General features: G+C 33.9%; 7 protein-coding genes across 10 annotated transcripts; 3 read left to right on the forward strand and 4 right to left on the reverse strand.

Moving 5' to 3' along the window:
* The first annotated feature begins 7,094 nt into the window (after positions 1-7,094).
* LOC136818209 (homeobox protein DTH-2-like) lies at positions 7,095-9,963 on the forward strand. Its single transcript, XM_067074573.1, has 3 exons — positions 7,095-7,781; positions 8,472-8,685; positions 8,998-9,963. Exons 1-3 carry the CDS (start codon positions 7,649-7,651, stop codon positions 9,512-9,514), a joined length of 864 nt encoding a protein of 287 aa, XP_066930674.1. The 5' UTR covers positions 7,095-7,648; the 3' UTR covers positions 9,515-9,963.
* A 4,133-nt stretch (positions 9,964-14,096) lies between these two features.
* LOC136818195 (uncharacterized) lies at positions 14,097-15,728 on the forward strand. The gene is made up of 4 exons (XM_067074551.1): positions 14,097-14,181; positions 14,464-14,498; positions 14,917-15,048; positions 15,541-15,728. The coding sequence occupies exons 1-4, from the start codon at positions 14,121-14,123 to the stop codon at positions 15,643-15,645; spliced, it is 333 nt and encodes a 110-aa protein (XP_066930652.1). The 5' UTR covers positions 14,097-14,120; the 3' UTR covers positions 15,646-15,728.
* Positions 15,729-17,930: 2,202 nt separating this feature from the next.
* Positions 17,931-19,923, reverse strand: LOC136818161 (clathrin light chain B-like). Its single transcript, XM_067074520.1, has 2 exons — positions 19,555-19,923; positions 17,931-18,697 (listed from the first exon to the last, which is right to left on the reverse strand). Exons 1-2 carry the CDS (start codon positions 19,867-19,869, stop codon positions 18,413-18,415), a joined length of 600 nt encoding a protein of 199 aa, XP_066930621.1. The 5' UTR covers positions 19,870-19,923; the 3' UTR covers positions 17,931-18,412.
* An 18,597-nt stretch (positions 19,924-38,520) lies between these two features.
* On the forward strand, positions 38,521-82,017 carry LOC136818254 (uncharacterized). 2 transcript variants are annotated; one of them, XM_067074628.1, is made up of 8 exons: positions 38,521-38,667; positions 51,652-51,828; positions 69,654-69,845; positions 78,995-79,045; positions 79,660-79,718; positions 80,576-80,644; positions 80,865-80,999; positions 81,283-82,017. In XM_067074628.1, exons 1-8 carry the CDS (start codon positions 38,641-38,643, stop codon positions 81,869-81,871), a joined length of 1,299 nt encoding a protein of 432 aa, XP_066930729.1. In that variant the 5' UTR covers positions 38,521-38,640; the 3' UTR covers positions 81,872-82,017. The 2 variants fall into 2 exon arrangements, with proteins under 2 accessions (XP_066930729.1, XP_066930730.1); XM_067074629.1 differs by lacking the exons at positions 38,521-38,667; positions 51,652-51,828 and adding an exon at positions 67,997-68,098 and having other exon boundaries at positions 81,283-82,016.
* A 3,132-nt stretch (positions 82,018-85,149) lies between these two features.
* On the reverse strand, positions 85,150-87,986 carry LOC136818173 (extracellular calcium-sensing receptor-like). Its single transcript, XM_067074533.1, has one exon. It carries the CDS (start codon positions 87,958-87,960, stop codon positions 85,324-85,326), a length of 2,637 nt encoding a protein of 878 aa, XP_066930634.1. The 5' UTR covers positions 87,961-87,986; the 3' UTR covers positions 85,150-85,323.
* A 4,558-nt stretch (positions 87,987-92,544) lies between these two features.
* Positions 92,545-108,628, reverse strand: LOC136818237 (cGMP-inhibited 3',5'-cyclic phosphodiesterase 3A-like). Of its 3 annotated transcripts, XM_067074612.1 has the most exons (9): positions 107,966-108,628; positions 104,366-104,602; positions 100,115-100,384; positions 98,808-99,794; positions 97,564-97,675; positions 96,945-97,255; positions 94,681-94,884; positions 94,266-94,424; positions 92,545-93,682 (listed from the first exon to the last, which is right to left on the reverse strand). In XM_067074612.1, exons 2-9 carry the CDS (start codon positions 104,438-104,440, stop codon positions 93,185-93,187), a joined length of 2,616 nt encoding a protein of 871 aa, XP_066930713.1. In that variant the 5' UTR covers positions 104,441-104,602; positions 107,966-108,628; the 3' UTR covers positions 92,545-93,184. The 3 variants fall into 3 exon arrangements, with proteins under 3 accessions (XP_066930713.1, XP_066930711.1, XP_066930712.1); XM_067074610.1 differs by lacking the exons at positions 104,366-104,602; positions 107,966-108,628 and adding an exon at positions 102,628-103,351; XM_067074611.1 differs by lacking the exons at positions 104,366-104,602; positions 107,966-108,628 and adding an exon at positions 101,570-101,860.
* A 13,332-nt stretch (positions 108,629-121,960) lies between these two features.
* LOC136818231 (zinc finger MIZ domain-containing protein 1-like) lies at positions 121,961-134,595 on the reverse strand. The gene is made up of 19 exons (XM_067074600.1): positions 134,327-134,595; positions 132,569-132,750; positions 131,921-131,966; positions 131,567-131,626; positions 131,154-131,280; positions 130,588-130,814; positions 130,253-130,384; positions 129,865-130,059; positions 129,420-129,617; positions 128,277-129,042; positions 127,920-128,101; positions 127,503-127,644; positions 125,745-125,955; positions 125,312-125,417; positions 124,851-125,073; positions 124,253-124,321; positions 123,569-124,002; positions 123,089-123,357; positions 121,961-122,491 (listed from the first exon to the last, which is right to left on the reverse strand). Exons 1-19 carry the CDS (start codon positions 134,454-134,456, stop codon positions 122,336-122,338), a joined length of 3,855 nt encoding a protein of 1,284 aa, XP_066930701.1. The 5' UTR covers positions 134,457-134,595; the 3' UTR covers positions 121,961-122,335.
* Positions 134,596-144,179: the final 9,584 nt, after the last annotated feature.

Consider the following 144,179-nt stretch of genomic DNA (forward strand, 5'->3'; position numbering starts at 1 on the left):
TGTATATCTTTCGGCAAGTGCCACTATAAGCACATTTCTACAGTCTACTTTATCCACACCGAGAGTAGCACAGCGTATAAATATTACGGGAAAAATAGATGTAATGATATAACCTGCTTAAGTTAAACATGGAGTATATGTACTCTCTCTGTATTCGATTGAGTAGTAATATGATTGAGACATGCGCGATAAAGTTCTTATAGTCCATCACCACAGCTTAAATTTTAGAGAAAACTAAACTGTGATGCTCAAGGCAGGGCCCACGCCACGATTTTGAAAGTGAGGGGGCCAACAAAAATATAATGACTAAGGAGGCACAACCATAGTTTGTGCCGACGCGACGGGCCGGAAAATTTTCGATTTTGACCTGCCTTATTTGGCTAAAACAGCTTCCTTTTTGTTCTGATTTTCTGAAAGATAATAGATATTTATTTAATAAAACATGAAAAAAGGGACAAGAAAACTGTTGAGTTTGTTTGTTTAGAACAAAAGAGTATAATTAGACTTATTTAAGTGTCCATCGGTCCCCTTTTAGAAAAGTTCTAACGTTTTTATTGGCACGCGCACAGAAAAGAAAAAAATAATTAGGTGAAGGGAAATTTTTTTTGGGGGGGGGTAATATGATATGGGTAATATGGGGCCATGGCCCCCCCGGTGGCGCGGGCCCTGCACGGTACCTTTCTACCCCTTTTTAATGATATCAAAATGTAAAAAATTGAGCAATTTAAACTTGGTTGATTTTCGTCTCAAAAATTTGGTGAGGGGGGCAATAAGTTAGAAAAAAATAGAAGAAATGACTAAACTGAATTGTCGTCCTTTGAAACATGAAAGGATTACTTAATTTTTTGAGCTGTAAAGAGCATAATTTGCTGTTATGAAATCCCAGTGTCACAGACCCGGTGGGCCTCCAACCCACTTGAAAATTTGGTAGACAGTTTCAGCCCAGCTGGAAATTGACTTTGATTTCATCCTAAATTCAAAGTGAAAAATTGCACTCACTTGGAAAAATTGAATTTCTATCCCCATTGGGAATTCCAAAGAAATTCTTATCCCCTCTATCGGAAAAAATCCACCGAGGCTGTGAGACAGGGGTGTGTTACGGGACCTACTAAATGTAGAAGAATTCCATCCGCGTTTGTCTTTATTTCGTTCCCTTTTAATGAAGGATATAGAACTGTATTGTACAAGATATCCTGCTCAGGCATCGAAATGTTAGCAATTTCTTTTATAATTGTTACAGGTACTCTTTCTATGAAAAGAAAGGAGGGCTTAATAAGCAGAATAAAAAAAGCTCGTCAAAATTTAAAAATGCTGTGTAAATCAAGCAAAATAGTAGGAGATAAGTTGAACAATGTTATCGTTTTGTTTATGCATGAGCCTCGCACATGATTTTCCAAATTCAAGTAAATTGCGTACATTATTTTTGGCGTCATTTGAATGACTGTTAGGTTAACAAATAATTCTTTTAGCGAGGGAGGGGCTTCATAACAGTTATTTCTTAAAAGTTTTTTGCTTCAATATTGACCGTTAGATTTGATGAAACAGCGAGTGAATTTTTGTAAATTCAAAACTTAGACATATACTAAGTGCAGAGGTGATAATATCTCATTTTCTAAAGACGTACATCTAGCTTTAGCACTTAGAATAAAGAATTTTGTTAAACTGTGGTCTTGTTATGCCCCTCCTTAAAACATCATCTCATAACGGCTGCAAATATCAAGAAACTCATGATATTTATTACAGAAGCTCTTCAAAGTTATCAAAATTAGGATAGTTTATTTTTTTTCGGAAATGAAGTGCGAAGAAACAAAGTTTTGAAGGTGGTAATATATTCATGAATAATTTTGTTTCTTTTTCTAAAGATCTTTGTTGTTCACGAGAAACACAATTCAATTCAATATAAAGTTAGGAGTCCAACTAATACGATTTTTGAGAGACTAGTAATCATAATGGAAAGAAAGATTCCAAAAGAAGAGGTTCGAATAATAGAGGTTCGAATTACAGAGACTTGACTGTGAATTCTTTTTTTCATTTCAATTAAAATGGTAATTCCTGGGGATCTATTATGTTGTGGAATTTACCTTCAGCATAACTTTTCCTTTTAGGAAAATCAAATTTGATAAATTATCTATCAAAAGCCCCTTTTTCCGAATACTGATTCAAATTTCTCAATTCAAAATTATTCAACACGGTTATCCTTCTAAAATACCCTGCAAATGTTTTTTTCCTGAATGGTAAAACATCAGCAAAACAATCTTCATCAAGTCGAACCCCTGGCCTTCATTAGCCTCCAAAAGATCAGCCAAAAAGATAAATGCTCCGAAAATGCCTTTCGTAAAAATCTCATTCTCATCATTTGTAGAAATATGTAATATGTAAGAATCCCACTAAAATCCCGCTGACACTAAGTCTTTGTGTGTTCAGTCACTGAGACAGGGGTGCTGAATTTTCGTTCTGATCATTTTAGATGATATTTAAATTTTTATTGGAAATGATGTATAGGAATTTGTTTTAAATCCACAATACGACAGCTAAAGATATTTCATCAAACTCAGTAAAGTAGCCCTCTCGGTTATTTCTAGATAAAATGACCTATAATCTTTTTAGTGTAAAAGGGAATTCCACTACACCTTTTTGTTAGGCCAAATTTACTCACGCTATGCAAGAAAAGGCGCATTCTAACCAGCACAATCGTTAATTGATAGATCCGGTAAAACCCCCGATCGACACTCTCCACTACTTGGAAATTCTTCAAAGAAGTTATATATCAGTTGCTCTACTTGATGTGTTTTTCCTTGATTATGGCACATCTTAAGGACTCCCAAAGACAGCGATTTAAAGAAATCAGAGGGTATTTAAATTTGGGAGAGGTTTTTTAGATAAGATCTTTCCTACATTAAAAGGAAATAACCGTGCATTCTTTTGAAATATTTTCGATGCAAGGAACATCCTGTTTCCTACAGCTCTCAAATGATATATCCCACTAGATTTGATCAATCCTAATCCCACCTTTGACGGGACCGCTGGCTTTAATACACTCTACAAGCAAATTTCCGCTCAGCGAGTAAAACCATCCTCAATGGGTTGAATTGGTATTGGAAAAGGTTTGGAGGTGGTAATTTGAATTAATGCATCATTAAGATAAATAATAGGCTCATTAATGAAATCCTTTTTCAAGTTTTTCAAGCACAAACTTCAACTATTTTCAATTAGGCTTTAATTGATTATGAGTATTAGTTATAAAAACAGTAGCTTAGCAATTGATATTTGATAGCTTTTAAATCAATAGTGGCTGGTTTCAATTAGGGGATTTATTTTAATTAAGTGGAGGGATTAAGAGTTGATAGTCAATTCAGGAAATTCATCATCTTTAACCCTTTTGAGGTAAACAGATCAGTTATCATAATAGAGTAAGTCCTTAAAATCTTTTGAAAACCATAAACAAAATACACCACTGGGTATTTCTATTTCCTCTATTTTATACTTTACTACCGGAGGTCTAACTATAGTAAATATATATTCATATTACTACGGTTTTGAAATCAAAGCATTACCTAATATTTAGAAAATCAAGGATACACTTTGGTACCAGTATATTTTATTAAGAACATACAAATGATTTTTGAAGCCTTGGGATATTCTTAACTTTTTAAGTTTTAAGCCAACAATTTGAGTAAATTTGATCTTCTGGAGTCTGTAAAGCCTTAAAATGTTCTTAACTTGTCCTTAACATTTTGGCCATCGAAACCTTATGTTCTAATATAGTATGTTATTTTCTCTCATAACCCTTACCAGAACACATCTTGTATAATGAATACATCCCCATATCACAGACCTTGTGCTACCCCTTCTCACCACTGGAAAACGTGGCCGAAAATAGTAAACGGAGGGGAAACCAAAATCCGGGGGGGCGTACTAGGGTTGTGAGCTGCCGGGTTGGGGGTGCCGCCCGACTTTCGAACTTTGGACCCTTACCGGGACTAAAAAGGAGAAAACAAAGGGAAATTTTGGGAATTCTATCTACGGCCCTTAGCCGGACAAATTTGACCAAATTTAAATCTTTCAGGGGGTAAAAAGTTGAAATTTTCCTATTTTTCCCACCCTTAGTGGGACTTTGGAAGTCCAAAAAAGGTACCCTTAAGGGCGGCACATACCGTACCCTCTATTTGCCTTTGTACCTGTACCCCCCCCCCCCCGGAAACTGAATTTTATTTCTCATCGAAAGTGTACTGCTAATTTTATTCACACTGACTAAAAAAGTTCCACAGGGACATTGGAGTATTGAAGTAATATAGTATTCACTGTATCTCGTTTTCATGACAATCACTTCTTTTGAACTTATTAAAAGTAGATAACTGGCACATTTTTGTGAACAGAAATGGAATCTATATTCCCGGGGGGGGTGATCGGTTACGGGGATGCTCCGCTGGTCAGGGTACCTTTTTTAACCTCCACGAGTCGCAGGTAGGGACGCAAAAACACCAAAATAGAAAAATCAATCCCTCGTAGGGTGCCTATTTTTGGAAAATTTGGGGAAAAAGTATAGAAAATTTGAGAAAATTTTGGAATTTCAGTCCAATTCAGGGTCCCTTTTTTTCGCAAATTTCGAGTTCCACGTAGAGTCCATTTTTCGAACCTCAGCGGAGCACCCCCGTCGGTCGACAAGGGTAGTACCCTCCCCGGGCTATATTCGATCAAAAATCAAATGTCATAAGTGTATGGAAGTTTGAAGTACACATTCTCATGAACTGGAATAATTTATTGGTTTATTGGAGATTACATAACGGTCAGTATCAATAAAAAAGTGGAGTTCAATCAAAAGTAAAGTAATTGCACTTGGAGAATGTCAAATAGAGAACTGTGCAAAGAATTCGGCCCTCTACTGCGCATGACAGTGAGCTCTCGAACGTGATATCCTGAATATTGCACTCCTGCTACTGTAATCTCAGTCGGAAAACTCACCAAATTTATAGTATCATGCTCTGGTAAAAATTTTGTTTACCATGGAGCTTAAAAATATTTCTAGACTTGACTTTTTTTGCTTTTTAACTTGCGTCGGTTCTTTTGTCTGAAATAACATAACTTCCTGATTGACCCAGGGTCTCATGGTCTAATTTTTCGACTGAGGTCGTATTAGTCATACGATCAAGGCTAAAATCCTGATTCTAAAATCTAAATTGATTTGGAGTAAGGAGGCTCCCAGCAATTTTATGTCTTCAATCACGATCACGCAAATCAGCAAAAAAATTAGATAATCACGGCTCAAAAATCTTTCAAATCAAAATCACGTTTTACCCTCTGATCACGCAATCACGAAATAAAATTTTTCAAATCATGTAATCACTCTAAAAAAAAGTCCATATCACGACATCACGCAAACCGCTTGGGATAGGGGCTTAGTAACACTGAGGCAAATAACGATAAAATTGCATTCTTTCCTTGAGTTTAATAAAAAATTGCTTGGTGTTAGTGTTCAATAATTATTTTTTCAAATGTAAGGAGGAACAGACATAAACGACATAAATGACATCAGCATTAATCATATCTAACGCCTTAATTTGTATATTACTTTATTGCCTCAAATATTTTCGGAAATCCTTGTGAAGATAATACCGCTCCAGCCGTCCTTTATTTTATAACCTCATTGCGTTCTATGCTTTGAAGTTGAACATAGCATGGTATAAATGAACCACGTCAACTAAATAAGACACGGTAGGCTAAAGCAGCTTGTCTTTTATTAAAGCACTTGACTTTCATGATAATGAACGCTATAGACGAGTTAGTAGTGTTTTCTGATCATTTTTTATTTACATGCTAGCATTTTTTCCTTTCCTCTCCTTACCGTGGTGGTTCATTCATTCGTCCGCCATGTTTCGTTTGATTTGATTGGTTCGTTGGGTGCTTTGTACAATTGATGGATAAAAATTAAATGCAAGTCGCACGATTAAAATCTTGCTGTACTGTCATTTCAAACAATTCATGTTTGACAATGCCGAACTTTACCTAGAGACGATTTATTTAACTTTTTTTGGGACAACCTATTAATTAGCTGAAAATTTTGACGCCCGAAAATGGAGAAATTGTCTGAAATATTATCGGGTGGTGAGCTTTGAAGAGATGTTAACATGATTAAAACTGAACATGTTTTCAAGTACCACTTTGAAGAACGTCTTTGGAATTGTCTATCTATTGAAACCAATACGATTGTTCAATAAGGGAAGCTAGTTTTTAAGTTCACTCATACAATCAGGAAATACCTTGGAAATCTTATTAAATCAAAAGTTGAAGATTAATAAAAAGTCTACTGTCTACCTACCCACTTGTTTTTTTAAAAAACTTTCCATTTATTAGCAGTTTACTCTGATATTTTAATGAAATTTTACTCTATTTCATTGAATTTTGTTTTGTATAGGGCTTAGAACAAGTGCCAAGGAAATCAGTGATCAACGCTTGCCAATTTTTCTGATACAGTCTCCTCTTGAAAAAATTGTCAACAACTTTAATCGAGTTAACCCTGTATCACTTTTAAAACTTTAAAAGTCGGCTTCTGATTGGTTTATAGAACTATTGATAGGACGTTATTGTCCAATAGGATTGTATCTTGCTTCATTCCCAGTCATTCACAAGAAAAGTTTGACGTAAGTGTGAAAAACATCCTAATCCAATTTTTGCGATAAAAAATCTAGCGCATCCTGATAATTGAAAAGACAAAAATCAACTTAATTACTCATTTAATTTCAAAAATTTTCTGACCTCTAGCAAAACTTTGATAAAGGACTGGGCTCGAATCAAGGTGTGTAATTTTTAAAAGAAAGTAGAAACAAAAATTAAAAGTAAAAATTGAATGGAATAAAAAAGTTACAAAGTTATTTCTTGAAAAACAATGAATAAAAAAATTAACAGGAAATCTTAACATTAATAACAATTAATTTTATTATCTAATATATAAGATAGTGAAACAAATAGCGGCGAGAGGTCGTCAACTTTATGATATTGTCAAGTCTAAATATTATAAACGGTTACTTTGTATGTAAAGGGCCACCTGCTGGTCTTACAGTATTGGAAGTAAAACATTTTTTTTCTTATAATACTATCCACTCTGGATTAAGATACAGTAAGGCACATGAATAAAAATCATTTCAAATTTTAGAAATATTTTGATCAAGGGGAAGCTCACCGTACTTGACAATTTCTTAAATTTTGAAAAAAAGAAATCTTAGAGCGATTACGGATATTAGTAAGAAAAACTTGAATCTATAAACGCCTTTGAGCTTTCAAAAGCAGTCACATACAAAGGAAAGAGAATGGTGGGGAGGCAAGGCTAAAGAAATGTAAGGATCACTTGCAGAGGCTATTGTAAACACACAGGAAACTCTCGAAAGATATTTTAGAATTTATTTTTAAATGGTAATGGTTGTATTGAGTTGACACGTCAATAAAAATCAAATCCGCATTTTGAACTGGTGCTGATGTTAATTGTTATCAATTCCTTTGTTTAAACTTCAAATAGGAAATTGAAAATATTTGATGTTTGTCATCATCATCATCAAAGGAGGAAAAATTTAAAAAATTAAATTATTCCTGAACGGTGGACCGGTAAGAACACTAATCCGAGATCAAGACATAGTTATAAACAGTACACAATTTTATGATGTCTTTCTTGATTGAAAATTTGTTGAAAGATAAGAGCAGTGAAAGGAAAGACCACGATAAAAGCAGAGATCAACTCACACCACCTGCTACTCCAACTAAAGATGATTCTTCAAGACCGAAGCTAGAAGGTAAGTTTTGTGACTTTTGTGACTTTTTTTGACGAAATTGGTTTTTAGAATGCATAATGGTTCTCGAAATTTGTTCTCTAAATGCATTTTGAATATTCTCTACCAATATATATGCTTCATATGCTTCAGTCCTATAAAAATTGTACTGTCAATGATGGAGAATTTAAAAACGAATGCGGGTTCAGCCTGCACATTGATAGTTGTGGTAGCAAGAATTTTTTGGTTTCATTTTTCTGAAGTATAGATACTAACAAGAAGGAAAATATCAGTATATCATTACACCATTCACCATTTTATTTTCATACAAAGGAATACCCTTTCTTCGCTTTCCCGGGGGGGGGGGGGGGTACTTAGGCAAAAATGGATGATGGGTATGTGCGGACGGTAAGGGTCATTTTTTTCACCTTTCAAACTAAGGGTCGGAAAAATCAGAAAGTTTTAAATTAGTCTCTCTAAGGGTCACCTTTTCAGCAAAAATCAGTCTCTCTAAGGGTCGAAGGTCCCGTCCGCACATACCCCTCATTCGCCAACCCTAGTACCCCCCCCCCGGGTTCGCTTTTTATGATTCTTATAGCACTCACGATTGTATCACGTGCATAAGTAAAATAAAAACGTGGTGCAAGTGGCTCTTGTTAGTTTGCGAGATTGAAAATTACAGAGTTCTAAATTCTTAATATTTTTAAAATTTAGATTTATCAGACATCGAACTTTCCAGTGTGGACGAAGATGATTTACAAGACTCATATTCAAAGAAACGAAGGATACTTTTCACACGCCAACAGACATGGGAACTGGAAAGAATTTTTCGACAACAACCTTACTTATCTTCACCAGAACGTGAAGTATTAGCAAAGAAAATCAACTTGACTCCAACGCAAATTAAGATATGGTTTCAGAATCATAGGTATGTAGCGTCAGGATTTAACTTCTCGTTGTTGGTTTCCAGTTGGGCCCACAGCGTTGTTTCAACATTCATCTAACGTTGGACGGGGTTACAGATATTAGATAGATTTTGATGGTAATATCAATCTCCATCAAGTTTCAGTCCGTTATTTTTACCCCAACTGACTGAAAAAATCCTACTGGATCTGTGAAAAGGGGGTGTATTAATATAGTATGTATTAATTCAAATTATAAATTTTTATATTTGAAAATTTTAAGAAATTAAATCAATTATTTTCAAATAATGAATAATTTTTCTTAATATTTTTCATAGATACAAAATGAAGAAATACATGAAGGACATGATTCAACAAGCTGAATATGAATGGCAAAAACAGAAGAACGATCGTTACAATCCAATGCACTCACCACATCGGAAACTCTCAGCTTCAAGTCCTCCATATCACAACCCTCACAGATCCTCATACTATAGTCGCCCATCATATCTATCAACTCCACCCTCCTTTCATCGCCCCCGCCCTTATCCACCAAGAAGCAGTATCTCAGATTACACGCCCTCCTCGTCAATATCCAGTTATCCATCAACGCCAAGCACGCCCCAAGAATCGCCCCGTAAATCACCCTATTGGTCTTCAAGCAGCAGTTGCCCGCCCTCTTTATCACTTTCTACTTCTACTGATAAACTTGTTTTCAACTTCAAGAAGGATGACCTATACAAACATTCACCTACTAATTCGTTGAGATCTTCAGTGCATTCAAGTTTTGGACCTCACGAACATTTAAAGAAAAAATGGTGTAGTTGCTGTCCTCCAAATATAGAGCGTCCATAAAATGCTGAGACAGCAAAAAATTATCAGAATTAAAAACGAAAATATTTCGCCTGTTTTACCCCAGAGATTATTTGAGTCAGCAGAAAAATAGGTTTTCAACGTGTTTTAACGTTTTTTGTTGCAGTTTTTTTTAAATTGTGTTAAATCATAATGTTTTGTATTTAAACATGTAGAGTTTATATGTAGCAAATATATTTATGTTGTGCAATATTTTTAAAGAAAAAAGAATATTAACTAAATACAATAACATATAATAAGTAAATAATATAATATTGAGTAAAAATATAGTCTACGTCTACCATATGTGAGAATATGTTATATTTAGAATATCCTTTTGTTGTAAATAGTGTATATAGTATACAAAATAAAACTGTCAAGATGTTGTTTAGTATATATTATTTTACGTGAGGTTTACAATAAAATTATCTTGGGAAAATCCTTAAAAAAGGACGGAATTAAAAAAGAATAACTTCTTTCTCTATCTCAATTGTACTTTTTTTAGCTGTTTTTTCCCTGTAAGAAATACACGTTTTATTTTTTATTAGAACCCAGTTTATAAGAACATTGAGGCTGAAATTCGTCGAAAAATTAAGAACATCGTAAGAATATGCCCAGCCTCAGTTTGGAAAAAAATGACAAGAAACTACAATTTTTTTCTCTTTTCAAGCAGTTTTAACCGAAACGATGCTATCGTCCGTTTAAAGTTTAGTAAACGCAGGAAAGAGTTAGGGTGTCAGGGCGGTTTACGGGGAAAAAGTGGCAGTAGAGTTTTGGAACAACACTGTAAATATCTCCGCCACTGCTTACTCCACCCGAATTTATCACGCCTCTCCTATCCTAAACTATTCCCTTTATTAGTGATCTTGTGTAGACGATAGGATCGTCTAAACCGAACTTAGATTTTCTAAAATCGAGAGTCAAATATTGTTCAAATTTTGCCAATTTTAAGTGCTCTTTATTTTACATGTTATTGTCGATTTAGAGTAGTCTGAAAAATTAAGAACGCATTTAAGAACATTTTAGGCTGAAAACTGCCAGAAAAATAAGCACATCCAGGCTCAGCCAAATTTTAGGTGTTCTAATAAAAAAACGTGTAAATATATTTTCTGTTTTATGAACCCCCGGGGTTGAACGAAGATGAGGATCTGACCACATACCTTAAAATGGTCAAAGGTTTTCAAGAAAATACACCGTACACCGTATAGATATTAAAATCAAATTTGGGTAAATTTTCTCTGCACTGCAAGGGTCCGATATCAAAGGCCTAATTTGGGCTGCTTTTATGGTCGCTTTTCAATCGAGTGCCTCTCCCCCTCCGGGTTTTTGAACAATATCCCAGTATGACAACTGAGAACTGGTATAAGATGTTATGCCAAATTTTGAGTTTCAAGACATTATTGAGGCACCCCCTCCAGTCGACCCTCAATTCACGTATTCACGCACAAAATTTTGCTAATTCACGTATTCACGTGCAAAAAAAAAAACGCTTTTCACGTTCACGCACCAATTTTGCTTTTACATCTTTGGTTAAAACGATTGTGACCTTAATGGGCTAAATATGACTTTTTTGTGTTTTTTTTAAGCAGTTTAACCTATTCTTATTATGCCAAACATTTTCGCCAATATGAAGTTTTCTGCAGTTTTGTAACCTTATTCTCAATAGCGTCGACCTTTTAAGGCATCTTTTACAGCTATTTGAGCTTCAGTAAAGCAATGTTTTAGGTCTGCCGCGCCAAAGTTACAAAGAACTATCCCTCTGGCGTAGGGTGGGCTTTTGGTGTGGGGTTTTCTTCCTCGCAGAAGCGTAGGAAGTCTTTTTTAATTTTAAATCGAGGTTGGGCCAATCATGGTTTGAGAAGCCGTAGACTTCAACACAAGCTTAGTACGATCAGAGGACTCAAATTCCAATGCTCGACCCCTATCTCATGGAAGCAAATGTATGGAAAACAACAACGCGAGCGAAGCGAGTACGAAATTTTTCGACAATTTTCGCTTTTTTATGACTGAAAAACGGCCTTAATACGATATTGTTAGCCAAGTATGCCTTGTTTTGTGACACAATTCTTTTGAAAATCTTTGATTTTATTTAGCACTGACCATTTGTTAGCAAATATCTGGTTTCAAGAGTTTCGCCCAAGAGAAAACTTTTAAGATTTAGAATGCCTAGATTGCTTGAAAACGCATCATGTACATCATTATCTGAGAATTATTTTTTAATTGTTCGATGCTGCATACATAAAAGATGTTTTAGAACTATCTACTTTTGCAAATTATTGAAGGAGCAAAAATCCTGCTCTAAGTCTCTAAGTTAACGCGGTATCATTTTGTGTATTGTATTGAAGTAACAATATATAAGTGACTACGGAGAGACGAATAACGCTGACGGAGAAAATTTCTCTTGACTGTTTTGTTTTGGCTAACACGTTCACGCTGATATCTTGATTCACGTATTCACACGCTAAAAAAGTCCAATTCACGTATTCACGTCAGGAAAAAGGCTCATTCACGTGTCACGCCAGCCCCTGGGGGAGCCCCATTATTGTATGAAAATGCAAGCTCTTTTTCCGACATATAAATTAGAATATAATTTTTTCAAATTAAGTCATAACTGTATATGTTATTACTGACAGTCAGGCCAAGGTTTGGAGATTGGAATTACAATATAATTTCAACATGGAAGGAAAAAATTTAACAGATATGAGTTTCAGTTTCACATAGATGCCCAATTAGATTATCGAAGCGGAAAAAGGATAGATTGTTAATAAAAGTGTCAAGGAAGTAAGTGATAAACTATTCGTGATATAAAATCACTGAATAAGTCAGCTGAGAAAGTCAAAATGTTTGTGGTGTACCAGCAAAATATCTTTATAGGCTTTATCGGGGCTTAATCGTTTCCTTTTCGTATAAAGATTCATTTTGAAACAAGAAAAACCGAAACAAAATACACAGTTTCATTACAGAAGCAAATCAGATTATCAGATTTACGAGCCCAGGTGAAGGGTTTCTGATTTTGACTGTTACAATATTTTTAAAGTATCAAATTTTTTTATAAAACCAATAATTCTCAGTTCCGTTTAGGACTAGGATAATGCACTTGATGTATCAAGTAACTACAATCAGTCAGGGAAATAGTGGCAAAAAAAGGCAGTTCTAAGACCCCCTTCCCCTATTATCAATGTTGGATAGTTAGGAGTGTCTGAGCAGGCCTGTGTCGGTCATGAAACATTGTTACTAGGGGGAGGGGGTTTTAGAGAAAGAGTCCTGTAATTTTTGTCCAGCTGCCAACATATTTCCTGACTGATTGTAGATAATCGAGTTAGATAAAATCCTGAAGCCTTTGTTCATTGTAATGTGAAATCAAAGCCCTAAATTTGTTGATATAGTATAACATTGTTGAAACATTTTTGCTTATACAGAGTGCACTACTGGGGTGCATATTCGGGGAGTCAAAGTCGAAATTTTCTCCTGCCGTTGCAACCATGTCATCCATGTGCTTCCTGACTTCAATAACTTTAGATAAAGATAAAAATGAACGCCTCTTGGTCTGTGCCATAATTAAACATAAACAATTGAAAGGTCATAAAATTTGTCAGAAAAAAGAATTATAAATGATAAATATTCCTTAAGGGAACTAATTTTCGCGGGAACTAATTTTTGTGGACCATCAAAAAACATTTTTTTGCGGAATTAATTTTTGCGGTCGTTAAATTATCTTAATATTTACGGGAATTAAATTTTGCGGTCAGCTAGCATGAAATACAAATTTCCATGAACCAAAATTCTGTTGATACGTTTTGTACAAAAATGGCAGACATCAATTAGTGATCTTAGAAAGAAATTCATTCAAATGGGCCTAAAATTCCTGTTAATTTTCAATGAAAAATGAATTTTCCTTTTAAATTTCACAAAAAGCTTTGAAATGAAACTTAAAGAACAACGATAAATTTATCGTTAAATTTATTTTTTCGGATGACCAATTTTGAAAAATTTTGCGGGAATTAATTTTTGCGGTCCGTAGGTCGACAAACCTTTTGCGGGAACTAAATTTTGCGGTTTGGGGCCAAATCCACAAAAACCGCAAAAATTAGTTCTCGCAAAAATTAGTTCCCTTAAGGTATTAAGAATACTGCAGCAGGCTTTGTGGTAGTAACTTTACCTAGTTTGAACTGGACCCAATTTCTCTTACTTAAAAAATTGATGATATTTTTTACTTCAACCAAAGACTTTGCAATCAAAATACACGTGAAAAATAGATTTAAAATTTGCAAACGTGATGAATGATTCAAAAGACGTTTTAATTACATTCAGGAACTACGAAGAACGAATGATTTTTTTGATTCGAAAGTGAAAATTAGGTAAGTTTCCATATTTGTACATTTAAATTGCAATAACCTTTGTCTAGCCTAGCAAGTTTATTTGAACAAATGAAAAGCTGTAACAATTCATTAACCATATTTTTCAATAATTGTCTGGAATTTAATACCTTTTTGAAACCCAGTTTCCAAACATTGAAACCGTATAAATAGGGGATTCATTTGAAGGAAGAACATCATCACCGCTTCTATTTCTTTTCTGTTGTGAGTATCATCATAATAAAGAAGTCAAAATGAAGATTGCTTTACTTTTCCTTTTCGTTGCCGTAGCTTTTGCTGAAATACCTTTTGATGGTAAGTTGGTACTCTATTTTTCATCTGTCTCAGGTCCATTTAGCTTCAAGTCTACTCTTTAACCCGAATGGATTTGTACTGTAGTGTTATCCTGACGAAATAAGATCTTCTACAGATCGCTGACGCTGTTTCAACGTACATCTTACATTATATGGATGTTTTGTAAGTTGTAGTGTTTGACTGTTGATCTATGAAGAGTCTTTGGAAAGAGGATTTTATCAGATATTTCAAAAGCTTTTCATATGAGAAATCATTTAAAACTCGTTTTTCATTTTCCAATAGAAATCGAAGAAGAAGAAGGATCAGGCCACGTCAGTGTAAGTACAATTTCCAAACCTCTCGGTCCTGCTTTTCAAAAAAATTGACACTAACAAGTGTTTAAAATTCAAATTAGTCAGAAATTTTATCACTTGCACTATAATATGCGAATGAAGGGAGTGACTACTGGTTAATTTCACAACACGAGAAACGATGGGTGTCATTATACCACCATATAATGGGGCTGTCCCGTTAAATATCCAAGGGATAGTCTTATCTGGTAAACGATGCTCATTCATCTAATTATCCTTACAAAAAACTGATTTAGACCAAACTTATACCACAATTCCAAAGACTTTCATAACACCCTCTTGAAATTCTTCTCGGAAAAACACCCTGAAAATGTCCATTCCACCTTTTACGAATACCAAATGGAACCTGATCTAATTTAATGACATCATCTTTATTGTCATGTAGTGTCGTCACGAATTCCGTGAATGTGCAAAGGACGCCGAAGGAGACCGTCAAAAATTCTATGTCTGTTTGGCCAAATATTTTGGATGTAAACATGATGAACGAATGGAAAAGATCAAACACTGCATCCACAGAGTAAGCGAAACCTTTTTTTAAAAAAGATACCTTAGCACCGAGTTCTTTGAATGGAAAATTACGTTTTCTACTCTACTAGTATTAACCCCTCAGCTGAGAAAATCACATATCACATATCAGTACTCTTAAAGAAAATACAAATCACTTTTGCTGAATATTAAGTTTTAAAGTAAGTAATCCTTCAAGTAAATTTAAAATGTTTTTAAGCCCCTACCATTTTCTAAACGAATACAACTTTTCGAGTGCCACTTTATTATTAAATTATTAAATTATCCCTGAATTCGATCCAATCCTTTTTTTACACCTTTTTCTATTGTATATAGGTGCGAAAAAAAGGCTGAGACGGTTTTAGGGTGGTAAAACCGGCAAAAGAATGCCCACGCGGCAATAGGCGGCGGCTACGTACGAAAATTATTTAGTACGGAAGTCACACACGAAAAAACATCGCTAACATTGCCCTTATTTATTCTAAAGTTTTTTTTTCGCTTTTAGTGTTACCAAGAGCGCCAGACTTGCCGTAGCTTCCGATTTATCTGTGACATGAGACTCCGACATTGCAAATACAACTGCTACAACATGAGAAGATCAGAAGAATAAGATGATCAAAATATATTCTACGTATTTCATGAATTTTTTTAAATTTGTCGTGAAAAAAGAAGAAAATGAATTTATTCCAAGAACATAGATTTTAATTGTCACTTCATCTAATGACCTGAAGGTTACACATCCTCATATATCTAGTTACCAATCGATTATAAGTTTGTCAGGTTTCACTCATTCCTCTTAAAAAAAGAAATAGTAATAATTGTAATCGTAGATCTGACATCCACAAATCCTGCTGAAAAATACCGTGACGGGACAATTGCCCCCCGGATGTCAAAAGTAAAAAAAGATGTCAAAATTTATGGTGATCGAGTAACTCGATTTTAGCCTTAATGTTCTTATAAAAAACCTCATCTTTGAAATATCCTATTTTTTTTGAAGACGTTTTTTTAAGTTTCATGAATGAATGAATAAATAAATCACACCTGGGTTTTCTCGGAGCCAAGAATATTAAAGCGACAACATGAAAGAGCGTCCCAGCATCGTCCCACCATCGTCCCACTTGAGCGTCTCAGCATCCGAGCCAGCATCGTCCCAGCATCGTCCCACTTAAGCGTCCCACCTGAGCCACCGTCCCACGTCCCACTTTTCCAGTAAGCCTTTTATTTTCATTTTGTTTTTCAATAACGGCCTATGTACATGGGAATTCAGTAAACACTTTTTTATAAGAAAATTTGCCAGAAAAATTATCGCTTATTTTTGAGATCGCTCTTTATTTGTTTTTGGTCACACATGATTGTTTTAAAGTGGGTATATTATGCAGACTTTTCTCTGTAATCGTCAAGTCTAAAGTCTAACAAGAAAAATAGTCAAAAAGACTAACGATCACCCGATCAAGAATTGTCTCAACGGTGATTGTCTTTTTTTTGGGGGGGGGGAGGGGGCAATTGTCCTGGGGGGGGGGAATTGTCCTGGAGGCAATTGTCTGGGGGCAATTGTCCTGGGGTAATTGTCTGGGGGCAATTGTCCTGGGGGCAGTTGTCTGGGGGCAATTGTCCTGGGGGTAATTGTCTGGGGGGAATTGTCCCGAGGGCAATTGTCCTGGGGGGAATTGTCTGGGGGAAATGTCACGGGGGGCAATTGTCCTAGAACCGAAAAATACTTGCAAACAAATATAATCTACATCCAAATACGCTTTTTTTTATGTATAATTTGACAAGTTTTAGTCGGTGCTAATGGCGAGAAAAAGTTATCAAGGTCAATTTGCCTGAGTCTAGCATTCAGTTATACCTTAATGGACTACCGTTCGGACGGTATAAAGCTATGAGTAAATGCTGACATCGTTATAGTTGTAGGCGTTTAGATTATTGACTAAGTAAAGCTTTCCCCAGCACAGCATATACACATTCTATCAGCAAAAAATATTTCAGTGAATCTCATACCTCCCCTCTCAAGTTTAATAGCTATTTCACTCATTTGAACAAATATACATTTCAGAAATTAATATATCATGTCATTTATTTGCCTACGGAGCCTTGCTAAACGTGTAGACCATCCGACGATGATTTTAAAGTCTGTTTCAAAATAATCTGCAACTCTTTATAGAATTTGAATTAGACCATATAGTCATATGATTAGATGGTGGTTTTTTGCTCGTTAAAAGGTATTCAAGAGTGGAATTTTATCCAAAAAAACGAAGAAAAAATTTAAAAAATGAAAGAATGAAGATGAAAAGTGAAGAAGAAGAACTTCAACTTCTTTAATAAGTGGCTATGATTATGATCTTCACACGATTGATTCTATCAAAAGTTATTGCCTTTTTTGTCTCCGCTGCAGACTAAATTGAGACAGACTTTAATTGTGTTTTACTAATTTGTCAGTCGGAATCAAAGTAATTTTCTTACCTATTGTAATATATCTTTCGCACTAGTTTTCACAACAGATGATACGATATTCTCAATTCAAGGATAGCAAAGTTGGAAAAGGATTATCCTGGAGTTTAAAAAATATCTTTCAGGGTAAAACTCTCGTATTACTGGGAGTCATTTCAATAAAATTTCTTTCACATAGATCTATGTTGATCGAACAAATATTTTTCCAAAATTTCATCGAAAAGTAGATAAATGTGGGAAATGAAGGGTGTATTTTGAAGGGACGAGATGGAGTTTTTAGAAGCTCTTATTTGATTTGGTTGGTTGTTAACCAGTAATTAATCAATTTTGTTACTTTTTCTAAAGAATTCGTCATTTTTATTACTTCAAATGACCAATTATTAAAGTATTAAACTCCATCTCATCTGATTTGAAAAAGGAAGCCTCTAGACTGAAGTTGATAAAGTGTTTACATTTTTGGATTGTTGTATTTTCTATTAAAACGATAATTTAAATTAAATTCCAATCAATGATATGATTCAGCCATGGTAAATAAAAAACAAAAGTTTAGTTAGTTTCACATTTCTTTGATGCTGAAACTTTGATGAACCATTAGAAACTTACAGGAATTGAATTTTAACAACTCTATAGGCAGATGATAACACACATTTAATCAAGATTTCGAATAATCATTTCAGAGAATGTCAAGAGAGAACAAAAGAGAATTAGCAAAAATGTCTACAGTAGTAAAAATAAAAATTATATACCCGCCATTATATATATGTTACAAATTGAAACAAACAAACAAAAAAGTGAAATTAGCAAAAAAAGGACCTCAGAAAGGTAATCGTAATGGAAAAACTATAAATCACAAGACTATCTATAAAATGTTCACCATAGAGAGCATACCTGATATAAGGTGAGATGAGATAAAAAGGTGAATGTAGAGTCTATCGAATTAATGGGTTTTGTTTCAATTGTAACAAGATGCTTCTCATGCGTCCAACATCCTTTGTATTTTTACTATTTTTAGGGTTGAAATCACAGAATCTGGATACTTTCTCCCATTCGTTGCCTGGCTTCGTATCGGTCATTTCTTCAATGAATTGCTCTTCGGCCGATCTGTTTTCCGTTTTGGTTTTATCGAGTTGTTCATTGTAATGGTTGTACCAGTCGTCTAATTCTTTCTTGGCACGTTCTGTCCATTGTTGATGGTTCTCCACTTCTTCTTCCTCCTGTTGAAAGAAGATGAAGAATATGAGAAAGATAAGACTTAAAGCAACACAATTTGGGAAAATTCTTGACTTGTAGAAGCAGGTAGAAGACAGGGTAGGGTGTAAATTCTGAGGCAGACAGTTAGGAATATGATAACAGGGTTGAATAATTTTCACATAGAAATCCCATTGTTTTGGGTGAGTACGATGTTTTTCAAAATTTCCCCTTTAGAATTTGTTGTCACTTAAGTTATTATATAAAATGAACTGATTCCAAAATTAAATTTAGATTGGATGGTCATACGTCAAAATTATTTCTCGCCAAATTTAATTGTTGTTCAACTTAGTCCAGATTTTCCCTAAAAAGACCCTCATTTCTCCTTTTCTCAGCAAAAAAACTAACAAAATAAAGGGTAATTTGCCAAAACTAATTCTCGCCAAATTTAAAGAAGTTTCCTAGTTAGCCAAAATAAATACACGGGTTGCAAAATTATATCAGTGCAACCGAAACATGTGATTACTCGAAAAAAGTTAACGTGATTTTATTCCCATGTTACTTGCTTTACAACTTACAGCAGATAAATTTATTAGTGCCAATAAATCCGACCGAACCAATCAGAAATAAATGTCATGCAGTAAGCACATAAAAATTTCGAGTAAAAGCGTGATTTGTCTGAAGACTTTAATTTTGCAACATGTGTATTGTTCGAAAATTGGCAAATTGTCCCGCACACCGAAATGTCTTCTCTTCAAGGTATTTAAAGATCCTTTATTCCTTACTTTTAATCTTCTTTGGCCAAATCTTAATTAACCTACCCCATATAATCAAGAAGTAAACCATAATCATAATCAAATAATGTTAAAGAATAGAAATTTACCTGTTTTTGAAGTGAGTCAGCTTTTTCTTCGCGCCATTGTTTTAAAGATTCTGGTTCCTCGGCAGGTTGAATAGGGATGATCGGAGCTGGTGCAGGTTCTGTAAATCCATTCATCACGGGTTCTTGTGGAGCTCCATCATCGATTGGTGCATTACCTAAATCCTCAAATTGACCCATTATATCAGCACCGCCATTGTCAGGAGGTGGTGCTCCATCCTCACCGAATTGGTTTTCATCAATCCCAAGTTCACGAAGTTGATCTTCTTCTTGCTGTAAGAATTCAGCAGCTGGGTCATCTCCTAATAAGTCAGCCATTTTATTATTTTTGTTTTTTATTCAGAGAATTGACTAAAATAAAAAATAACTTTAAATTACTACTTTTGTTTGAGACGATAATTTATAATTTTAAAGGTATAAATAGTTAGTCCCTTTGAAAAAAGTTTGTGTTTTGAGGGAAGAGGCCAGTTTGAATGCCAAGAGGGGGACTTAAACAGGAGACCAACTGAAAGCCACGCAAGGCACAAAAAAAATCACACTTTCTCTTTTATCATTGGTTATTTCTAGTTCGAGGAGGATAATTTTGAGGCATAACATGTCCTGTTCACAAATCAGAGTCTTAAAGATAGTACCTTCTTTCCTCAACCCCCCTTGGAATTTAGGAACACTGGACTCATACCAGGCTAATATGGTGTGGCTTCAAGGAGCCGAAACAAAAAATGTACTGAATCACTACTATGAGTAAAATTAAAGATCTCTACAGCCATGAAGGGCCAAATGTCCAACAGTCTGGGAAATCCTCTTTTAATAGGGAAAAGCTGACCCATCCACCCATATCCCAAAACGTTGGTGCAGGTTCTGTAAATCCATTCATCACGGGTTCTTGTGGAGCTCCATCATCGATTGGTGCATTACCTAAATCCTCAAATTGACCCATTATATCAGCACCGCCATTGTCAGCAGGTGGTGCTCCATCCTCACCGAATTGGTTTTCATCAATCCCAAGTTCACGAAGTTTATGAAAAACTGAATAAGCAATTATCTTTGTAAAAATATAATCGTGTCTTACACGATTCTGAATAATCCATAACAACCCCACCCAGTAATGTCAATAGAGTGAGTAATAATTATTGGTTCTAGACACAAAGCCCTGACACTATTCCCACATACGTACTGGATCGAAGAATATATTTGTGTCTTACACATAAAATTGATTTGTGAGTGAGCCCTTAATAACACCTTAACTTCTGAGATTTACTAAAGATTTGAAAGCCTTGGCAGTTCAGACAGTCACACTAGCATCCCGCCGAAATGTGTATCAAAGATTAATGCTGCGAAAGCACTATATCGTTTACTTGGCTCGCAAGCAAAAAAAATACACCGCAAAACTTATAAAGGGATTCATTTACTGTGTCTACTTTGATTTTGCAAACACGTTTGATACAGTTCCTCACACGAGGTTGGTAAAGAAACTAGAATGTTACGGTATCAGCGAAAATGTTAAAATGGATTACAGCTTTTTTATCAGACCAAAAGCAACTAGTCAAGGTTATCTCAGCTAAATCAACTACTGACCATGTCATAAGTGGAATTCCTCAAGGAAGCGTACTTGGGTCTCTGCTCTTTGTTATCTACATAAACGAAAAGGTATTCTTCGATGTACTTTAATGGGATAAATTTTCGCGGGGATTAATTTTCGCGGATTTCGCGGATTTGGGTGTCATCCGCGAAAATAAGTCCCATTGGAAATTTGAAAAAGGCCCATCCGCGAAAATTAGTTTCCGCGAAAAATTTGAATTTTTTTTGCAATCCGCGAAATTTCTATTTTTATCGTTTTTTATTTTTTTTCTACATGAGGGCACGCAACCCTCGATAAAAGGTCAAATCCTCGATATGCTTGTTAGCAAAAAATCGTTTTCCTCAAAATTTTCTTCACAAATTTACAAACTTGGAAGAGGTATTGGAAAATTTTTTATCTAAAGTGATCGCTTATTGTTAAAAACTTTTCAATGCAAGAGGGTAATCCAACTGGCTTGAAATTAAACATTTAAAAGGATATGTAAGAAAAGGAGGGAAAACGGAAGACAAAAGAATTTATTTTCAATGATAAGAAAGAGTGAAAATAACGAAACAAAAATTTTAAGGCATTTTATTTATCTCTCTTTTGCTTCTTTTAACACCATGGAAGTTCAAATTCAACTTTTGATAGTTGTAATACATATCTCCTCGCCCTATTCCAAAACACCCTCTTATTACTTGAAAAAAGAATTCTTAATTTTCCTGGAAAAATTTTATTTCAATGTTTTGACTCTTTTCAAAAATTTTAATTTGTACCCCAATCCGCGAAATTAAATCCCCGCGAAAAATCAGGAAATCCCTCGTCCGCGAAAATTAATCCCCGCGAAATCTTAAAATTTCGCGGATGAGCTCAACCGCGAAATTTAATCCCCGCGAAAATTTATCCCATTAAAGTATTTCTCTCTGCCGACGATACGAAGATAGTGAAAATAATCGATTCTATCAGACTCTCTATAGGCCGTGGCCAGTGGATTGCTAAAGTTTCAAAAATAAAGAAAAAATTAAAATGTCCGTGACCAACTTTTTGATATGTTGACAAAAAAAAAACGCTCAAAACTTTTGATCAAGAAAAGTTGAGACTTTGATATAATACATTTTTTTGCTCACTTTGAAGAGCTCTATCGCGTGGTATAGGTCTTTTTTGGATTTTGAAGACCCCCCAAAAATTAAAAGGCTTACAATTTTGCCTGAAAACGCAGAAAATCACAAATTGATCAAAAACTGCAGGTTTTCAAGCTTGGTAACATTTAAATTCCAAATCAGCACCCTCAAATTGTCTAGGAGACATATCAAAAAGTTGGTCACAGACATTTTGAAAAAAAGTGAAACGTTTTTGGGTCACTGGCCAAGGCCTACTAGTTGTTCAAAAAGATGTCTTAGAATTGGAAAAGTGGTCCCGAGATTGGTTTCTAAAGTTTCATGCAAATGCTATGTCTAGACTATAGGTAAATTTGTCAATATTAAGCATACAAACAGATACCAGCTTGGAGGTAACGAACTTGAACATGTTTTTGAAGAAAAAGACCTAGGTATCTTGATTGACTCTGAATTATATTTTAAGGAACATATCTCTAGACAAGTCAATAAAGCGAACTCTCTATCTTACGAGTCATCCAAAGAAGCTTTAGTGACCTGAGTCCTTCGGCATTTTCCACATTGTATACAGCCTTTGTCAGTTTCTCAAGAAACTTTTGAAAAATCTCAACCCAAACAAAGCATCCGGTCCAGACAATATCTTCTCTAAATTCCTAAAGGAACTTGGTAATGAAATTGCACCTGGACTAACTTTGGTAATGCAGACATCCATACTGCAGTCAATGACTCCAAAGGACTGGTGTCATGCCTTGGTTGCCCCAGTCTTCAAACCAGGAAAAACAGACCGAGCCAAAGCTGAAAACTACAGGCCAATAAGCCTAACATCAGTATCATGCAAGATATTCGAGCATATTCTTCACAGTAATATCATCTCCCACCTTGATAAAAACAACATACTAACTGATACATAACATGGCTTTCGGAAAAATCGTTCATGTGAATCTCAGCTTTTACTCACCATTAATGACCTTACATAATCGCTTAATGAGGGAAAGTCAAATCGATTCCATCTTGCTTGATTTTTCAAAAGCATTTGACAAGGTAGACCATGACAAACTGTGCATTAAGCTCGATCACTACGGAATAAGAGGTAATACTCTCTCCTGGATTAGAAATTACCTTGCAAACCGAACGCAAACTGTACTTGTTAACAGCATGCGTTCAGACAAAGTCATGGTATTATCTGGTGTTCCCCTAGAGACAGTATTGGGACCACTTCTATTTCTAGTATACATAAACGATCTACCATTGTGTGCGAACTCTCAAATTCGTCTTTTTGCGGGTGATGCTCTATTATACAGAAAAATTGAATCAGTCAATGACGCTTATCAACTTCAACATGATCTAAATAATCTGATTGAGTGGGAAAGGCATTGGTCCATGGAATTCAATCCAGACAAATGCAAGGTCCTCAGAGTCACCAATAAGCCCAAAATCATCCTATCTGACTATTCCATGCATAACCAGATCCTTGAGCATGTTTACTCAGCTAAACAACTCGGCGTATTTATACACAAAAAGTTATCTTGGAATACCCATGTCAACTACACCTTGAAAAAAGCCAACCAAATCAGATGCTTCCTCCAGTGTAAACTGCGTACATGTAACCAAGTAATCAAGCTCCAAGCTTATCGTACCTATGTGAGGCTATTTTTGAATACGCATCAGTTGTCTGGGATCCTCATACTTCAGCAAACATATACCAATTAGAAATGGTCAAACGCAAGGCATCCAGATTTATATGTAATGATTGGAGATATTCCAGTAGTCCAACCACCATGATTCGTAATCTTAACCTTAAGATCCTCCAGCAAAGACAGCTTGAAACTAAACTGAACTACATGCATAAGATTCTACACGGTCGAATTGCTTGTTTATCTTCTCTTGTATGTCGTGCTCGTACCGCTAACTTAAAAATTATACCAATAAATGCACGAATCCAGTCGTATGAATACAGCTATGTCCCCTCAACAATTAGGCTGTGGAATGCCTTACCAACCCATATCGTCAATGAAGAAGACCCTGATAAATTTAGCCTTAGCATTTCAAACTACGAATTTTAACTTGTGGAATTTTTTATTTTTTATTTCTTTTTGATTTTTACTTTTTTCTATCCTGAGCTAGTCCTTTTTGTCTCATGCGATTTTACTCTTTGTGTCTTGTCCCCATGCTTTGTCTTCTGTTTGAACAATTTTTGCGCCGTGTTTTCTTTTTTACTTAGCACTGCTGGCCTCATCACCTTTGTGGAATCATCGACATGGTTAATTTTAATATTTCAACTTAATATTTTTATCTTACATTTTGATATGAAAATATTTATTTTAATAGTTTTTAATTTCCAAATTACAAATAATAATTCCTACAATTTTTCTACTTAGCTTAGCATGTCATCGTCTCGTCCCAGCTCACTCTTACACTTTGACATTTTGAGTCTACACCTACTGTTGTGCTTTCCACATTTTCAGCAGTGTCTTAGAACATCTTGTGCTAATGTTTTTAACTTTTTATTTTATTTTATCCTTTATGTTTAAAATCACGAAAATGTACGTAGTGTATTATGTGATAATTCAATAGAACTAGAACTAAAACGCATCTAGAATATGCACAATCAGTGTGGCAGCTGAAATTTACGCCGTGGCATTAATCTGATTGAAGCGGTCCAAAGAACAAGACTGATTTTGCAGTATTGTAATCTCCACTATGAGAAACAACTCACGACAAGCTAGTTAAAAGAACTCGTCAGGTCAGATTTCACGATCACGAATCTGTTCCAAACTTTGCTGCTGATGGTTTTCGAGGAGCGCAAACAAAGTCATTCTACTATAGAACAATCCCTACATGGAATGCATTGCCACGATTTGTCATCGAGTCAACCTCCATTAAATCAATTTATTAAGTTATTTTCTTGGGAACTTGAGCTTGATTAAGGTAATTCTCATCCTTGTTGTTACAAATACATGCTGTAGATGACTGATGTTGTTTTTTCTGAAAGCTTGATTTTCTAGTGTGACTGTTAGACTAAGACTCCTTCTTGCCCATAGTTACAGCGGTTTGTGCAAAAAAAAAAAACATAGAAAATTTTCCAAATCCCCAATTTCAATTAAACCAATAAAAAATTAAATTTTTCTATGTTTCATTTTTGCACCAATTCTTCAAAATAAAAATATTTTAAATCAGGTCATTTTTCATGCCCTTTAAAGCGTCTGGTAATCGGACGCTACCCCTCTTGAAATTACTAAAATACTGGTAAAAAGAGCCTTTTTAGTAAAAAACACTGGAAAAAGTGCTCTTTTTGACCACCAGCGGACACTGCTTTGCCTTTCTAAAATATGGCCTGTAAATATTCTAAGTTCTTTATTTATTCAATGGGTTTTTATGGCACTTTGTTGATAATCTAACTCTTGCATCCCGTTTTCTTCAGAGAATCGAAGATGAGAAATAGTCTACAACGTATAAATAGTCTAACAGATCAAAACAAATAAAAAAGTTGTTATGATTTTTATTCCTATTTTCGACAACTATTGCCGAAAACGGCAATTTTTTCAACCATAACATGCTGAATCAGCAGAAAAGTAAAATCTAAAAAAAGTAAATAAATGAAAATTGCCGTTTTCAGCAATTTTTGAAAGAAAAGTTGATCTCATTATTGAACACGTGGTTTTCGACACCCTTGCAATTAGTAGGTCCACTTTGCCTCGTTTATTTTAGTTTTCAATTGGTTTCTGTCAGAATGCAGACTAGCAAAATCAAGTCATAATGTAAAAAAGCATACAACAGGAGTTCTGTTTTCTCTTTCAGGCTGTGTTTTGGCATTGATGCATTTACATTTCATTTGAGAACTTTTCATGTTATTGAGCAATGAAAAATTGAAAAATCACTTTTAAAGATCCGAAAAACCTTTTCCTCAAAATATTTTTTTTGGCAATAGTTCAGAATAGTTGCAGAAAAGAGCAAAAATTGCCGTTTTTATCTGAAACACCTAATTGATAATGGCAAATTAGCTCCCGGCATTGAACTTTAAACCTTACAGGATAGTGTATATCCAGCTGCTTTCTTAGAGTTTAGTGTTGTTTACCTCTACATTGATGGATCCATTTTCACCGGTAGGGTTGGGAGCTTCCTCTACATATATGTCAGTTCCATATATTTCTTTTGCAGAGACAGGAATAATACACTCAAATAAATCTTAGTCAGTTAAAACATACAAGGGAAGTGAGTAAAGATAGAAAAAAAAAGTGGAATCATATCCTGGAGGTTTGTACCTTACGCTTACCTACTACCGTGAGATCGGTTAACTTGCATCAGTGGAGGCTAATATGCATAGCCCTCAAATGAATGACCTGGCTGGTCATTAAAATACAAAGTTAAATCAAAACGAAAATGGTAGCGTAGAGCTGCGAGCGGAGCTGCGCGCTGCGTACTGTGAGATCAAGTAACTTGATCAGTGAAGGCTAACATGCTAGCTCTCAAATGACTGACCAATTTAAACAACAAAATTTCAAAACACTTTATAAACTACTGTCATTGTCAACTGCTCTAACTTGGGACTATTACACAAGTGTTACGTGTATGCCAAATTGCATATTACGAACAACCTTTAAATTGCAGAGTACAGGCGAAAAAAAAATTGAAATTCAAAATGGCGGCCAAGCCTACGCCGATAACTATCAAAAATCTTCATTTTTCAATCAGCTATTGCAGCTCAATAAATCAATGAAATAATTTGAAATAAAAAGTAAACAAACTTTGAACCTTTCATGAATCCAAATACAGAAAAGTATTCATCTAAAGTGAAGATTACATTTCAAAATAAAACGATTTCCAAACCAACCTAAAGTCAGTGTCTGCCAACTAAAAATTTCTCTGCAGGGTCAATGGCAAGGAGTTACGACTTCAGACTTTAGATTCCAATTCTTGTATATGCTGCAATGCCAAATGATCTGTATTACAAATACTTCCAAATGGGTCCATAAGTTAAGAAATGAAATTATCATCTAGCACAGGGGTTTTGTTTTTAAGATTAAACTTCAAAATAAAATTGTTAATGAACTTGTTACTTAAAATATCACTTACTTACATAATTTATTTATGAAATAACACCCCTTTCTTAAAATAAATGGGCGTCTTTTATGAATTTATGTTTGCCGCAAGAAGGGAGAAAAATTAAATTTGACCCCCGTTCTTTTCTCTTATTTTCTAAAATACATCTTTTAAAATTCACAAGGTTAAAAAATACATTACTATGAAGTTTCATGCTTATCACAATCATCAGATGTGTAAAAACATTTAAAAAAAACCGGCAGGTACAAAATGCATAAAACATAATGCATATTGCATAATGCATAATAGTATTGTGTAATTTACAAAACGATTTTATATTTTCTAAAACTCTCCTTTGTAGAGGCTAAAACCGTGAAACCCTGATGCTTTGTAAGAGGGAAAACCCGTTGAAATTTGTTAGAAATTGTTCGAAAAGATCTCCGAGAAAACCCAGAATAAAGATCTTGCTATAAAATTTACGTTTTCGAGTTTTCGCTTTCGAAAAGTAATATACGGAGGAGATATTTTCGTGTTTTTTCTACACTATACTACATTCTGTAAAATACAACTATGAAAATCAAAATGGCGACAAGCATTTTCAGTGGATCATGGATTTTCTTCATCATCTAAAATACAGATTTACAGCTTTCTACCACCCTTTATTTTCTGGTAGAAAATTGTATATTTGTTTTGTTGAAAGTAACATCTTTCAAATTCTCCTTATTGTAGACTCTAAAATTGACATTTTTCAAATATTATGCATTATGCATTATGCAATATGCATGTTTTATGCATTTTGAACCTGCCGAAAAAAAAACCTTCTTATGTACAGATTTGAAGTGTGGAAAAAAATCGTAAAAAATGATTAAAAGCATAATACCTCTATCATATGGCTAGACATTAGAGATCAAGCTTCCTTGTTGCGGAACGACCGTTTTGAGGGCGCGAAGCGCCCGAATAGGGAGTGTAGCATCCTTTCTCTAGATCTGGGCGTGTGGCGTAAAAAATTTGTATATGTTATATGTACGAAAATTTCAAAAAAAATCGTAGGGTGACATATCGACTTTGCTTCGTGTTGGATGGGATCAATTTTCTGTAGCACTATTAAAAGTATCTGTTTTGTAAAAATATTTATTGCAATAGAATATGATTGATATCAAAAGTATTATAAAGTAAGACTTTTGATTAAAATTGCAACTTTTGTACAATTAATAGTAAGAGTGTCAAAGCTTTATCTCCTTTGCTTTTTTCCCGCTTGTTCCAGATGTCTGGGCCCAGTCATTTTTTCTGCGTTTCATTTTCAAAACAACAAAGATGGCCCTGAAAACCAACGAATCTCTTCGGTTTTTGAGGTGCATGCATTAACTTTTGGACTGATTATAGCCCATTGAAAGGTAAATCTTCAATTTTTTTCACCTTTATAGTTTCAACTACCTTTGGAATGTTACATTAGTACTTTTTCTTTGTGTTGACTTTTTTGTATCTGTAAATTGAATTTCCATCTCACAAAACAAAATGTTTTTTTCTCGGCCATGTGTTTCATGACATGGATATCATATGGCCATGTTTTTTTTCCACAGGCTTATTTTTATTCATATGGGTCGTGTGTTTATTTCATTTTACTCTAACTATAATTATTTTCATCTCTTCTGTCTTCAGCTTCAGGGTTCAGGTGAAGGAGCTTGATTGATGTGATGGGTGACTTTTAACTACCGATCGGCCGACTGGCTGAATCAGCAGTGTTTCAGAGTTTTGGTGGGTGAACGTGCACAACAAAGAAGCAGCATAAAACCAAAATATACATAGCATTATGACTGTATGAACAGATATTATGATTGATGGAGAATAATAAAATGGTCCTGCTGAATATAAATTGTGCCAGTTCCATGTTATTCCGTGCAATGTTTACGAGACAAAAGAGAAGACTGTACTGGAAAGCTGAATCAAAATGATAATTACTAGTTGCTATTTTCGTCATTGAAGATTTCTTCAATATTTATTCGATAATGGAATTGTTTTGATTTGGCTTGATTGATTGTTGATTCCATTATCACTTGCTGACTCTCGAGAGATTTTTGTTTCACATAACATTGGAGCTTGATCATCATCAATTAGAATAATGCCGATTTATATTTGTACGATAAAGTGATAACAAAAGCATGATTGATGGCTTTAGCCCACCAAAAGACAATTAAATGATAAAAGTACCTATATGTTACTTTTGATGCTAGCTCGAATATATTTTCAAACAAGATATCTTTCACAAAAAAGTGTTTTTACCGGCGAATCAACTTATATTTTCATAAACTCTTTGACATGAGATTGTAGATAAGGCTTGTTATTATTACCGCCTAATAAATAGTAATGGCATTACTTTAATATACTTATATATATATATGAATTATAGAAGTTTTTGAATTTTATTCTGCAAAGGCCAAGGCAAGGTTCTTGAAAAAATTAGTTTTGACTGGTTTGGATTGATTTTATAAATGAAACATTGGGAACATCTTTTTGCCGAACACACAATATCGCAAAAATAGACTCACAAAAAGAAAAAATTTCATCACGCAAAAAAATCTCACTACTGTAGTCTTGATAAGTTACTGGAAATTATTGCTAGGCTGCTGATTCCTTTTCGCAAAATTGATGCTACATTTGAAGTGAATGATATCATAAAGAGGTAGCACATTTTGAGAGATTGTATACTAGGTTCTAATGGCTGAAAAGCTCAAGATCATCTTTCAAACTACGCACTATTTTCTTTTAAATTTTGAAGGGAAATGTATAATATAATTTTTGAATTGTTGATAAATTTGTCTTTGTAAAATTTTTATAGAGAGCTAAGTAATTGTTTCAAAAACTCTCAAAAAGATGGGATAAAAGTCTTTCAATTTATTCAGATAAACTACCAGCCTAAAGCCTAATGTAATATCTTTGTTGTTGGTCATTCAGCCATTGCACAAGAAATAAACATGTGTGTTCTTTTTTGTCACTTGCACTATTTTTTATAAGAACCAGTAAATTTTTTTAAAGGTTTGGCTGTCCTTTTTTGCACTTTGAGCCTGAAATTGTTTTTGAATTGCTCAAAACCCGGCGTATTTAATTTTTGAGCCTCGTATTGTTCTTATAAAATTCTTATAAAAAAGAAAGAGTTGGGTTGGAAAACATTATCAATAAAAGTTTGACTTATAAAAATAATTTGTTAGTGTCGATATTTCTTCGCTTTGCGAAAACGGAACGGTCGTTCCGCAACCCCTTTTATGTATAAGAATTGCGAAGCGATCCAGGCAAGTCACTCGATTCGCAAGTTGCAAGCAAAATATTTATAGGATCACACACTAGAGAAATTGCAAGTTAAAATAGATTCATAATCAATTCGTAAATGTAAACCCCGGCCGCGAAACCCCGACATAACTGCTCAGGTTCAGGAAGATCAAGCCTCTTTACATGAATATATTTTCAAACAAGATATCTTTCACAAAAAAGTGTTTTTACCGGCGAATCAACTTATATTTTCATAAACTCTTTGACATGAGATTGTAGATAAGGCTTGTTATTATTACCGCCTAATAAATAGTAATGGCATTACTTTAATATACTTATATATATATATGAATTTATAGAAGTTTTTGAATTTTATTCTGCAAAGGCCAAGGCAAGGTTCTTGAAAAAATTAGTTTTGACTGGTTTGGATTGATTTTATAAATGAAACATTGGGAACATCTTTTTGCCGAACACACAATATCGCAAAAATAGACTCACAAAAAGAAAAAATTTCATCACGCAAAAAAATTATCATTATCAATAAAAGTTTGACTTATAAAAATAATTTGTTAGTGTCGATATTTCTTCGCTTTGCGAAAACGGAACGGTCGTTCCGCAACCCCTTTTATGTATAAGAATTGCGAAGCGATCCAGGCAAGTCACTCGATTCGCAAGTTGCAAGCAAAATATTTATAGGATCACACACTAGAAATTGCAAGTTAAAATAGATTCATAATCAATTCGTAAATGTAAACCCCGGCCGCGAAACCCCGACATAACTGCTCAGGTTCAGGAAGATCAAGCCTCTTTACATGAATATATTTTCAAACAAGATATCTTTCACAAAAAAGTGTTTTTACCGGCGAATCAACTTATATTTTCATAAACTCTTTGACATGAGATTGTAGATAAGGCTTGTTATTATTACCGCCTAATAAATAGTAATGGCATTACTTTAATATACTTATATATATATATGAATTATAGAAGTTTTTGAATTTTATTCTGCAAAGGCCAAGGCAAGGTTCTTGAAAAAAATTAGTTTTGACTGGTTTGGATTGATTTTATAAATGAAACATTGGGAACATCTTTTTGCCGAACACACAATATCGCAAAAATAGACTCACAAAAAGAAAAAATTTCATCACGCAAAAAAATCTCACTACTGTAGTCTTGATAAGTTACTGGAAATTATTGCTAGGCTGCTGATTCCTTTTCGCAAAATTGATGCTACATTTGAAGTGAATGATATCATAAAGAGGTAGCACATTTTGAGAGATTGTATACTAGGTTCTAATGGCTGAAAAGCTCAAGATCATCTTTCAAACTACGCACTATTTTCTTTTAAATTTTGAAGGGAAATGTATAATATAATTTTTGAATTGTTGATAAATTTGTCTTTGTAAAATTTTTATAGAGAGCTAAGTAATTGTTTCAAAAACTCTCAAAAAGATGGGATAAAAGTCTTTCAATTTATTCAGATAAACTACCAGCCTAAAGCCTAATGTAATATCTTTGTTGTTGGTCATTCAGCCATTGCACAAGAAATAAACATGTGTGTTCTTTTTTGTCACTTGCACTATTTTTTATAAGAACCAGTAAATTTTTTTAAAGGTTTGGCTGTCCTTTTTTGCACTTTGAGCCTGAAATTGTTTTTGAATTGCTCAAAACCCGGCGTATTTAATTTTTGAGCCTCGTATTGTTCTTATAAAATTCTTATAAAAAAGAAAGAGTTGGGTTGGAAAACATTATCAATAAAAGTTTGACTTATAAAAATAATTTGTTAGTGTCGATATTTCTTCGCTTTGCGAAAACGGAACGGTCGTTCCGCAACCCCTTTTATGTATAAGAATTGCGAAGCGATCCAGGCAAGTCACTCGATTCGCAAGTTGCAAGCAAAATATTTATAGGATCACACACTAGAAATTGCAAGTTAAAATAGATTCATAATCAATTCGTAAATGTAAACCCCGGCCGCGAAACCCCGACATAACTGCTCAGGTTCAGGAAGATCAAGCCTCTTTAGAGATACACTAAAACACTTCAGGCGTACAAACTTACGACGTTTACTTCAGCGGATTTGAGGAAAATTATATGATCTTTTTCATGAATCGTTGTGAAAAGTTCAATAATCATTTGTCCGCCCTGAGTCTTGAGTATTTTTATTTCTTAGTTTTTGTTTTAGACTCGTTTTACTTCCGGTTTCGAACTCTTTGCGTTCAAAATCGAACGTTCGAGTCTTTCTAATTTTAAATTTCGAACGTTCGAATAAAAATAACATTCGACACCCGTGTGTCATAGACCCGCTGGAAAACTTGGCAAAAATTTCGTCCCGGGAGGGAAAATACTTCTCTAGCCTCTTCAAAAGGTCTTCCTTGCAAAGAGACCAGAGAATCAAAAAAAGTTAAACAGGCTTTAAACATCACTCGGTTTATTGAGACAGGGATGTGAAATACAGAGGATTTCAAGACTAGAATTTAATAGAAATAAGTTGACTTATGTAGTTTCAAAATTCAATAACCATATTAATTAGGAATATTGTATCATTGCATCGTAAATTCTGAGAAATTTAACAAAGTTCTCAAATTATATCTAAACTATTAGCGCTGTAAAATTCTGAGATAAAAATAGAGAAAACCAGATAAAAAACTGAGATATTGAAAGTATTCTTTAACGATTCTACTAAGTAAAACCTCTAAATTTTACTGACTGTGATTTTTTTCAAAGTTGGGAAACTCTTATCTTAAGTTTGCTGGAGGCAAGTACTTGGCAGTCTTTTACCCTCTTACTCGAGTTGTTGACAAACAGGAGCAAACTCTTCACATAAAAAGTAAAAAATCTGTGATTTTTTCCTCGGCTGTAGCACAGGAATTTAAAACAGTTAAAATGCATCCATAAACATAATGTCATGTTTTGTCGTTGTATTTCGACATTTTACAAGCCATTACCATTAATTACCATTACCAACAATAAAATCCTTTATAATACAGTCACATGTCAATGTTCTATATCTCTGACCATCGATGCGTATTCATAAACAACAAACAACAACCAAAGATTCCACATCATCGAGGGTCGGCGGTCAAACCAAAATTTCATAAACAACGACAAACAAACATTTCTCCTTCCACTGAATAAGGGGAGGAATAAATTCTTCCAGGTTAGCCATATCCAAAAGCACAAAATATTTTTGTTCCCATCAATTCAAAATATACAAAAAGTCCAGTGCTCACTTCAACATACTACCACCAAGATTCCTCCAAGATTCAATCTAAACCAAAAGGAATGGCTTTCCCACCATATGTATACAGTTCATTTCTTCAGCTTAGATCCTCTTCTTGCAATGAAGCAACAACTCTGTTGAGCCTTGCCTGTCGATGAAAGAATAAAAGTTCCATCTTCTTTCTACTCATTCCACAAGTTCAGCTGCTTTCTTCGTTTCTTTTCATCTCTTTTCAAAACAACAATAAATGTTTGTTTGTTGTTTTTAGTCAACATTCGAATTTGGAAAAGTTCGAAAGCCCTAAGCTCGAGTCAATGCAATGACTTCTTGAAAAATGAGCGCCATTTGAACGCTTCTTGAACGCTTCCAGCCCGCGCTGATTTTCCTATCTCTTCTTTAGATTTCCTAATTTAAACCTTAAGGAGATAAAAACAAGGCTTATCTAGTAACGGTAACCACGTGTATTATCTCCGTAGCTTTTAAGAATTGGTATATCTAAACGCACGAGGCGACACTTTTTGAAAAAAACGAATTTAACCATCCGTAATTCCAGGTCTCTCCGCCGCGATTCTAGGTTTGATCTAAGGAAGGGCGATATTACATTAGAGATCAAGCTTCCTTGTTGAAATAATTGAAATAAAATGTAAGTTAAAAAGTGTCATAAAACCATGAGAGCAAATTTATATGAGAGATTTGTTGGCAATTTGGGCGACTTTCACAATTACGTCTACCATTTTTAAAGTTGAATGGCGTAAATTCTCCTCCTGTTGGATGGACTGCTCGCTCTTCACCGTGAGACTTTCACCCACTTTTAGCGCCCTAACGCCCATACGACATGGGTCATCAAGACAAGAGAAGCAATTTCGCGGGAAATTTTCGAAAAAACGCGGCAGAAATTTTTAAACAGCATGGTTTGCAAATGGAGAAATGACAGAAAGGAAGTTTTTTTATTAACTATGCAAGCAATCAATAGGTATAAGGAAAGGACGACAAGGTATAAATTAAACACTAGTACTTTAACCTTTTTTATTCCATTTGATTGCATTCATTTTTAGATATTCTGTAGGACACCCAGGGGGATGCTGCTCACGCATATCAACGTTTTGATGGATAGACCAAACCCAGATGGTTTTAATGGAACAAGTTCAAACGAAAATCACAATTTAACCAATCGAATGTAATGGAACAGGATCAGATAATTGCGATTGGATTATTGAACGCAATCAAATTTCAAACTCAATCGAACGTGGCTGATTCCTACCTGGTGCCTGGCCTCCTGGCCCAGGACCCTGCCGACGCACCGGACTTAACGAACCCCGGACACACGAAAGTCCGGTGTAAAATGAGAATTTTTTTACGACCGGATAATCTCTACACCGGACTTGAGGAAGTCGGATGTCCAGTGTCGGAGAAGGATATTTTTTTCCACCGGACAATCAACACACCGGATATGGCCAGTCCGGTGCATCCGTTGTTTCTTAATTTTTTGTTTCATAAATGTTCGGCGTCCAAAATTCTCTGTATGTAACATCGGACTGACACCGGACTTATTGCGTCCGGTGTAGCGAAAGGATACTTTTTGCCACCGGACAAATACACAGGACAGTCCGGTGTGTCGGCAGGGTCCTTCTGGCCCTGGCCTGGGTAATATTCGATTGTGTGTTCCTAAGTCGATTATGTTTGATTGGTTCGATTGATTGTCAAGTACATTTAATTGATGTTTGATTAGTTTGATAAAGATGATGTTCTATAAGTTCGATTGCAATTGAATACTCCTGCCTTTAGGGGAGTGCAACACACAACAATCTGTTCTGTGGTATAAACGATTGCTCCACACTTCAGTGGATGCAAGTAAAACCAGTGGGGGGTTAGATTTTACCTATAAACAAGTTTTGTTAGGGTTTTATTTTTGTAATACAGAACAGATTTATTCCCGCCCGAATATCGGGAGTAATTTAACATGCAGAACAATAGGATAAATCATCACGTTCTCCCAAAAAATTACTGGTTCACTCCTTTAGAGCTCCTAGGGTAGGTTGCGCCAATACGCCATCATTAGATCAGAGAAGAGCAAGCACATATCGTAAGTGGTCCTAAATCTGATGGGGTCTTTCAAAGATACAAACTAAAATAAAAACAAACCTTTTGCTGTGACGCAACGAAGATACCACAGTGTCAACCAAACTGAGAAATTTGATACACTGAACTCAATAACAATAATTCTTTATTACAAAATTGTCCGAATTGTTAACGTTAAACACAAGCAACGGACTCAGAATAATAGAGGTAATTACTTTTAAAACTCACACGTTTTTGATCACATTGATTGACATCTTGACATTATAGTCATATTGTTAGATGTTTTGTTTCAAGAGTTCTTGCAATAGTTTATTGTTCAACTTGGAGAGGGAATGTTTGTAGACATAGAATTTTTTTTCAAAACAGTTATTTGGGGGGAGGGTCGGATTTAGGCAGGGCTGTCGGATTTAGGACCACTCACGGTAAGCACCGTACGAGAATGGATTCTCTCGTAAATCCGACAGCCCTGCCTAAATCCAACCCCCCCCCAAATAACTGTTATGAAAAAAAATTCTGTGTTTACAAACATTCCCTCTCCAAGTTGAACAATAAACTATTGCAAGAACTCTTGAACATTGAATCAATCAAATGTAATCCAAAATATAATTGAATACAATCAAACGTAATCCAAGCAATTGTACGGCTACATTGTAAAATAAAGGACAAATCAATAATTAGATGACGTTATTATTTAAAAAGAGTTATGCTTTTGTAATCAGTTATTTGATAGATCATTTTGATAGATCATTTTGATAGAATTACTAGAGACCTTTAGGCCAATGCAACAGTCTATTGAATAACGAATTACTTCAGCATATATTACTTGTTATTCTCAGCCCAATACAAGCAGATGAATTATTCTTTCGTGTTCTCCTATAGGTCTATGAATCCAAAAACATTACATAATCCTATCAACCAATACAGACGAAAATTAAGTGATAAGAAATTGATATGCTCTTAGGTTATCCTGATGCTAAGATAATGTATTAATACTTTTTTCAAGTCACCATTGCTGATTTCTGTATTCAAAGTTGTATCGCAACTTACAAAAGGTCTAGATATATTAAAGATATAAAGAGAATGATAAAAAGAGAAAAAATGGGTGTCTTTAGATTTTTTAGACAGCACATTTTATTTTATTTGAGCCCACCAAAAAATAGTAGTAGGAAAAAATACGTAGTTGGACAGTCAATAGAGATCTATGAGCTTGTTTTAACTTGGCAACTACTCTCCTTCTATTTTCATTTGTTATAATTTGTTCATAACGTCTATCCTACACAGGGATGAAATTGATCATATAAACAGTGTAAGCTGAGTCTCTGCACACACCGTTGGCCGATAAACTGCCCAAACTCCCTGGAGGAACTTAATATTTATTTTCAATATTAAAGCTAGACATTTTTCTATTTAGAAAACATAGTTGGTGAGTTGTTGGCTATCATTCGATTCTCTAGGCCCAGATGCAATCATGTTCAAGTTAGAGTGTGATCTTTCAAGGTATGCTCTTGTTTTAATTCTAATACATTGGGCTTTTCCAGAAAAAAATTGAATATGGGGGTAGAGGATATATCATATTCTTATTTCTAAAGCAAGATGAGGTATTTTAGGTTTGGTATTCCAGACGTTTTTTATAAGGAAATTGAGGGTTAAAATGGCCCATATAATAAGGTAATGTTAAGGAACTGCTCTGGCTCAGAATAAGAAATCAAGTTAAGAAACAGTCAAACTTGAACTTGCACAGATTTACAATTTTGCAAGTTACCATGGATGTAAGGCCAATTATCATTTTTAATGTTATGCGATGACCCATTGTTCTGACTTTCGTCTGTGTCTCTGTTAGAATGTTGGAGATCCAAAAATATTTTCCATAACCTAACCTAATTTTAAGACCAACCCAGCTTCGACTTTTTGAGTTATAGGCCTAAAAATGTTCTTAACATGTTCTTAATTTCACCATTTTCTGAGCTTTTTTGTCCATCTTCCTAAGACATTGGGTGTTTTGGAGTTCGCAGAGCCTTAGAATTTTCTTTATTTTTTCTTAATACTTTAGCCATTGAAGTCTTACGTTCTTACATAGTTTGTTCTTATAAAAAACGTGTAAATAAATAAGGAACTTAATAGGGAATTTTGAGGCTGAAACTCTCTGGAGAAATAAGGAACTGCAGGCTCGGAAACAAGTTAAGGTTATTAATATTGTTGAGATTTCATTATATATGAGATTAATTTTTAAAGGTTACCAACAGTGTAAGCAGATGATTCAATAAAGGGTCTAAGCGTTCACATGTGGTATTATAGGGAAATTTGAATTTAAAGCGTATTTTTGGCTGGGACTTATTCAGTAACTAAGGATTGTTGATTTCTTGTCCAAGCCGGACAAACGGTCAAAAGTCCTTTTAAAAATTATTCCAAGAAAATAATGAATAAAGCAACTACAGGAATCCTCTTTTAACTCGTATTCCCTTTCAATGAATCTACAAAAAAAAATAAAAATTATGCACCACCCCCTTTGTCTCAGCGTATAATCTAATATTATTTGTGTGTGATATATTTATACGTTTGTTCGTTCGCTACTCACTTTGAGTATGTTTAAGTTTGAACACGTAATCAAGAAATGCAATACAACTCATCTCTCACCATTGTTTGAATACACATGCTGCATGATTCTTTAAGTGTGTGAAAAAAATCTTCGTGAGAAAATTTTTTCTTGATGTGGAAGGAGTACGTATTTGAGAAGGCAGTGAGTTGTGAGGATACTGTGTTATTTTTGTGGTTCATCTTGTTTTGCTTGTTTATTTATAATATCACGAAAAATGATGGAAACACTACGAGAAAATGAGGTAACTTGACTGATTTGATTTTGCTGCAATGGCAGATTAATGTCTCATACACTCTTTTTTATTAATACAATTTTTAAGAACAACGAGGCTATATAAAGTCCTATAAAAAAATGGAAAACAATAATAAAACGAAGCTGAGCTGGGATAGCTGTTTTTTAGACTGACACAGGGTCAAACTACACGCTTTTTTATAAGAACATCCAAAATTTTTGAAGCCTTTGGGTGCTCTTAACTTTTCGAGTTTTAACCCCGAAAATGTTCTCAACATGCTCTTATTTTCACAATTTTGTGAGTATTTTTGTCCATTTTCTTAAGAAATTGGCCGTTTTATAGTCCACAAGGCATGTTCTTAACTTTTTGGCCATCGAAGCCTTATGTTCTTATATAGTTTGTTCTTATAAAAAACGTGTAGTTTAACTAAAAATACCTCAAGATTACATAATGATAGAACGAGATCAATTTAATGCTCAAATCGAAACGAGGTATTATAAGAACAACCAAGCCTTGGAGTTTATTGGTTCTTATAAAGAAAAAGTGTATTTCTAACCAACTAAATTCAGTTTTGTAATAAAGATACCCTTTTTATTAGAACAATTTTTATAAGAACAACGAGGCTCAAAAATGCCAAAAGATATGATCAGTCTAAGAACAAACATTCTTCATCTTGAATTTTGGGCAAGTTAAAGGTATCAAGCCAGAAATAACCTAAAGTTTGTCTTGAAAATTAGAACAGGATAATACACATAGTTTCCTCCCCTCTAAATTTAGAGGTCTTCAAATTCTCAGACAACCCTGTAAGGGGGGGGGGTCAAAAAAGCCTTAATTAATAGGGGAGTTTGGCCTTTAGTGGGGGGTTTGGTTATATAGTGGGGTTTCAAACTTTTTAACCAATTAAATTTATTATTCAAAATTTTATCCCAGGCTTCATGACCTTGGTTTTTAAGAGGGGGTCTGAGAAATTTATGTATAGGGGGGTTTGGTCTTTAGGGGGGGGGGTGATTATTATAGAGGGTTTTGAACCACCCAGGAAACTATGTTACAATTTGAGGATAAAAGTAACAAATTGAGGTATTTCCCCTTAGTGAAGTGTTTAGATGGGCACTTTGGTAAACTCGTTTAAGATAGAGTTGAAATTCCAGTTTTAATAGGTCTTCCTTGTCATTGATAATTATACATTCATGAAATCGTTAGGCAAATCAATTTTTGAAGTAATTTTCTATAAAGTTACAAAAAGTAGATGATTCTTTTTTTTATGATTTTCTTTTTGATTTGGTACTTTTCGAAAAGTGAGTTTTGGCTTTTACAAACCCAGTAGTGTGTCAGTTAAAAATTGACAGCTCTTATTTAAATTACTGTGGGACATCTACTAATTATATGAAAATATTTCGAAAGAGAGTTTTTTAGATATAGGAAGCATTTAAAATGGTCCCACTTTAACAATAGAGCTTTAATCAATGGGAGGGACTTCAAGTTTCTTTGTGGTGTTATTGCCATGAACAATTTAATTTTGACTTTGATTAAATTGTAAAACCATTATACCCAGTCTGGTATACGGCTAGATATACGATTTGCTGTTTATTACATTGACAATTCAGTCCAACTGATTTTATACTACACGTTTTTTATAAGAAAATCCAAAATTTCTGAAGCCTTGAGACGTTCTTAACTTTTTGGATTCTAAGCCTAAAAAGTTCTTAACATATTCTTATTTTCGCCATTTTTTGAGTACTTTTGCCCATTTTCCTAAGAAATTCGGTAGTTTAGAGTGCGTAAAGTCTTTAAATGTTCTTAACTTGTTCTTAACATTTTGGCTATCGAAGCCTTATGTTCTCATATAGTTTGTTCTTATAAAAAACGTATATAGAATAGTAAAACAACAAAAGAAATCCACAACTCCACAAACAAACTATAAAAATGCATACGCACCCCGGTTTTGAATTTTTTTTTTTTTCGAAAAAGGAATCTATGGTTTTATAGATCTGCTACAAGCTCAAAACAAAAATTGATGGCTAACAAATTACACTAGATCATTATCCTGCCTGCAGGCTACTTATACCACGGTATTTGTTTTTTTTCTAATTGAAATGTTTACGTCAACGCTTAAAAAGGTGACTACAATTTTCATTTCGAAATAGTTCCAACTTTCAGAGTTTCTCATCACCCCTCCCACAACCTTTAAAAATACTTATCCCCAAAGATTTTGGACAAAAATAGCAAACAAATGTATGTGAAATATCTTTAGAGACAGAAAGCAAAAAGCAAAATAATAAACTTCTTTCTTCTTTTTGACTCAGACTACTCTAACAGAAAACTTCCTATCAAGAAGACCAAATTTCATAACGGTGCTTGAAAATAATTTACAATACATATGTAAGCTCCCCCTCTTAAACCCCCCCCTTCCTTGCTATCCCCCCTTATTCATGAAAATTTCTGACACCCCCGTTCTTCATTTTTTCGGAAGGTGTCATCCCCCCCCCTTAAGAAAGGGGGGGTCCGAACTATGTTCATCCATCCGTGCATACATGATTGCGTAAATTAATTATCTAATACAGCTCTTAGCTAAATCATGTTTGAAGTTTGAGTCAGAGAATCTCCTTAAAATAATTTTAAAGCGGCAATTATTACTGTAAAGTAATAGAGTAATTGATTTGATGCCAACATTTGGAAGTTTTTTCCAATCAATCAGATATCTTGATTATCTAAAACATTAACTTGGTTTCCTTTTGAAGTTAGGTTTAAATTATTTGTTTTTTAAGACGTAACGGTTTTTACAGTGCACCTCATTATCTAATACTTTCTTATCTTTACTCCGTTAAAATTTATAAGAAAAAATAAGCTAAAAGTGCCGACTATCCCAAACTGTTAATAACTAAATCATTTTATTTTCTCTGTAATTGAAGATATCTACTACGCTTAGTTTCGCTCATTATCTCAACCCCCGGCTGGGAGGGGGTACTAGGGTTGGCAGAAGACGGGTATGTCTGGACGGAACCTCCTAAAACTAACCTTTAGAGACCAAATTTTAGAGAGACATTCTTTCTTCCACACTTAAAGGGACTTTAAATTACAATTTTCCTAAAAATTGTGATTTTTTTACCGTTAAGAGAGACTGCTTTAAAATCTTCTGATTTTTGTAACCCCTAGAGAACCTTTGTAAGGTGAAAAAACCGAACCTTTTCTTCCGCACATACTCAGCACCAATTTTTGCCTAAGTACCTCGGGCTCAAACCTTAGTATTTATCATTAAAGAAAGATATACGCAAGAAATTTCAGTTCTAAGGATTTCAAAATAAATCATTCCGGAAATGATTTTTCAACCCGCTTCCATAAATCTAACTCAGCAAATTTTAATCCCAGATACATCATAAGTTGGTCTTAACCTCTTAAGTCAAATTACCTACAGAGAATTTCAAATCTATACTTTTGTAATATTTAAAGAACTTTTCACGAATCGAGTTTTTAAGGGCTCTAACCATATTCAGAAAATTTGTTAAGAGATTTGAAGATAAAACTTTTGTTTTGGGTTCCTTGACACTTTTAACAAAAAATTGCCTTTGCAAGTTGTTTGGTAATTTATTCTATCAAGACTAATTAAGAAATTTAATTACAAAAATGACGTTGTAACCTTTAAAAGAACGTTAATATAACTGAATGTTCTTTTACCCTCTTTCACAAAAAATGTTTTTTGGACCTACCCCGGTGGAGGTCCTATAAATTAACCTGTTTGTTCGTTCGTTCGTCTGTTACCAACTTTTCTCAGGATTGAATCATAGGAATCTTTTGATTTTTAGTACAAAGGTGCAAAATGGTGGTGGGCAAAATGTAACGGAGCCCGATTTTCGAGAAAAAAAAAATTGGGGGCATATTTGGGCCAAAACACGGCTAAAAAACGGGTTTTTTGGACTTTGTGAAAAATTGGATCATTAACTTTTTCTGATTTTTTTTGCATGAAAGTAGGGTACCATCATAGGTAAAAGATGGCTCAAGCTGATTTTTTCAAAAAAATTTTGTTGGCTCAAAAAACGCATGTTTATCTATAAGAATTACTATTAATAAGCATACATCAATGTTCTTAGTTAAATTACTCAATTTTTTTATGAGATAGATGCTTTTTTTGCTTATGAGGGCTTACTTTTGATGAATGTGTGTGTTTTGACATGAAATTTTGGATATTTTTTTATAAGCAAATTATCAATTACTAAGGTATTAGCTTTTCTCGAGATTTGCTCTTTCATTCTTTATGATTTTTTGCACAAAGATGCATAACTATAAACCCTCGAATGTGACGGAGCTCGATTTTTGGAAAAAAATTTTTGGGGTAAATTTCAGTTAAAACACAGCCAAAAAAAGCTTTTTTTGCACTTTGTGCATTTTTTGTGAAATATTGTTTTTTTCTGTTTTTTTTGCATGAAAGTAGGTAAAAGATGGCTCAAGCAGACTTTTGTAAAAAAAGAATTTTTCAGCTCAAAAAACGCATCTTTATCTATAAGAATCACTATTAATAAGCATACGTCAATGTTCTTAGCCAAATTACTCAATTTTTTGATGAGATAGATGTTTTTTTGCTCACGAAGTCTTGAATATGAAAGAATATTTCAAGAACATGAAATTTTGGTTTCTAAACGTTTTTTTATGAGAAACAAACGAGTAATTTTAATAGATCGTCACTATTTGTGTTCTGAATGATTATTTAATGGTCACATCACGTAGATATCAATTATATATGTGTTAAAGGCATAACCAGGTAGGTCCATAAAAGTATCACTTGTGTTCTCAATATTTTGAGACAAAGAAGCTTTTACAAAATCTTCCGAAAACCTGTTGTTTTGTTTGGTTAAAGATACACCTTCTGGCGCAAAAAAAATTTCAAAACGTTTGTTCTTCGTCAAAAATAAGGTTTTCAAAGTTGAAATACTGCCCTTCGTAAAAGTCTTCATTTTCTTCTTCATTAAATTTTTTCATTGCGTATTCTAAACTTTCAGGAATTCAGGAATAGTTGGCCTAGCAGAAAATGTATAACATATGATAGTTTTGTTGGCTACATCAGGCAGAAATCTATATTTTGTACATGACAAATATGAAAAATTCACTATGGTCAGAACCCTTAAGATTATTTCGTAGGTTCGTAAAAGTTTTCGCAGACACCCAGGAGGATAAAGATTTGCGAATCAACTCTTTCAACTTTTCTCAGAATTAAATTTCGGTGATTTTTAATCGCATGGAATTAGATTTTTTTTTATAAGCTACAACATTTAGGTATATTTTGCCCGACTTTAGTGGAAAAAATAGCTTGGGACTTTGAATTTCGATCTAAGAAAAATATGAGTACATTTTGAATTTTGGGTGGAAAAACAACAATCTCTTTTTTTGCAAAAACCAGACTCTATTCAATGCGACCCATGCACCATTCATAGAACCCATAAAGGCGGTTAAATTGGACCATCTCTAATCGTGGTTGGCAATTTCTCAGAATGGCCCTTCTGTTGTTTTTTTGCTACAATTTTTTGATACTTTTTGAAAATTAGAGAAATGGTCTTTTTAAACTATGACAACTGTGGAATAAGTCCCTCTGGAAAAATTCGCCAAAATTGAAAAAATTGCTGTAGTGCCAAAATAAGCTCTCACCAAAAATTAAGTATCGTAATCATCTTCTATGAAATCTCCTAATGATTTCTAAAAAGCTAAGGTTTAGGCAAAAAGGCAACCAAATTACCCTGCTTTTCCGTCAAAATTAAAAACTAGCGTCGCAAGTCAAAATAAGTTCTCGTCGGAACTCAATTTCTCATGTTTTTTGTTGCTCGCCAAAATTACATGGCAATTTGAGACTAAAAAGAGAGCATTTGGCTTTCGTAATCTACAAGAAGGGGAAAGCTAGGGCACTGAAATGCTGTAATAAAATGGAATTTATCGACCACCCTCAAACCCTCAGATGTTTACACTTCTTCTTTATCAAAACTGTCTTTAATTAAAATGATATTTTATGCAATTCTTAAACCTTATAGTTATATCATTATCGGAAATTTTTGTGTTTATTAGAAAATTACAAACCGCAATGGGGTAGTTAGGTGATTTATGATCGTAAAGTCGGTACTTTTGAGTTTGTTTCAAGTTCCGTTTTCTCAGCGCCAAGAATACAATATAAACCCCACCCGTTCTGACCTTGAAGCTAGTTATACCCTTAATTAGCGGCTGACAAAGATTATATCGTAATTTATGTATCCAATAAAATACTTACCAAACAATTTTTTCCGTTTATGAAAAATTTCCTTGGGTAAAAAATGATATCTTATGACGTACATTGTGAGTTTCCTGTTCTAATTGGAAATCCTCTTTTATTACGTGCTTTACAAATACCGACGTTTTCAAAATAAAAAATTCAAAATGGTAGACATTTTGTAGAAAATCGTATTGTCTGTACTCATTGTATTTGTAATTGGGGCACGGCGAAGAGGACAGACGCACCGGTTGTATTGTCTTGTGTATATTGATAGTTCTTTTGATCTTAACCTTAACTTTGATGCGGAGGTGTCTCAAAAGCTTGCTGCAGATTAACCAAGTCCAAGTCTTAATCAATCAAGAATCCATCAAAAGTCCATCAAAAGAAATTTTTTACAAAGGTAGGGGAAATCTTTTTTTGGCACAGATTTTAGCTTTTGTCAAACATCATTTATGACGAAATCCATCAAAATAAGAAAAATCAAGATTTAGGTTATGTAAGCAAAAAGATTAATCGATTTTTAGTCTAACTTTTTATCACACCAATCGAGAACTCGTACATGATTAGAAAGCTTTTTCAATGATGCGCGCAGAACATACTACAAAATATCCAAACTTTTCGAGGAAAGTACCAAACTTTACGAGCTTAAATTTTTATCTGGTCGCAAAATCAGATTTTAAATCGAAATGTTTTCAAGGCTTTACAATTTGTAAGTTTTTGTTACCACTTTTGTTTACAACGGTGAACTAGAAGAAACATTGAAATTTACTCTTAAAATACCATAAAACTTTCTTCCTATTTTCTATTTTATTCACCAGATAGTTTCCTATTGCAAATATTCCCTTTCCAAAAATTTCTCCTTAAACTCCGTGTTTAAAAGCCATAGTACTGCTCTCAATATCTCTCAATTTCTCTACAATGTTGACGTGTTTTTAAATCCTTAACAATTAGGCTATCAGTGATAACACGTCATTTAAAAGGTGAAATTTATCATCCAGTCATTTTAAGTACAATATTGTTTTCCTGGCCATTTTACTTTTTGATACTTTAAAACGTTTTTGGACAAACTCTAAATATACAGTACTGTTTCCACTGACACGTTTGTTGTTTGTTTATTTTTATCACGTGATCTAAAATGGCCGCTTAATTTGACTGCGTCTGTGATACGTGTCTGTGTTTGCTAGACCGGATTAGGTAGGTTATGTAATTTTGAGGCTATTTCTTTGACCAACCAACAACAAAGATAAAAATAAAATTAATTAATTAAAAGGGGGAGTTAAGTGATTTTTTAGGGAAAGTGTTTTTGCCTTGAAATAAAGTCTTAATATCATAACATTCATGAAGCCCTATACATTAATGTCTCATCAACGTGTCATTATCTTTGAGTTTTCAAAATTTAAATATTTTCCAGAACTTTAGATGTATAACGACCTGGGAACCAAATAAGAATATTATACAAAAATATGTGAAAGATTATTATTAAAACTTTCCAGCTAAAGTTAGCGTTTCTGTCAATAAACTTTGAATAATATGTTTGATGATATTTGTGTATTTTGATTGACTTCTTCCCATTTTTTGTCATGCAAGCTTGTTGTATATTTGTTTCAATTTCATCGTGATATAAATTCATTTTATCAATGTACATCCCTTCAATGTAGAAATAATAAAAAAATATTCATTTTATTGATGATATTATTAGAACAAGACGATTTAAGAACTTCACATTTTAAAGGAATCGAAATGTTTGGTCCAAACTTTGACGAACAGAGAATGTTAATAAAGAAAATATAAAGAAAATGCATGCATCACACCCAAGCCAAATTATTTGTTATTTGAGTTGATTTAAAAATGTTTTTCAATTGCAAATTTCAAAATTGTAAAATGCAAAAACCATGTAAATGCTTTTAAACTGAGATAAAAGTACAACTTAAAAATCTATTGAAATATTTTTTTCATTGACTTTGAAATTATTTTAATTCAGTAATAATTTCTTTCTCCGTTTACGTCTCATCGGAAAATTGAAAATGAAAAATTACGAAAAGAAACCTAATTGTCACCTTTATAAATTATATTTTTTATGTTCCCATTTTTCTGTATACACTGTATTTCTTCACGATACTTTCAACATGATATTTTATTTGTTTAGAACCAGTTTATAATGTTTGACAGACCATGTGCATTTATTCTGTTGTACTTTCTAAGGAAAATCACCTAAACAATTTTCTTATACCCCTAAGTCATGGGAAATAAATATCTTTATCTTTATATATATAGTATATAAAATAACTGGCATCTCATTTCTCCAAAGGAATTAGTCAGCAGTCTTTTTAAAGAATAGTTTTATGGGAATTTTTTTTTACTGACTTTGAGAACAATCAACTGCAGAAATTCTTATAAAATCTGGCGTGAGGAAATAAAGGCCAATTGATAAAATTCATCACTATAAGAAATTATGTAAATACAAAATTTTGATTAGCCATGTAAATTTATTCGTTGCAGGTAGAAATACACAGTTGAAAGTTTTTGAGGATTTGATGCACTTGATTTTAAACAATTGCCCTTTATTGTTATTTTTGACAACCAAAATTATAGAAAGCATTTTACGAGGTAGATAATATTTTACGAGGGTTTCCAGTTGATAAGTTCAAATTACAGAAAGATTAGAATAATGGAAGTTTGGATAGCCTGCATCTCTTCATCATCATCTTCACTATGCATCTTTGAAAAGTTTACTTCTAGTAAAGATTCAGGACTTTGGACTATAATATTGAAAATAGGGAGGTGGTCCAGAAAATAACCAACATGTCGAAATTTCGAACCTAAATATCTGACTCGAAATTTTTATAAACCTGGCGAATAAAAACACAATTACAAAGAATGTAAAAAGTCGTATAAGATGATCATAATACTCAATGATAATCAAATTACACATCTTCTAGGATGAAGAGTACGGTGAAATTTCAAAGAGATGCACAAAAAATCATCAACAATAAACAGAATTTCACAAGGCTAAATCTTTCAAGATTCGGAACTAAATGGTAATTTTAGAACAAATAAAGATTATGTAGACTTCCAAGTCTTGTCTTCTATTGGAATTTGGAGAATTTAAATAACAAAAAGCTTAGACTTCCATAACAAAGAGTGTACTGTTTTTCTTCAAGAACAGCCTACCGGGAATCATCTCTATGGATTATGCTCAAAGGGTTCGAAAGCATAATAACACAGAAATATTAGCATACCAAGTCTACTGAGATAGACTACTTTATGTTTATTTTCATCAACCAGTTTTCCTGATATTTAGTTGAACACCAAACCCGACCGACACCAGTCCCCCGGTCAGATTAGTTTGGATGAAAACAAAAATGATCATCAAAGGCGGGTGAACAGTCGTCTCCAAGAATAATAGGAAAATTGGTAAATCCAAAGTTAGTCAAATCTTTACAAAAGTTACTGTATAAGCCCGGTCAAAATTCTTTCTGTGTAGGTTACAAGCTAACAAAAATCAAACTTTGCTAAAACTCCTTTCAAAATACCTTAGATCTCATATAACAATTATCCTTGTGAAATTGCATTTATTTTAGATTTACCCTATTTAGTTTTCAAACTCCACGAGGGTATTGCAATTTGGGACACATTAGTTAAACACTGACCCGCTATTTGCTGGAAAATTTAGACTTTATCAAATTTCCAGTTAGTAGCTGTCCATCTGTATCAAATTAATATTACATCTGAAGATTTACTATGATATGTTTATATGACTGCTTGGTGCTTGGAGAAGGTGTACCAGTAAGCAATAAAAGCTAAAAACGATGGTAATACGAATTACTTCAAAGAATTGTCATGAATTTACCCAGCCTCGATCCTAGAGCAAACATCATGGTCGTTCACAGTTCGAAGTTATTTATTTCCTTGGTGCTCACTGGCATAGGTCATCTGGAAATGCTAATGGCATGTTTCTTATGATTGCATAAAACTTTACAAACGCGCTTTTTCTTGAAGTTGACAGTGGATTGTATATAGTAGCAGCAGTAACCCCGAGAGTGCTGGTTTGCAAAGTCTTGGGGTCTCATATTGTAATCAATTTGTTTAGAAAATCTTGTATAGAGGAAATTTTTATTCAGCCTGCGCAAGATAAATCAAAAAAGACCATGGCGTTCTAAATTTAGAACGCCATAAAAAAGACCGAAGAAGACTGTGGGAACGTGGTAGAAGTCTACCAAACTGGCGTTCTAAATTTAGAACGCCATAAAAAAGACCAAAGAAGACTGTGGGAACGTGGTAGAAGTCTACCAAACTATTTAAGAAATTTAATTTACATTTAATTTATTTTCAAACATTTTGAAGCCAATTTAGATAGGTTTTGGTGTTCTTTCTTGGTGAGCGCATGCTCAAAATTAAGTAGTGGTGGTGGATGAAGAGACGGTTTTAAAGGAGCCGGCTCAAAAAGGGAAAATATGGTAATAACAAAGCTTCCGGTTATTTATATCAGTAATACGACCTCTGAGATTAGAATTTAAGATTCCCCTTCCTCAAATATGCGAAAGATGATGCTAAATCAAACAGATTTTATTTCCGTCAAAACTCTTCGTTCAGACTCAAATGACCTATTTTATACTTGTTCTGAAAAACTTACCTCGTGACCTACAACAAAAAGTTATGCAATTCTTTTGCACTCTCCTCTGATTCCATAGTTGATGATCCATTGCCCAGAATTCTAAGCAGAAAGTTTGGGTTTTGAAAGAAAAGTTGCAATCTTTCAACTTTTTGAAAAAAATTGTACGCTGGAAAAGTAGAGAACGATAAAATGTGATTGGAATTTAATATTTTGCCCGCGTAATTCAAAAGAAACTGATTCATCGTCATTTTGAATTTTGAAGAAGAAATTTAAGAAACAGAAAAATATCTATCTCTCAAACTAATATCAAGTCTTGAATCCTGCAATGTTGTCCAGGCTTTGTTCTAAAGCTCATCGCAAACTAAAGATTGGCAACGTAGATAGCTGTAAATCCCAAAAGGCTTAATGTCCGGAAAACCGATTCAATTGAGAAACTAAATTTGAAAAAAACGATCCAATCCAACGCTCTGAGAAGAAGTTTTTACGCCAAAACCACAACAACACGAAAAATACTGTAACTTTACTCTGAAAAACTTAATACCTTTTATCTAGCCTTCGGACTGAACGTTATTGGTTGACGAATGTCATAATTTGAACTGTAATATGTACGTATTTTTTGTGTCAGTAAATATTTTAAATTACAATATTTTGAAAAACATTTCCCATTTAAACGTCTTGCGAATCTTCTTTCAAGCTTTCCATGCCTTTAGTTAACCCTATTAGCCCCCGGGGGGGGGGGGTAGAATCTACCACACTGGTGTACTTTAGTGTATAGCTCAGAGAAAATTTTTTTAACGACTTGAAACTTTCTGCCTTTTAATAAAATCTTATTAAGAGTACTTGTGCAAATTGTTAGGATCATTGGTCCTCTAGGTCAGGTTTATGACTTTATTGTGAAATAAATAATTTTGAATATGCAATAACTTCTGAAGTATTAATCCAATCATATTCAAATTTGGATAGGTGATAGGTGTTAACAATGTGATTTCAAATATATACAAAAAAAAATTAAAAATGATGATGTCATCATTTATGACGTAATCAAATTTTGAAAAGTTTACTCATTTTCAGCATAGATTTTAACAATAAATCTTAATGGGAAATACAAAACCGGAAATTATGTTAAAGAAGAACCTTTTATCTTTCAGAATCTTTAAACAGAATCTCATTATCTTTATTGGTTCGACTGTGAGAGACATTTTTGTAAACCATACATTTTTGCTTTTTTCTGACAGGTGGAAATTTTGTGATGATGTCATCGCTTTTTGGATGACGTCATCAATTTTTCTTTTATTCCTGGAAGTTTATATCATGATGGAGAACATCTGTACCAATTTTCATGCCCATAGCACTTCTAGATAAAAAATAATCGAGGGTGGTAGATTCTACCCCCCCCCCCTGGGGCTACAAAAATCAAAAAAGGTTGGGGTTAATAGGGTTAAGGGGATATTGTTGAACAATTCATCAAGTTAACCTAAATTTCTTCCCATTATGGGAAAATCATGAGGGCTTAAAATCTCAAGGGCTTAAGAAAAGAATCCAATGGCTCGCCTAAGTTCAAACTAGAATAATACGAACTAGGTTTTCCGACCTGATTAGCTTGTATTCCCTTGGAATTGGTTCATGCAGGACAACAAGGGCAAAGTAATCACTGAGCTTTAATTGTGACTGTGCTAAGCGAGCTGCCGATAGCTTCATGGCATGCAATCGAACGACACTGGGAAGCCGTTTTAGTATCGAGGCCAACATCTAGTGAATGTCACGGCACTTTACAATGCTGGGAGTATCTACCCACGCTCTTATTTTAGAAAAGTATATTCCAGCACCTTGGTAAGAGTCGAGCTTGGGCTTCCTAGATGGGGGTCATGTTAATGTTAGTTTGAATCACAGATCCCTACAACACCGCATGATTATGGCGACTCGAAAAAATGAAACTTTGAGAGTAATGAAAACTAACCTAGATTGAAACGAAGATGCGGCGGTTGAGTAAATAAAGAGTCATAGGTGATCGAAAAGGTCTAAAATGTGTGTATCGGCAAAGTAGCAAAAAAAAACCACTTAACTAATCTAGAAAATAAAATAAAATAGAGATAAATTGAGACAAATCACCGGTACTTACCAGTAACAAGAACTGATTCTATTCTTACCATAGAGTCCGACCCCACCACCAGAGGAGGAACCACCAGTGGTGCACATCCTCAACTCCCATTCGTTGATCGACGAGCTACGCGAACAAACAGATACCACTGATCTCACCGTCTCCGAACATCTGAGAGATAGTTACGGAACAGGGACTATCACTGTCTCCGAATATTTGGCTAATAACTACGTAAGTCTATCTAGTTCTTTCTTTCATTTATTGATTTTAGTTTGTTTAATCGTTCCTTCGTTTGTTCTTTGTTAGGTAGTTAACCGGTGCTAAAGTCTGGCGTAAAATTGTCAAGTTTTAAAGCGATTTTCTCACCTTTCATCTATGCAAAATATAAAAAATTATACACCGTCAAAAAGATATCTTGGCGTTTTTAGAAAAATCGTAGCCACAAATTTTAGAGACAGACTTTAGTTAACAATTCGTTTTTCAATATCTTTGGTTATTTCGTTTAATCATTCAGTTGCGTTCGTTTTTAAATCTTAATTATCAGTTCAGGAAATAGCATATAGAATCGCAGCGAAATGCAATATTCCGCAATTTCACCCTAGCATTTAAATTTCCTACCTAGCGATTTTTGACAATGATGCTTGGAAATAAGGAGGGATTTTGCCCGATTTTGCTTTTTTTTTCGAATTGAATTGATCAACTTTCATAATTTTAAATCACAAGCTTCAATTGAAAGTGTGTTGGGAAAAACCGCATGTTGTGAAATATTGCAGCGGAACTGTGCAGTTTTGTCAGTTTCTTCGTTTTTAAATACCACAATTGATTCTTTCGTTTGATAACGATTCGTTTGTTTTAGTCACGAATTTGTTTATTCGTTATTTAGTTCATTTCTTAGTTTGTTAATTCGTTTATTCGTTCGTTTTCAAATCATTCTTTCCTTTAGTTACGAATTCATTTCTCCGTTTTTGAGTTCATTTGTTCGTTCGTTATTTCGTTAAACCGTTCGTGTTTTTATTCCTCTATTTGATGGCAATTTGCTTTTTCATTATTTAGCTCATTAATTAATTTGTTATTTTGGTAATTCGTTAATATGTTCGTTTTCAAATCTTTCTTTCCTTTAGTTACAAATTTGTTCATTCGTTATTTAGTTTATTTGTTAGTTCATTAATTCGTTAATATGTTCGTTTTCAAATCATTCTTTTCTTTAGTCACGAATTTGTTCATTCGTTATTTAGTTCATTTGTTAGTTCGTTAATTCGTTAATATGTTCGTTTTCAAATCATTCTTTTCTTTAGTCACGAATTTGTTCATTCGTTATTTATTTCATTGGTTAGTTCGTTAATTCGTTAATATGTTCGTTTTTAAATCTCTCTTTCCTTTAGTTACGAATCTGTTTCTTCGTTATTTAGTTCATTGGTTAGTTCGTTAATTCGTTGATATGTTCGTTTTTAAATCTCTCTTTCCTTTAGTTACGAATTTGTTTCTTCGTTATTTAGTTCATTGGTTAGTTCGTTAATTCGTTGATATGTTCGTTTTTAAATCTCTCTTTCCTTTAGTTACGAATTTGTTTCTTCGTTATTTAGTTCATTTTTAAGCTCGTTAATTCGTTAATATGTTCGTTTTCAATTCTTTCTTACCTTTAGTTACGAATTTGTTTCTCCGTTATTTAGTTCATTTGTTAGTTCGTTAATTCGTTAATATGTTCGTTTTCGTCAAATCATTCTTTTCTTTAGTCACGAATTTGTTCATTCGTTATTTATTTCATTGGTTAGTTCGTTAATTCTTTAATAATTATGTTCGTTTTTAAATCTCTCTTTCCTTTAGTTACGAATTTGTTTCTTCGTTATTTAGTTCATTTGTTAGTTCATTAATTCGTTAATATGTTCGTTTTCAAATCATTCTTTTCTTTAGTCACGAATTTTTTCATTCGTTATTTAGTTCATTTGTTAGTTCGTTAATTCGTTAATATGTTCGTTTTCAAATCATTCTTTTCTTTAGTCACGAATTTGTTCATTCGTTATTTATTTCATTGGTTAGTTCGTTAATTCGTTAATATGTTCGTTTTTAAATCTCTCTTTCCTTTAGTTACGAATTTGTTTCTTCGTTATTTAGTTCATTGGTTAGTTTGTTAATATGTTCGTTTTCAAATCATTCTTTTCTTTAGTCACGAATTTGTTTCTTCGTTATTTAGTTAATTTTTTAGTTCGTTAATATGTTCGTTTTCAATTCTTTCTTACCTTTAGTTACGAATTTGTTTCTTCGTTATTTATTTCATTGGTTAGTTCGTTAATTCGTTAATATGTTCGTTTTTAAATCTCTCTTTCCTTTAGTTACGAATTTGTTTCTTCGTTATTTAGTTCATTGGTTAGTTCGTTAATTCGTTGATATGTTCGTTTTTAAATCTCTCTTTCCTTTAGTTACGAATTTGTTTCTTCGTTATTTAGTTCATTTGTAAGTTCGTTAATTCGTTAATATGTTCGTTTTCAAATCTTTCTTTCTCTTTAGTTACGAATTTGTTTCTTCGTTATTTAGTTCATTTTTAAGCTCGTTAATTCGTTAATATGTTCGTTTTCAATTCTTTCTTACCTTTAGTTACGAATTTGTTTCTCCGTTATTTAGTTCATTTGTTAGTTCGTTAATTCGTTAATATGTTCGTTTTCGTCAAATCATTCTTTTCTTTAGTCACGAATTTGTTCATTCGTTATTTAGTTCATTGGTTAGTTCGTTAATTCTTTAATAATTATGTTCGTTTTTAAATCTCTCTTTCCTTTAGTTACGAATTTGTTTCTTCGTTATTTAGTTCATTTTTAAGCTCGTTAATTCGTTAATATGTTCGTTTTCAATTCTTTCTTACCTTTAGTTACGAATTTGTTTTGAATTGAATCATAGGAATCTTTTGATTTTTGGTACAATGGTGCAAAATGGTGATGGCCAAAATGTGACGGAGCCCGATTTTCGAAAAAAAACTTTTTTGGGCAAATTTGGGCCAAAAAACGGCTAAAAAACGGGTTTTTTGGACTTATCTGGAATTATTTCTGATTTTTTGCATGAAAGTAGGGTACCATCATAGGTAAAAGATGACTCAAACAGATTTTTGCAAAAAAATTTTGTGGGCGCAAAAAACGCACGTTTATCTATAAGAATCACTATTAATAAGCATACATCAATGTTCTTAGTCAAATTACTCAATTTTGTTATGAGATAGATGTTTTTTTGCTCATGAGGGCTTACTTTTGAAGAATATGTCTGTTTAGACATGAAATTTTAGTTGCTGGGCGTGTTTTTATAGAACAACTGGCCAAGTTCGATATTTTTTTATAAGCACATCAATTACTTAGGTATTAACTTTTATCGAGATTGGCTCTTTCATTCTTTGTGATTTTTCGCACAAAGATGAATAACTATAAACCCTCGAATGTAACGTAGCCCGATCTTCAAAAGAAAATGCAAAAAATCATAAAGAATGAAAGAGCCAATCTTGAGAAAAGCTAATACCTAAGTAATTGATAATGTGCTTATAAAGAAAATATTGAATTTGGCCAGTTTTTCTATAAAAACACGCCAAGTAAACAAAAGTTCATGTCTAAACACACAGATTCTTTAAAAGTAAGCCCTCGTGAGCAGTGATTCTTATAGATAAACATGCGTTTTTTGAGCCAACAAAATCTTTTTGCAAAAATCTGCTTCAGCCATCTTTTACCATGATGGGGTTACTTTCAAGCAAAAAAAAACGTTTTTTAGACGTTTTTTGGCCCAAATTTTCCCAAAAAACTAAAGATGCATAACTATAAACCCTCGAATGTGACGGAGCTCGTTTTTTGAAAAAAAAATTTGAGGTGAATTTCAGCTAAACTTTTTTTTCTGACTTTTTGCATGAAAGTAGGTAAAAGATGGCTCAAGCAGATTTTTGTAAAAAAAGAATTTTTCAGCTCAAAAAACGCTTGTTATCTATAAGAATCACTATTAATAAGCATACATAAATGTTCTTAAAATTACTCAATTTTTTGATGAGATATGTTTTTTTGCTCACGAAGTCTTGAATATGAAAGAATATTTCAAGAGCATGAAATTTTGGTTCCTAAACGTTTATTTTATAAGAAACAAACGACTAATTTTAATAGATCGTCACTATTTGTGTTCTGAATGATTGTTTAATGGTCACACTCACGTAGATATCAATTATATATGTGTTAAATTCATAACCAGGTAGGTCCATAAAAGTATCACTTGTTTAGTTCATTAATTTTTAGTTCGTTAAAATGTTAATTTTCAAATCTTTCTTTCCTTTAGTTACGAATTTGTTTTTTAGAAATTTTCTTTATTAGTTATTCTGCTCGTTCATTCGTTCGTTCAGCTACTGATTTGTCAATATTTTCGTTCTTTCTTTGACAATATCAAACCAATTGCAAATGCCTTATGTAATGTCAGGTTGAATTACACTGTATCGATGCCTGTTGAATTTCAACATAACTATAATCTAATTCGTTCTTTTAGATACATTTCGATTTAGGTTGCTGAAATCTTCCAACAATTCCATGTTTCCTTGTTTTCGTTATTTCTTACACGAGGCTATTAATTTCAAATCAAGCTCTTAACCATGGCTATTACCATTACTAAATAAACTGTATTTTACGGGGAAGCATCTTGCTCTCAATGAAATTTTTATGGATAATTGGAGATGATTTGCGAAATTTTGCTTCGGCCCGCTGCCTGATTAGTATTTTACAGACCAGAATGCAAACTTGGCTAAAATTTTATTTTGACCGAGTAGCTCTTTTGATTTGAATGGAATTTGTTTCTGAAGGCTATTTTGCCAAGTAAAAGGGACACGTAATAGAAAAAAATTTACCCCGTCGGTATTTAGTACTTAGACCGGTCTGTAAAATACACATCAGCCCCCCTACCGGAACTCAGGAACTACTGGAGCTTGCAGCTTGAAATTTTCACCAGAACAGTATGCAAAATATCAGTTTCTCCGTTTTTTACCTAAAATGATTACTTTTAGCATAACATAATTTGCTGTAAGCTTGTATTATTTCAAGTCACTTGCATTTTCCAATCCCTAGATACAGAAACCTTTGACGTCATCAATGATGCCGAAATTTTCACCAAAGATGCCAATTCATATTTGGTACACACTTGCAAAACTTCAAGTCAATTTAGTAACTATTTCTCGACGAGTATTTCTAACGACGAATCATGGTAGTCGACAAATTTTTTGCCGATGATTTTTCTTAATTACGATTAATTTTTGCCGAAGATTATTTTAGTTCGGCTTAATGTACTATTTACAACAAAGATTCCGACAGGAGGTAAAGGAAATACAATGATTGCTCAGTTTATTGGTGTTTTGTAGCCTTCAGGGATTTCATTCTTTTTTCCTTTTCACTAAAACGTTATTACTGTACGAAATTCGCTGGCAAAATTTATTCGTCTGGAGTGATGTATTTATTGCCGCTGAATTTTACGTAAAATACAAGACTGCGTCCATTTTTAATGAGGGCTCCGTCATCATACTGCACACAAGTTGGTCGTATTTACATCAATTTCAAAGAATCATTCAAGAAGGCGCATGTGTCAATTTTCCGTGGATTAATTAGATACTTCCAGCAGCTTAAGAGAGTTGAAGAATCTTTTTAATTGTCAACTATTATCAAAATCTGTTATTGTTTTTTTTCGAAAATTCTTGCTGGGTCATATAGTATTTTTATCTAGTTAATTGTTCAGTCTTTCCTATTATTTGTCCTTGCGTAATTTGAAAGGGAACAATTTCTTGATCTGAAAATTTATCTTTTTGTTGTGAGTATAAATATCACTTTTTACATTAACCGGTAGAAAGATCGTCGGTGAAAAAAATCACCGGCAAAAATATTAGTTGACATAAATTTCGTCACTTGCCAAAATATTCCATGAAATTGTTTATTACGAAGTTTTTATAGCCGATGTATGTTTTTTGCCAACAAATTCTTTTTGCCGGTGAACTATTTACCAGATTAATGACGACTTCTTTCAGGAATTAACGCGTGAAAACACCAAAAAGCTGAACAATTATTCAACTTCCTATCTGCCCATGTGGCAATCTAAGCACAATAAACCCAAAGTTTATTCAATTTCAAATGGAAAGAAGTTCAAAATAATCAAGAAATCATTTGGTAAAAATATTCATCGGAAAACATCAATGGTCGGTCGAAAACACAAAAGTCGGCCATGAAAGATTCGTCGGCAAAAAAATTGATTTTTTCATCTTGCAATCTTGCTCCGTCTAAAAAATATTCAAACGATGTTTGGTGTTGGTCAATTAACTTCTAATTTTGCCACAATTAAAATATTCAAAAAACCTAATTATTGAGATTTGAGTGCATTTTCCGTTCAGAAAATTAATTTGACCTGTATACAATATAATTGTTCAAGTATTTTTTCTAGTTTTAACTATATAATACTTAATGTGAAAGCAAATCCTGGTTCTTTCTCTGAGAACATGAGTATCCATGGCAACTGACACACGATCATGTATCAGAAGTTGGGAGTAGTCAAATGAAATTGTTGCATCACAATTAATATCAGGTCGCATGAGATTTGAGAATAAGACATCTTCTTAAGTGGATATAGCTTTTAGCTCCCCGAAAAAGAGTCGGGTAAAGGTTATTTTGTATAATTTGAAATGATCAGCTTAGAAAGTGGCCGACCTCTAACGGCTTCCCAATGAAATTGTTTTTGACAACTTCTGATACTGTAATTTAGCAAAATATAACTTGAGATCAGATCGTGAAAAACAAACGATCTGACGAATATCTCGAATTTGTAAGGACCGCGCCCGTAGGACTGGGAATGACAATAAAGCTGCGTGATTATGTTTAAAAATAGGGCGCCGTATCAGACAAAAGATAAATTTTTGACATCACGGCACGTAACGGTATTCTTGTAATGTATTGACTATTTTGCTCAGATAGTTAATTTTCAAGCGCCTACAGAGGTTTTACCCTGCGCCAATAATGCCAATCTGTTATCAAGTTAGCAAAAGAAAGCTCAAAATGTCACTAAATGGAAAATAATCTTTAAATGTCTTTAACAGTTATTTTTAAGGCCATAATTATATTAGTGATTCATCAAGATAATGAAAACCTCTCTGAGATGTTTCCTAACTGTGTAAAATCACGATTATTTTACTTTCGGTGTTTCGGTGGTCATTAGTGAACGGAAATCATTTCATTGTAAATGGAATATTTTGTGCGTTACTTCATCAATTTGAAACGGCCTTGAAAACGGGATTACTGAAATAATTATTACATTCTGAAAACAATAGATGAGAGGACGCCGCCACCTCACGAACGATCGGAAAGTGAAGATCTCTGTTACCAACAACTGACTTTCTAAAGAGGAGTTATTTTCTGAATGCTAATTTCCTTTGCACGAATGTTTAACCATCACATTGTATCGCCAAGTTGATGCATATGTATTTTGTGCTAGTTTTATACTTTATCAAATTTCGTTATTGGTATACTTTTTATGGTGATTTGTTTAAATGCAAGATGGCGGACAACAGTGGCAAAGATGTTAGTTGGTATGCTTTTATGTTGCGTTGATGCCAAATATATATTTTCCAATTTATCTGACCTTTTGACTTCTGTAGCCATCGAAAGGGCAACCCTAAGGGCCATTTTCCCATCAGTTTCACCTATTTTCCTGTGCAATTATCTTCACAATTTATGTAGTTTCTGTATCTATCCGTAGACATGTGTTTCGTCCTTCCCAGGACTCTTCAATGCGGCTTCAATGCGAGACTGTAGTTTATGTATACAACTCTTAGCCTAACTATAAGATCAGTCTATTTATGTTTTACTCAGTTCACCTGTCCTGGTATAGTTAAGAAAAAAGGGATGAAACAGTTAAGTTAGCATAAGTTTTGTATTTGCTGGTAGCTAAAAGTATGTTTTTTTTAGGAGGGTCCTCAAAAAATATGACACTTTCAGCCACAAGATTTTAAACTTAAATCATTGATTACTGCAATTATCTACAGGCTGAACTGGGAAAGAACATTGAGTTTAAAGCTTAGAGTAGAATCTTTAACCTTTCCCAGGCAAGAAAAAATCAAAAACCATTAATTTCCCATCCAGAACGCGTCTAGAACGCGCCACAATCATGACGACGAATTGTATCTAGCGGTTCCTTTGTTTTTGAGGAATACATTATTTGAAATTTAGCGATAGATTTTACTTTCAATCTCGCGTTTGTGTAAAACCCACGCGAAACGTTCTGGATGGGAAATTAAGTAGTTCATTTCCCATCCAAAAGTTTCTACTCTAGCCCCTTCTGGGCTTTAAACTCAATGGGAAAGAATAGACTTAGGCTAGGGGGTTGTCGGAGAAAGACAATTTTACCATATTTTAAGTGTGGTATTTTAGATTATTATCCCTGGAAATATCTCTCCAAGGATTTATAATTTTCAGCATAAATGATATAGCTTATAAAATATTTTAAGAGAGCAGATGACCCCATGGATAGAAATACTTTAATTTTTGGATACTTTAAAGTTCCAGGGTTTTTCTCGAATTATTTTGGTGACATTAGAATAATTGAACAAGGAAAAAATATTGTAGATAGTCGGTCGTTATGTGCTAAGTAGATACTTTCGGCTTTTCTTTAAGGTCTTGTATATCACGAATTTAAACTCGGATCAAAGATGTAAAAGTCGGTTCCTTCTTCAGTAAGGTATCACAAAAATTGACACATTTCCAAAACAAATTTATTTTTTATGTCAAATATATCGTTTAAACCGTAATTTATTGAATATTTGAGATAAAAAAAGCATTTTAGACTCAAGGAACTTTTTTCTAAAGCCTTTATCAGAATACAATAGCTGTTTACAAGAACAAAGGACATTTTCAGTTTTTGCTCACTTTGGGCATGATGAGTGACGTCATCAAAAAAAGTTTAAGGCAAAAGTTACCTTATAGGACAATGATCTTGTGTGTCAAATTTCATTCAAAAAGACCCACTAGATCAAAAGTTAAGGGGTGGTACAGGAACAGCCCCCCCTAGTTTTGAATCGCCCCTAAAAGCCTAGTATGAATAGGGTTAAACCTGATTGAATTTCTCAAACAATTTGATAGCCATGATGAATATTATGAATTTTTTTGTAAGTTGCCAAACAAACAATGACCCTTTGTTGCATTTTTGTATATTTTTGTGAACGCCAATATTTGACATAATGTAATTACATTCTGGTCTGTAAAATAATCAATCTTCGTCATAAATTGTTATGACCTAATTGCATTTTTTTTCTTAAATACTGGATTGCTTTGTCATCGCTTTTAATGAGGTATGCTTTTAGTTCTTCCGCTTACAGTAAGGGTAATTATGAATGTTAAGTACACTCTATTATTTTATCAAGTATTTTTTCCCCTCAAGGCTAAGCAGTTTTTGCAACACAGTATGCATTATGAACGATCTGTTAGGTTATACAAGTTGATATCGAAACTTAAAATTTCAATATATAATACTTTGGTTCAGTTTCCAAAGGGTTTATTTTTTCATTCTCTTAACCTTTTAACCTCGTGAACATACGAGGAAAAATATTTTTATTTCGTACAAGGAAAAATTTGACTCTATGATTGTGGTGAGTCGATAATTGGCTTTTAATAAGACCCTACTTGAACACGGAACTTAGATGACATGGTTTATTGTTCTTTTAAATTCATAAATATCTGCCAATAATCTTGTTTAGTCAAGTACTTTTATTTGAAAAAAATTATATGATGACCTCAGCGTTAGTTTTAATATCGTACCATGTTTAAACCACATCTTGTCAATAAAATACTGCACATTCCATAGTAATGACCTAAAATAAACCAATAACCCACAAACTGCAAGGGATGACCCAAACCATTCACTCCATTACACATTTTCACAAAGCGTCTACAAATCAATTTGAAAGTTTCAGATGACTATAAATATGGAATAAGTTTTGCCCATTATTTGCAAGCTACATTAAATAATTTGCATCCCTTCATCATTTTAATGCCAATGTACATGGCAGAAATACACGAAAGACAAAGGAAAGATAATTTAGAGCTTAGAATAAATGAAGAACAGTCTCGTTCTTAAATTACAGGAATTTCTAAGAACTCACTCATCATTAAGCCTCTTCTTCCAAGCCCTTCAAATTATAATTAGCCTTCGGGTGCTCGTAACATGGCGTATTAACGCTAAAAGTGTTCTTAAAATGTTCTTGATTTAACTACTTCGTAAGTATTTTTGTGCAATTTCCTAATTTGGTGTTTTAGAGCCCTTAAAGCCTTAAAATGTTCCTAACTTGTTCTTAATATTTTGGTCATGGAGGCTATTTGAGGACAGTTAAGATTTATAAATTTTGAAAATTTTTCTTGGATTTGAACCTAAAATCTTTTAGAAAAATGAAAATTTGAGTCATCTCATAGAATGCCCCCTGAGCTTAGAGGGGGGGTTAAGGGTAAAAAATTGGGCCACCTCAAAGGGGGCTATGTTTTGAGTAATCGAACTTGGGGCTATGCTGATAATTCAAATTATTTTCAATTTTCAAAAATTTGAGAAATCAATTTCATCAATTTTCTACTTTAAATACGCCCATAACAGTTTGCATATTTCATCTTTATTTGTCTTTATCCCTTGCCTTAAGATTGTGAATGAATTCGGTATTTGCAACTTAGAAGCACAATATTTTTTTGATTTTCAGTTTAGCTTAATTTAATTTTTGGGGGCTGGCGCATTCTATGGTTCTTTAAAAAATTGTGCTAAGTCATTCGTAAAATCTCCCATAAAAATTTAAAAATTCTGGTATTATCCCTAAAAACTAAAAACATTACTAATTTCAATTTAATCAGATTTAATATCTCAAATTGCCGCTATATTGTTATTATCACTATCGTCACTGTTAGGTTGTTTTGCACCTTTTTGCGAAGGATATTTTTTAGTCCAATTTTATTAATTTATGTTGCTTTGATAACAATGTCTTTGTACATTCAAAATTTGTTGATTTTTTTATTGGTAATGAAAATTTGGAGAAAAGAAAATGTTACGATTTAATTTTAAGTTGAAACACCCATATATATACAACACATTTTGCAGTTTGAAACTGGTGAAACATATAGAGTCATTGAGGATTTTTATTCAATCGATTGTAACATTTTATTGTAAGCACAAAGAAATGCGTTTACAACAAAGGATTTTTTTGAAAGCTAAAAACATCAGTGTAATTGAATTCAACTTTCTCAACTTAGAAGTATTAAAAATATTACAACTTACGAGGCTTACCCATCGGTTTTTATATTGCAACTTTTAAATAATACCACTTTGAAATCGCCATATTTATTCATACACGCTTTTTTTTTTATAAGAATGGTGTAAATCTATTTCATCACGGATATTCTTAGCTTTTTTGGGAAAATCATCCCAAAATATTCTTACTGCTTTTTCTTAGGTTAGGGTCCTAATTCAGACTAGATTTAACATTTAGTACATACGTCTCAAACATGATGGCATTTTTGTGAAAGGAGTGAGCCTAACTTGGGGGTAATTGACAATTTATAATTGAAAATGCTCTAAAAATGGCATTCTTAGCTTGAGTTGCAAAATTCTATGATGGTGATATTCTTAACATATTCTTAATTTTTTGGCCATTTTCATCATGGACATTCTTATAAAGTGTATTCTTATAAAAAAAAAAGCGTGTATTTTAAGGATTTAACCAGATTTCGAGACTTGGTGTATGCTTCGAATTCGACGAATTCTTCAGTAAGGAAGGGTTTATTTTAGTCTTCTGAAAAATGAACCAATTTCTTCATATTTTCGTATTATATTCTGGAACAAAAATTATTTCGAAACTATTTTGAAATGTAAGACAGAAATGAACAAAAAACTGATACAAGCAATATCAGAAAAGGCTGATGACCTTGGTAACCGTAAGGTTGTCCTTCGGGAAGACATAAAAATTGCTTCAATGTGCCTCCAATGTGACATAACCTACATCTCCATTTTGTGACAATATTACACTCACCTGCTAAAAATAACCTGAACTTTCATTGGAAAATTGTTCTTTGACGTAGATTGACATCACTGTTTTTGTTCAGATTTGCTCTATATAGTAATACCATTCATATTTATAAACATTGATAATTACTCTTGATATAAAAAACATATTACACTTACAATGCTTCAATAATTATGTATTAATATAAATGCATAACTTTATAATGAAGATTTTCTACTCTACAAGCAAATTGCTCGGGTCATGCATTACATCATTTTATTTTGAAAAGTAGAGACGTTTTCGCTTTTGGTTGAAAGGTAAGAAAAGTTTGGAATTTTTTTAGTAGAATTCAGTGCATCAGTGAATCAGTGAATCAGTGAATTTGGCTTCAAGTCTACCAATAACTTAATAACTATTGTCATTGTCCATTTAGTCCTATTTAGGAATTACAGCATTCATTTTTGATTAACTTATAATTACTAACCATTGCAATTGGAACAGTTTTTTTTACATTTCTTTTATTGATCTATCCGGCAGTTAGATTGCTTGGAAAAAAATTTGTTCACTTAAAAAAGGAAATGAAAAAATTCAAAAAAGAATCAAAAGTCAGCACATTGTTTGCGAGAATTAAAAATCTAAAAAGAAATTAAGATTTAAAAAGTCATGTAAAAAGATAAAAAATACCAATTCGTCAAAAATAGAAGATTTTGTACATGCTTCAGCATATATGTACTGGTTATTTGATTGAATCTATTTGGCATCAATACACTACCATCACCAGCACCATTTCAGATAGGGATAACAAAACAGCTACCTGTTTCAGTAACCCGAAGAAAGGTTACAGCCAGTGAAGATTAAGTGCAGATTTTTCAAAATAGAAATTTATAAAAGCAAAATGACAAAATAAAATGGCTTGATATTAACAATATTTCCTTTCGTTTTAGAGAATGATTCTTAACAAGTCTTTGTAGTTTAGCTATTTTAAATTGCTGAAGTAAAATCACGTAAATCACAAAATATTAACTTAACTTGGAACAATAATCGATTCATAATATTTTAATTTCAAAATTTAAGTTCGTTTTGTAATGCTTCATCAATATTACCTGGTTTTCTGGACATTTTCATTTGCTTAGCAGTACCAATTCCTTTTTCCTGCGCTTAAATTTATATTTCGATTTATAAGAAAAAGTTGATTCATGCTCAAATGAAGGTGAATAGTTATTCAATATTTTCAACAAGCAAACGCCATAATGAACAATTTAATTCTTTAATAAAAAATTCAGTTTTTTTTAGGATTGTTTTCTTTAAAATTACGAAAAAAAAATTAAAATTAAGCATTAAATCTTAACATTGATGATTTCAACTGCAATTGCAATGTCCAATTTACCAATTGCTAAATGAGTCGTCAATTGCAATTTTTTTCCCTGAAAATTAAAAACAGTTTGTTTTTCTGACTGCAATGATCTAACGTTGATTATAATATACTAGCCTTCGAAATTGATTCCCAGAATATTTCAAGGATATTTTTAGTCTAGAAAGCTAGACGACTAATTTTATATACATAATAGAAATAAAGCAAAAAGTAATGAATGGAACAATTTTAGTCGTCTAGAAACCTTTGTGCACTAACTCCAAACCAAAGAAAAGTGTCAATATTGCAATTATAATTTTTTCCTGCTCAAAATAATTCTTGAGAAAAAAATATGTGTGGATTTGTGTATTGAAAGTTTTTGAGTTGATTTCGTTTTGAGAGTTTGCTGTTGCTTGATAAATTGTTTTCTCGCTACGCAAGTTTCTGCGTAGCTAGCCCCTGTATCTATAAGGCTGGAACACCGGATTCTTCCAGTCGTTTATACAAACTAAATCCCCTATTATTATTATTAGTATTGGTATTATTAGTATTACACGCATTATAAACGACTCCAGTCTAGGATATTTTAGAAGAAATTATTAAAAAAATATTATTAAAAAAAATTCGGAATTTTTGACAAAAAATCGAATAAAATTGAAAGAAATCGTATACTTTTGAAAGGATATTCCGATATTTCAAATGAAAAGAATCGACTTCTTGTCAGTTAGAAATTGTACTGGACAAAAATAATTAAAAACTTATTTATAAATTAACAAAAATTAAAATTACTTTCATGTAAATTTAAAAATTTTTGGAATTCGTTAGTTTCGAACTTAGCTTCTTTGTAAAAACTTTTGATGTTCTTAACTTACTTTTTTTCAGCTTTTTCGTAGTATTTTGGTCTAATTTACTCATAAGTTGCATGTTTTCAAGTCTGAAAAAGCCTTAAAATGTTATTAGAATGTTCTTAAGTTTTTGGGCATCGAAGCCTTCTTATAGACTTTTTTCTTATATACAAAAATGTGTAGAACAATAGAAAATATATTAATAAATTTAAATTAACATATCAATATAAAATTACTAGCCGGTACCCGGCGTCGCACGCCGGTTAAGCTGTAGCTGAACGCACTAAAAGTCCTTTGGATGTTGAAAAAACGATCAAATGAATAAAAAGATATATTCAAAGTTTGACTCTAACCCTCCCCCGGAGATCTTTTTCTCGCTTCGCTCGCATTAAATACGCCGTCCAGTTTTCGACAATTTGCGAAAATGTCATGGTAAAGAGGAGTGAAATGTAGAAATTACAATTCTTTAGGAAAAAGCGGGAAAGCCACAAAGAATATTGCAACTTTGTTTTTATCAGATTTAAAAAGATAAATAAGTCAATTCTAAATTGCTCTTTTTAAACCCTTGTCATAACTTCTCGAATTTGAACATGTAAAATGACGTACATAGTTTTTAACAGTATCAACCACTTGAATGTTTTTATATGAACGGTATGAAGAAAGAGATGGACTAATTTCTTCTCTTGCTTTTTATTGCCCTTTCAATGCTGTTATTGTTCGACAGACTTTTTAAATTTATGTTTTGATTTACATTCGAAATGTTCTTTTCTATAAAATAAACTTGTTTTGTTTTGAAAAGAATTCAAATGTCATTAATAAATACGATATACGATCGTTAAATACATTCGAAAACATTTCAAACAAAAGAAAAGAGAAAAACAGGATCTGACAAAGGTGGGCAGAAATTAAAATTACTAAATGTATATGGGCCTTAAATTTCAAAACAAAGGCTAAATAAAGTCTAAACCAGGCTTTTGCAAATGGCGCGAATCCGATAGAACAAATTTGTGGAGCAAGAGACTAAAAGTTATAATTCTAAAACACAAACAAAGCGAAAACGAAAGTGGTGACACACAGACACACAAAGCACCACTATTAATATATAGATGAAATAATTTTTCAAAAATTATCTTTTTGGTATTCTATACCCGATTCTATATTACTTTTTCACTTCATTTGATATCCATAATACTCACTGTATTTTTGTAACTGTCTTCATCGATGCACAAAGTAAAATTTAGAAGTTGTTTCTATCTTTATATTCCATTACTGGCTACCATCAATTTTATCGTAGTATGAAAGTTTCAGCGTATCAAAATAGGGCTTTGTTAATTTTTTTTATCCGCCATTTTTGACTTCTTTTGGCGCCTACCATAGATATTTCTAACGTCATCGCTACCATTATGGATAACGCCTTGTTTGTCCTGGTTTCTATTACCTGTTGGAAAGTGTTGTGGAAACCAGGTGTTGTTTTTCAACGTGTCCTTGTATTAAGTGTCATTCCAAATGCAGCCCCAGTCAATCAGGTACAACAAACAAAAATTGCCGCAGAAAAGCTTCCTAGATGACATCACCATTTACTTTGCACAACGAAATAAAAACAGTTTATAAATTAAGATAACAAAGAGACATGGTATGATAATGTGTGATTTAAAACAGCATGGTTGAGACTTAAGTAAGTTTATGTCCCGCCGACCCATATCAGGAAAGGTTCTATATTGGATAGCATTTGCTCCCGATAAATGGGCAAGATTATTGTATGCAGGTCACTCAATAAAACGTTAATTTTTATGTATTATTAATAAGGAGAAAACAAAGTAGACTATTGATAAATTATTATCAATTAAGTACTAAACAATAGTGAAAGAATGGTATTGGTTGTTCAAGTTATTGATTTTACATAATCGAGAAAAAAAATTAGAAAAGAGAAAATTGCCTTTGTTAATCAGTCAAAGCCATTATTTCTCGTACGGTGGATAATTCGTGTAGTCATCGAGTCAAGATGGGAATGAATATATCGTGCGTTGAACATCATAGTTAATTTTGTGCGAAAACACGTCACTCTGTACGTCTTAGAGTAATCGCTTGCTCATTTAATTTTGTAAAGCAGAGTTAGACATTCTTTCTTTTGTGAGTGTGTACGGAGCAACGCTTAAAGGCTAGCTGGATATCAGTAGTGCGAAACAATAAGTGGAAAACAATAATTATTTGCTTGGAAATAAATGGTAACAGATTTTGCGGTTTAAACTGGACGCGTATTCGAGAAGTCGATTTTTCAAAATGACGGTCATGGATAGATCTGTAAGCCCATTTTTTAATTATCTCTTTTTTTTAAATGACCTCCTTCAAACACAATCTGGATCTTTCTATTTTGTTCTTTCTCTTATTTATCATAATAATATCTTCTCAAGTGTCTACTGAACTCCTTAAAATCATGCCAAATTGTTAATACTTAATACCTGACCTAGTTAGATGATAAACTACGATATACTACCACGCTCTTCAAAAGTTTTATCGTGTACCACTCTTTCTTTCTTATGCAACTTGAATACCTTCGACGAGTTGACTTCTATAACTTGCCAGCATCTCGTTTGCAACCGATTGACTATGTTCTTATTCAGATGGGTTTTATTTATTTTCCTACATTATTTTTATTTTTCATTTACCAATTTCATCCTAAAATGTCCAATAATAAGAACAGACTAATAAAAAGTCATTTATCAAATGAAAATCGAAACCTAGCAATGACTATTAGCTAATAGTCATTGCTAGGTTTCGATTTTCATTTGATACATCAATCATGTCCCACGCATTCTCTCTTGTTGTTTTAAATATTTCTAAGACCCTCTGTCGCTTAGAACCTTTCCCAAACTTAAGCAATTACACATATATAATGCTCTTTGAAAACTTCATTAGGGGGGCTCATTAGAGTGTTGACGTATGACAGGGTAGGGTGTTCCCTAAAACCAAAATGGCTAATTTTCGGGAGAAACTAAATGCGTGGGACATGATTGATGTTTGAAACGAAAAGCGAAACTTATCGATAATCGTTTCAAATCTCCGTTATTTTCGGAAAGATACTTCGCAATAATGATACCGTGAATCATTTGTTGAATAATGGTCCAATATATATCCATACCATGTAAATGAATATTTTAAAAACGTGTTAAATTATACAATAGCGAAAATGAAAAAAAAAAACTTTTATAATTTACAAAAAAAATTCGCTCCCTTTATCTTCGCCAGGTTTATTTCGTCATTTCCAATGTTTACTATCACAAACTCTCTATTCAATCATATTTCGAGTAATATCTTCATTGTCTCAAATTATCATCTCAGGCAAAGATTGAGGACTCTACATTATTAAAACACTAAACGTTTAAATGTCTTCTGGCAATAACAAGGAATATAACAATTTAATTCATTCAGAGTTCTATCCTCAAATTGCATGTTCTATTGAGTCCTTGATCAAATGTATTTTTTAATGTAAAAGTTTTAGATTCAATCTATATTTAACGCATTGAAATCTTCTATCGATGGTAACCAACTCTAATCTTTTAAAAAGATTTCCACTTTTTAAAATATAACTTTTTAATTGAATAAGATTAGATCTGATTCAAGCTTAGATACCTAAAAAGTGTAAAACGTCTTCAGACTTCTTCCCATGTAGTAAATTGTTATTTTGTCCCACGAGGTTCCAAATAAAATGAAGATACTCTGATTTTCTATAGTGGAGAGAAAAGTCTTGCAGTGATACTTTGGTTCATCCCAAGTTATCCAACAAATTATAAAAAAATGAAGTTAAAGCATGCTAGAAGAGTTAAACTCGTTGAACTTTTCGTTTGTTCCATTCCAGCCACCGCGGGTACCGATCCATTCTTCATCGACGTCGTCATTACCAGAACTCGAAGCGTACAGATTTGGTGGTCCTATCAGTATGGTTTCCAGAAGAAGTTCTTCAACCACATCCAGTGAAAACATGATGATTGGCAACAACTCGAACAATAATACTCAAACCTCAATGGAAGACGATAAGAAGTTCCAAATGGTATTTCTTTCCTTTTGAAATGCTTTTTATTCCTCTGAAAGTTATTTGGAAATCAATGAACCTTTTTCAAAGGATTCGTTTGAATTTAATGGGTTTTCAAGGATTTTAAGTATATAGAAGTCTGAACAATTTATTACACCCTATTAATAGAAGTTTAAGTCCTAACATAATGGTTGCTCTCACAATATTTCTCAGTTGATGAAGATGTTTTTGGAAAATAAGTAACTTCGTAATTAAATTATTTTCAAGAATTAATTTGGATTTTAAATATTTTGAAGACTTTATTGGGATTTGAAGTATTTTCAAAAATTCATTGGGATTTGAAGTATCTTCGAGACTTCATTGGGATTCGAAGTATTTCAAGAATCCGTTGGGATTTGAAGTATTTTCAAGAATTCATTGGGATTTTAAGTAATTTCAACAATTCATTAGGATTTGAATTATTTTCAAGAATTCATTGGGATTTTAAGTATTTTCAAGAATTCATTGGGATTTAAAGTATTTTCAAGGATTCATTGGGATTCGAATTTTTTTCAAGACTTCATTGGATTTTAAGTATTTTTTCGTATCTTCATTTCATTGGGATTTTAAGTATTTTAAGAATTCATTGGGATTTTAAGTATTTTCAAGAATTCATTGGGATTTAAGTATTTTCAAGAAATTTTTTCATTTAAGAATTCATTTTTGAAGATTTCAAGAATTCATTGGGATTTTAGATTTTCAGATTCATTATTTTCGAGATTTGAAGTATTTTCAATCCGTTGGGATTTGATTCATGGATTTTAGTATTTCAATAATTCATTGGGATTTTAAGTATTTTTAAGAATTCATTGGGATTTTAAGGATTTTCAAGAATTCATTGGGATTTTAAGGATTTTCAAGAATTCATTAGGATTTTAAGTATTTTCAAGAATTCATTGGGATTTTAAGTATTTTCAAGAATTCATTGGGATTTGAAGGATTTTCAAGAATTCATTGGGATTTTAAGTATTTTCAAGAATTCATTGGGATTTTAAGGATTTTCGAAGTATTTTCAAGAATCCGTTGGGATTTGAAGTATTTTCAAGAATCCGTTGGGATTTGAAGTAATTTCAAGAATTCATTGGGATTTGAAGTATTTTTAAGAATTCATTGGGATTTTAAGGATTTTCAAGAATTCATTGGGATTTTAAGGATTTTCAAGAATTCATTAGGATTTTAAGGATTTTCAAGAGTTCATTTAGATTTGAAGTATTCTCAATAATTCCTTGGGATTTGAAGTATTTTCAAGAATCCATTTTGGATTTGAAGTATTTTAAGAGTTAATTTCATTCGAAGTTCAAGAATTCATTGGGATTTTAAGTATTTTCAAGAATTCATTGGGATTTAAAGTATTTTCAAGGATTCATTGGGATTCGAAGTGTTTTCAAGACTTCATTGGGATTTTAAGTATTTTCAAGACTTCAATTGGATTTGAAGTATCTTCAAGACTTCATTTGGATTTTAAGTATTTTCAAGAATTCATTGGGATTTAAAGTATTTTCAAGGATTCATTGGGATTCGATGTGTTTTCAAGACTTCATTGGGATTTTAAGTATTTTCAAGACTTCATTGGGATTCGAAGTATTTTCAAAATTCATTGAGATTTTCAGTATTTTCAAGAATTCATTGGGAATTGAAGTATTTTTAAGAATTCATTTAGATTTCAAGTATTTTCAAGACTTCATTTGGATTTGAAGTATTTTCAAGAATTCATTTGGATTTGAAATATTCTCAATAATTCCTTGGGATTTTAAGTAATTTCAAGAATTCATTGGGATTTGAAGTATTTTTAAGAATTCATTGGGATTTTAAGGATTTTCAAGAATTCATTGGGATTTTAAGGATTTTCAAGAATTCATTAGGATTTTAAGGATTTTCAAGAGTTCATTTAGATTTGAAGTATTCTCAATAATTCCTTGGGATTTTAAGTAATTTCAAGAATTCATTGGGATTTGAAGTATTTTTAAGAATTCATTGGGATTTGAAGTACTTTTAAGAATTCATTTAGATTTCAAGTATTTTCAAGACTTCATTTGGATTTGAAGTCTTCAAGACTCATTTGGTTCATCATTTGTTGGATTTGAAGTAATTCAAGAATTCATTGGGTTTGAGATTTAAGAATTCATTGGGATTTGAAGTACTTTTAAGAATTCATTTAGATTTCAAGTATTTTCAAGACTTCATTTGGATTTGAAGTATCTTCAAGACTTCATTTGGATTTGAAGCATCTTCAATAATTCATTGGGATTTAAGTATTTTCAAGACTTCATTTGGATTTGAAGTATCTTCAAGACTTCATTTGGATTTGAAGCATCTTCAATAATTTGTTGGGATTTGAAGTATTTTCAAGAATTCATTGGGATTTTAAGTATTTTCAAGAATTCATTGGGATTTTAAGTATTCTCAAGAATTCATTGAGATTTAAAGTATTTTTAAGAATTCATTGGGATTTTAAGTATTTTCAAGAATTCATTGGGATTTTAAGTATTTTCAAGACTCCATTCGGACTTTAAGGATTTTCAAGACTTCATTTGGATTTGAAGTATTTTCAAGAATTCATTGGGATTTGAAGTATTTCAAGAATTCATTGGGATTTGAAGTATTTTCGAGACTTCATTGGGATTCGAAGTATTTTCAAGAATCCGTTGGGATTGGAAGTATTTTCAAGAATTCATTGGGATTTTAAGTAATTTCAACAATTCATTAGGATTTGAAATATTTTCAAGAATTCATTGGGATTCGAAGTGTTTTCAAGGATTCATTGGGATTCGAAGTATTTTTAAGAATTCATTGGGATTTAAGTATTTTCAAGACTTCATTTGGATTTGAAGTATCTTCAAGACTTCATTGGGATTTGAAGTATCTTCAATAGTTTGTTGGGATTTGAAGTATTTTTAAGAATTCATTGGGATTTTAAGTATTTTCAAGGATTCATTGGGATTTATAGTATTTTCAATAATTTGTTGGGATTTGAAGTATTTTCAAGGATTCGTTGGGATTTTAAGTTTTTTCGAGAATTCATTGAGATTCAACGTATTTTCAAGGATCGATAAGGATTTTCAAGGAGTCTTTGGATTTAAAGGGTTGAAAACATCTTCAAAGGTTATTTTGATTTGTTGAGGTTAAGATTTTTAATGATTTCTTTGGACTTTGATAATTTTCGAGTATTCTGTTAGGAATAATGATGTTGATATGATTTAAATAATGAAAAATAATGCATTTCAAGTCTACGAATACTTTATCGGACTGCTTCAAAAATACTAGATGTAGCTCAAATTTTTCATTAAGACCTACTGCTTTCTTTTTGTATCTTTCGTAAAATCATGTCCAGCCTTTTTGCGTTCGAGTACATATTTACTTACTGTAGGCACCACGACTAGTTCTACACGCTTTTTTATAAGAATATACTTTATAAGAATATCATGATGAGATTTGTCAAAAAACTAAGAATATCACTATCATGGAGTTTGGTAACTGAACCTAAGACTGCCAATTTTCGAGCACTTAACCTGTAAATTACGAATTGTCCCCCTGCAGTGCCAAAGATTTTCACCAAAATGCCAAATTTGGTAGTATCACAACCAAAACAAAACCAACTAGAATATTTTCGGCATTTGGAATTAGTACATTTTATAACTGAAAAATACTGGCGATAAGCCATGTGGATTAAGTGTTTAAACTTCTTGTCTATCGAGAAATTATTCAATTGTTCTGCGAAATACAAAATTTCATGTAAACTCTTTAAAGCCTCTTGAAAATTTTTTGCAATTTTTGTTCGTACCAATTCTTTGCAGGTAAATGAAAACGGTTCTACTAAGTAACTTGGTTTGGAATATAGGGGAGTAATTATTTACTTGAACATTTCTATTCTAGAGGAGTCATATTTTTTTGGTTCATTTTAATATTCTAGGGGCAGCTATTTTGCAAATTCAGTATATATAACTCTTGTGGAGTTGCTAAATTGATAGTCCCCCTACTCTGGGGGTTTTTGAATTGTACCTTGAACACTTACTATGTAGTTTACAGACTATCTGGAAATCTCAATTTATGTCAATAACGTTAAAAAAGAGAAGCAAGGTTCCATCTTCAGTCCTCCATCGAGAATCTGAAGACTAGGGAAATTGGATTAGAGTACAGATGGCAAAAAATTTTCTACGTGATATATTTTAAGTTCTAGAATAGAGTATTGCAAATACTTCTCCTAAAGTGATTTGCCCAAACAAATAGATTGTATTGGTTTTTGTTTTGACCTTTTCGCCTTTCTATATTTAATAGATAGTTTTGACAATCACTATCCAAGCTTCAAGAGGCTATCATCATAAATAGAAGAAGCTTATAAAGTTATTGCGATTTTCTGTCAAAATACTAAGGAAGCAATTTGACAAGCATTTAAAATACACAGTCACGAGTGTCATATAGAAAATCACCCAATTAACAAATCATTCATTTTTCTACGTGTTATCCTTATTTGCGTGAACAAAGAGAGATTTGATGAGTAAATCTTGTCTCCAGAAACCTATAGTTAGCTGGCAGCGGGTACTTGGTAGTTTACTTTTGATATATGACTTGAGATTTGTTGGAAAATGGTATCCAATGCAATTTATGAAATGGTAAGCGCTGTGTGTTGTATTAGATGCTATGCATTATAAGTGTATATGTCCAAGTACTCAAGCCCATTCACAATAACAGATCATTGTCATTGAGTTTAAAAAGCCCAAAAGGCTAGAGAAGGATCTCTTGGGTGGTAAATGAAGCCAAATAGGACCAGTATTATTTACAATCTGAGTAAAAACGGTCTTTTGTCTCTGATGAAAATTTCCTGTCGAAATGTTTACAACTTTCATTCACTGACAGGGCCATATTAAGATTCAAGCCATTCCACACAGTCAGTCAGTCAATCAGTACGTGATTTTATCCTAATTTATATTTTGGTCTGTAAAATACCAACTTAATAGGCAATCAGATCTAACTTTTTGCAAAACTTGATTATTTGCCACTGGTCAAAAGTTAAATAATTTCTAGTATATGTAAATCTTGAGATATAAAGGGGTTCTGATACCTCTCCTATGAAAAATATAGTTCTTATAAAACATTTTTATTTCTGTATCATTGGTGACGTGTCTGTCTTCCTTGAAACCAAGGTGTAGAGAAAGTTTCGTTAATTGCATTCTAATTGCTCTAATTATATAAGACTGGAATAGAATTAGTCATTCTTGGACCTTTAGTCATGGGTGAGGTCAATTTATAGTTTTGGGGAGCAAACACTGGCCTGTGAAAAATGCTGGCTCAAAATTTTGAAAATAACCTAGGCATGCAATAATATCACACGACAATGACTTGATGGATTTTATACCGCCCATTATTTGTATAAGCTAACTTGCATTATTCTGCCAATTTTTCTCACATCATTCTATTTTTACGTGACCGTGACTTATTATACATGGCGGAATTGTAATATTTTTTAATAAATTCAGTATTATAACTCTTGTGGAGTTGCTAAATTGATAGTCCCCCTACTCTGGGGGTTATTGAATTGTACCTATCTATCTGGAAATCTCAATTTATGTCAATAACGTTAAAAAAGAGAAGCAAGGTTCCATCTTCAGTCCTCCATTCAGAATCTGAAGACTAGGGAAATTGGATTATAGTACAGATGGCAGAACATTTTCTACGTGATATATTTTAAGTTCTAGAATAGAGTATTGCAAATACTTCTCCTAAAGTGATTTGCCCAAACATATAGATTGTATTGGTTTTTGTTTTGACCTTTTCGCCTTTCTATATTTTTTAGATAGTTTTGACAATCACTATCCAAGCTTCAAGAGGCTATCATCATAAATAGAAGAAGCTTACAAAGTTATTGCGATTTTCTGTCAAAATACTAAGGAAGCAATTTGACAAGCATTTAAAATGCACGGTCACGAGTGGCATATAGAAAATCACCCAATTAACAAATCATTCATTTTTCTACGTGTTATCCTTATTTGCGTGAACAAAGAGAGATTTGATGAGTAAATCTTGTCTCCAGAAACCTATAGTTAGCTGGCAGCGGGTACTTGGTAGTTTACTTTTGATATATGACTTGAGATTTGTTGGAAAATGGTATCCAAAGCAATTTTGGAAATGGTAAGCGCTGTGTGTTATATTAGATACTATGCATTATAAGTGTATATTTATGTCCAAGTACTCAAGTCCATTCACAATAACAGATCATTGTCATTGAGTTTAAAAAGCCCAAAAGTCTAGAGAAGGATCTCTTGGGTGGTAAATGAAGCCAAATAGGACCAGTAGTATTTACAATAAAAATGGTCTTTTGTCTCTGATGAAAATTTCCTGTCAAAATGTTTACAACTTAACTTACATTTACTGACAGGCCCATATTAAGATTCAAGCCATCCCACACAGTCATCAATCAGTACGTGATTTTATCCTAATTCATATTTTGGTCTGTAAAATACCAATTTAAGAGCCAACCAGATCTAACTTTTTGCAAAACTTGATTATTTGCCACTGGTCAAAAGTTAAATAATTTCTAGTATATGTAAATCTTGAGATATAAAGGGGTTTTGATACCTCTCCTATGAAAAATAAAGTTCTTATAAAACATTTTTATTTCTGTATCATTGGTGACGTGTCTGTCTTCCTTGAAACCAAGGCGTAGAGAAAGTTTCGTTAATTGCATTCTAATTGCTCTAATTATATAAGACTGGAATAGAATTAGTCATTCTTGGACCTTTAGTCATGGGTGAGGTCAATTTATAGTTTTGGGGAGCAAACACTGGCCTGTGAAAAATGCTGGCTCAAAATTTTGCAAATAACCTAGGCTAGATGGATTTTATACCGCCCATTATTTGCGTAAGCTAACTTGCATTATTCTGGCAATTTTTCTTACATCATTCTATTTATACGTGACCGTGACTTATTATACATGGCGGAATTGTAATATTTTTAATAGTGCACTCTTGACCCTGCCCGATTTCTAGGCATGTCAAATTTCAAATAATAAATCAATAATAATTGATTAGTAATCCATTAATTTTATCCGTACAAAAAATGATCAAACGGACCAATTAAATCAAGCTGCAACTAACAGGGTTTGCCAGGATGACAAACTTAGACAAAAATAACAAAAGTTTTCAACAAGAAAAGAACGAAAGTTAGTCCTTACCTGTTAATTATTCTCCTTAGTACGGAAAATGCGTTTTTAATTGTTTTCTGACCTCAAATTATTGAATTTGGTCGAAGTTCTACTTACTTTGTACCATAGATCGGTCTGGTTCATTTCTCTCATTTCTTAAAGGTTTCATTTTTACATAAGTATTCCCGTTTCGTATCAGACACATATTTCATGTCAGGATAATATCTGCCTATTGTTAGATTATGCTTGATTATTTTGTATGTTCTTATAAAAAACATGTACCTAATCCTCAATTATTTTCAGCCAGGAAATTTGAAAAATATTATATGAGCGTGGTTCTCATAAAGTCCTCCTAAGAAAATAGAAAAATCCCCAATGTTAATTTTGGAAAATATGTTCTTGGCGTGTTTAATTAGAAGACATTGCAAAAATACTCGACAAATGGTGAAAATAAGAACATGTTAAGAATATTTTAGGCTTAAAACTCAAAAAGTTAAGAATACCCAAAGGCTTCAAAAGCTTTGGATGTTTTATGAAAAAACGTGTTCAATCAAAATGCCACATACGGGTTGGCTTTTCAAGTTAATTACTTTCAGGGTGTGTTATCCCATATAAATATCTTTTACTCAGGTATGTTATGATAATGTGTGAGAATAAAATTGGACATTGTGACGTCAATGATAAATATTTCTTTTGAGTTCGAGGAGAGGATAATCTTCTATTGCTTTCTGTCACAAAAAAGTCGATTATGGAATCACGCTAAAAGAAAAGGAGAAATCTATATTTGACCCATTTTAAAACGGCTTAGCAGACTTAGACCACGCCACTATTTTCTATTATTTCATAGACATATTTTGTAGAATATACTGCTCTAGATGGGGCCCCGTCTACTCACGATTTTTCTGAACTCGATAGTAGACGGGTAGTTTTGGACAAAAATTTCTACAATTTTTTGTAGAAACGCTTCTGATTGGCCGATTATGTCTATTGTTCTCCCGAAAAATTTATGCAACAAAATTCTGATTGGCCAGTTTTCAAACAGTTTTTTTTCTGGTGGCAAATTCAAAATCTCCAATTCTACCATACTAATTTTTATCTCATGCGAGCTTTGTGAAATGGAGTAAATATTTGTATGGGTCCAGACTAATACTACTCAAGACCTTTTAAACAGCCTTAGCTTAATGTATCTTGCATTTACATATGGAAGTAGTTGATAATGTACATTACGGCAATCATCATCGGAATTACAATTACCTCGGCTAGTATTAATACTGATGACTTCTAATGAGTTTCAGCCCCCATTTCAGCAAGGTTTCTTGTTCAATTATTTTCATCTCAAGCGAGTGGGACAAGCAACAAATGAAGTGATGACCGGAATACTTATGTTTACTCTTCAAGAACAAACATTTTTTGAATGCACAGAATTGGCTAAAGCATTGCTACAAAATTTATCAAGGTTTCCATAGCCTTTTTTAGCACAAACTATATCCTATGTGATGATGATATGAGCCCTCCCCATGGGGGTTATTTATAATTTTTAAAAATTGACTTTTCAAACTTCTATTACACGCTTTTTTTAAAAGAATGGTGTGAACCCATTTCATCATGGCTATTCTTAACTTTTTTGGGAAAATCGTCCTAAAATATTCTTACTGCATTCTTAGGTTAGGATCCTAATTCAGACTAGATTTAACAATTAGTACATACGTCTCAAGCATAAAATTACATTTTTGTGAAAGGAGTGAGCTTTACTTGGGGGTAATTGACAATTTCTAATTGAAAATGCTCTAAAAATGTCATTTTTAGCTTGCTTAGCAAAAATCCATGATGGTGATATTCTTAGCATATTCTTAATTTTTGGCCGTTTTCATCATGGACAATCTTATTTAAAGTGTATTCTTATAAAAAAGCGTGTAGCTAACAAAAGTAAAGGGTTGTGTTGTTGTAAATTCTTCTATTCAACTCGAATGTTTCTTTCTCCTTTCAACAGGGAGGAGATGATGAAGAAATGAAACGAGCTCGACGAAGGATGAAGAATAAGGTATGGATGCCATTGATTGAGATAGGCTATGAAAATATCTATCCGTCCTTCTTTCTGTGTGTTTTCCTGTCCGCTAAAAGATATGGTACTTTGGTCTTTGGTTAAGCTTTTCAGCTTTATTTAAATTTTTGGTTCTTTAGATTTGCACCAAAACGTACCATGAGTATCATTTTCGGGATTTAACCTGTGGAAACGACTATAAGACTTTTATTGCGCATGTCTCAATCACGTTACTATTCAAATAATCGAAGATTTAAAGCAAATATACTTCTGTTATGTTTTAAGCTGGCTCCCTTTCATCGAATGTTTTTACGTTTTTTAATAGTGGTTTGATTGGTACGGCCTTCATCCGTGTTCCTGGATGATTGCTTTGGTTACTTTTGTGCTCACTGAGTGCGCGCTGAATAGAAACCTTTTTTTCGTCACAGTGTAATATTCATGACGGTAGCACCGTAGCCAAAACGAGGTTAAAAACTTAAGCCAGGCTAGGGACTTCAAAATGAACATACGAGTAAAGCAGATATCAACTTTGGGTTTGTGAGGTTCAACATTTCTTGTAAGACCTGTGGTCAGGCTGGAGCTAAGGTTATTTTTATTCCTTTTCCCTCCTTTAGATCTCGGCACAAGAAAGTCGCCGTCGCAAGAAAGAATATGTTGACGCCCTTGAATTAAAGTAAGGATAATCTTTTTCACTTTTTTTGATAATCTTTCTTTCACTTCTTCATCACGATGCTATCGTCCGTATACTAAGCAGATATTCGACAAGAAAAATCGGATATCGAAAATTATTCAGTCGAGCTTGATGATATTCGAAGAAGCGAAGCTGAGTCGAATATCATCAAGCGAGACTGAATAATTTCGATATCCGATTTTTCACGTTGAATATATGGTTTATCGTTCACCAATTAGCAGAAAAGCATTTTTAATTTTTCCCTATTTCGCATTCAGTCTTTCTCTCTTTTTATGACATTTTCGAACGTTTTACTGTCTTATTTAAAGATGTCAATTTCATTGTTTTTTTCTCTTATTACAAAACGTTCGAATTTTTTTTCTCTTTTGTTTAAAAGAACTTTCTTTTTTATCTGTTTTTATATATGTGAGATTTAAATAATTATTTGATCAAAAAACTATTTTCTTTATGCTCGCTGCTACAGAAGAGATATTTTGCTATCGGATATCTAAAAATATTCGACAGTGCGTTTTGCCTAGAGGTGGACGATAATATATTATATTATCATGATATAACAATGGTTTGTATATTATAAAACGTAATATGTTGCGCGGCGGAAAATAGAGTCTGTGTTTACGTAAACAGCTACCCCCCCCCCCCCCAAAAAAAAAAAACTCCTGTCTTCGCGTTTGTTCCTCTTAGATGAAATTCGTCTTAGATTATAGCATAGTCTACAATAAACATAATTTTTGTCACATACTATGAGGCCTAGAGGTATAATTTACTACATTTTTGAAACAATGAATATGATCGAATGTACCACTTTATGATTTTTATCTTCTGCGTTTCTTCTTTTGCAGAATGAAACAACGAGACCAAGAAAAACGCTTATTGACAGAAAAAGTGACCGAACTTGAAGATCGAGTCAGGTATAGTTTACGCATGTGTTGTTTTCCTTTTTTGAATTTCTATATAGTCAAAATAAAATGTAGCGAGAAAGACTACTGTTAATAATTAGGATGATTTGATAACTAAAAAACACTTTCCTCAAATTTTGTGAAATTAAGGCAAATTTTTCCAACGGTCACATAGGTCACCTTTTATATATAGTTTGACAAAGTAACAATAAAATCCATTTTCTCTCCTTAGACAACTTGTCGACCAACTCTTCCATGCAAAACAAAACAATCGCGAGAATACTTCCACTACAATGACCGACACTGAACCTTTCGTCAGACGAAGAACCACCGATGCTGGTACACAAACTGGTATCTGTTTGGATTGGTAAGATTGTTGTGATTTCTTCCGGGCTTTTTCGTTGCCCGATTCCGTCATTTTCACTAACGGTCAGTCATTTTTTGAGGAATTGGCACATCATTTTTGGGTGAAACTTATGTCAATTAGGAATAGCAGATTGAGGTTTTGTTTGAAGATAGTTCCTGTCTTTTTTTTTTAAAGTCCCTTTATTACTAATAACTGAAATTCTACCCGAAACCCAATACCACTGAAATAATCATTCCTTGAAAAGTTTTTTGGAAAAAACTTAGAATTCTTTAATTTATTATAGCTATCTACAGACTCCGTCAAAAGTTTTGCTCACTGAAAGACAGATAAAGCACGAAACTGAGGAAGAATTCCCTTCGAACGAGCTGACCAACGAAAATGAACTCGACCCCACTGATTGTTTGAACCATCAAACCTCAACACAAACTTCACCGTATAAAAAAACTTTTATTGATGATTTTCATCCTGAAAATGAACGTTTTCATCCATACCGTATAAACAGAGAACATTATCGAGAAATCCCTGAAAATCGGGATCGATTCCGAGAAATTGCTGATTTTCAGGAAAACCGAGAACATGTTCGTTATTCGTCGTCTTTATCTTACCAACCCAGCGAAAGTCACCGACGATCTTCGGTCAGTTATCCTAAATCACCGGAAAGATACTCATCACCTCACATGGCAAGATATTCACCAACTGCAAACAGGTCGGCCTCTCCGAGCCACGTCAGTGATCGAGCGCCCACTAATCCAAATTTAGACCGTGATCTGCGTCAAAACTCAATGGTTCTCCCTCCACAGGCTACTTTCCGTCGCATATCAAACGCCTCACCGCCTTCAGCTGAGAAAATGATCCCTTACTCGAAATATTAGATTATTTAACTCCCTTATGAAAGCTTCTGTTTTAAGAAGTTACAAACCATTACCATAATCAACCATTTCGATGATCTATAGATTTTTATTCAAATTTTATATGTAGATAGTTTATTTGAAATTGAAAAAAATGAAATTCTGAATATAAAAAAATAGATTGAGACTTATTCCTGCAGTAACCCGTGTCTGTATAAACAGACCGAAATTTATGGCAATTTCAAAATTACTTCGCTGCGTTATACGTGAAACACTAGTCTGAATCGCAGACCTCTACAAAACCCCAGGTATTATAGGTCTGCTTAATGATCTATAAGGAGCACGAATCTGTTAGTGGATGTCAGGAGCCTAGTGAAACACTATCTGGAAAGAGCACAATGACTCATGGTAAACATGTTAATGAATATCGGGTAAGTGCTTCAGTCCATCTTTATCGAAGTAAAATCAAGGGAAAGTTTACCAAACAGCCTTGAAACCTGTTTCCGTTCAATTTTCTTTTCGTTCAACTTCAGAGACAGCACTTGAATGACGCTGCTCTCAAAATACCCCCTGGATGCTCTGCATAATCACTCATCATTTCCTGTTTATCTTTATCTGGAAATTCAACAATTTTCAAATGAGTTTGACAGTCTAAACAGGAAAGACAATAAGAGGTTACGTTTTTGTTCGAAATAATGACCTTTCGACCAGGACGTTTAAAAGTTCTTCTTTGGAAACTGGAAACAGGAAACTTATTTCATTCAAGGACTACATAAAAAAGGGATTAAAAGGCTTTGGTTTTAAATAAACGTGATATCATTATTTAGCTTATATCAGCATAAAATAACAATAGGGGTCGGCACTGTCCTGATATGAAACATAAAACCTTTGAAAACTGTCCCCTGGAATCTAGGGGGGGTTTAGGACAACATTTAGATTGACATAATAAGATATATATGCGTACTTCATAACTGTCGATATCTTGAATAATCACTTTTAAATATTTTCGCCCTCGGGAAATTCTCATTCCGAAATATATTCGTACAGTTAGAGAAAAGACTTAAAATTGAAAATAGAACAATAGCGCTTGTTAAACATGACCACCAATTACTGACATGACGAAGACAAACATGAAAAATTGAATCAGCTTATTAAGGTGTGGTCGTTGAGACGTGACCAATAATGTGATGATACAATAACCTTTTGAATTTTCGAATTCTTAAGGTTTTTATATAAGAACATGTCAACTGAACAATAGTAAAGAAATAACAAGAGCAATAAAAATATGTAGAGTACCAAAATTGAAAGTTAATTTGAAAAACAAGGAAATTATCAATTTAAGTGCTAAACCTTCTTATTGGAGAAATTCGGGGTTTTATTGGTTTCACTAAAAAACATATAGAAAATTTTTCGGGACGAGATGGAGCTTTTACAAGCTCTTATTTGATTTGGTTGGTCGTTAACTAGTAATAAAACAATTTTGTTACTTTTTCTAAAGAATGCGTCATTTTTATTACTTCAAATTGACAATTATTAAAGTATCTTATAAAAGCTCCATCTCATCTGAATTTTTCTTGTGAATGTGACAAATTTGTTCAAGGGTCCAATATCGAAATAGTAAACAGTAATTAATTTTGATACTTTAATGAGCTAATGATGTCAGCACACAGCAGTTAAAAGATAAGAATTCTCATGTCATGTGCGTGCATCTTTGTTTACTGTTGAATAAATTACTGACCTGTTGCTTTGGTGACACACCGGTTGTAAAAATTGAAAGTCAGGTAAAAAGCAGGGGTGCTTTCTCACTACGCTAGATAGATAAGTGGTTATCATCAACGGTCCTTTTCATAAAATTCTAAGGGTTGTAAAAAATATACAATGAAGATTCGTGCTTAACATCAGATTTTGATCGCTTCATATCAGCATTCCAGATTTAACGTCGAAAATTGGTCATTAAACCTTTTGTTCTCCAAGAGAGGGCTAGACCTCTCTTGGCTTAATGACCAATTAAGCGAAAAAGGCAGCATAAATAAATTGGTTGCCATAAAAGTAGCAGAATGTGCAGTGGGATTCTTTTGTAAAAAATTGGTCATATGGGAAAAGTGTTTTCTTTCCCGATAGAGGCTGCGTTTAGACCAGCCTGGCATTTGTAATTGCTTGCAGTATTCTTTTGAATTCTATTGTTCCGCGCAATTGTTCGGTTTGTCAAATGCCTAATGATGCCAGTGTGTTGGCATTTCGTTGGCATTTGAAATGCCATTTTGAGCAAAGGAATCCCCTTTTCTGGCATTTCGAATCAAACAAAGGAACCAAAACAGAGAGAAAAAGTGACATTTTTGATTTTTTAAAGTATTTGCACGTTTTTTATTCAGTTCTTTCTATAGATTGTAAAATTTGCAAGATTTGCCATAGCCTAGCCCATATATGCCTAGCCCTATGGCAAAAAGTTTCAGTCTTAATGACTGCAGTTTTTGAGAAATTCCATGTTTTTCATTGTTTGATCTGTCAAAGTTGAACTTGAGGGAATCACCTTTTCAGTAATGACTTTAAAAAGACGATTGCGTTAAATGCCATGACAGAAAATACAATGGAAAAGCTATTAAAATCGAATCCCTCATGAGCAAATGCCAAATTACAAATGCCAGTTGGTCTAAACGCAGCCAGAGTTGAAGAGCCAACTTTCATCTGTATTGATTTGATACAAAAGACGAGGAATCTTGTCACAGAAAATGTTCATTAGAAGGCTGTAATTTTAAATCCCTTGATATGCGAATTGATGATTTTCAATAAAATTTTCTTCAAATTCAAAGGGTTGTAAACGCTTTGACAACTGTTTTGGGAGTCAGTAATGATTTCCTATCAATTTTCTTTGTTTCAGCTAATCGATTTTCGCCAGACAGTCTCAGTGAAAAACCACCCCAGGTCTTAGAGGTCTGGAAAGAATGTTGATCACTTGGAGAAGAGGGTTGTAAAACAGGATCTGGGTGTAACCTAATTGATTTTTTTTTCATTTGATTGAATTTCTCAAGAGTGGTTCATCTAATAACAATTAGGTTACACCCATGATTAGAAACCACATCATAGTACCCTTCATGCTCAGTCATTTGTTTTGTCATTTTCTGTCGACTAATGCGATCTAAAAATTACCGTAATTACGCCATTACATACCCAAGGACCCAACATCCCCCCCCAAAAAAAAAAAGAAAAACTGGAAAAATCGGCCTCCCAACTCTACTAGGGAAGACACCATAATTATGTAAAATCTCATAAAATCCCATGTGAAGTTACAATTCACCAAAATCAGCAAAAGTTTCACCACTAAAACCAAATAATTTTCGCTCACTAAGAAGCCAACTTGGAATCTTGATTAAGACAAGACAGTTCTATCATTACAAACCGGCAATATAATTTGCTCCACTACAATACATGTTTCTGAAGTTTCAAGACCTAATAAGTTTAATTATATCATAAATTGTTCACTTCTTCACTTGTTTCTCGATTTTGGTGGTAGGTAGTTTTGCAAGGGATGTGAAACTACTCGATTCTTGCTGGATGGGTTTCCGATCACTCTGGAAGCCAATGTTGCATACTCCCATTACTTGCTTTGATTCCTGTTTAGGTCTTGTAAACCCGTGAAAAATTTTAGTACATATCATACAGCCCATGTAAACATAGCCATAAGACATTGTAGTGATTAGTAACACTAAGACTTGATACCTGTTATTGACCAAGTTTAAGGTGACGATATGGGCGACATTGATGATACAAAAAGCCAAACAAGTATAATGAAGGAATTTATATTCTCCGAACTGTACTTTAGTATGACTCTCCGATAAACTTTGAACAGAAGCGATCACAGTTATAACGAATGGTAAAACGAACGCCAACATTCGATACAAACTGAATTGCAATTCACATTCTTCAAAACTTTCATAATTTGATTCAGTTTTGGTGACGGGAAAACTTTCCATGAATTGCCAGGTCAACAGAATGATCGTTTCCAGGGTAAGAATGAAAGTTGAGATTAAAATGTCGGCTAATGTATTGTTTTGTTTGTTATTAACGAACTTTGAAATGAACCTGGAGACAGATCTGTTCTTCAACAGAAGCACCAAGCTGAACAATGTTAATAAAGCATGGAAGGAAATATATCGAACACGGCAAACTCCTCTAGAAGGTATCACCAAGTGAAGAAAGGTGTAACTGAAGGATGCAATCACTAGCAGAGTAGACAAAATGATAAATCTAGCTTTTGTTGATTTGACGATAGCAGTTTCCTTCAAATAGCGTAACAAGTAGAGACACAAAAACATTAAAACGATTCCTATACAGCTGATGATCGTTGTAGTTAGTCCAATAGTGTCCTCCAAAGTGATATGTTTAATCGGTGTCAATTCACAATTTATAAAATCTTTAGTATGGTAACCCTTGGTGCATGGTGAACATTGGAGACTATTGGGTTTGGTGCTTATAGAACCTTTGGGACATCGTTCACATTTCCAACAACAACGTTGTTTAGCGGTGATTTTTTCCCCTGCAACACATTTTTCACTGCATGAAGAAGTCGGCATTTCATTGCCCGACCAAGAGGGTATTCTAATCTTTTCGTTGTCAATGTTGAGTCTCTTTTCTCTTTGAGATTCCCAGCGTCCAACAGGTCTGTACTTAAATTGGCCACTGTTATTATTGTATTGAACTTGCTCGATGGAATAAGATACATATACAGGACTTCCCTTGGTATTATATTTGTACGGTTTTTTTTGGCGAGTGGTAAAATCGACTGTTTTCAAAGCCTCGTTGACTTGAATTGGGTTGATACTAGCTCCACAATTTGTTGCAGATGATGGACAGTATTTTGATGTGACGTCATCTAACGCATGGCTAACTGAATCAACCAAATCGATCAAATTATTAATTTGACTTGGATTGTCATTTAAGATTTGCTTCAAAATCTCGTTACTTTCGATTTCACAAGTTTCATTGTTTGCATCTTTGCCAGTGAGTTTTCCAAAAGCATCATTGGAAGTCACTAAGCATCCAGATTGTTGGAAAATATACTGTTTCAACCAAATATCCTTACCGTAGCATGAATTGATGGTTTTGTTAACATAGTCAAGAAACTTTTGATTTGGACTCCCATTCTCCACAGAGACGGTCAGTATGGATTCCATTTGAGTTTTTGTTATGTTAGTAGCTGAGAGCACTTCAGGGTTCCAAGCTTCTCCTGTCAAATACAAACGATCCAAACCCAGTTTCTCAGCTTCATGCAAAATATATTCTCCAGACTTCAATGCATAATTAAACATAACAACAACGGTGGCATTTTCTTGTTTCTGCATGTCTAAAGCTATCTCTTTCGCAATGCGTTGCGTATCTTTGGAATCTATGGGAATATAAACTTCTCCTGTCAAACAGATATCCATTTTCTCTGTATGTTTTTGTAAAAGTTGAAGACCTATTTTCCCGTATTCATCATCAGCGCCTATAGCGTAGATGTAGGTCCATCCAAACTGATCGATAACGTCTACAAGAGCTTCTATGATGCTTTCATCAGATGCAACACTTCGATAGAATGTCCCATGATCTGTACGTTTACTTAGAAGCGGTGATGAAGCACGATAACTGAGTAGCGGTATATGAAATGCTCCTAACAAGCTTGATAAAGGAATTGTACTGAATGAAAAGAAAGTTCCGAAAACTGCAACGAATTGTTCCGCGTGTGTCTTTTGTTGAGAAACGGAACAAGTGTTTTGGTTGGTAGCCAGACAAGTTGTTTGTTCATGAGAATTGACAATCTCAATACCTCGATTCATAGTGATTGGTAGATTTAAACAGGTGTCGTCGATTCGATATCCGATACTTAGATTCGTCGCAACCTTTCTTGTTTCGATAGCAAATTTGACGGCAAAGACACGAATTAAGCCTCCGATTGATATTCGATCACATGGCTCGCCTTCAGTAAGGAAGTACAAACTTTGGATCATGTATGTACCAGGTTTCCATGACGACAAGAGGTTTCGATTGTTTGTTTGAAATATCTCGTCATTACAGTCCTGATATGACGTAATCACCAGTGCCATGAGTAGAAAGGGAAGTTTCATTTGATTCTTCATTCTTTGTCTTTTATCAACGATTAAACTAAAACAGAAAAAATAGATGTTATTGCATGGGAATTAAAATTCAACGAAATAGGACACACTGGGCATATTATCATATACCAAAAGCCTCCAAATTTCATGTAGAATGGAAATCTTAGCAAGGTTCAATCGTATGTAGCGGGCCAATTTCGGGCCCAAATGGAAAACTACGTCTGTAAAGGTTCAATTACATGTCAAATTTCTAAATTCTGAAAAAAGGAAATTTGAATAATTCCATCAGATTCAGCTCGTTGAGCCGAATCTTTGTTAAGTTTCGACCATCTAGCCCTACGTTTACACAATAAATTGTCCAAATCTTTCAGCATAGTCCTAGCGTTAGCTCATTTTTTTCATCACGTTACCTTAGTACTCCTCTTAGGATTAAGTTTTAATCACATGATCAAAAAGTGAGCAAAACAAACTAATTTATCAACGCAAGTTCAAGCAAGAAACAATGGAAAGAAACAAAAGGCTTCCAGACCAGGTTTTTTATACGGACTATGCTTTCAGATACTAATGTGTAGCCCTTAAAAGCGTAATGTCAGAAAATGGTATTGTTTGTCATGTTTTGATTCCTACATTTTGAGATATTAACATGCTTATTTTTTTCAACTTTAAATCCCAAAATTGGCCCAATCCACACGACTGGACCTTGCTAACACAACAAAAAATTTCCATTCTATATAAAATTTCAAAATTGTTTACAGCATTTATTTTATAATACGTTCCAGTGGAGCTCCTTGAGCCAATTTTGACCCTCAGCTCATGGACTAAACTCTTGCACGATATTCAAACTGTCTGAAAATTCTCTAAAACAAACTTGATTAGCTATGAATAATCTTGCATCGTCAGGAGAAAAGATCGAAAAGTAAATTCCCTACGTAGGATGTCTGTGACCTTTGTATGAATGATGACATATAATCTTGAAATACGATGATTCGAAGTGTTTATATTTCGAAATACCAAGAATAAAACCTCAAAAGATCTCAAACAACGATATATTCTATCCTAATTTTCAAGAAAAATATTGAAACAGTACTTAAACGAGAACACTTTCATTTTTACACTTCTGCTCTTTAACTGTAGTTCATTTCACGATGAAAAGTGAACTAGGGGAAATGACTGAGAACAAAAGTTTTTTTCAGCTTCTCATTTTTCTAACTTTGCTTTTTCCTTGAAAAGGATTTTTAATAATCTCAATTTCGACTTTATAATATAAAATATGAAAGATTTAACACCATTTTTCTCTCAGAAGTTGCGAAATATTGTATAATTGCAGAATCTTGTGGCAATATTCGATTTTCTCTATGAAAAATAAGACTACAAGCTTCAGTGAAATTGAATGGTTCTTATAAAAGATGTCACTAATGCAAAAGGTATATCAGAACTGAATAAATATTTGACCAATTTCAAACACCCGAACCAACTGGGCAAACTGAAATCATGTACCGCGGTGAAATCTAAACACTACAGTATATGGCCCCCAAAACGGAGGTTTTAATTAAAATGAAGATTCTGACTTGTAGATTTATCAGAATTAAACGATTTTTGTTTATTTCGAAAGAATGATGGTTGTACTTAAAAATGAGCATGTTTTTGCTGGTTTGAGACAGATTCAAAATAACATATTTGCGTCAAAAGGAAATATTTTAACACCAAAATTAGATAAAAATTGCATATAACTCACTCCAGCTCCTTGGATATTGAAAATAATTTATGAAAACGGGGTATAGGAAACTTTCTACACCTAATGCCGTTCAGAAAATGCAAATACATCTGTGACTTTAGAGGCTGGGTAAAAGATATAGCATCTTGAAGGTCAACCAGTATTTTGGAGCCCTAGAATCAGCATTGACAAAACCGAAAATTCTAAATATGAGAAAAAGCAAAAAATCTTGGAATTCTATTCCTATCACCTTGAGTTGATAGTTTATAACAAAAAATTTACATTATATATAAAATTTTTCGCTGAATCAGCAAAAACGGCAAATTCTGTCATTTTTTTACAAAATATAGGAGAAAAATATCTTTAAAGCTTAATATTTTCAGTTTCAGTTAAGCTTTTTTCTAAAATTTTCACAGCTTATTCCATACACGAATGGAACTATTTTCAAAAGAGATTTGTTTTCAAAAACTTGATTAAGACGTTGTTAAATCAAAATTGTCATTTTGAAAATTTCTAAATTTTCAGTTTGGACTTTGCAATATCGAAAATTTTGAAATATTTCATAAAAATCATAAATTTTACATCCATCGGGTCGTAAATTTAAGGGAAAACACAAAAAAGTTCATAGTTTTTCCCCCTTTTACCACTGGGCTTAATAATTTGATTTTAACTACACCTCCGTTTTGGGGGCCCCAAACCTGCATTTTGACAACCAGGGGTATACTGTAAAAAATTTATCAAATAAATTTATGCCCAAAACCCTCTAAATCATATTTCAAAACTATGGTCAAAATTTTGTATTCATATCTTAAAGATATCTCGAGAAATCGCTAAAATTTCAAACCTCCGTTTTGGGGGCCATTAGAAAAAAGCTACCTATCTTTAAGCGATTGAAAAATATTGTTGAAATTGAAAATTTTGAAAAAGAACTTCCAGGAAATAAAGTAGAGATGTTAAAGGTTTTCATGCAGCAAACATTTTTGTAAAATCTCTTTTCCTCTAGATTTGAGAGAAATTTCAAATTTGATCACCGTTTTGGAGGCCTCGTTGGAGGCCACATACTGTAGTCACATTAGGTTACAATAGACTAATTCGGCAAAATACACTATCTTCAACCAAATCTCAAGTAAGTTGCCTGTTCCTACACGCTTTTTTTTTTATAAGAATACACTTTATAAGAATGTCCATGATGAAAATAGCCAAAAAATTAAGAATATCATAGGAATATCACCATCATGGAATTTAGCAACTGAACCTAAGAATGATGCCATTTTAAAGGCATTTTAACCTGTAGATTGGCAATTTCGATCTTAACCTAAGAATACCGTAAGAATATTTTTGGATGATTTTCGCCAAAAAGTTAAGAATATCCATGATGAAATGAAAAAACACCATTCTTATAAAAAAAAAAGCGTGTAACTGACTTAATTTTCACCCACGAATTAAAAACAAGACAAAAAAATATGCGCAGGTTCAGATTGCCACACTAAAAGCCTTGAGAGCTAAGCAAGGTGACGTCACACAGAATTGGTCTATACATTTAACTACAGTCATAAAACTACCTATCAGTCCATAACAATCTCGTCATCACTTCGTTCATATACCTAATACCAAATAAAAACATTTGTTAATTTCAATAGTTCAAACAATTTTTCATTTCATCACCATATTGCTAAGAGTACTTTAACTTTGTGACAACAACAATCTACATGTTTCTAAATATGCATTCTAGATTTGTAATATGAGCTAGTAAACATTCTCTTTTTTATATACAGGGCTGAAACGAGTCCTAATCTTGAAATGATATTGCATACTGTATCCTATCCAATCCTTAGTTTATGGTTAATGCCGTTAATGTTGTTGTAAAAAAAACAGTCGGAAAATACCTTATCGGCCAAAACTTAGTCGGCCCTAAGTGACTGAATTTTGGCTTGGTTACTAAAACTAGGACCAACTAAAAATTAAGGCCGACTAAAATTAAGGCCGACTAAGTTTTGGCCGATAAGGTAAGATACTTCATTCAATGAAGAAGTATAAATTTAAAGTGAAATATAACTTGTCAAGAGCACACACCTCTATTTTTTTTCTCCAAAGTCTAAGAACAGATTCAAAAGAGTTTTAGGTATATTCTCAACCATAGTAAAGAATCTTGAATGAAAAAAAGCTAAGTCATTTCATTTAAAACATTTCAGCCTATGCAGGCAGGCCCGGCGCAACAACCGTAAAAGTGGAAAGGCTAAAGGCTAATGCCTCTTCAGCCTCCCTGCTTCCACCAGGCCTACTATGCAGCCTACTATGCATCTCGAAAAAAGCAAGGCTGAGGCCCATCCAGACAAGAAGAAAACCCCCAATACTTAGGAGAGAGTATAATCTACAGTATAGCATAAACGAGGGAGAAAATTATGACAAAATTAGATACATTTACCTTTTAGAAACTTACCCCGCACATGCAACCTGATCTATTGCAATAATGTCTCCCTGCTTCAGCGATTCAACATTTATATTTTATGCTGAAACAAACAAACATTACTCATCGCACATTCCAACGTACGGAACTCTCTTATTGCAGTTTTATAGTTCAAATTTGAAACCGGACTGATGTTTCTACAGTTAGGAAGATCATTTTAAATGATGATTTATAAACGACCTACTGGGAAAAAAGTTCAACTAGCAGATAGATCTAAATAGATTGATTACTATTACAAAGGAGCTTAAGGCTTTTTGTTTTTCAATATACAAAACCCAATTTCAATCTAACCAGAAACGCCAATATAGAAAGTCTGTCAATTTGTGCTGAACTGACATGACATATTCGTTTTCAAAGAAGAGAGATGGCCTTTCTGATTACAAAGTCATACGGATACTCTGGAAACAAATATGAAGGCGTTTCTTGATTGAGTATATAATAGATAGAAGTTGTATATATATTTCTTTAAACTGTTTCCAAGAACTTCATACAAGAAGTCTAAGAAGCAACGATCATAAATATGTAGTAAATCTGTCAAAATATCTGCTGGTTTGACTAATCTCTTTCTACACAAGAGCAGAAAAGAATTTCTGTTTTCTGCTCGCAAACGTTCTGGAAGAGAGCCACAAACTTCGTCATCAGTAGCATAGGATAATACATAAAGAACTAAATGCCGTGATCAATCAAATCAATGACAGCACGTGGTCGTAGTCGAGAAGAAAAGCTGGTGTTCATCATAAATATTCAAGGGGTGGGTGCATCTGTCTGTCAATTTATACAAGAAGCTAAAAACATTTTCCAACAAGCCAATAATATATAAACAGAAAGCTTGCAAAAGTGTTGTTACACATCGTTGCTCAATCAATGAGAAACAATCATCATCATGATCACTTTTACAACTTGTGGAAAAAGTTCTCTCCATAACAGTACTCTTCGCGAGCACAGAGAGAGAGTTCTTCTATATCACGTGGAAACTCATCTTACGTCATACATGTATACAAAGCATGGTACTGATACTCAACAAGAGTAAAAACGCTTCTTCCTCATGCTGGTCGTAATGAATGAAATCAAGTGTCGTCATTTTCAGGTTCTTCTTCTCCATTTTCGCCGTTCTCTTCTTTTTCTTCTTCAATGATACGTAACCATTTCTCATAATTTCGTTTGATGTTATCCGACATAACGCAAAAGATGGCTTTCTTGTCACCGTCCGCATCTTCCGTTGAAGAATCTATTTCCTCTGTTGATTCATCCTTGGTAGAATCTTCTTCTGCTTCTACGGCTTGTGTGGAGGTAGGCCCGTTCATAGTAAACTTGGTCTTGTCGCTTTCCTTCGGGGGCTGGTCTCCTTCCTCGCCACTAGCATCAGACTCACTATCATCATCCTCTTCCTCATCTCCATCCTCGATTTCGACCCATTCACCAGGCAGGATACCGGCTTTCTCATAGGCGATGTATAGCGGTTGCACTAAATGTTTGATGAAAGAGGCCTGGAGTTGTGGCACCTGCGGACTGCTGCGATCCATATATGCTGACGTTGGCATTCCCAATGTCATCTCGTCTTCACCCTGAAGGCGATATTCAAGAATTAAGTCAATTCGTTACTTAGAGAACTTCTCATAAATAAAACGATTGTGTCAAAACGCATGGCATAACTAAGAAAGGCAAGAGAAAAGGAGTTGAGCCTAAACGATCTAGAGCCCACCAGGACCCGAAAAGTAATAAACCTTTTCATCACCGAGACAAAAGACATCATTTCTTAAGATATAATATGAGCCCTCTCCATTGGGGAATGGGTCCTACTCCTTATGAAGTAGGAATGCGTAGCGCTGTCTAGACACCGCTGGTTCTGTGCACGCAAGACACTGATACCATGATGCATAGTGATGTCAGGCGTAGAACGGGATGAGTGACACCACACATCATAATGTCTAGTATATCATCCACAGTATTGTATCGAACTAGTGGTACCCAATTCCCCTCACATTGTATGGGTTAACCCGGGAGAAGGTGTGTTCACTTGCCAGTACCACAGTGGGAATCGAACTCGGACCTTCTAGATGGGAGTCAAGCGCAATGACCACCACACCACTACGCTTCTTAAGCTGATTGGACGTTAAAAGACGAGATGAGAAGATTACTCAAACAAACCTGCTGGTAGAACTCTTCAATAATACGTTCAGTCCATCTATAGTGAAGGTCCCATTCTTTGCTCGGTCCTGAAATGTCCGCTATTTTAATGGCCATCTGTCCGAGAAGTAAGCGGTCAGCTTCACTCGAGAAATTCAAACCGCCTCCCTGGTCTGAAATCTATAAGAAATAAAAGCAAGATCAAAAATGAATTTGTAGAAGACGTTGTTGAGTTCCAAAGATGGCCGAATAATTAGAAGCACTCGTCTTAACTCATTTTTGTTCTTGCGAGTTTTGATGATATAAATTTAATGAACTGAGGTTAAGAATTTAGTAAGACAATGCTTGAGATTTGAGTCTGAATAAGCTTCTCCATTGTTGAACTTAAATATAAAAAACGTGTAATACTTATCATAATTAATATCCCTTTTAATACCTTGGCGTTCCATTCTGTAAGGAAATCAAAATGTTTTTTCAAATCTGTCGATAAAATTTCTTCGATAACTATGAATCTGAATCGTTTGAAATCAGCAGAATCGAGTGTGGACAAGAAATTCAACCCTGGATTGGTGACAAGGAGCGACCAAGATGCAGCTGCATGATGACTTTCTAGCACCGAGCGATCATTGTACAGCAAAGCCTGCAAAAGAGTCCAGAGAGTAAGTTTAAGTTTACCTGACGATTATTAATTGTGAACGTTTATCATGTATAAAGAACATCAAACATCATCTCTAAAGAATTGTAAAGAAATTAATCAGATGCACGGCATCACAGATTATATCGCAAGCTGCGAATACCATTCTAGGGAAGAAATTTTCATTTGAAAGATGGCTGAACCAGTTTGCTCTGTGGAAACCTAATTTCGCGCTTTTATAGGATTTTTCTCAATTGAACTGGCCTAAGCTTAATATGCATATAATTCACTTCCCGACTAAATATCAATATTTTTTCCGATGTAGAAAGAATTTGACTTCATTTGATTTAAAATCGGAATGAGGATGACAGGGAGTTGGTCTTTAAACTACTGTTTTTCTTTCTGTGTTTTAATTATGAGCGTTTTTATTTTTGTACTACATTTTAAAGCTCGGAATCTCACTAAAATTAGCTATTTACTACAGTTGTCAATATTCTCCTCTCCAGTTTTTCCTATTGCGCCACATTTTTGGTCATAAAAAAACCCCCGTCCCTGATTCGCGTCTTCCTCAAGAAAGTTTTTACATCTCGCAAGTCGACATGGAAACTTATTTCGAAAAATCAATTTACTCTAGACTAGACGGTTCCCGTCGTCACAAACACCGGTTATGTGATGCTGAACGCACACAGTGCTCCTAGAGATAGCTACGCTTTTTTTATAAGAATACACTTTATAAAAAGAATGTCCATGATGAAAATGGCCAAAAAATTAAGAATATCGTAAAAATATTGTTATCATGAAAATTTAAAATTCTTTTTTTATGAATATATTTTCAAATGCGTCTAAAACCTTCTCGAGCTGATTTAGCTGAGCTATTTTATTTTATCTTCTATATAGATGTTCCTTTAAATTATTTCGGAAGAAACAGTTGCAAGCTTGAGAAGATGAGTATCGACTATTTTTAGAAAAAATAGATCAAATTCAAAATACTGTTAGAAAGAGTTTCATCGGAAAATTTATTCTGGCTCCATATAAAGATTTCACTTTGTACCGAAGGAATATATTTAGACACTTGAGTACCACAAATGGAAACTCCACAGTATGGTATTTTTAACGGTCTAAAAGCGAAATGTGTGGGTGGGAAACTAAAAAATAGAACACTTAGGATGCCAACTGAAATTTCGTGGCGAGAAAAGTTTTGAAAAGATGAAACTTTTTCATCCGTTGCATTGTCTATTCTAGATGTCACCCGCGCGTTTTTTCTACGCAATTAGAAGAAAGAATCCCGGTTTTTAGTGAGGTGCTCGCTACATTGCACAGCCTTAATTCAATAAAAAGGAGAAAAATTTCTTCATTTCTTTTTGTTTCAGCAACCAAGGAAGCGGGGAGACGGGGGAGACTTCAGCCTCCCCACTTTTGAGAAAATGGGATTTTTCTCCAATTCCTAGTGAATTTTATCCTATTTGAGCCTTCATACCGCCGGGTATGAAGTTGCTGAAAATCAAAGATAATCGCGCAAATATCCGATCATGAATCAAAATGCATCTGTTTTTAAATAGCGCCCGCTTAAGGTATAAAAATGGGAAAATGTATCGTCTAAAATATTTCTGTCCCAACTTACCCCCGTATTTTCTTTTTTCTTTTTTGATTATGCGTCATAGCAATACAATGACTTCTTTTTTTCTTTGTTCAGTGAATGAAAATTGATAATTATGAAAACAACAGCACAATGATTTTTTTCTTTCTTTGATTGGATGTGACGAAATTATGTAAATTTATGCAAATTTTGGTTACCCCAAATTTGAGGTAACTCTCGGACGAGAATTTCATACACGATACGCATCCCCTATAACAAAATAAATTCTGGGGATGCGCGCAGCCTAGAAAAATCCCCAAAAGAGAGATTGACGAACGAAGGTCTTTCGAGTAAGTTTTTTACATCCATGTGAAAAAACTTTATTATGGAGTCTGTATTTTTTCGATTTGTTCGCCGTATGATAACTCAAGTTGTAAGAAACTCAAGGAGAGAGTCACAAGTGAAAGAGGACGTCCTAACAAAAACAAACCTTGGAATTGAGGGTAGCAACCAAGAAAGCATTCGTTCGTCCAGGGTGATCAAAATCGTGCATAGCTGCCGCCACATAAAGCGCCATCAACTCTAAATCAGGAACCGAATCACAAATACATCCATAACCGAATTTCTCTTCTTTCTTAGTGACGATTTCGTTCTCTTTAGGTGATGATGAAGGCGTCACTTTCTGTTCAGTGTTTGTTAGGCTAGGTCTACGTGATAGATCGCTTTGGAATCCAGGGATACGATGTTGTGTTAGGTAATAGACACCGTGCAACACATCAGCCGCGTGAATACGGTTGTGATCTGGTCGTAGGTAAGAAATATGTAAAGGTAACTTTCATGTTGCTCGTCATTTATGTATTATAACTTAAATAAGTAAGAAGTTGGGAAAAATCAAAATATAATAGCCGCATTCTTTTTTACCGTTCAACATAAGTAAGAAGTTGAATTTTTATGCAAGACCTACTGATAGGCAGGGTCGAAAACAAGGAGAATCATAGAGTGATAGTATTTTTATGAAATCCCGATGAAGTGGGGGGGGGGGGTAAGGGGGGGGTAAAAATAAAGGAGATGGTCTTATACAAAGCAAAGAGGTTGCAGTGACCACTTACATGGAATGTTATGATAACCACTCTCCAATGCACGGAAAAATTTGAGAAATGTCACTTCCGCAATCTTGAACGTTTTGAAGAAATCGCACAATTGAAAGATGCGGAATGCAAGCTAAAATGAAAAAAAGGAAAAATTAACGAGAGTATATTCTATTGGGAATTGGTTAGAGAATAAAACTCCCTTCTGACCTTATGACAGTATTTCACTCGCTACAAGCGACTTGGAGAGTATGCCACAAGGTACATCTTTGCAAGGAAGTATTGGGAATTGAGATATAAAGAAAATATCACACACGGAGAACAAAAATTAGTTTGAGTGATACAGAGTTCGAGTTGAAAATTGTTTTTTGGAATTTGTTTACTGGGTGGGCCAATAACCTCCCAGAGACTAGATACTGTGTAATATTTCTCATCCAAATTGCTAAACAGCCGGGGTTAAAGTGGGAATAGACAACCTTGTTTTTTCCAACCAGCCTTTTCTTAGGTCAACCATTTAAAAGATTTATTAAGCTCTTTTTGTTGACATTAAAATATCTGCTCCGATAATGCAAACAATTAATTTCGTCATTGTCAGCAAATTGTCAACTCTTTATTGATATGTTAAACTACGACCCCCTGTGTAAACTTCAAGGATACTTTATATCGTGCGTTCATAAGTTGACATTGGATTTTTTTGACACAGCTTCGTTGACTAATTCGAAGAATAAAGCTTTTCAAAATTCATCTGAACGTGATATTCCGTCGTGATATTCCTTCCATGAATAAAAAATCAAGCCTTCATTGTCGCTTATCCCAGTAATAGACCTTTTCATAAATTACGTTACGAACATCACTTGCCTCGTTTTGAAATTATTGCCACAGTGATTAACTCCCAGCGGATTTTATTAAAACTACTTTCTTTTCATAAAAAAATCATTTAATGTCTCAAGGGATATAATCACCTTGGTAATTGTTTGAATACGAGGCAAGTGATGTTGGTGACTTAATTGATGAAAAGGTCTATTACCTTACTGAGAAATGCGTTTACACGCACCAAGTCTTTTTGAATAAATTTCAAAATATGTCGAGAAAAGTAGTCGTCACATATAGCCTAGTCTTGTCCAACTTTTGCTCGAGTTTCTGGCTAACCTTAATGTTATCAGACTGACGCATTTAAATCACACTAATCCTAAAAAACAAGTTTAAGGATTGTAGACGCTTTTAAAATCGTGAAAGATAATACAGAAAAGAAGAAGTACACCTACTTGTGTTAAAACGTTGCATTTTTCACTGAGTTCGAAGATTGGGAAATCCCACTCCTTGACTTTGCTTAACATATCATCAATATCTCTGGATATGGCGATCTCATACTCCATGTGTAGCTCACGTGACGATTTTCGACGCATCAGATTGGACGCTGGAATGACGAGATTATCACTAGAATCACTGGACTTAAGTTCATTTTTAACGCTTCCTGTTGAGTTACTACGTAAGGTACGGCTCGTATCACTAACTTTACGTAAGCTTCGTTTAGGGGGTGTCGTTTCTGTCGCTTCCGTGGTTACACTTTCTGACGTAACATCTTCGACGTTATCTTCTACGGTGCTTAACGTTGACGGTGGTTCAACCGACGCCGTTTCGTTTATCGTATCTTCGACATTTTCAACAGTTTCTAAAGGAGTTTTATGAGGTTGAGTATCTACTGGTTCTTTTTCAGGAGTCTCTTTAACATCTTCTAAACGTTCATCTAATACAAATTTAGTCCTGTTGTTAATATTGTTGTTATTATTATTGGACGATGTACATCCGCTCAAGGAGATGATATCTTTGACCGTGTCCTCATCTGCCGATTCAATGGTTTCGTTCTCAGATTCTGAAGCATCCATTCCTTCAAAGAAGACCGGTTTCCCGCGTTCGATCTCCACTTTAAAAATGGTGTCATCTGATGTGGCTAACTCTTTCCTAAGCAGACCGCTCTGCGTTGGACTAGTGGATTGTGAAAAAGAACGCGAGTGTGATTTTAAAAGATTGGATCTTTCTGCAGGTGTTAACGCACCCGCGTACGATTTAGATCTACTAGAAGTCTTTTTGATGGCAGTCGGTGAAGAAGTACTATTTGCACTTGTTTTGTTAGCGTTAGATTTTTTGTGGTGATACTCCATATCTATGGTTGGCATTCCTGTTGCAGATGTAGTCGTCGTGTAACTTGATGACATCCTACGTGAGCTGACGCCTAAATTACGTTGCAGCCGCTAAATACAAAGAGAGTGAGGTCTGTTACATCCAATAGGCTTTTAGAGTATGGTATGGGAATATGTATGTGGTCCTTTAAAAATTAAGTCATTTTTCGGTAACTCGTACAATGAAAGGCCATAAATAAGTTTACGAAATCTCAGGACATTATTTCATAGGCAGCCTATAGATTACCCCTCAGCTTGTGAAACTGGGTTTGACTCTCTGTCAATTTATACTCAGTTTTGGAAATGGACTCATTGCTATCGAAACCAGACACCGCTAAGTGACCATTAGCGCAGCGTTTAGGTTAATAAGTACTGCTTTAACATTCTGGTACCTGTTTCAGTGAGAGTGGAGTGTCATCCTTCAGATCTGGCTGGTTTTGAACTTGCTCATGATCCTCATTGTTTTTCGTCTTCTCCAGTACAGTCAACAATGGTGCACCTTGTCGATGTAAACTATGCTGAAGAAGAGGTGAGATCATATCAGCCACAATACGTAAAGTACCGGTGACGTTCAACGGAAGACTGGTGTCAGCTAGCAGGTCTGTAATCATGCCATGTGCTTCTCCAAGGATAGTCAGGTCCATGGATGACATCGAAATTTTCTGCAGAAAAAGAAGAAGAAGAAATACAATTGGATGATTTGTTATTCGAGATTATCTGGTAATTTTGGCAAAGCATGATATTTTTCAACGTGTTTTTGCTGCAAGTATTACTAGAATACAAAATGTAATACATTTGTAATATATAAGAACCTTTTGAAAAGAGAAATTGGTATAAGGGGTTTTTAATGGTTGTACATGAAATTAAAATTTCTTTGTTGAAAAGAAGAGGAAATTTTTGTGGGAAAATAGTAATAGGTTATGTAAATGTCGGTTGCCGGCAATACTTTAAGGAACGGTGGAAGAGATATGCTATTTTAAGATGGGAAGAAGCTAGGGATTAGGAATAAAAGAATTTTGAAATGAAGGACCTTCTTTTTCTTTCGTTCTGACAGTTCCAATAACAAACAACATTTGTACTTTTTCCAAAACATTTAAGTGCGCTGGTTTTGAAACAACAAGATAAAATAAAGGATGCTTCATCTGACTGATTTTGCGGCTTGTTTAAGAGAAGCGTATATAAATATACTTTTTAATTGTGGTATAGATTTCTCGATACATGATAAATTGCCATGCAATGCAACCTTACAAAAATGAAAAAAGCTGACCATCAAGTCGATTATTGAGTACATTACAACAAAACAAAAAGGGGTTTGAAAATAATTTCTTTTTGAAATGACCTTTTTGTGAATATTGAAGGGGTTTGAAGGTGGGAGAGAAAAAAAGGAGGAGAATTGATGAACTTTCAATAAGCAGTAGTAGAAGAGATGAAGAAACAATATATAGAAGAAGCAAGAATAAGAAAAAAAAGCAGTCCTTTTTTGTAGTCAGCAGATGTTTAAAACTTAACCAAGGAAAGAAGAAGAAGAAGCAAAGCCAACAATATTTTCTGCAGGTGATTCCTTCACACTCTTGATACTTTTTTTCACTTCCAATATATGAGTGACTAAATATTTTTCATTTTCCCCCGAAAGAAACGAGAAGAAAATTAAACACAAGAACATTGAAGAAGAAGAAGAAGAACTAAAGACAATATGAAAATATCAACTTCATAGACTTGTTGAATCGCTTCTTCAATTTTCCAAAATTACATCAAAACCATAAACAATATACTGGGAACAAAGATTCTCAAGTAAAAAAAGAGAGAGAGACAATCTGAATCTTTGCAGTTCATCAGTCACATCTTACCTTTTCCATAGCAAAATCATTTTCGTAGATTCTAGGGACACCCTCAGATCTGTGATGAAAAAGAAGTGGTCTTCTCAAAGACATTATGTGTTATGCCAGTGACCCAGTGACTAAAGTCTCTCTAAGTTTCCTTCTTTTAGATTTAATGAAAAATGATGTTTGCTTGGAAAATTATCCTCATTCTAAGTTCAGTACACATACGACAAGCAAGAAGAAGAAAAACAAACTAGATTTTTTTTGTTGAGCAGGCGTTGGAGCTACATTACGCGATTTTTCATAGTGTTGTAACTTAATATTCCTTTTTTTGTATTTTCCATAAAAAAGATAGAAGAAGCGTATAATATAAAGAAGAAAATGAAAATAAATTGTGAAAAATGGGAAAAATGTCTTTTTTTGAACCAAGAATATGCTTCATTAGAATGAAAATCATTCGATGAAAAAACGGGGAGCAATGAAAAGAAAGGTCTAGATAAGAAGGAAGACCTCATTTCATGTTCTTGTTCAAGCCCTTACATACACCTGTCGCGTGAAAAAATCTCAAAAAGTCTGAAAGAAAATGGCACATTATATAACCTCCTGAAAAAGTGTGAAGGAGAAAAATAAAACGAGACTTAGAATCAAATTAAAAGGGTGACCTTAATATTCAGTTACAACATAAAAATATTTGATTGATTGTGTGATTAACAATTTGAAGGCATACATTATTTAGATATTGTGTCGAAACGGCTTGGCACAACATTTTTATTATCATTAACACTTCCAGTATTATGATATAAATTAAGCTTCTGGGTTTAAACCTACACTGTATTCTTGAAATGACTACTGTGAACAAATAGTTAGTTTAGTATTGTTTCATGGGTGAGACGAGGAGTGTCATAATTATGAAAATTTTATATAGAAAGATTATTTTCAATCAAGATAGCCAACCAAAATGTCATAAAACCTTAATTATGGAGTTAACAATTCGTGGTTTTTATTCAAACTAATATAGAGAACATAATTATGACGATCCACTAAGTAGCATAATGGACATTAAAATACAATCTACTCTTTAATACCTTTTCAACGAAAGATTCTACTTCGTGGTGTAGAGAAGAGGCGGATCGGCGCCTTCTGAAGGAGCTCAACAAGCGATGTGACCAGCTATGTTTCTTGAGAGGATACGTTTGTGTTTTCTTATCAACACGACATGTGCAATGACTATTAACATTGTCTATGTAAGCACTACGATAATGTTTGGATGATGTTGACATTCTCAAGTCACCACAACACCACCAAGTAATCTCTTTTTTTGGTGCAATATTTTCGTCATAGAAAACCAAGAAAACACATCGCTATTTATTTTCAACTTTCCATACAAGTAAAGAAACAAACCACACTACATTCACCTAAAGCAATAACAATCTATTTTTTTGTCCAAGCAGCTCACCACTGTGATATGTAAGTAAAAATAGAGCAAAACTGGTATGCCAAATAAAGAGTTTAAAAAAGAAACAGACAAAAACTCCTCAAACTCACAAAAAGCAACCAATATAATAGAAGAATTAATGGTAGTGTAACTACAGGAGTATAAACCTGCTTTTTTCGAACACTTTTCACATATATAAAAAACTCAACAGTGGCTAGCTGTTACATATCGACATGAGGAAGAAGGCTGTTTCATCCACATCTCAAAAGAAATTCCTTTTTTCTTTTCTTTTTTAATATTATTTCATTCTCATTTGAAATCTTTTTTATGACGACCTGCACTTTGACATAAACAATTCATGTATGAGTTCAATCACCGTGTTTAAAAAGATACACAGTATATAGAATGGAAAAAAAAATTCTTGCCAAGATCCCTTAGTAAACTTGTGATTTATTTATGAAGTAAAAGATTGAACTGATTCCGAAGTGAAGACTTTATCTTTGAAAAAAAAAGCATTCTTCATTCTTTGAGGAGTAACCGCAGCATTATTAAGTAGCGAGCGATCAGTAAATTATTCATGTGCATGGATGGATAAGAGACGAGAAATTATTGTAGAATCAAATCAAAAAACTATATAGTTTGTCCTTTAAGCCCGTAGGCCTCGAGGATTTTTCACAAAACGTAAGGGGTAAGAGGGAGATGATGGGATGAAAAAAAACGAAAAATAATTCGAACAGAAGATATTTTTCTTCTTCTTTTTTTATTCAACATTTCATTACTCAATTTCACTCACTACATAAAAGATAGGACTTTCTTGCTTAGACAATAACAATTCCAAATTAGATGAAAAACTTATACACAATAAATAAAGTGAATATAAGGGGAGAAGAAAGCCATTCCCTTAGAAGAGAGAAGAAATCACGGACACAACAAACAAGAAGAAAAGACTACATTTCAAAACGACTGTCTATGGAGCCATTTTAAACAACAAAGAGAAACTATCCACCACCAAAAATCATATATCAAACTTTTCTTCTTTCTTTCAATATATGGTTCTGAAAGCCATTCTCTATCCCTTCTTTTCTTTGAGATTAGCCAGTCTGAACTTGGTAAGTCAGCCAGTACAAATTCAAATAAAGAGAGCCCATCAGTTTTTATACAAGAGTTCTGGAAACAAAACTCTCAGAAAACATTTTGAAACAATTCAAACAATCAAAACAAAAATGACTTGTATATCAAGTGTTTTGCATCTCAAATTGGTCATCATCCTGGCAGACAATAGAAACCTATAGAGAGCTGCATAAAACAACATGTTAGATGTTTATGCATGTTTTGGATCGCTGATAAAATAATATGTGGATGAAATATAATCAAAAAGAGGTTCATACCCTAGCTGAAGGAGCACCACCCAAGGCAGGAAGAGATTTTCTTCGTGTTTTGTTTTGGATTATGGAGGATTCCATTTTGCATGTGAGATGACTTCATTTCGATGCTGGATGCACGTCGCGGTCGAATGACCGGAATAGAGTTGTTCATCTCGCCTTGTAAATGTCTGCTCGTCAAATTGCGATTTGTTTCTTTCTCAGTAAATATCTTTAGAGGTGGCCAAGTAGAAAGTGCAAGCCCTACATTTTACACACAAGAAACAAAAAAATAAATATGAGATCACGATAAGTATTTTTTTACGCACACAAAAAAAAATTCAAACCCTAAAAGACAAAGCGATTAAAATATGTGCATAGAGATTAACAAAAAAAGGATCGTTGTCAATAACCTATAGGTTTGCTCTGTAAAAAAGAGAAAGGAAAGGTCTTTTTTTTGATAAAAAAGAATATAGTAAGAATGAACGGTAGCATTCTCTTGACTATTTGATTATAAACATCGTTGCTCGTTGTTCGCTTTACAGAAACAATCAAGTACATCGGTATATATAAACTGCAGCTTTGTGTGCTTAAACCTTATTAAGTGCAATCAAAAAAACGAAAGGTTAAACACAATAAAAAGAGAATAAGGGTATGTTTAAAAAACACATAGCCTTGACGACAACAACTTTGACAAACACATCACAAAAAGCATAAACACACAAGCATACATACACAAATTATTGGATGCTTTCCATCCCTATACAACTGCTTATACAAGACAAAATCGAAACTCATTCAAAAGACCAAGCAAGTGAAACATAAACATATCACATATTTTGAAAGGCTCAAATTCATGCAGTGAATAAGAAGGTAGTCACAAACTACACATTGCTTGAAATCCACAATCATTTATACTTATAGTAGCGATTCAAACGATTCAATCTTCAAGCTAAAGACTGAATTAGACGACACCAGATTTAATCGAAACTTCAAAGAGAATAAAATACTTTAAATCTTATCAAATAATCTTTTAACAAGCTAGATAAGTGATCATGGTTTTAGTATGACAGGTTTAAGATTTTTAAAGATGGCATATAAATCACAGTTTATAAGAATTTACAAGAAAAGTAACAATGATACATCAATTGAAGAATTTTATAAGAACAATGAGGCTCAAAAATATCGCAAAAAAATAAGGACAATTTAAGAACAAAAGCTGGGAATTGGATTGAACGAGTAATCTTTTTCAAAGAACCAGTAAATAGTTGTTGAGACCCACCAGACTTATCATTGTTCTTAAATTGTTCTTTTTTTCGGTATTTTTTAGCCTCATTGTTCTCATAAAGTTTTTCTTACAAAAAAAAGAGTGTAGTACACGTTTTTTATAAGAATAAACGATATAAGAACATAAGGCTTCGCTGGCCCAAATGTTAAGAACATTTTAAGGCTTTGTGGACTCAAAAACACCCTATTTCTTAAGAAAATGGTCAAAATAAGAACATGCTAAATTAAGTTATCCAAAGGATTCAAAATTTTTGGATGTTTTTATAAGAAAACATGTAGCAAAGTAGTAAACATTGGGTATAATAAGCTTAGACTACCTAAATATTGCCTTGAGGATAAGAACAGGATAAAGATTTTAGATTAAAGTGCAAAAAATAAAAAAGAACAGTCGAGTATAAATAAAATTTTACTGGATCCTATAAAAAAATATAAATAACAATTGATTGCACATGTGTCAGAATAACTGACACAATTTGAGAAACAAACAAAATAATAATGTCGACATATAAAACGATCTAAATAAATGCCAAAACTCCAATTAGCAAAAACCTGTCAATCAAAGAGTTTTGTAACAAAGTAAACTGTGCTGTTTAGAATGAGCGGTGTAAGAGAACCACCCACCATAACCTCCCCTATTAGTTTACAATCAAAAGAGCCAAACGAAATCCAATAATCTGGCTTTTTTCAAAAAGTTTAACGAGACAGAAACACAACTCATTACATCCCAAGAAAATAAATCGAAGTCAACAAAATAAAAACACAATAAAAAATTCGAAACCTTCATAATTCGAAGACAAATTTGGGGACAAAATCACTTATAGCTCTTAACAAAATTGTGACACGGCAAAAGATATTAAGAAAGACTTTAGAGATGAAACTTGAATCTGGTTTTCAAAGAAAACATCAATTTCAATCCACCATCAAGAAAATTAACCACGTTTTCTTGCAAAAATCATGTCGTTTATTTTGACTATCATGGCTCTAATACAAAAATATCAGATTCTTTAAAAAAAATAACTGTCAAATGTCAATAACAATTGATCCAAATTTTGACAAAAGGACCTAATAAGGAGATGAAAAATAATAAAGTAGACATTAAAATCTTTGCTTTAAACCCCTTTCAACTCACTTAGCTTTTCGTATCCCTTTATTTTCAAAATGGACTCTTCTGAAAAAAAGTTTTTCGAGAAGGAAAAAGTAACATGTTAAACATATATTGGAGTTTCAAACTTAAATGTGACATGACCCTTTTGTATTCACTTCAATTGTCGACAAAAAATTATTTAATCGAAGTCATTTTTTGATTCAACGATAAATTTTTTGGGAAATTTTTGTTCATTTTGATGTGATGGGAGATTTACTTTCACATAAAGAAAGGTGTAATTGATTTTAATAATTCTCCTTTTTTTAAGGTAGAAATTCAAATTCCATTTGATTTTGTCCAATAAAGAGTTTCCATCGAAGTGAGAAAAGTGTGTGAAAAAACCCTTCATTTTCTGCAAATCTTTCACACTTGCAATATCTTTTCCTCTCTTTTTTTGGGAAGAAATGAGTAATTTCCAAGATTCCAGTCGAGCAGAAAACTTTTATTTCCTCCCTAAAAACTTCCTGAAAGAAAAATCTCAAAAGCTAACCAAAAAAAACAGTCAAAAAGCATGCACCATTTCAACCAAAAAACCTTCAATTCACAATCACAGAGTGTAACATGAGAAAGTGAGCATAATACGAAAAACAGAACTGTTTCAAAATATTTTGATTTCAATATACGTATAACCAAACAAACTAAAAACGCTTTGATAAAGAAACTCACACAAAAATTGTAATCTTTTCAAATAAGCCCCTAAGGTTGTTTATACTATCATTAAAATTGATCCGTTTGTTTGAAAGTAGCCAGCTGACAATAAAGTAATGTGAACATGATGGATGACACACAAAAACAAGAGGCTTGGACAGCTTTGGATGAAATTCCAATCAAAATAAGGTTGTTTAAACTTTATTATTATTAAATTAAGATTTTATTCAGCATTCTATTAGTAAACCAACAAAGGCAATAAAATCAAAAGAACAAGACAGTTTTCAGGAAAGGTAATAGCAGTAGTAAAAAATATTAGCAACAGCATCAAGATTTCCAGAAAGGTGACTTGAAGTAGAAATGTAAAAGCAGCATTACACATTTGAAAGAAAAGTTAAGTGATTATTTCACAGAGACTGAAAAGAGGGTTGGTGTTAGTAATACAGTTTTTAATGGTTAGACTCGTTTGCTTCTTCAACTGTGTTTAAATAGAATTGAACAATCTATAATTTCGATAAGAAAGACAAGCTGAAAAGCTTAAAACATACCAGATAGGATGTACATATACACAAGTATCGGCTTCAAGAAATCAAACCAACCACCAAATGTTGTCGTTGATGGAATGACCAGAAGTCGGACAATAATGATTGAATTGACAATGATCAATGTTCCAATGTTATTCATGTTTTCGAAAAAGCTTCTGCTTGTCGTCATGCCAATCCCAAACATTAATGTCAGTATTGTCAAAGTGAGCATAGATTCTGCTTTAATATTCACTGCAAAAACATTACTAAATATTTCAAGTAATAATTCTAGAATGATACATGATGCCACACAAGCTCTCATTGAAAAGAATACTTTGAAATGTTTCATCAATATTCCAACCCAGATGTACATATTAGAATATAAAAGGACTGGAGTAGTCAGTGATAATGTGCTTTGTATCAGTAAGTTTGCCCATAAAAGAACAGTCTCGGGTAAAATAGCATATATTGATGCACCAAGTATCATGAATGTCATAAATACTAAATTGAAGAACGGTCTCTGGTTGTGATAAAGGTTATGAATGTGGTTGAAATAGTCCACTTCAGACAACTTTTTATACGAGAACAAAATAAGCCATGGGTACATAGGTGAATGGATGTTGCGACCAGTGTCAACATTGGATACAATATACTCTTCTCCTTTTGTCTCCATTTTTTATGTAATCTAAAAAGAAGGCATATCAGTAAAACAAAATAAAGAGAATTTCATAACAACTTTCATAAAAAATCTTTCATAGGTTTGTGTGGTGCAGTAGTATCAGCCTTGACTTTCATGTAGGAGATACAAGTCCACAAGGTGACTCACTTGACAAGTGAATGCACCTTTGCCTAGATCGATCCATGCTGTGTGAGGGGAATTGGGCACGACCACTATACAAGACATGTGCAGGTATATTTTCATGAAAAATACTTTGTATGGATGTCATGCCCGATCGTGATCACAGATATGCTAAAATCTTAATATGGTTTGAGAAAGCATGACATGAAACCCAAGGGATGTTTTCTACCTGAGGCGAACCCGAAAAATTTTTTTGTTTCCGGTCCACCGGCCGGGTGAAATTTATTTCGTCGTCACCCGGCCGCATTTTTTTTCGTACATCATCGTTAGGGTTAGGGTTAGTTTGTTTGTTTGGAAAACTTTCGTGAATCAGTTTTTGAGGCGTGTGATTTATCGCACGTGATATTTTAAAATCACTTGGAATGAAGGTTTTATCCTGATTATTGTTATAGAAATGAAATTTTATTCATCTCAAACTAAACCCTGCATTGTTTTTGTTAATTCTTGCTTGCAACTCAACTTTTAAGAATGTTTTTTTTATATACAACTTGGTTTTTAAAAAAGAATCATGCTGATTTGTGAGTAAAATAAATAGAAACATTCACAAAGTGGGGACTTTTCAGTAAGTAAACAGCTTTGTTTTTATAAAAGGAATCATGCTGACTTGTGAGTAAAATAAAAAGAAACATTCATAAAGTGAGGATTTAAAAAATTGGGGAAATGTTTCTCTCACTCTATTTTTTTCTCAAAAAAGTTCACTTCGTAATCACAGTTTGGAGCCTTTAGCAATTGAAGATAAATATTCAGAATGAAAGAGAGTACGTCCAGTTCTTAGAGATATTGTAACACAATTGAAAATATAAACAATGAAAATTAAGTATTTGAATAATCGCACGCCTAGACCACTATAAATCAAAATCTAGGCATGCGATGATCACACGTGAATTTTTCTTATGCCGAAGCCTGTAGCGGTGTCAAGTTACTACAGTAAGGTAAAGAAGACCATCATTTTAACTTCTACGAGTGCTTTAAAAATTCGAGTTTTGGGATCGAAATTTAGCAAAAAAAAATTTTTTGCGGCCGGCCGGGTGAGTGTTTTTTTCGTCACCCGGTGGACCGGAAACAAAAATATTTTTAGGGTTCGCCTGATTTCTGTACTTCTTAAATTCTATGTGTAGGCCCCGTTGTTATGAATGCACGTCCTGTTGCTAAGACTTTTGCTTGAAATCAAAAGCTAAACCAAAGTATTACAGCACACACAGTTGCGCACGTAATATCGATACAGTGAAAAGAAGCCTTGACTACATTTGTTTTGAAATTTTGCTGCTTTGGTTGGTCAGGCATTTGATGGCTATGCAAGTTTCCCTCCCCGGATGCAAGTTACCTGATTTATCTCATATAAAACAGGACCCGGCAGTTTTTTTCGTGCTCCGGAACACCGGAAGATTCCGCAGCACTTCCGGTGTTCTGGAGCACGATTTTTGGCAATTGGTCTGCACCGGAACTCCGGAAGATTCTGCAGCACTTCCGGTGTTTCGGAGCACGATTTTTGGCGATTGGTCAGCACCGGAACTCCAGAATGTTTCAGTGCACTTCCGGAGCAAGACATCTGCAATATAATACACCTTTTTACGGTTAGCTTTGTACAAAAAGTCACCAAAATTTCGAGTATACAAACCATCTCATTGGCTAAAAGCAAAAACATAAACAAAAAATGTCCAGAGTAAGAGCACAGAAAATACATTTTTCTCATACTCTGCACATTTTATTCTTTATGTTTTTGCTTTTAGCCAATGAGACGGTTTGTTTACTTGGAATTTTGGTGACTTTTTATGCAAAATGGCGAACTGAAAAAAGTTGTATTACGATAGCGCTGGCTGTGCTAATCATGTGAAAACTAACTGTGCACGCGCATATTTTTTAAAAATCAGCCGACTCATGATAGTTTCGATATTTCGACCAGTGATGCTTTTCAATATGTGACAAATTAAATTTCATTAATGGCTGAACAATCATCCTCAAAGACTGTAAGTATTTTATTTGACCAATGTCCATCACCTGGGGACAAAAATTTTTTTACAACTATGTTTGAACAGTTTTTTAGAGCGTGTTAAAAACCACTTGCTCCAGAAGCACTGGATCTGAATCTCATCTCACATTCTTTTTACGCCCCCTGACAGCTGACAGACTACCTCTTTTTTCTTTTTTCTTTCAACAATAAAATGCTTACATAGTTGACACATAATAGACATTGACAGAAGTATTCCCCATGCAATTTTTATATCGAAATATCTGCAATAGTTGTTTTGGAGAACGCGACGGCCTATTGAATAACTAATTACTCCACAACAGACTAAAGACAAGATAATTTATCACGTTTTTATTGGCCAAGGGAAAGTAATGTATGTGGAATAATTTGTTATTCAATAGGCCGTTGCGTTCTCCAAAACAATAATAAAAACGAAAGTGCAAGTGGTCTCTTCTTTTCAGTTGCTTCCGTAATTTACTCCATCGGAGTGTCTTTTATAAATTTCAACCAATGAGATCGCAGTGTATGATGAAGGTTAATGACTGGCCCTACTTTTTGGCGCTTATGACTTTTCTGCGCCTTGGATAACGAGTAGTCATTTAACTTTATTTGTTTAAATCGTTGATTCTAATGGATGAATTTTTTCTTATCTTTAGTTCTCAAACGAAAGCGGGAATTTGATCTGAGTTTTATTCTTTCAAAGAATCCTTTCTGATTGCATGAAAGCTCTTTACCTTCATTTAATTGGATACTTTTTTTGAACAATTGTATGGCAATTTTTTGATGGGACAAAATAAAACAATCGATTGCAGTGATTGAATAATAAAATATCTGGCGCTTTCACAAATGTTTGCGATTGAACAAAATAAAACAATGTAAATATTTTCCAGGGGATGAATTTTAAGTTTTTCTTCTATTTCTTTATGTTGGCCAATTCGAGGAGTCATCATCTATACAGTGAAGATATGTAATATCTGTCATTGTAGAAAAAGAAAAGTATTGATATAAATAAATCAAACGCATAAGACGAAAAAAGTGAAGAATATTTTTGTTAATTACAGTATGTATATTTACGATTTTTTTGGTATTTTTAATTTTCAAACTTATAAATCATTCTGAAACATAGGGAAATTTAGCAAAAAGTCAAAGGGAATTTAAATAGTGGTATCTGAAAGAAAAACTAATCCAAATGAAGATGATAGAAGAAAAGTAATATTGAAGAAACAATGAATTGCAAAGATTTCTGACGAACACACTTCCGTGCTATCCATAAAATTTCTGAAAAGATAGATCCATAAAAAATGCACGATGAGATGTTAATGTCGGCATGTGGCATCCTTACAATGAAAAAGGGAAAGGTATCTCTCTTATCAAAAAGTTTATATCTGAAAATATTGTTTTCAACGGTGATATCTAAATCTAAAAACAATGCATGGTTTCCATGGTGCTCAACTTTGAGATCTAATTCTTTAGGGTAAATCTGTTTGTAGCAATTATGAAACTCATCTCTGTCATTTAAGGCACACAAATCATCAATAAATCTGCCTACAGAGTGGAAGTTATAGGCACTAGGCGAACTAGCAGAAATGAGACCTTTGACATACTCAGATTCAAAATGGTACAAAAACAGATTTGCCCAAAAAGGAGCAGGATCTAATCCCATGGGAATTCCAATGTATGCACTGTTTAAGAATAGAATTGCCAACTTTGAAGAAGCAATTTTTTATCAGAAAGGACACACACTCAGACAGTGAAGTATCCTTCCCTTTTGTAGTTCAGTATACTGAAGTATTTGAAAAACCAAGTTTATTTCTACAACCTAAATCAAACACAAAGTTAATAATATTTGTTAAAATTTCAATAAGAAGATCGCGTGGAAGGGTTGTGTACAGTTGCAAAATTGAATGTTGAAATTCGTTTTGCTTTTTTCTTGGCATTGATTCTGTTAAGATGTCCAATAACAGGTGAAGAATTTTAAACAACCCAGAACTTATTGAAACTAGAAAAGAAACGAGATTTATGATGGAATTGCTCAACATGTTTGTATAGGACTTTGAAGAGACAGCACGAGACAGCGGTTTGGTACTACATGATTTGGAAGCAATGAAGCGGCAACCAATAGGATTCTTATGCATTTTAGGAATCCAATACATAATGGGGAGAGTTTTCATTTTGTCAGATAATGATAATCCAAATGTTTTACACAAGTTTTCGATATTTTCTAAAATGGAGTTCAAATCAAGATAGGAGGCTATTAGGTGTTATTTCCAGAGATTTCTCTAAGTAATCTAGAAACATAAAACTTTTTACAAATCAAAGCAAAGTTATTAGATGCTTTGTTGATTGTGACAATGACAAACCTTTTCTGTAAGGTTCCCAGATATGCCAGCACTTCTGGGTCCTTTAGAATATATATTATTCAAGAAAGGATCGAAGACTGATTGCTCGAATTACAGACCAATATCTCTGTTATCAATTCCAAGCAAAATCGTTGAACACCTCATCTGCTCTCAGCTAACAGATCATCTTAGACAGCACAATCTTGAATCAGAACATCAGTGGGGATTCAGACCACAACGATCAACTGATGACATACTTCTATATATGACAGAGAAATGGAGAAAAGCTATTGACTCACGTCAATCCGTTGGTACCCTCTTTATTGATTTTCGTAAAGCTTTCGACAGTTTATCACATCCCATCTTATTGAAAAAGTTGAGTGCTTCTGGTGTCTCAGGAGACTTTCTAAACTTTCTTACAAGCTACTTGTCCAATCGCAAACAATTTACAGTCATTAATGGAGCTCACCCCCAACATGAAAACGTAGAATATGGTGTGCCTCAGGGATCACTCATTGGTCCCTGTTGCTTCACAGTAAATGTCAATGATATGAGTGATAGTGTTACTTGCGAACTAGACCAGCTTGCTGATGACTCTACTGCCTACACTGTGGGTTTAGACACAGACACGGTTATCAAAAACATCCAACAAAATGCAAATGAATTAGAATTTTTTGCCAAGAAAAATTCATTAACAATTCATCCAGGAAAATGTAAAGTTATGATTATGTCCAAAAACCGCTTCATCGGTCCACTTCAAAATTTGTCAATCTGCAACAAAAGTATTGAATTGATAAACTCAACAAAATGTCTGGGTGTAATAATTGATGATGAATTGAAATGGGATGTCCATGTTCAAAAAGTTACAAAAAGCTTTAGTGTTAAACTTAAAAAGCTATACCAAATGAGAGGAATGCCAAAATCTACTCTCTCTACTATTTATTTTCAAGGTATCCTCCCATCTATTCTTTACGGTATCCTTATCTGGGGAAATTGTTCAGACACCCTATTGTCCAGTATTGAAAAAGTCCATATCAGAGCAGCTCGTTTCATCAATCGTTTGAAGAAGTCAGTCTCTGATGTCTATGTTTTATCTTCTGCAAATTGGAAAGGGATTGCTTACTACCATAAAAAGAGTATAGCTTGCAAAGTGTACAAAATCTACAATGGGCTGTGTTCACCCCTCTTAACAGATCTCATTACAAAATCAGTTGCTCGTGGTAACAGAAACTCATCTAAAATTGACCAAGCACGCTTTACTTTTGTTGACTATAAACGCTCTTTCAAATATAGAGCTGCTATTGTGTGGAATAATATTCCTAATTCCATCAGGGAGAAAAATACTTATGATGCCTTCAAAGAGGCCCTGAAAAAGTCTGACTGTCTTGACAAAATAAATTTTAATATGACTGGGAGAGCTCTGACAACATGAAGACTACATATATTTCTAGAACTACTTATTTATTACTTATTTTAATCTCTAAATACTTATATCACATTATTTTATACATTTATTATTTATCAAATATAATATAACTAATATAATATTTATCAAAACTTACTGTCATACCTAGTATATATTTTTGAATCATTTGAATTCCCACAGAAATAAAACCAAACCTTATCCCATCTCCTCAAGTTTTGCATGTATAAAAACACTTTGCCTTTGCAGTGGTTGCTTTTACTTTTTCGTTTTTTAGCCTGCAGGTCCACATCAGTTTTTACTGCCAATGTATATGGAATTGTATATAATATTATGTATATAATTTTGTATATAGAACCTGACCTGCATTAACAAATAAATTAATAATTAATAATAATAATAATAATAATAGGCTTAGTACTAGCTCTTTTAAAATTTACACGTTTTGGTTCATGGTAGTTAGGGCCTTTCAAGGCTCGAAATAACGATTTCAAGTGGGTTGGACAAAATGTTCGATCAGGGTTGCTTTAGCTTGAAAATTATGATTTTTGGGTCGTGAAGCTATTTGGGTCGGACAATGTCCGATGTCTGACCGTTATTTCGAGTCCTGGCCTTTTGTTAAAAGTTTACGTAATTTAGAATTTTCTACAATTCTCAAATCACCAGTTATAATGTGTTAATAACTCCAGAAGTTTCCGGAGCGCCGGGAGAGGGTCCTATTTTAATAGGAAGTTAAGTAAAATCATGTAAATCATATTGGAAATTTTAGAACTTACTGTGATTGAGGTACCGTGAGATTGGGTAACTTGCATCATTGGAGGCTAACATGCATACCGTAGAATCGTCTAATATCGACATGCGTCTTCTTATTTTGACATAGCTATAGGCTGGTCTTCGAAATAAAAAATCAAACATAAACAAATACACACCAAAGTTATCAATCAATCACTAAATTGTACTCTCCCTATCACGTCACAGATTGTTGAAATGTAAGAAATGTGAAGTGGTTTTTTTCGAAAAGAAAACTTTAATATGTAGTCACTAAAAAACTAATTAGGATGCTTTCAACGAAGCTACCCAACATTTAGCACGGGAAGAATTTTTTAGTAGACCTTTTTACTGTGAACCGAAAAAAAAAAGAAAAAAAACGGTTTCCTTTTGAATTTAATGTGACGGCCATACTGGCCATCACGGCATGCGGCCTCTTTGGGGAGCCCTCCATATTCATTTGACAACGCAAAACATCAAATTGACGTTATGAGGGGGTGGGGGGTTTTCAAAAGTTAGGTTTGACGTTATAAGAAATCAAAGGTATACCTTTTTGTAAAATCGCGAATATTTGTAACCACCAAGGGAAACAATAATTACAAGGTCTCAAAAGAAGGAAAAAATTTTCCGGGGGTTTTGTTGTTTGGAATTGCTTAGGTCAGGATTGCTAGTAACGGCTTGTCACTGTGCCGGGTGCATACTCGGCGCCTTGGGCCCCGCAGGGTTGCTAGTAACGGCTCGAATTTCAGTCAGGTTAAAAAAGGGGCAATTTTACTCATATTATAATAACATTACCCACGTCTTTTTTGTCATTCTATAAGTATTTCCAAATTTTATGTTCTGCTGTGCGAGTGTGGCTCAACGGATAGCGCACGGGGTTTCTGATCAGAAGCTCTTTCATTTGGTGGGTTCGAACCCCGGTCGGGTCGATAATTCAAGGTCAGTTAAAAACACTTTGGAATAGTCAGAAAACATAGTAAATAGTGTTAGAAAAGTCACCAGGGGGTCAGAAGGAAGCCTCAGAGAAGATAGGCAGAAATAAAAAGTTGATGTCGGTTTTCCTTCTTTTGAGACCTTGTAATTATTGTTTCCCAACCACCAACCACACTATACACTAGCTGTCGAAAATATATTTGTGTATGAAGTACATGAAAATTTGCTGCTTGCATAATCCCATTGGTTTGCGCTATGATATCATTACATCATATTTTCATTGTTTGCTTAATCGAGCAAACCACATCGCACAAGTGGGCAAAGAAGGTGGTACGCCTAAAGCACGGCACGGACCTAGCGCCAAGTGGAGCTTTTAATTTCTTTTTAAATAAAGGTCATTAGTTAAAAGAACGCATACACGCACAGGTACATCCAAGTACGGACTTTGCAACGGAACGGGAAAACTTTGATGAAAAATGGCTACAACATCAGTACTTCGCTTGACGTTATCTGTGGGGGTGGGCACAAGTGTTTCAACCGGTATTCCAATGAAGCCATATTTTGGTTTGTACAGAAATTTCGCCTGCTCAAATCCAAACAACAAAATGGTCAATCTCACTAAAGCAAAACATTGCCGCCACGGCATTTCTCTGGATAAAAATTCTGGTCACGTGACCATCCGTGATTTTAGACCAATGACAACGCTTCATTTCCCCGGATTAAAGTTGTGTCTACACTAACATGCGGGAAATGGCTAGAAAAAGAGAGAAAAAACTGGGGGTCAAATTCAATTTTTCTTCCTTCTTGCGGCAAACATAAGACTTTAAGAGGCCATTTACTTAAGAAAGGGGTGTTATATCATAATTATAAATTATGTAAGTAAGTGATATTCTAAGTAACAAGTTCATTAACAATTTTATTTTGAAGTTTGTTTTTAAAAACAAATGATAATTTCATTTTCTTAACTTATGGATCCATTTGGAAGTATTTGTAATACAGATCATTTGGCACTGTAGTTGGAGTCTATACAAGAATTGGAATCTAAAGTCTAAAGTCCTAACTCCTTGTCAGTGACCCCGCAGAGAATTTTTTGTTGGCAGACACTGACTTTAGGTTGGTTTGGAAATCGTTTTATTTTGAAATGTAATCTTCACTTTAGATGAATACTTTTATTTATTTGGATTCATGAAAGGTTCAAGGTTTGTTTACTTTTTATTTCAAATTATTTCATTGGGCCATTCCAGAAAAAAAACATTACCCCCTAATGGATGACATCAATTTTTGAAATAAATTTTGGCACGGAATTCCTGGCAAACTTTGGAATTCCATGAATTTTACTTAATTTTGCATTAAAGTATTGGAATTCCATGATTTTTTTAGGTTAAAGTAACGGAATTCCACGGTTTTGATAGGTATTTTGTAAATTTGTTACGGAAATTCCATGTCGTCCATTGGGGGTAAAGAATAAAAACTGGAATGGCCCATTGAGCTGCAATGGCTGATTGAAAAACGAAGATTTTTGATAGTTATCAGCGTGACATTTCGCTAAAGCTTCAGATGCATCCGGCTGGACTTAGAATTTTTTTCAAGTTGAATAGTGACCAAAGGGGGTCTCGAACCGGGAAAGACATGTATCTATTTTTTGGATCCGGCATGCGGGAATAGTGTCAGGACCTGCAGGTTGGGTATGGGTGTGGTTTGGGTGTGGTTACGTATCAGATTGGCTAGGAATTTGGTTATTATCAGTTAGGGTTAGGGTTGGAGCTCGAAAAAAGCACTCTTTTGTGATTTTCTCTTAATACAGTCTGGTCTGCAGTTTTTACAATATAAATAGCCATCAGAAGCGCTCTTTCGGCATGAATCCGTGGCGCAGTGGATAAGGCAATGGGTTACAAAACATTGGAACTTTGCATTTAGTGGGTTCGAATCCCACCGGTGGCGATCTGTCGGTAAGTCATTCAAGTTAGAAAACATAGTAAATAACTCACACATAACCAGAAAGTCAGAAAAACTACGAACAAGAGACTGGAAAGTACGAAATAAGTCCAGATCTGTCTTTAGTCTTTACGAAGAAGCCACGACCTTGTGGATAAAGCATGCATGAACATGAACTCTTGATGTTGATGAACTGGCTGGTAAACGGTCGTGGCTTCTTCGTAAAGACGAAAGACAGATCTGGACTTATTTCGTACTTTCCAGTCTCTTGTTCGTAGTTTTTCTGACTTTCTGGATCTTTGTGAGTTACTTTCTATATCTTCTACCTGACTGAATGACTTACCTAATGATCGCCACCCCGGTGGGATTCGAACCCACTAAATGCAAAGTTCCGATGTTTTGAAACCCAATGCCTTAACCACTGCGCCACGGATTCATGCCAGGAAAGCGTTTCTGACGGCTATTTATATTGTACAAACTGCAGACCAGACTGTATTAAGAGAAAATCACAAAAGAATATTTGTTTCGAGCTCCAACTCTAACCCTAACTGATAATAACCTAATTCCTAGCCAATTTGATACGTAACCACACCCAAACCACACCCATTCCCAACCCTACCAGGCCGCCTGCAGGTCCTGACACTATTCCCGCATGCCGGATCGGAAAAATAGATACATGTCTTTCGTCTTTACGAAGAAGCCTTCACCCTGGTAAACAGTACAAAAACTGAAAAATACTTATCAATGGACTTCATAGATTGACAACTTTCTTAGATCTTCAGCATTTTAAGGTAGGAAACAGCTGTAAACCAATGATTTTGTCTCTAAAAACCAGCAAAATCCTAACAGCTGGAACAACAGTAGCCAGGCTAGAACAACAGGAAAATTCTGGTGCAAAAATTTTATGCGTTACCGTAGAGAAGCTGCTAGATCTGCTAATCTGTAAAAAGTGGCCTTTGAAATTTGTCTAGCGTACCGCTACTGCCTGAAAAATCTTTGAGGAGCTAATAAGCAAGCCTGTGGTTTTGTTTGCAGATGCAAGGCTTCTCTCCAGGCTTGATACATGTAAAAGTAAAAGATTACGTCATGCGTAATCAGGCAGGTCTTGACTGCTTCACGCATTTCACGCATTAATTTTCTACTGGTTGAAAAATCCTGAAAATCATGAAAATCATGACACTTTTACGGGGGGGGGGGGGGGGGGCACAGATATCTGTAAAGCCCGAAGGGCTAGATAGGCAACTTTAAGCTTTCTCCAGCAAAAAAAAGTGAAGCAAAAATTTGACTTTTTAAATTTTGTGCCTATGGATAGGATCTAGCATTTTAATTGTTTTCGGAGCGCGAGATCTTGTTAGGCGAGAAAAAAGTAGGCGGCAAACACTATTTCACATCTCTCAAATCGGTGAAATTGCATATTTTAGTCACGTGACTTTGGTAGGAAATCCTTCCAAACCTAGGCTTCACTTTTCGATAAAAGCCGCAAATGTAGCCCTTCGGGCTTTAGAGATCTGTAGTGGGGGGGGGTTAAATGACCTACTATATACGACCGGCCCTTAAGAGTATATTTTCCAAGCTTCCCCCACAAAATGCACTGTAACGTAAAGGGTCGAAAATCAGCAAAGATGAGAAAAATTGCACTCGAAAATCTGATCATATTATTTTGCCTGAAAATGGTCAAAAATTTTCAAGAAAATGCACCTACCGTAAAGGGTCGACTCTTCACTCAAATTTGCTCATATCGTATCTTGCACCATTTCCTCTGCACATACAGTAAGGGTCCGATTTAGGCCTAATTTTGGGCCACGCGTATGGTCGTTTTCGAGTACCCCCCCCCCGCCCCCGGGGTTGATTTCAAGCAAAACATTAGACTCGTGGCTGTCCCTGGCATGTACCTTCTTATGTAAGAACATCCAAAATTTCTTGAAGCTTTCGAATGTTCTCAACTTTTTGAGTTTTAAGCCTAAGATGTTTTAAAAATGTTCTTATTTTCAACATTTTGTGAGTATTTTCGTCCATTTTTCTAAGAAAATAGGTGTTTGTTCTTTTATAACAAAGAAAAAATTCTTTAGCTCTTTCTTTTTGTACCGTCGCATGCATGCGAAAAGTTTGAAGATTAGGCTAGAGTACCAAGCCGGATGCATTTATGAAATCTGGTTTGAGAAAAATCATTAGACAAGGAAAGTAAAACAAGTAATATGCTGGTAAGTGACACAAAGTTTTCAAACGGGAATATCTTTCCACTGTTCCCAGAGCTTTAAAATTGACCTATAATGTATAAATTTTGGACTTGAGTGTCTTAGCCCAACTGTGGTGTGAAAGTCTGAAAAGTTATATAAGTTATAATTAGCAATTATAAATATAGACAAATTAAAATTCTTTTCTGGGAATTGGCTTAGCGATTTTCGATAAAAAATAGAGTTAAAATGCTTCGAAAAATCATTTAATGAGGAAAGAAGAGTGAACAATAATATCATACGTGCATAGTAACTTACTTGTATTAAAGTCTATATCAATATGATTTGCAAAAAAGGCTGAACTTTTGATAGAATTTGAATAACAAAGCGGTTTGTTGCTTGTTGAAAATACAAACAGGACTGGAATATGTCATAAAGAAAATACTCAAAAAATGTCGGAAAATGAAGAAGAAGAATATCAACTTCTTCAATGATTTTGCTATAATTATCATTTTTACACGAGTGATTCTTAGATCTTAGAAGGTCATTAATGTGAAAAATTTTCAAAAAAAGATCCAAAAACACCACAAAAAAGAGCCCTTTTTAGACAAACTTTAGTGGTGTATGGTATCTGCGGTGGTGACGTAGCTCAAACGAATAAGTATCGCAATCACATTACTGCGCTTTTTCGAGAAATGCTGCTGATACGGCATAGCTTTGTTGTGTCGCAAGCACAGGGTCAACGGTGTCCGGTAGGCGCTACGATTCCCCTATTCTAGAGGGTAACTTTCCCAAGACAGTGCCTATGCAGCCCGCATCGGTGGAAACATCCTTCTTCTTCTCTACGTGTAAAATGGTTAAATTGTTTAGGTCATGGTCAAAATGATGTTAATAGAAAAAATAAAACAGCTATTTCTTGTTTTGTCTACTATGTTCATCTTTCTAAATATAGAAGGGGATAAAATGATAACAAATATCAACTGATCGGCGGCGGTGGCTACCCATAAAAACAAAGTCGAGAGCGGCACAACCACTATTCAAAAAAAATTTAATTTTTTTAAAATAAAAGATGAAAATATATAATATGTATATAATATACTCATACGTATAATAATGAAATAAGTTAAAAAATAATAATAAAAAATTGTGAAAAAAAAAATCATAAAAATCGAAAAATAAACCAACACCAGTCAAAATATTACTTTGCGTGTCTCGTGATTTGATTTTCGGAAGATCAGGTTTGAGGAAAATAGAAAAGGGCACTCGTTGAAAATGAACGCAGACATTCAGAATAGTCTAGATGATGAAAGACACTTTGGTAATGTTACTGAACTGGTTGTTGATTTTTCTCCTTTGGAAATGTTACTACCTCTAAATAGAATACATACAGCTTATAAAGAAAAAAAAATAAAGAGTAATAAAGGGTAAAAGGTTCGTATATAGATAGTAACAGATGGGTTGAGGAAAGGCAAAAATAATTTAAAATATCTATTATAAAAAGTTTTCTTTTATACTGTCTAGCATGAAAGTAAAAGGTACCTATATCTCTCCCAACCAACTGGCACCCAAAATAAAATAAAAACTTGACCTTATAAGTCATTGAGTGAGGTACCATCATATATGAGCGACTATTAAATCCTTTTTTTCTTCTAAAAATTATATCTTACACAACTGCTTTGAAATATACATGTTTTGAAGCCTTATTTTGCTCAACAGGAAAGTCTTCATTGGAATACGATTTCCGTCGCATCGTTCAGATTCCATCTGATTTTCCACCAACACTGCAACAAGGTGCTCTTTTGGATCAGGGTTCTACTTTTTATACATAACAAAATAAAACATTCTATTCCCTTTCAGTATAGCCACAAAACTTGATTGCTTGGTTGTCCGTCGTTGAAGACTGTCCGGCATTCTTCCAAATGTAAAACTATTAACATCAATTGGGTTTTTTCTATTTAAACTAATTTCTTGTGTGTTTTTCATTTTCAATTTTATTATACAAAGTCGTTACTACTATTGGTTTGGTTATTAGAGGTTGGAGTGTTTTGTGCAGAATTGTTTATACCGTCGAACATACTCATGATAAATTCTTCGTCCGGTGGCCCAAGATACGATAAAAGTTCCCGTTCGTCCAAATTGTCCGGTAGTACCTGTCCAAACGAAATGAAAAGTTTTTAGCAAAGATAAAGGTTGTATCCACCTCATCGGGAATTCCAGTTACTTTAATTGGATAAATTTTTCGTGTGGACTTAATTTCGCGGATGGCACCATAGGGAGACAGTATTTTCACTATTTTGTGCCTTTTTACGTCAAATTATGCATGTTGGTTGTCGAAATACGCATTACCAGCGCTTCTTTGACGCCAATAAACATTTTAAGTAGTCATTTGATATTTTTCGAACTTTTTCTCAAAAATATTTCGCGGATAAGACCTTACAAAATTTCAATCGGGACTTAATTTCGTGGATAACACCCAAATCCGCATACGTAGATTTTTGGAAAATCTTTGTAAAAGTTTCTTTATCTCAAAATCTTGAAAATAATGGCTTTTGACCAATTTTTCATCTTTTGACTATGGTCAGAGCCTTTAATCTCCTCGAGATGAGTTTCCACATTTATGGCAAAAAGTGCAAAACTTAAGACAATAAGGATTCTACTTAGGATTTTACAAAAGGGCCTGAATTTTCTATGTTTTGCTATTGATATGATTTTGGAGGATTAAAAGAAATGACTAAAAGTGAACTTACGTCGAGCGTTTCACCTTCCCCTTCACCTTCGTTCACTTCGCCCGCTTCCTTTGCAGCATTGAACATGCTATCGATGAAGTCCGTATTCGACCAATCATGCACCGCGTTGTTAGAACTACCACTCGTCGTCGTGGGCGTTCGGGCGTTTGCAGATTCACTGTTTTGCGAGGTGAGAGCGGACGAAGTGGAAATGGTGGGCGGCGATGAAGTTGGTGGTATGGACTGGGGCAGAGGGGCGTCTGGTGATCGCATTAACGTTGGTGGTCCTCCTAAAATAGAGACAAGAACGGAATTTACAAACAAATACGAAGAAAGATCGAAAGATCGAAAGAAAATATTTACCTTTGTCATTTCCACATGCGGAAACCGCGAAACCAAGGAATCAGTCTGCGACACGCGCGTCAAGTTTTACTTCTAAAAGTTTCATTTCTAAAATGATAAAATAGACAAAGTTTGAATTGAAGTGAGGATTGAAATTACCTTGTGCGGCCGTTAGATTACACGTCACAGGGCTAGGTGAAGTCATGGATTGACTTTGTTGTCGAAGTAGTTGAGGTTGTGACGACGCAGGATGCATGGCAGGTGAAGGCACCCTGAATTTACTGTCGTTGTTTGAGCTTGTCATTATTGACGGATTCGCTTGAGGTTGAGGTGTTTTCGGACCCGGTGTCGAGCTCGGCGTACATGGCCGCGCAGCCGGCGTTGGCGGCTTGTATGAGCCAGGCGTTGATGGGTTTGTGATTGACATAGGTGAAGCGATGGCGCTGTCTACAGAGCGAAGTCGTTTGGGAGGAGGACCGGGTGTTCCGGAACAACTCATCGAGTCATCTTCCGATTTGATTTCTTGTTTGATGGGCGTTGAAACAGGCTTCCAGGAGGCGCTTGAGTCGATCGTCACTTCTTCTACGTCCGTCCTGAAGAGGTGGATTGAAAATTGTTTCTCATACATGACACTCAATAAAGATTCAGACAAACTTGGTAGATTAAAAAATCAGGGGTAAACCTAATTTATAAGTACCAATACACCCAAACTGTTCTTATAAAAAAGCAAACTCAAGTAGAAGAAAGAAAAAAATGAAGCGTTTTAATGAGAGAAGGATCATTAAAAAGAAAGAAAAGAAAAATTTGGAAGGGCAATTAGCTTGTGGTGAAAATGTGGCTTACTTCATTAGCGTGGTGATAATCTGCCATAAATATTGATCCACCTCTAATCCTTCGAGTATTGCGTTTTTACTAAATAAAAAAACAATCCACTAATTAGTAAATCTCGTACATGGTGAATTCTTAAGCTGTATGCAGAAACCGTAACAAATCAGAAAGGACACAGGACCCGCAGTCAATAATGTAGCAGTTGAAAAGAGTAAATTCCATAGAAGTGGACAGAGAAGCATGACAAACTGGTATGATGAAAGTTAGGCAAGAATGTTAAAGATTGAAGTTTAAAGTCACTATATGAGAGAGAGGGTTCGAAAAAACTTATCAGTAAAGTTCCATCCTAAATTAAGGCACCTGCGGGGATAAGGTTAAAGAACGAGAGAAAGAAACAAAAGGTCGTTCATTACTTAGATTTCGCAATCTGATTCAACTCGTTTCAAGATTTAATTGACATGTAATTATCACTGTAACCATATTTTTTACTGTCTAATTATGTCTGATATAGGGACAAAGTCCAAAGAGTCTAAAGAAAGGCTAAAGAATATCTGGTTTGCGTTCAATCCATTAAAGCTTTATATCTTTTCCCATGAGATAAAAATGAGCTTACGAGCATACAGGACATTTCCATGAACCTTTATCGACATTCAATTTTAAGTAAGATTCCAAATCGAAGCACTGTATGTGTTTGCAGTCGTGGCCGCGCGCTGGGATGGTGATACATCGATACGTGATTGGACATTTTAAAGAGACTTTGACTGCAGTTTGCTCGATACCATCGTCCATACCTGGCGTGTTCGAGTTGGTCGCAGATGACTTGAAGTTGATTTTAACTGAGAATGGATCAAAAACATTTAGTTTTATCATTTTTATAAAGCAATGCAGTTTAGCCTTAGTTTAGACGGTCTCTTCTGGATAGTTTTCTTACTTTTAACGCCACATATAGAAAGCCGACCGTATAAACTAGATCTTAAAAGGAGTCCCGTCTAGGAGATTATTTCCAAGAACTTTTGTTATTAGTTTATTTTTTCAACATCCGTTTTTCCAGCTCCAAGGATGGTGAATACTTACTCTTTTTCATGCAATGTTCAGCAGGAAGCAAGCGTTTCTTGAGCAAGCCTTGAAGAACTGAGTTGACGGAGGGACGATGAACCAATTGAAGAACGAAAAGATGAGACTGAAAAACACGTGAAAGAATAATTAGTTTTTTTCTTTGACTATAACCGACTTTGGGCATTGAATATAATTATAATGAAGCAAGAAATAGAAATGATCTCTGGTTAACTGCACCGGACATAGGGGAATGCCAAGAACGATGGTATATTGCAAAGAGCCAGAGAGAGAGTACTAAAGAGTGATATTCAAGAGGTTCAATGAACAAGAACTTAAGCAATTCCCCCAAAGTCCCTTTAAGATTACAGCTGGTTGTAATGGTGGGAATTGCGTCAATTCATAGTTTCGAGCATAATGGGTTCTAAACGCGGTAACATGGTTCAAGACTTACACAACAGCAAGCGAGAACGTTAATTTGTATGGTATTCCGGCCAGCTTTGCAAACATCCTTAAGAAGAAGTGGTTTGTGTGAGGTTTTCGAGTCACCTCGTTCCAAGTTGAGTGGTGTGTTGTTGACACTGACACTGACTGTTTGTGGCCAATTGGTTGTCATTGTTTTGTCCTCATGGTGATAGCATTTGAACTGTAGTTCAAGGTCAGGCCTAAGAAAAAGAGTAAGACACAATGGTAAAAAAGATGAAACACAATTCCTGGGATAATTATCGCTGCAAGGAACGATGTCGGAGAGGTCAACGCCTAAAGCTTTCCAATGTTCCGTTTATTTCATGTTTAGTTCGTATATAGCCGATCTTGCTGGCCGTGGACCCGTGAAAAAATAAAAACACTGTCTAAAAGTCCTAGATTACTTTGCCATTCACGTAAAATATCGACTATATTCAAGGTTATCGAGTCTTAGTCTAATAAAGGGGAACGATTGCTGCAAAAAAAGTGATCTTGGGAAGATAAAGAACGTTCAAAATATGGAAACGAGATCATAAAACGTTAATGCTAGGGTTAGTTAGTTTGCTTAGTTTAGAGAAACGAGGAATTTTTGAAAAAGACAAACAGTCGAACTTCTAATAGGAGAATTAAGTATCATATTGCAAAATGTTGTTATCGAAAACAAATCGTTTTAGAGCTTTATCACTTTTAATCTGCTTTCATCAAAAAAAGTGGGATAGAAAGTCAGTGGATGGTCTTGTGAGTAAGATAGTGATCAAATTTCAATCATCCTTTACTTGTGATGACAGGTATCCAAAACTCATTTGTCATTTTTTGTTAGTTCCGTTAGTTCCCTTTCTCTATTTGGAAGGATTCGTTTCGGAAATAAACATTTTTTAAGCATGTTAAACCTGGTTTTAATATTAAGTAGCATTATATTCAACCGAGTTTCTTGATTTAACATGATTTCCCAACATATTATCTATTTCTTAGGATATCAATAATGTGGGGGTAAATAAGGTCAAGTTAAGCCAAACATTATCAAAAATATATATTTTGAGGAGGTTTGCCCTGTGAATGATGATTGGCTAATTTAAAAACAAATCACGTTATTCTATCGATAGGAGGTCATTGCAATCAAAATTTGATTTACACCATAGTAGTGAAACGAATTCGAAGAATTTAATAACTGAGGTTGTGTGAACACGACTCGACTCAGAAATATGATGTAAGCCTTGATCGATAAAAGTTTCAAAAAAAAGAGGACAAACAGAAAAGTGATATCCTGCTATTTGACTGTAAACTCTTGTGGTCAGTACTAGAGTTTAATTCATAATATCCGCTCACTTCAAGAGAAGGAAATCAGATCACTTGACAAAAAGAGAGAGAGAATAACTTATAACTTTTTTTCGAAAACCAAACGTTACAAATCTTTTCTTTTCTTAAGATGAGATTAAGGGACAAATCAAAATTTTTTTTGAGTGACGTTAATTGCGTAACGACGGTCAAAGTTTATGATTAATTGTTTAAATCATTATGTATTATTAAAAACTCGTAAAAGTAAATGTCATTTTGTAAACACCCCTTTCAGCTTTGTTTAAACCTTTTGAGCGATTCAGCTTATTCAGTTAAAACTACATTTGTGAAATAGTGCAAGGAACAGCCTGAGGCGTGAACTTTTGGCCCAATAACGCCACAAACAAACAAATAAACAAATAATGTAAATAAACAGAAGAACAAAACAAACAGGATAAGTAATACTAATCACCTGTTCATGAGAGTTTGATAGATTTGTGGTTTCAGTGAAAAGGCGTGATTGCTGACAGCCAAATTGTGTTGAAGTCGAAAGGGTGGAAGAACGATCCCGTTCGCTACGCTAAACGTCAGCCGTAAACACTCTTTCTCCGTTTCTATTAAAAAAAGAAAGATATATGTTTAAAAATGTGCGGCGTAATGTTTAAAACAGTACGAAAACTTTCCCGCGTGAGGTAATGATTCGGACATTTTTTTAACGGAACTTATTTGAAGAATTTATGACGCATTTTATATAAAAAAATAAATTCCGGCAAAAATTAGTTCCTTAAAGTATGGAATAATCAGTGCACTACCAAAAAAGATTTTATCAGCATCTAGGGCAATTTTTCCAGACATAGCAATATATAAATTTTTGAAAGAAGGCACATACTAATTTGCGAGATGTTAGGCTTGACGTCGGGTGGCGAAGGACCGGTACTCGGTGCGCGATTCAAACTTTTCAGCTTCTGTGCTTCACCGGCAATTTGAGGTTTGACGTCCTTTATGTCTTGTCGTGGCGTTGTGGAGCGGGCGTTCGGGTTGATTGGGGTGGTGGCGCCGTCCACTGCCATTCTGAAGAAAAAGGTTGTTCATTGGAAGTTTAAAGTAAGTTTATGCGAAGGGTAGTGAAGAAAATTGTGACGTTTAGTAGACAAACATAGAAGATCTTTGCCCGCTTTGGATGTAAAGAAAAGAGAATGAATACGCTAACACGTGGAGAAATCTCAAAATCAGTAGAAAAGCTTACCGATTTAAAGGGGATGCAGCAGGTGGGTTCGGTGTTCTAGGTCCGCCAGTGGTCGGGTTTGGTTGATATTGAAGTGTACTCGGTCTCTCTTGATTAGTCAATGCTTGTTGTGGACTTCCAACTTGTTGGTTCGGTGGTTGTTGTTGTTGTTGTTGCTGTTGTTGTTGTTGAGGGTTAACCACATTTTGTTGATTGTTCATAGTTTGTTGTTGAAGTCGTTGTTGTTGCAAACGTTGTTGTTGTAACAGTTGCGGAGTTCGTTGTGCTTGGTTGTTCGGTTGTTGTAGGTTGTTAGGAGTGGGTTGGCCGCCCTGTTGCATTTGCTGTTGCTGATTAAAAACCTGTTGTTGTGGTTGTTGTGGCTGTTGTGGCTGTTGCATCATGTTGTTCCCCATTGTATTGTTCATGTTATTATTATATTGCGGTGGTAGCCCCATGTTTGATCCCATTCCCATACTATTATTTCCACTCATTCCCATACTATTATTCATCCCCATATTCATACCGCCCATCCCACCCATATTTGCTCCGCCCATGTTTGCATTGAAATTATTTCCGTTGTACCCGGGAGGCGGCTGCTGATACTGCGGTGGAAATCCTGGTCCAGATCTGTTCATGCCACCGGGTGGTCCGTATGGACTAAACTGACCGTTGGGCGGGTCGGGCGTCATTGGGCTTGTCATCATATTATTACCGTAACCTCCCATCATTGGCGGTCGCTTTAGTTGTGGACCTTGAAAGCGACTCATCATGTTTCGGTTCATTCCTGTTGGAAATAAAGGAGAAAGAAGTAAGATTTGGGATTCGATTTAAAAAGTTCTTCATGGTCTTTTCAGGTATTTTGCAGGTCTATCGTTTGGTCTACATTTTTTGGGTTTTTCATTGAGTGTATATTTGCCCGTCTAGTATTAATTGACCACTTAGTCAACCAGTATTTATTTCCGAATTGTATTTACATTAGTTAATTGTATTCTATTAATTAAAATTTAAACGGTTGGAAACACAAATAATTATTTTTTTGCAGTCTAAGAAATAGCTTGAAATCTTATAGTTATAAGAAACAAATGAAATTTTGGCTAACAAGATTCGGCATTAGGAAATACAAGGGCAATACAATGGTGATTCAGAGTCTCGTCTCTGTACCTTGATTCATGAAATTTCGCTGTTGCGATGTCATGTATTGGGTCATATTATTTGGGTTGTTCATCATATAGCCCATTGGTTTATTGAACATCTGTCTATTCATACTTCCATTGATCGTATTATTGATCATACCGCGCCCCGTTTGTACGTTTGTCTGCCCTTGGATCTGATACTGTTGTTGTTGATTATCCATCATATCTGAACGAACAAAAAAGTCAAGTTTGAAAGGGAATGGAGTTTAAGTAACGAGTCTTCAAACTTGAGATATTATTACTTTATACCGTTGTCAAACATATAAGGCTAATGCCATATCTCCATGCCAGTTAGTACTGACTGTTACAGATCTCCCATTTATGCTGTAATGTTAGGAATCATTGTCAAAGTCAAAGCATACAATAAAGAGAACTATCCCCGTTGCTAAAAAGTCTTTACGAATTAATCTTACCTCCTCTGTTCATTTGGTCGGGCTGTGGCTGCTCTTGCATCTGAAGCGTCGCTGTAGCAGTCGCTGTAGCGGTTGCTGTGGCCGCTGCTGCCGCAACTGCTGCAGCAGCAGCGGCAGCCGCGGGGAAAGGACCGGAAACGTTGTTTTGGTTCTGCGGTCCACTTTGTGTGAATTGTGTTGAAAAGCTAGTACTACCTAGAAGTTTAAAGGATTAAATAAAATAACACACCTTCCTTAAAATTAAAGTGACAATAACACGGACATTTTGTATTTTCATGCGGTAAAAATCACACCAACTTTCGGAAACTTACACCACAATTCAATACCTAAGCCGTTGCTTTCAATGTAAAAGGCTTATACAAACAAGGAATTCTAACATTTTACGAACCTTGGTTATTTGCATTGACGTTGGTTTGTTGGTTGATTTGAACGTTGGATCCTTGGCGTTGTAACATGACGTTACTGACTACGTTCATGTCATTGCGCTGTACACCACCTCCATTGTTCGAATTGTTGAAGCCTACAGATGAAAAGAAATTCTCAAATATTACTGCTTTGTCTTTTGTACAGGCTTTAATTTGAAATTTTAGAAGACTTGAAGGAATGGATTTTTAGGTACGTAATGTTTGTTTACGGTAATGTTTCCTAAACTTTTGTATTCAAAATGGTTTTATTACAACAGAAAACTGTAATACTGTAGACTTTCAAACAATTCTGATGTACCTGGTTGGTTATTCATGTTTTTCATCTGTTGGTTATTTCCACCACTTTGATCAAAAGTTTGACCGCCCTGTTGGTTCATACCGCCTCCCCCTCCACCCGCATTTCCTGTATTCATGGGTTGATTGACGGAGGGGGTAGAGGAGACTCCCCATACAGATGAGACAGTGACTGATACATTGGTCTGCTGTTGTTGTTGACTGTTTGGTTGCCATGCAATAGTACTGTCCCTATAATGAAATTACCCAATGAAAAAAAATTTAACTCAAAATTTTTCTGATAAGAATATAATATTCAAAAACGGCAGGACAGTAAAATACAGCCTCGTTATGTCAAAAATGGAAAAGAGTTTTAAAAAGTTTCATTCAGAATATTCTTACAAACAAGACAATAAAAACAGCCTGTCGAAAAAAATATAACTAGATCACACATATGGTTCAATAATGAATGCGAATACATAACTATTCAGAACTACGAATTTGAGAAAAAGGTAATCCTATTGTATTGGATCATGAAATTTCTGGAAATAAAAACTAAGCAATTTACAAGATAGTGGATTTGAAACTAACCCTCTAGCCATTGGTGCAGGCATCGGTTTCATTTGATTGGCGTTGAAGTTTGGTTTGCCGTTGCTTTCATTTTGATGACGTAATAGTAACAAGCGACCAAGCTCTTCGGACCATTGAGTTAATATGGCTAAGAAAAGCGTAGAAATTTTTTTTAATGAATTTCAGAAAAAAGAATACAGCCAAGCCAAGATGCGTATTGTACGATAGACGTCTTCTAAAGGAGTTAATTATTGACTTCTAAAGGAGTTAATTATTAAATGACCCAATTTTGCCACCCAGTTTATCAATGCCGCCCAGGATAACCGTACATGCAAATAAGCGTAAGCTTTGAACGATCTTCTATCATTAGATTTGACAGGTCTGAGCATATAGTTAGGATTTTTAAAATCCTTCCAAACCAAAGAATGGCTTACTAGAGGATTTTTGTGACAGCTTTTCTTTGTGAGCAGAACACACAGCAAGAAGGCGGTAACCTACAAACAAGACAAAAAGTAATGGCGTATAATTATTTAATGTATTGTTTCCGATAATATGAAAGCAACAGTACGAAAGCGAAAATAACAAGTGTTTGACGGATGTGTACAATACTTTTTTCGGTAGTTTGAACTAGGGAATACTGTTGGATGAAAGATCCGAAAGATTTGAATATCCTACTATATAGTGTAAATAATACGTATAATGCTTAATTTAGTTCAAATTTCTTTGATTGTCAAAAATAAAGCTTTATAAATTTTCGATTTTCATTTGGAGGATTGACTGATACATACCCAAACGTAAATCATAGCCTTGCATTGATGCAACTTTGCTTACAACCTAAAAACGTAAAAATATTTTGCACTTTTTTCGAACCAAACGTAGAAATTTAAAAATATACTTTCAATCGACAATTAATATGAATCCCCACTTAAGGAAATTTAAAGATAGGTCACTCGTGACGTCACAATGTCTGTTTTCGCTGCGGTGCTTCCAGAATAAAAATCGCTGCTAAAACGATAAACTCCAAAACGGGGCTCACTTGGGTGTACAATGATTGAAATTATCGAAACGAGAGAAAACAAAGAAAAAGATAATCTTTATGACGCAGGATCAATTAAAAGAGGCTTAAAGATATCGTTTTCGTCATTCATGATTTAGATCAATAACAATCTTCGCTATATGTTATCTGGATTGATTAACACCTTTCAAATGTGTGAAACTTTCAAACTCAAGTTTCCAGCAGTTCCAGGTTACTCTTTTTCACACGATCAAAATAATATCTGTTATGTTATTTTCCATACAAGTTTTCTTCGTTTTTTTAAGAAAAAGGATCTTCAAGGCAATCGTATAGAAAACTGTACATAAAAAGATTCTAGTTTTCATTGACCAAACTTTAAGGCTTCAGTATAGATCAGATTATACAAGTATACAAGACTTACGGTAAGGCAATTCATGAGATTGGGTTCGTATGATTGTTGAAAAGCTCTGGCATCACCACACCAATCCAACAGTTCTCTGGCAGCACTTTGGAAAGTGGCAGCATTGTTTAGATCACGTTGTATAATTTGTAAGCGAGAATTAGTCTGTTGTATATGCTGCTCCATATTTAATTGCATATTATCTAAAATAACAAGATGTAGATAGAACTTAAAAGTGAGTTTTCACTTGGAAAAATAAAACCAAACTTGATATAGCATACTGAAAGATCAATGGTTAACGATCTAATTATGTGTTTTATGTACCCCGAAGCTCAAAATGGAGGTCCTTCAAAGTTATATACGAGGAATGCAGGTCTTCCCAAATCCATCAATTCTTAGAAATAAACATCATATGTCCCGACAGTATAATATGACTGATAATATAATTAAAACCACTGTGCATAAAAATCTACAAAACAAGATTTAAAAAATCATAATGAGCCAATTGATATAATGCTCTTTAAAATATCTCTCTTCTCCATTAATATAAATAGGCTTGCAGCAGAAAAAAATCTAAGAGTGAAGGTTGCTTGTCTGTAATTTAATACTCCTAGATTTGTAAGAAAGGAAAGCAAATAGTTCTTCTTTGAAGTAAGGGTACTTAACAAACAAAATAATGTACACATTGTCAAGAGAAAAAAAATAACAGTCAACTACCCAAAGCAGTAAAAGCATCAAAAGCTGATACATCAATTTGACAAGTTGTCAATTAACAGAAATGTCATCTCACCCTCATTCATCTTACTTTTCTTTTATTATAAAGAAAAGAAACTACTCTCTTTATTTTGTTGTTAATCACACAAAACGTCACTTAATTAAACTTGATTACTTCATTTTGTATAGTGTTGTTTAAAAGTTCAGCATTATAAGTAGTTCTCTATTACCTACATCATATATTTTTTATTACTTTACAAGGAAACAATATGTTTGTGTGCTTGATACTTATTTATGCAAGTCATTAGCATTCTAGCGAATCGCTAATGAGGTCGATACTAGATCTATTACACACAACAAACATGAAACAATCAAAGTGTTAACCAAAATCTCTAAAATGTAAGAGAGAAAATAAGATAACAAGTTTGAACTTGTATGTACATTTATTAAAAACCTAAATCTTGCTGACACAAGCAGATTTAAAAAACCTGTAAATCACTGCACGTTTCAAAATGCTGACGCAATTCAAAACAACGTTAATCAGTCCAGAATCATTAAGAGAGCTTTCTCAGCAAGTCCAATATGATTTACATTGATTCGAAAAATATGGGAAGATCTCCTATGTAAAAAATCGAGATCTGCAATTTCCATACTGGCGTGAAATTTTCAATCAATTTCTTGAACAAGAATATACTAGGCACTGCTATGAAATCTGTAATTTCCACCATTCGAGATTAAAAGTTAGTTTAACCCTGCATATGTTTTACACTGTAGTGAATATCAAACTATAGGTTATCATTGTCAATCCTACAGATTAGCAGAAGGACTTCCAAATTGGAGCTGCTCGAAAATAAGCAAAGTCCTTTAAAACTGATGAACAAAAGGCTGGAAAGAGCTTGAAATCTAGGAGATGAGTCATTAGGAAATGTCATGATCCTCATGACATCTTCCCCAGTTATGGATTTTTTTTATATTTCTTAAATAAATTTGTTCCACTCTAGAAATATTGCTATAAATCTTTAACCTCATTCTCCATTCTACTGCACTTTTGGACAAAGAACCTACCTGTGACTTGCTGTTGAATAGGTTGCTGTTGTTGTTGAACTTGTTGCATTTGTTGTGGGACCTGTGGTGGGATGTTGGCTACACCGAGACCACCTGTATTGTTAAATCCTCCACCAGTATTAATGTTCATGGTATTGCTATTAGTAATGTTCGCATGAAATCCAAATTCTCCAATTGACTCTAACCAACCAACCACAATATCAGAATTGTCGCAAAATCATTTCAAGAAATATATTTTTTTTAAGAGTTGAGATGGCTTTCTAAAAGCTGAAATGAAGTTAAAGTTACCACTGAGTTGGATTTAAGGGAAATTTAGTAATCGTTATCATCAATATCAATATAAAATAAAAGAGATCTTCGTCAAGCCCAAAGCCAGTCAGATTCGTATGAATATAACAAATTTCGAAACACTATAAATGTTTTCAATGAAAATCGAGTATCACTTTTTTTTTACGTTATTTGAAAATTGATAAACCACATCCCCATGAATAAATTGATGATTTTTTGATAACTGGAAGCTTTTTTTCGTCATTATTATAAAAGAGTCATCAATCTCCATCTGGAGAGACTTAAGTAGCTGGCCCAGCTTGTGCAAAAGAGAGCTAGCTTCAACAATATTTAGATTAAATTCTGATGAAGTCTCCAAAACGATAGGAGGGGGACCAATATCGTACCAGAATACCACTATATATCTTATACTATAAAAATAGTACATTACAGAGGGAGGAAAGAAAAACTGAAAGTTGAATGAAAGGAATCAAAGTTTACAAAAAAAGTCATAAAGAATTATATCTTATGGAATGGTATTGAATAATTAATTTTGTTCCATTAGTAAAAACACACTACGAATATAAATTGTCAGAGTGGTAAATAAAGCAGGGTAAAAATCGTAAACAAATCTCGAGGAAAGAAACTGATTTATTTAAAAAGTAACATGCACAATCAGCTGCACAAATACTCTCTTCATCACTTCAAAAACAAGTAGTTTAAACAGGTTTAAAGCCTGTTTTATAAACTGAATCACATTTTAATGATGTTAGGAAAACGTACTTGAAAACCACTTCGTGAGTATGAAGAATAGTATCGAGGCTTCTGTGAAAACAAACAAAACAATAAATTGATAAAATTACAAGTATCAATAATTAGTGAACAAAATCTAGAGGTGAAATTAGAGTCCATCAAAAGTGATAGATTAAATGCTTTTTGTTACTACATATACTACATATACTACGTATCAATTCTTAATCTTAATAAATATCATCAAACTAACAATCTGATTCCATCACACTTGATAGATCTCACTTCTTTAATAAATAGTATAAACAAGACTGAAGATGGCTATAATTTATTTCCTCCTTTTTTTTTCAAACATGGATGATGTTGTCTTGATGAAAAAAAATGAAGAAGAAAAGGGGCAATTCATTCAAATAGTTTGCATAATTCATTAAAATCCCTTCTCCCAGTACTAGAACTCAAGTGTTATAAATGTTATGCAAAACCAGTAATGAAAATAAGTATGAAAAGTGATAGTAAAAAAAGGTATAGTAGTAGTAATATTTCATCAACTTATAAATATGATGAAACACTTCACTACTACTTCTCACTTTGATTACTTCATATTTCATCAATCATTTTTATATGTGGGCATTACCATTTTCCTCTTCCTTTTTTTCGTGCAATCGAAATCGAGAAAGGAGCAGAAAACAAACTTGGGGATCTCTACAAGGAACTATAGAGAAACAAAGAGACATAAAAAAGTATAAATTCATTTTAATTGCCACCATTGATTGCAAGTGAAGAAAAATTAGGGAAGAAGAAAAAGAAAAAACAACACTAGTAATGAAATAAGAGAAAAAGAAAATCATTAACATTCATCAACTAAAGTTAAAAGATTTTGATAGAATTTTTCTAAATTTATGTTCTTTCATTAAATATCATATCCCTCTTGTTATATATTTATAAAGATATATCTGGAATAAATTTCTCAATCTATCTTTCTCTCTTTCTTCTAAACAACATAATTATCATCATCATCATCATCATGATTCGTGCATAAATAATACAAAAAAAACAACATAGTATATTATAGTAAAAAATGTTGAAAGATAAATTACATACCCCCTTTTCATGACTTTGAGTAACTCAATAGTAGTTTATTGGTAGAATATCAAATAAAAGGAGGAATGATGAGACCCTATGTAAAACAGAATGTAATAAACACAGAATACTGTTGAGAAAGGGGCCAGGTCCAGCTGCTTAAACTTTATCTCTTTAGATTGAAAAAAAATGAAGAAAAAAAGAAAAATGAAAAAAAAATAGAAAGAAAGGAATCTTGAAAGCAGAGAAAGTGAACCTTGAAAATTGATTTCTATTTTTCCTTTCAATTCAAAACAATAAAAGACATCTCATAGAAATAGACCGAAAACAAAGTAAGTTTTTGAAAAAAAAAGTTGGAAAAAAACATAAAAAATATCATAAGGGACTACTGCTTATCACGATTTTGTGCTTCCTTTTTTTCTCCCCCTCCTTTTACTTTTAAGTCCAGTGATATTTTTAGCATAACACCTTCACCAAATTCACTCAAGAACAATTACTAAATTGCTAAATTTTATTGGAATTAACACTTACTTTTGAGAAATTATAAAGAATCTATTGCATTATCTCAGTAAGGTTGCAACAAGGTTTTGTATCTCATTCTTTGTGATTAAGATAAGATTGCAAAAAAGTAACACTTTCATTAAAAGGGATGTTTATTCAGGGTGTTAAATAAGTGGAAAAAGAAAGATGATATTAATGAAGATGATGATGATATCAATATAATGATAAGAGAAATCACAAAAAACTAAAAGCTATATCTTTCTATTACAACATATAACTATTAGGCTATCTAATCAATTAATTGTCAAACAAATTTATACCATATAATAATACACATGTCACAAATTGAATTGACAGATACTTTTTTCAACAAAAAGCACAACCACTAAAAAAACTCTCTTTTTTACAATACTTCTACTCGCGACTTATATCGAAGAGAAATCACTATATAAGTTTCAACCGATTTTTTGTAAGGAATTTACACTTATTGATGATCACAGTATGGTGCTTATGCAAGTCACACATAAGTTTCCATGACGACTATCACAATCATTGTCAATCAAAAAAATGAAAAAAGTCAAATCATCTTTTGTATCTCTTTTCAGACATTACTTTATCTCATCATCGCCATAAAATAACAAAGTGAAAACGACCCTCAAAATTAAATAGCCTAAAGTAAGACCTAAAGCAGACAATCTAAGAAACACCAACTTGTGAAATGCAAAAACACAAAATATTTGTTTTCTAATTTGTTCTAATTTGTTCACTAGTACAGCTCGTACATACCATTGGTAGTAAAAAAGTGTATTTAATTACTTTCCTTCTAATAGGTGATTACTTCACATTTGATGATGTTGAATTCAAGAAAAGCAATGCATTTTGATTAATTACTAACTTCGTTTACATGACAATCCTCTTCTAGACAATTAATAAGCTATTCAATGAGCCACTAATTTCCTTGTGCGAAAAGAGGGAAAATTAATTCATTCCTTTTGTACTTACAAGGACTTGTATGTACATATTCTTATAAAAATGCATGTTATCATGATAATAAAATTTAAAGCAAGTTTACACCATGATAATTCTTTTCTTTACTATATACCAATGAACGCTATCAGAGTGTAACACCAGAGGCTGATGATGTACAGTTTACAATCAAAACATAAGTAATGAATGAAAACTTACATACATTTTTTTTACACTTTGTTAGTTATTTAACAAGTTTAAGAAATTTTCATTAAAAAAAAATTATACTCACTACACAAAACAAAAACATCATCAGTGGAGGGCACTGATCATTTTTTATAATTGTATTCAATAAACTTTTTATAACATTATACAAAGAGTGCAAAAAAGAAAGAGAGCAAGATGTTAGAAGATACACTGCACAAGAATCTCCTAATGCTATTAACAAATTCAAACCTATGAAAAGGTCAATCAACACTTTCGAGAATGTTCAATCTGAACAGATTTGTTTTAAAGACCTTTATATCAAAACTAATCCTTTACACATACAGTATTAAATAGTTTTCTTTCAAAGCTCTTATCAGAAATCGACATTGCAAAAAAATGAAAGGGTTTCATAATGATGTCTAATTCTCAAAATCATGCTCTTTTAAGTAATACAATTACTTTTGCTGGAAGTTTTCAGACAAATAAAATCCAGGTTGTAGCTAAGTGAGCACTTCTCCAATACAAACTAACAACTTTTGTTACAGTTGCTTTGACACTCTTTTGAACAGAAAATAAGTTCTTACCACATTTGTAATTTGAGCCCATTGAAAATGGTAACTACTAGAAAATGATGATGATACTATGATTGCTTTGTTTCTTGAAAGAATATCAAATGACAGAAATAATCAACCAAGGTTGATTATATAAAATTATCCAAAAAATACATCTACCAAATTTATTTTCCAGATTGAAACATACTTCACTTGGATGGCACTTACACACAACAAACAAAATGAGAAAAAGTCACAAGTAGAAAAAAATGAGAATAATAAGTGTAATAATTCATTCAAAACTAAAAATCAATTTACCCCTGCTGTTTTTGTTAAGCCAATAAAACATTCCGTAAGAAACGATATATTTATTTTTTCTAACTATAATTTCAATAACAAAGTCAGCATGTCATAAAAAATGCTGACTCTTTCTTGCCTGTCCATATCATATCAAAAGAAAAAAGGTAAACAAAAATCGAAAAAAAGCTAACAAAACATTTGTTTAAAGTGAGTCACAAATACATGAACATTACCGAAGAATTAATTCTAACTTGTAAATTTCCTTGAAGAAAATGCATAACTCAACATAAACAAACATTTTGTGTGAGATGACAAAATCGTAAAAATCATACTCAATGTGATTTGTTAGTAAAAGTAAATGGTTCGACTTTGGGAGTGTCACTAAACTTATGGGCCCTTTAACACCTAAATTGGCATTAAGCTCAAAAGTGGGTGGTACTAGATTAATCATTCAAATCATCTTTAAGGGGGGGCTGGAGGTCCCCAAACATTTCTAGCAGCTTGCACATTTTTATACAATGCTCTAGAAGGAGAAAAGATAAAAGTGAAACTACACAATTAGAATCAAAAAGTGATGTTTTCTAAATGTTAGTCATATATTTGTTTGAGTTAAGTTGAGAAATTCTGATCTGATCCTCTATATCCTTTGTCAAAAAAGAGAAGATAACAAGCAACATGCTGAATGGATCTACCTGATAAAGCTAGTCAGAAACATGCTGAATGATGATGAAAATGTTCGAACAATAAAGGAAAGATAACAGCATACCATAGCATAGATGTGTAAGGTGAGACCGAATTAATTTATTTCCCAACTGACCCTGTTTTTTTCAAAATCGAAAAAATAATAATATCAAATTTGGAAAGCTGGACGATGGACTTTCTAAAATTGGGCTCCTTCACTTGTCAGAAAAACTCAAAATAGTGAGAACATATCTTGTGTTCCTTGTGCTCCTGTATCCATTTTTAAAGAAAAATTCAAAATTGAGGGAACAAATCTTGTTCTTGTGTTCTGTGTTCTTCAGAAAATAAAATTTGGGGCTTACAACCATCACCAACAACATCAGATTCAACAGAGCCATCATCATCACACCCAAAACATTGTCATCAATTTCAGATTCACCTTTATCATTGTCACCAACGATATCAGACTCGCCGGAACTTTTATTGAAGACATCAGATTCACCAGAACCATCATTGTTACCACAAGCATCATTAACATCAGAATTGCCAGAAATATCACCACTATCATCAGAATCATCAGAACCATTGTCAGATTCACCAGAAATTTTATCATGAGCATCAGATTTACCCTTACCATTGATTTGCCTTTACCAGTGATTTAGTCTCAACAAGAACTCCATCATGAACATAAGATTTGCCTTAACATCATCACCATCATCAGATTCAGTGTAGCCCCATAACCAGCAAAGCAGACACAGAAACAACATATTTTGTCAGATTATTTTGATTTCTTTTTCTGAATGGACACAAGAATACAGGAAAACAGATCTTATTTTGAAATTGTTTTCCAAAACTACAATCCGTGCCATAATATATTTGCACTTTTGGCTAATTTACCATTTTTCGAAAATTGAAGTTCGAGCGAGAATGCCAATTTCAGGCCCTCAACTTGATTTCATCGATTATTTCGATCTGGGAGGGATTTATTGGTTTCTAGGCTATATTTCAAGCCCTACTGGACCATTTTTAAACTTTTGGATCCTCAGATCCTAAGGTCCTAAGTCTTAAGTCTAGCGTTAAAACTCAGAGTTAAAACTCTACCCTTCGAACCTACTTTAGAGCACTTACAAATCGATTGTGGTTTCAAAACACCCCGGTGAATTTCCCTTTTGTGCCAAGTATTTTGTCCCTGATTGTCTTTGAAAATTAAAAATGCCGATTTCTGCTCTGCGGGGGGTCTAAAATTAGGAGAAAACCCCTTAAATGTGAAAAATAATCCTTTTCCGACCATTTTGAGGCATTTTCATTAGGTCAAAATCAATTTTTTGTGAAATATTTAACTTTTTGAAAAGATGCAATTTACGAAAAGTCAAAAAGGTGAAAATTTCAGAAAATTTTGACTTTTTTTCAAGTTTTAGCCCCTAAAATTGACGAAAGGTGGATTTTGAGCCCGAAAAATTGCTTGAAATTTGAAATTAGACCCCCCGCTGAGCAGAATTTGGCATTTTTCAGTTTCTGAGACAATCCGTGCCATAATATATTTGCACTTTTGGCTAATTTACCATTTTTCGAAAATTGAAGTTCGAGCGAGAATGCCAATTTCAGGCCCTCAACTTGATTTCATCGATTATTTCGATCTGGGAGGGATTTATTGGTTTCTAGGCTATATTTCAAGCCCTACTGGACCATTTTTAAACTTTTGGATCCTCAGATCCTAAGGTCCTAAGTCTTAAGTCTAGCGTTAAAACTCAGAGTTAAAACTGTACCCTTCGAACCTACTTTAGAGCACTTACAAATCGATTGTGGTTTCAAAACACCCCGGTGAATTTCCCTTTTGTGCCAAGTATTTTGTCCCTGATTGTAGCCTCTCTTTTCATGCTTAGTTCCTGTGACATTCTCATCAACCAATCAAATTAAAGCTTTACTTCTCTGGGGGATTAAGGTGTGGTCAAAATTTTTGCAACGTTATAAATCATTTCTAGAAGCTCATTTTGGTCTCAAATGAAGCATATCAGTAGATATCATAAGATTCAGTCTAGGCAAAATCAGAAAACATCTTTCTGATTAAGAAATTTATGCGTAATTTGCAATAACCCCCAATTTGCATGGATTTTTGCTACTTTGATGACATCATAAAAGTTTAAATTTTGACCAAATATGCACATTATTGGAAGTTTTCAGAATAAATTTTTTTTTACATATGTCATGGCTTTTTGGCTGAAAAACTGAAATCCTCAAAAACTCCGACACCATCATACAGTAATTTAAAAAATTGTTTAAAATCTAATTTGATTATTCTTTATCTTGTGTCTGTTTGGAAGACCAAATTTTGGTAATAAATAACCGCATTACGACCTGGAACGTCCTACGTCTCAATGAAGAATTGAAGCTCACAAATTTATTAAAATGAAATGAAATGACTTAAAGTTAAGATTATAGGAGTGTCAGAAACTCACTGGACTACAGAAATTCATGATAACTTTGTCGAATCGTCATGTGTTGTTTTAAACTTGGGCAATAAGCAAAATATCAAACGTAAAGGCGTTGCCTTAATTTTAGATAAAGAGACAACTAAAGCACTGATCGATTTTGAGCTCATCTCTGAAAGAATAATGAGCGTACCATTAACTACAAAACGAGGCCTACTATCAATTTTTCAAGTTTATGCACCAGACTCACCATACGATGATGAAACTGGATGAAATTTACTATGATTTTTTCGACAAATTGGAAGACAATATTAATAAATTACCTCTCAACCATAACTTCATAATCATGCTTCTTGGAGATTTCAATGCCAGAGTTGGTGAGGACCTAAGTGAAGTATGGCCTAATAATGCTGGAAAATTCGGTTTTGGAGAAATGAATGACAGAGGCTCCTATCTTATTCAATTCTGTGCTACACATAACCTTATCCTCACAAATACTCTAATTAAGCACAATCACAATAGACACCCTACTTGGATACACCTAGATGGAATTCATTGTGGCCAAATAGACTTTATCATCGCCCAGCAAAAATTAAAACGTTATGTCAAGCATAGTAGAGTATACAATTCAGCAAGCATCAGTTCAGATCACTCTTTAGTTATGGCCAAATTTGAACTTCAAGCTATCAGTAAGAAACACTGCATGCCGAACAAGTACCAAGAAAATTTAATGTTGAAAATTTTTTCACTGACTCAGAGCGAGCACAACAGTACGAAATATGCATTGGTGGCCAGTTCGAACCACTCATGAATTTACCCGATCACGAAATAGACATTGAGGACTTCTATTCTAGAAATAAGCAAATCATCAATGATGCAATAATAAAATATACTGTGGGGTACCGAACGCAGAAGCTTGTTAATGGAATGTCACCCACCCTCGAAAGATTATGTAAACGCAGACACTCCCTAAAACTAAGGATACTCAATGAACCAGACAATAAAGATATAAACGATGAATACCGTTTGCATCAACCAAGAAGTCAAAACCAAAGTCAAAGCTTGCAAAGCCAAAAACTCATGAAATACAGCTGGAGAATGACTTTCAGCATGCAAACAGTCATAACCTCTTCAAAACTGTACGCAATCGAAAATCTAAAACCCCCAAGCCCCTAACCAACCCCAACAGCTGTAAAGGACAAATTAGGGGTACTCAGAACTAAACTCAATGAAGTTCTCACCTGTTGGGAAAAACATTTCAAGGATAATCCAAACAAATCCTTCCCATGCGATGAAAATGCCATTACAGCAATATCGGAACCCTTGGAAAACCAACAACCAACACCTATATTTCAATAGAAGAAATTCTTAAGACTATTAAAAAATGTAAATTCCGCAAAGCAATGGCAGAGGCGATACGTTTTGGTGGTGAACATATTGTTCAAATGATTCACAGGCTCTCTAAACTTATATAGGACACCGAAAAAGCCCAGCCAACTACAGAGCTGTGTCACTCCTTTCAATACAAGGTTTTCAGCCAGGTATTACTGGATAGAATCAAGCGAAAAACGAAGGACTTTATAAAGGAAAGTCAATTTGGTTTTAGACCCAATTGACCCAATCTTTATCACCAGACAAGTAATTGAAAAAGCCAGAGAACATAAAGTTTGACCTACACTTGTATTTCATTGACTTCAAATCAGCTTTCAATACAATCTGGCACAATGCATGACATCGATATCTCAATAAGTGGTGAAGATATTGAAAAAGTCGATATAGTTGTAAATTTAGGAAGTGTAATCCCAAATTCTACTGATGATGTACTTCATAGAACAGCTCTAGTAGCTCAAGCCTTCGGAAGACTCAAAACCAATGTGTGGAGATATAGAGACATCTCACTCCCACAAAAAGTTAGGCTATACAATGCCCTCTTCATCCCTATCACAATTTATGCTTCCGAGACATGGTCCTTAAACGAAATAGAAAAAACAATTCTCAATAGCTTTGAGATGAGATGGAGTCACTATTCTCAACAGAATTCGCAACGACAAGATACAATGAAGACTGGGAATCATAAAGTCAATACTTTAGAAAATCAAACAGAAACGCCTCATATGGTTT

The sequence above is a fragment of the Clytia hemisphaerica genome, unplaced genomic scaffold (assembly GCF_902728285.1).
Source record: "Clytia hemisphaerica strain Z4C2 unplaced genomic scaffold, Clytia hemisphaerica genome assembly, whole genome shotgun sequence".
In the NCBI taxonomy this organism is placed as follows: domain Eukaryota; kingdom Metazoa; phylum Cnidaria; class Hydrozoa; order Leptothecata; family Clytiidae; genus Clytia; species Clytia hemisphaerica.

Bases quoted from the DNA above. Each gene is read 5' to 3' on its own strand.
- LOC136818209 (XM_067074573.1), top strand. From the start codon at position 7,649: ATGATGTCTTTCTTGATTGAAAATTTGTTGAAAGATAAGAGCAGTGAA. The intron at 7,782-8,471 runs GTAAGTTTTGTG...TTTAAAATTTAG, and splicing joins TTCAAGACCGAAGCTAGAAG to ATTTATCAGACATCGAACTT. The intron at 8,686-8,997 runs GTATGTAGCGTC...TATTTTTCATAG, and splicing joins ATATGGTTTCAGAATCATAG to ATACAAAATGAAGAAATACA.
- LOC136818195 (XM_067074551.1), top strand. From the start codon at position 14,121: ATGAAGATTGCTTTACTTTTCCTTTTCGTTGCCGTAGCTTTTGCTGAA. The intron at 14,499-14,916 runs GTAAGTACAATT...ATTGTCATGTAG, and splicing joins AAGGATCAGGCCACGTCAGT to TGTCGTCACGAATTCCGTGA. The intron at 15,049-15,540 runs GTAAGCGAAACC...TTTCGCTTTTAG, and splicing joins TCAAACACTGCATCCACAGA to TGTTACCAAGAGCGCCAGAC.
- LOC136818161 (XM_067074520.1), bottom strand. From the start codon at position 19,869: ATGGCTGACTTATTAGGAGATGACCCAGCTGCTGAATTCTTACAGCAA. The intron at 18,698-19,554 runs GTAAATTTCTAT...TTCTTTCAACAG, and splicing joins CTGACTCACTTCAAAAACAG to GAGGAAGAAGAAGTGGAGAA.
- LOC136818254 (XM_067074628.1), top strand. From the start codon at position 38,641: ATGATGGAAACACTACGAGAAAATGAG. The intron at 79,046-79,659 runs GTATGGATGCCA...TCCCTCCTTTAG, and splicing joins GACGAAGGATGAAGAATAAG to ATCTCGGCACAAGAAAGTCG. The intron at 80,645-80,864 runs GTATAGTTTACG...TTCTCTCCTTAG, and splicing joins GAACTTGAAGATCGAGTCAG to ACAACTTGTCGACCAACTCT.
- LOC136818173 (XM_067074533.1), bottom strand. From the start codon at position 87,960: ATGAAGAATCAAATGAAACTTCCCTTTCTACTCATGGCACTGGTGATT.
- LOC136818237 (XM_067074610.1), bottom strand. From the start codon at position 102,822: ATGTCAACATCATCCAAACATTATCGTAGTGCTTACATAGACAATGTT. The intron at 100,385-102,627 runs GTATTAAAGAGT...CTTTTTCTGCAG, and splicing joins TAGAATCTTTCGTTGAAAAG to AAAATTTCGATGTCATCCAT. The intron at 97,256-97,563 runs GTAAGTGGTCAC...ACCTACGACCAG, and splicing joins TGGTTATCATAACATTCCAT to ATCACAACCGTATTCACGCG.
- LOC136818231 (XM_067074600.1), bottom strand. From the start codon at position 134,456: ATGAACATTAATACTGGTGGAGGATTTAACAATACAGGTGGTCTCGGT. The intron at 132,751-134,326 runs GTAGGTTCTTTG...TTGTTATTTTAG, and splicing joins TATTCAACAGCAAGTCACAG to ATAATATGCAATTAAATATG. The intron at 122,492-123,088 runs GTAAGTTCACTT...TCGTTTGGACAG, and splicing joins GGGAAGGTGAAACGCTCGAC to GTACTACCGGACAATTTGGA.